This window comes from Candoia aspera, chromosome 1, assembly GCF_035149785.1.
Source record: "Candoia aspera isolate rCanAsp1 chromosome 1, rCanAsp1.hap2, whole genome shotgun sequence".
Lineage (NCBI taxonomy): Eukaryota > Metazoa > Chordata > Lepidosauria > Squamata > Boidae > Candoia > Candoia aspera.
The window spans coordinates 80,937,131-81,081,309 of record NC_086153.1 but is presented as its reverse complement, the minus strand read 5'-3'; the positions used below and the strand labels follow the sequence as shown (position 1 = coordinate 81,081,309).

The 144,179-nt window shown below is 39.9% G+C and overlaps 3 protein-coding genes across 3 annotated transcripts; 1 reads left to right on the top strand and 2 right to left on the bottom strand.

The window, feature by feature from the left end:
* Positions 1–5,186: 5,186 nt before the first annotated feature.
* LOC134488219 (mas-related G-protein coupled receptor member H-like) lies at positions 5,187–6,177 on the bottom strand. The gene has a single exon (XM_063290539.1). It carries the CDS (start codon positions 6,159–6,161, stop codon positions 5,301–5,303), a length of 861 nt encoding a protein of 286 aa, XP_063146609.1. The 5' UTR covers positions 6,162–6,177; the 3' UTR covers positions 5,187–5,300.
* Positions 6,178–28,090: 21,913 nt separating this feature from the next.
* LOC134490179 (proto-oncogene Mas-like) lies at positions 28,091–34,682 on the bottom strand. Its single transcript, XM_063293102.1, has 2 exons — positions 34,518–34,682; positions 28,091–29,063 (listed from the first exon to the last, which is right to left on the bottom strand). Exons 1-2 carry the CDS (start codon positions 34,547–34,549, stop codon positions 28,091–28,093), a joined length of 1,005 nt encoding a protein of 334 aa, XP_063149172.1. The 5' UTR covers positions 34,550–34,682.
* Positions 34,683–44,053: 9,371 nt separating this feature from the next.
* Positions 44,054–141,577, top strand: IGF2R (insulin like growth factor 2 receptor). The gene is made up of 48 exons (XM_063307857.1): positions 44,054–44,288; positions 55,104–55,234; positions 63,429–63,550; positions 64,495–64,593; positions 65,978–66,110; positions 67,312–67,432; positions 68,322–68,439; positions 69,565–69,727; positions 70,829–70,997; positions 72,079–72,182; positions 73,175–73,339; positions 74,857–74,997; positions 77,202–77,348; positions 78,996–79,133; positions 79,365–79,506; positions 82,984–83,161; positions 84,136–84,251; positions 85,101–85,266; positions 85,493–85,669; positions 86,481–86,582; positions 87,303–87,404; positions 87,941–88,106; positions 89,273–89,440; positions 91,374–91,517; positions 94,213–94,391; positions 96,213–96,300; positions 99,398–99,616; positions 100,652–100,785; positions 101,684–101,781; positions 102,442–102,578; positions 103,389–103,579; positions 104,219–104,345; positions 106,570–106,695; positions 108,040–108,311; positions 111,609–111,815; positions 122,324–122,473; positions 124,386–124,547; positions 125,542–125,749; positions 126,463–126,609; positions 128,422–128,656; positions 129,656–129,792; positions 131,326–131,443; positions 133,287–133,433; positions 134,703–134,887; positions 135,989–136,175; positions 137,590–137,742; positions 138,684–138,753; positions 139,793–141,577. Exons 1-48 carry the CDS (start codon positions 44,134–44,136, stop codon positions 140,207–140,209), a joined length of 7,461 nt encoding a protein of 2,486 aa, XP_063163927.1. The 5' UTR covers positions 44,054–44,133; the 3' UTR covers positions 140,210–141,577.
* The last annotated feature ends 2,602 nt before the right edge of the window (positions 141,578–144,179 follow it).

Below are 144,179 nucleotides of genomic sequence, written 5' to 3'. Positions count from 1 at the left end.
CAAAAGGTGATGCCAAGCTTCCAATGCAGCCTTAACTGCAAAAGTCTCCTTTTCCCAAACATGCCAGCACCTCTCCGTTTCAGAAAACTTATGGGAGAGATAAGCACAAGGCTTTAAAAGCCCAGCAGAGTCCTTCTGCAACAAAATAGCTCCAATAGAAAAATCAGAAGCATCAACCTGAACAACGAAAGGCCGCTCAGGGTCAGGGTGGGATAGAATGGGCTCCGCTGTAAAAAGGATTTTTAACTGATCAAAGGCAGCCTGACAGGCAGGAGTCCAATTGAGCATGGCCCCCAGGTTTTTCACTTTGCGTGTCTCCCCGACCCCTTTGGTGTGCAACAAATCAGTCAGGGGCAGAGCAATCTCTGCGAACCCCTGGACAAAGGATCTGTAAAAGTTAGCGAACCCCAAAAAACTTTGAAGTTGGCGACGGGTGCGTGGGCGCTCCCAGTTGAGAACCGCCTGAACCTTCACAGGATCCATTTCAATGCCTTGGTCAGAAACCCTGTAGCCCAAGTAATCCAAGTGAGACTTATGGAATTCACATTTAGAAAGCTTAGCATACAGCTTAGCGTTCTGGAGCTTGGTGAGAACCTGTGTAAGGAGCTTTTCATGCTCTTTCTCAGTTTTGGTATAGATGAGAACATCATCCAAATAAACCAACACCCCCTTAAAAACAATGTCCATGTAACACCTCATTAATGAGTTGCATAAAAACCCCTGGGGCTCCTGCAAGGCCAAAAGGAAGAAGCTTATATTGAAATGAACCCAAGGGGCAATTAAAAGCTGTTTTCCATTCATCCCCCTCCCGAATGCGAATGTGGTAGTATGCCTTGCGAAGGTCAAGCTTGGAAAAAATTCTACCAGTGGACAAATGAGCTAACATGTCTTTTACAAGAGGCAGAGGGTACTTGTTTGAGAGGGAGGCGGAATTTAACCCCCGATAGTCCGTGCACAGTCTCAGGGTGCCATCCTTTTTCTCACGGAATAAAACGGGAGCCCCAACCAGGGAGTTAGCCGGTTCAATGAAACCTCTAGCCAGGTTTTTATCAATGAACTCCCGTAATGCCTCAAGTTCTTTCTTGGTCATAGGATAAATCTTCGGCTTGGGCAAGGGAACGTTGGGAAGAAGTTCAATGGCACAGTCAGTCTTGCGATGGGGGGGCAACTGGTCAGCCTCCTCCTCCCCGAAGACATCAGCAAAGTCTGAGTACCTTGCGGGCAGTCCCTCCAGGGGGGGAGCGGGAGCTTGCGAGTCAACAATTTCAGCCCTCCCCGCAGCCAAAGTGAGGGATCTCCCCACAACGGGAGCTTGGTAGAAACCATCCTCAAACGTTAGAGTACGGCTTTTCCAATTAACGTAAGGGTTGTGCTCGGTTAGCCAGGGGATCCCCAAAACAACCAAAGGATTGCCCACTGGGGTAACTATGAACTGGATCAGTTGGATGTGCGTGCCCATTTGCAGCGTAACCTCCCCAGTAAACTGGGTGGCTGGACCCCCTCCCACCGTGGAACCATTGAGCTGCTGAAAAATCAGCAGTTTAGGGAGAGGGGAGCAGGGCAAGTCCAAAGCAGCGACCAGGTCGGGATGGATTAAACATCTGGAACACCCTGAATCGACGAAAGCCCACACGTTGATGGTCTTGGATTGATAGGCCAACTGGATTTTTACAGCTAGGATGGGGCAATCAGCACTCACCATGTTGGTATCGCGCCCATTCTCCACCACCTGCCCAGCGGCGCTGTTTAAGGCAGGTGGAAGGCGTTTCCCGCTGGCTGCTCCAGGGCGGCCAAAGCGTCTCCTGTAAAGTATAGCTCATCCTCTTCGTCCGTGGTCGCCAGCGCCCCCGCCAGCTGGCGAGGGGGGTTAGGTGCCTTTTGTGGTATCTTTTGGGTTGGTTTAGAGGGGTGATCCGCTGCCTTAGCTTTTTGACATTCCGCTGCGCGGTGACCTGGTTTGCCACACTTGATGCACTGGCCCCGGGCGAAACGGCATTGCCTTTCCTCAGCCCAGCTGGAGTCCGACTGCAACCTCAGCCCCTTAGCACTGGAGGGGGGCTTGTCTCCTTTTGTAGCTTGCATAAAGGTGCACTGGGCACGCTCAGCCTTCCTGGCCAGACAGATCCAATCATGCAGGGAGTCTGGATCGTCTCTGCACAGCACCCATTGCAACACCTCCCGATTGAGGCCATCCTTAAATTTCTCGATTAAGGTAGCCTCCAACCATTCGGGAACTTTCCCTGCCAAAACTTTGAATTCAAGGGCATAATCAGCAACCAATTTTTGTCCCTGAACCAGTTCATTCAGAGCATCCTTAGCCCTTTCCTTAGCCAGGGGATCCTCAAAATACCGTTTCAAAGCGGCTAGAAAGGAATTAAATGCGGTCAGCACTGGGGCTCTTGATTTGCATAACTGGACATACCAGTCAGCAGCTCTGCCCTTCAGTTTTGTGGCAATAGCTGTAATTTTAGCCCCTTATGAGGTAAAACAATGTCCATATTGTTGCATATAATTCATCGCATTGTTAAGGAAGAATGACAAGTTTGTGGGGTCGCCATCAAACTTCACTGAAAAGTCCTTGGCTACCCCGCCACTCGGAGGCGCCCCAACCGGTGGACGAGCCGGGGTAACTACCACTGGAGTGGAACCACAGAGAGCCGGGGAAAAGTCCCTTGGCTGGCCCCTTCCCCTCAGAGCTGGCGATGGAGTTGGTGGGACGCTGGGACCCCCTGCTGCCCCCGGACCACCAACGACCTTTACCAGGTCACTCACTGTGGTTGAAAGTGAGTGTAGCATGTACTCCATGGATTCGATCTTGGACTCAAGGACTCTAATCCTATCCGGCGTGGTAGAGTCCTCCAGCCCCAGCCCTTCAGGTCGCTGACTCCCCAACACTTTTGTGGACTCCCTTTCGGGAGTCTGTGGGCATCGCAGTTTCCATGTGGTGTGAGACGTCCCGGCCGGGGGTCTGCTAGGGCATCCCACAGGAACTGTTGGTGTTTGGCGAGCCCTTCGCCCGTCGGTTTCCTCTCCTCCGGGCTGGAGCTTGGATCTCTGGAATGGGGTGTGGGGTGGGATGGGAGGGGGCTCGAGTCCCTGCTCGGGAACGCCATCTCCAACAGCTGTCTGGTCGCTTCCCCAAATCACGTCGACTCCTTCCCCAATTCTGCCATCGCTAACTTCTTCTTTCTCAAGAAAATTTCTTGGTAGAGACTAGCGAGGTTTGTTCATGGAATGATTCTCAGCTTTATGTAATGATTGCCCTACTCAAATAAAATGCTCAGACTCCAAATCTAAGTTTAAGGTCTGGTTTATTTAGAATAAGGTGCAAACAGAGAGAAAGCTGAGAATGAGAAAAGCGCGCCTAAACTCAAACTAAATAGTTCTGTTTCCAACAATGACCCCCCCCCCTCCGTGCATACAGAACAATCCCACATTCCCAGGTGCTCCTAACGAGCTCTGCTGATCAACGGGCAAAAAGACCTTGACATTTAAGAGATAACCCAAACACATTCCTTCCTGGCACAGCCCTACACATCTCCCCGTACAAGGTTTATCAGCAGCACCCTCCCAGCCAGGAACACACATCAACACTCAGGCATGCGAACCATTACGATGGAGCGAACATCGCAATGGTGATCATGACAATTATCTTGTTTGGGCTAGCTGCTCTTTTGTACCAAGGACTTTTTCTCTGCACTGAATGCTATGCTACCTTGAAGTAGATGTATAAGCAGAGGCTTATGAGTTGTAATTGAATGAATGCACGAGTGTTCCAGTCATCATGGGGGGTGGGATTCCACAAGGTGGGCCCTGTGGCAGAGAAGGCCCGCCTCCTGGTACCTGCCAAATTTAATTTTCTGGCAGACGAGACCCCCAGCATGCCTACTCTGCCAGACCTGATGGGTGGGCAGATGTACAATAATTGGGGAAGGCAGTCCCTCAGATAACCTGGCCCCATGCCACACAGGGTTTTAAAGGTCAAAAACAGCACCTTTAAGAGGACCCGGAAGCAAACCAGCAACCAATGTAGCTTGCGGAACAGAGGTGTAATGTGTACTGCTCTAGGGACATGCATAACTGCCCATGCCACTGCATTTTGCACAAGCTGAAGCTTCTGCAGCCCCATGTAGAGCACATTACAGAAATCCAAATGGGAGGTGACTAGGGCATGAGTGACTGTGAGCAGAGCCCCCCCCCTGCCCCTCCGCAATCTAGGAACAGGCACAACTGGCACACAATGCAAAGCTGTGCAAAGGCCCTCCTAGCCATGACTGCCACCGGCTCTTTGAGCAGGAATCGTGAGTCCAGGATGACCCCCAGATTGCGCACTGGTCTGTCTAGGGCAGTGCCACAGCATCCAGCACCAAAGATGGCATAGTAGTCCTGGAACTGGAGGCCCCCAAACCCAAAGCCACTCAGTCTTTCCAGGGTTCAGCTGAAGCCTGTTGCTCCCCATCCAGACCCTCACAGCCTCCAGGCACCAGGATAAGATGTTCACAGCATTGCTTTATTCACCAGGGGCAGAGATGTATAATTGGGTATCATCAGCATACTGATGATACCTCAACCAGTGATGATGGATGAGCTCACCCAGCAGCCTCAGGTAGATGTTAAAGAAGAGGGGGGAGAGTACTGGACCCTGCAGCACCCTGCATAGCAGGGGCCAAGGGTGGGATTTCTCCTCCCCAACCTGGAGAAAGGAGGCGACCCCAGAGAAAGGAGTCTGTTCTTAGTCCCTTTATCATGCTTTCTACTTTCCTGGTGCTGAATAATTGTTTCACCCCTCCTACTCCTCTTCTCAATGCCAGAGTTAAATTCCTCTACATTATGGAAGCCAGGGGAGCCCACCAATTGCTTTCCTTAACTTGTCCTGCATTAAATCTGTTAGGACAGTACCACTTGCTGGCCTCATTACTGAGGCAGAATAGGAACTGGTAATCAAGGCAGTTCAAAGATCAGTTAATTTTTTTAATGCAGCCATGAGACCCAGCCCTAAGTAATGTATCAAAAAGACAATGTCTTGATTGCAAGTAATGGTTAAAGATTTGAGATGAGTTCTTTGTAGAAGAGACAAGCATGGGTATAGAAACTTGTGGGTACATTAGAAGTAATGAACAATACCAAAGGATCTGCAATCCATTTATTCTGGAACTCAAGGCAATAACCAATACAATGTACATAAGTTTTGATAGTATCCCCCTATGTACAATCTTCTTGATTAAGCTTCTGCCTAGCGTTCTGTTGTTCCATCATCCAACAAAGCTCTTTCAAGTAATGTTTGCAAAGGTTTATTAGAATCAGTCTGCCTTTGAATAGCCAATGATCAGGTAGACATAGGGGTTCCCACTGCTGTCAATGGCATCAAGAAAATGAAAAATGAGAAAGACTATTGGAATATGGATTTCTGGAACCCAGCGTGCTATGATTTCAATAATCCTCACTGAAGCAGCAAAGAGAAGAAACAGAAGAACTGTGGCCACTATAGTGATATCAAGTCTTGCCAGAGGGGCTTCCTGAGATACACGCAGCATTCTCATGAAAAGAAGAAATGTAGAAAAGACCATGATGGGAAGAAAAACCAGGAGGTTGATTATTACTCGGAACATTTTTGCAGGCTCACAGTGCTGGTTAGCTTCCTTGAATGATGGATCAGTCTGTAGATAGCAGGCATAGTATAACACGATGGCTAGCAGGCCAGACAAGCCCCACAAAATGGCACACATGATTTCTGAGAAATGCTTGGGCCGGTGAAGTTTATACCAGGCTGGAAAAAAAACCATGACATATCTTTCAGCAGTGATAGCTGTTAGCACGTAGGTCTTGGCATTGAACCCAAATGCATGTGCCAGCTCCATTATATATAAGTAATATAGACTGATAGGAACTGCTTTCAAAAATAAAATAAAAACAATAACATAGTAGATGAGTACTGTAAAATCAGCCACTACCAAATTTAGGAAATACACAGTAAAGTTAGTTTTCTTGATTGTGCAGCAGAGAAGGCAGAAGACAATTGCATTCCCAAGTAATCCTAAAGCGCAGATTGGAATTGAAACTATTATAATTGTTTTTTGCAAAGAGTATCCAGTCTCCAGTTCTGTCTCAGCATGTTTATCTGTTCCAATAGTATGGAAAGACAGAGAGTATGTCTCTGCCATCTTGAAGCTATCGGTTTGTGATTCTTTTCAATCTGCCAAAACCAAACACAAAATGCATTAGTAAGATGTGGCAAAGTATGTAGGTAGGAAAGCTTAACTAAATCAGCTTTTCAGATAGTAATGCTTGTTTTATCGTATTCTGTTCCTACAAGATTGGGTAGAAAAAACTAACTTGATCATCATCTTGTTTTGGCTGAATGCTTTGTACTGGATCGTATGTCATGTATCTTCATTTAGAAGGCACACAGATGATGGAGCCTACAAAAGGTGCTATGACCTTTACAAAGCAGCAGTAAGCATAGATGATCCATGACTCTGAAGATCATTTTCTCTAGACAGACATACCTGTTGTGAAGTCAATTCTTTCTGAGTACTTATGATTTGCTTAATGGTGCTCAGGGAAGCTAACAAAAATAAAGAATATTGTAGTTAAAACATTATTAAAGCATTTTTATTTTAGTTTATTATTTTATTTTGTGCCTTTGAGTCATAGTTGACTTCTGGCAATTGCCTGGAGTACTCCCTGCAGTTTTCTTGACAAGATTTCCGAAGTGGTTTGCCCTTGCCTCCTTCCTAGGGCTGAAAGGATATGACTGGCCCAAGGTCACCCAGCTGGCTTTGTGCTTAAAGCGGGACTAGAACTCACGGTCTCCAGGTTTTAAGCCTAATGTCTTAACCACTACACCGTACTAGTTCTGTTAAAGCATATCAAAGAAAAAACTATAAAAACATCAAAGCACATCCTAGCACTCTCACAACTTCAACAGTCCAAACCCATTTACGCATCAAGATATGCATAAATAAAAATATCCAAATAAAAAGATTTCTGACTCACTGGGGAGGGAGAATAGAGCGGGAGCTTGCTGCTAAGCCTGAAACAGCTACTATAAAGGTTCCCTGTTGGTAGGACAGCTCCTAAAGGCCTTAATGCCCACTCAGGCATGTACGTGGAAAAGCCATTTTTCAAGTAGCTTAATCTAGGGGTAGGCAACCTTTCTGGAAATTGGGGGGTACGTGATTTGCACAACACAAAATATTTATTGTGGTAGATTTGCCTGTTCACAAAATGGTGGCCATGGTGGGCATGGCCAATCTGAAAATACCTGTTTAACAGAAGGTGAATGAAGGCACCCAGGATGCTTCCCATCATTCCGATGGCCCATATTGGCTCTTCTAATAACTGATGCTAAAGGCTGATACCTTACTTTGCAACATGCCAGCTTTCTACCATTTTTTTCCTATTAAAATAATTGTTTTAAAGTCAAATGGGATAGAGGCTGGTGATACCAGGGTGTATCATTTTGACATCTGTAGCTACAGTATTTGATGATAAATTATAATCTATCTTACTTGGGAACTAAATAGGACACTTTATTAGCAAATGGTGAATTGGGAATTATGACATTTTCACCTTAATAAGAACTTGTGAGGCAAAGAACACATCAATTCAGATATATACAGTAAATCTGATAACAACTTGGATCCTTCACTTCCATGGAAGGCTAATTGTCATTTGTGGAAATATCTCTAATTCAGTGGAGATTCCTACTAATGGATGGGGGCAGGTGATTTTCATGTTTTTCCCCTTGCATTGGCAGCCTCTGCTGTGCCTCCCTCTCAGTCCTAGAGAGATCTCCAACAGAGCTGCAGATTTTAGTGGTCACCAGGGGCAAGTGTGGGAGGGAGAACTGATGTAATGACCAGTTAAGCAGGGACCTAAGAGGCTGTGTGTTCTAACTGTGATGAATACATTTTTGATGTTTGTATTTCAGGATGCTTTTGGATGCTTCCTGGATAATTTGATTCATCCTTTAAAAAAATAATGATAATATTCCAGGGTTTATTCAACTTTGAATTTCCCATGCCATCTTTAAATTGCAATGAAACCTTTTGTTTGTGCAATAGGTTTATTTGGTCACAACTTGACAATAAACAATGCTGTTCTAAGGGCACAATCATTTGGACTCTAGCATTGGATCATTCTCCCCATCATAGATCTTCTAATTAATCCTGTATTAATGCTTAGCTTTCAGAACACCAATATCTAGAACTCTTTTTATTGTCCTTGATGTCAAATAAATAATAAGCAAATGCTCTTTCCTTTCTGAATGACAAATCTGACATGAAATTTTACATGTTCATGCCAGTAAAAAAAGAGTACAGAAACAGATCTAAAGACTACTTTTTTCCTTACTGAAATTACTGGCAGTCCTCACTTAACAATGGTAATTGCGGCTGGCAACTCTGTCACCACTCTGTTGTGGTTGTAAAGCACAATGTCGCATGGCCATGCTAAACTACCATGGCAATTGGAGCAATTCCAGTTGCCATCATTAGATGAATCCTACACAGTCACAGTGTCCTGTGATCACATGATCGCCATTTGTGGCCTCCTGCCGGCTTCCCCATTGACTTTGCTTGTCAGAAGCTGGCAGTGAAGGTCGCAAATGTCAATCATGTGACACTGCGACGTAACTGCTAGCCAGTTGCTGAATGCCTAAATCGCAATCATGTGATTGTGAACACGCTGCAAGGGGCGCAACTCCAAGGACCTGTTATAAGTCCCCCTCATTCAGCACTGTCATAATTTTGAATGGAAACTGAACAAGCTGTTGCTCAGCGAAGACTACCTGTATCTACAGTATCTACAGTTAATATTCTAATGAAAGACCCATTGTCAGATTCCCTGATCAAAGGTTTCACAGAAACCCTTATCAGGACATCTCCCATTGTGTCATTCCCACAAGTTGCTAGATGGGAAGGAGGTGGAAGGGGGTTTGCGAAGTTGGAATGTAAGGGATTGTTTTGGCTATAAGCACATCAAGGACGGGAGATTGAGATACAGTAGAAATGCCATCTGGTTGGGAGGAGGAGTGACACGTTTCATGGGAAAGGGAACTAGCTAAGGGAATGTAGTTTAAAGTAGGTTTTTGGCGGAAAGTCTTTATTCGCAGCTTGCCTTCTGTACTGTTCATTACGCTTCAATAAACCAGTTCAAAGAACTCCAGTTTCTTGACTGTGTGTGAATGCCTGAATGAGCAGGTGCTGACACCCATGCACTGGGGAACCTGTGAGGGTAAAAAAAGTTGAGATGGTGCCTGAGACCATAGAATCAAAACCCCATGTGGCACATTACATTAAAAGGTAGGTGAAGCTTCGATCTCACAATTGTGGCTGCCATCTTAATTTTTCTGACACCCTCTCTTCCCCACAGATGCGCTGTCTCTGCAATAAAAGAACTATAAAAGATCCAATCAATCATGGTCTGCACGCTATTGAAGACAAGTTGGTGTTTTTGTCACGTATCAATCTCTATCCCTAGATATCTAACTTTTTTGACACTATTAAATCCTGATTTAATTTCTAATACATTCTGATTATTTTGTGGCATATTTAATTTTATCATCTTCATTTTTTGATTAAAACCAGCTAATTCTCCATATTCTTGTAGTGTCTTTAATAAGTAATCAATTGATATTAACAGGTTTTGTAAAATAATAACTAAATCATCTGCAAAGGCTCTTAGTTTATATGTTTCTTGTTTAATCTTTATCCCTTCAATTTGATGATCCTTTCTAATAGCTTCTGTTAGAACCTCCAATACCAATATAAATAATAAAGGAGATAGTGGACAGCTTTGCCTTGTTCCTTTTTCTATTTGATATTCTTGTGTTATCTCTTCATTGATCACAGTTCTGGGTTTTTGAAATGTATAAATTGATTTTATTGCTTTTATAAATATATCGCCAAAATCCATCAATTCTAAAGTCTTAAACATGAAGTTCCAATTTAGATTGTCAAAAGCTTTTTCAGCATCTAAAAATAACAACATAATCTGTTTTTCATTATGATATTGAGCATACTCTATTATATTTAAGACCATCTTTATATTGTTTTTTATGTATCCTTGGGGTAAAAAACCATTTTGGTCATAATTAATTATTTCTTGAAGAATTGTTTTTAGTCTTTCAGTTAAAATTAAAGTAAATATTGTATACTCATTGTTTAATAACGAAATAGGTCTATAATTTTTGCATAGTGACGGGTCTTGGTTTTTTGGGGGGATTAGTATGATATTTGCCTCTGATCAAGATTTTGGCATTGGATTTCCTAACAGAATCGCATTCAATAAATCTTTAAGTGGTAACAAAATTTGATCTTGAAAATATTTATAATAACCTGCTGAAAATCCATCTGGACCTGGAACTTTGCCTATTTTCCATTTTCCAATTGCCTCTATAATTTCCTGGGTTGTGATGGGATTATTAATTAATGCTTTTGGGTCTTTAGTTAATTTCTTTAAATTTTGTTTTAATAAATAGTTCTCAATTTTATCAATGGAAATTTCTTGTTTCTTATATAAATTTGTAAAGAAATTATGAAATGCCTTTTTAATTTTTTCATTGTCAACTAATTCTTTCCCATTTTCTCGAATTTTAGTAATAATTTTTTTCCCTTTCCTTTTCTTAATTTATATGCTAGCCATTTTCCAGGTTTATTAGCATATTCAAAGTTTCTTTGCTTAATATATCTCAATTTTCTTTCAATTTCATCTGTTGTAAGTATTTTTAATTGCTGCTGTAAAATTTTTATTTGATGGTTTATACCTTCATCTGATGGTCTTATTTGAAGATTTTTTTCTTTTATCTTAATTTGGTCAAGAACTGTTTGAATTTTTTGTTGTGTTTTCCTCTTTAGGCAACTATTTAAATACATAAAATATCCTCTCATATATGCCTTGCTAGTATCCCATACTGTCCCAATACTCACTTCATTATTTAAATTCCATTCAAAAAATTCTTTCAATTTCTTTTGGCAATCTTCTACAAGTTCTTTATTTCTCAACAAAGTTTCATTTAATCTCCACCTATAACTTTTTGGGTGGAGTTTTATAGCCAGTTAAACTGGATTATGGTCTGAGAAGGATCGGGGAAGAATTGATACATTTAAAATTTTATTTGCCAAATTTTTAGATACCCATATCATATCGATCCTGGAGAATGATTTGAATCTGTCTGAATAAAATGTATAATCTCTGGCTGTACCATTTTTATATCTCCAGGCATCTACAATAGCCAAATTTTCTGACATATCAAAAAAAGATTGAGGCAATTTTCCTTGATTTTTTTTAATTTGTTGTTCAGATTTTCTGTCAATAATTGGTAAGGTAACTCCGTTCCAATCTCCCATCATAATCCAATTATTATAAGATAATTTGGAAAGTTCATTTAATAAATTTTGATAGAATTTATTCTGATTATCATTAGGGGCATATACTCCAACCAGTATTGCTTTGGAGTTTTGTAATTCTAATTCTATTATTAAATATCTCCCATTTTTATCAACACTTATTAATTTAGGATTTAGAAGGGGTTTTACATATATTGCAATTCCATTTTTTTTTTCATTTGCTGCTATAAATTCATTTCCTAATTTGTTATTTACCAGATATTTACTATCTTTTTTTGCAATATGAGTTTCTTGAAGACATATTATATCTTGTTTTAATTTGTATAGATAGTGAAAAACTTTTTTCCTTTTAGTTCCATTTATATTCCAGGAAAGGCATTTTAATTCACTCATTGGAAAGGAGTATTGCAAATTCTTTAGAACTTGAGGCTAGTTCTTCTGCACTTTGTTCCTCTGTATTTAAACGTTTCACTTTACTTTCTTTACTTTTTGGCCTTTCCCTTCTATCTGTTTCTGATTCTAAATCTTCTTTATATTTTCTGAGAAATTCCTGAGCCTTAAAAATAGTATTTAATTTGTATCTTTGTTGTTGGAATGTGACATTCACTCCTTCCAGTGTTTCCCACCTAAAGGGGATTTTATTTCGTTTAAGGACTTCAGTAAGAAAAAGATAATCTCTTCTTTTTTTTTAATATTCTCAGTGGTATGTCTTTCAATATCATAATCTCCTCTCCTTCAATATTAATTTTTTCCCCCAGGAGGCCTGTATTATCAAATCTTTGGTCTTCTTCCTCGCAAATTCAATTATTATATCTCTTGGTTTCCGATTAATTTTTGCATATTTCGAATTAACTCTAAATATTTTTTCTATATCTTCTTCTAGCCTTTCTTCCTCCCATTCAATTAAACTTGCAAGCATTTGAACCACTATTTCTTTTATTTCTGCCTTTTTTTTCAGGTACACCTCTAAGTCTGACACAATGTTCTTTTTCTTTTAACTAACACAGTTAATCAGTCTAATTCTATATCATTTTCTACTTCTAATTTCTCCACTCTTTCTCTTACCTCTTGAATGTCTGCTTTTATTCTTTTGTCCATAGTCTCTAACTTATGATCTAACCTTTTTTCAAAGCCATCTATTTTCTCCTCTAATAGTTGCATTAAATTATGAGTAATATTTTGAATTGTTTTTTTGCGTAAAATCTTCAAACATAGCTTTCAACCATTCTCCTTCCCCGGCTTTTGAGCTTCTCCTGTTCTGTCTCCTTGTGTTCATTTTGTCCTTATGAAAATCTTTATTTACCTATCTTAATCACTACACCTAATGTTATATTTATCTATATAAAGCAGTGTATAATATTTATATCCAAACATACAGAGCATACAATTTAAGATAATCTTATAAACATCTGCAATATAGTCCAATATGGTGTTAGAAATTAATTAATTAATTCAGTTCCTTTTAAGTGAGGACTGGCAGTAAAGGTTTTTTGTCTCCAAAGTATAGAAAAGTTTTTTTTTTCCTCTGCTTAGAAAGTTTCTTCTTTTTCCCTTTGTAGTCAAAAGTTGTTGTTTCTTTTACTAGAGGTGAAGGGGGCTGCAGAATTGCCTAGATGACTAGGCTACTCACGCGGGTTCTACCAATGTACCTCCAGGCTTCCTGGCTGCTTTGTTGTTGCGGCGAAAGTGAAACATTGAAATAGAAAACAAAGCTTTCGCCTGCCACTCCGAAGCCGCTGGAGTCTTTCGTCGGCAGCGCTCCTTTTCTCGCGCTGCCTACGCGGTCTGCCTGTCTCTGTCCGACTCCGCAGAACTCTCAACCTCCACGTGGTAGGTATCAATTTTTCTGAGCTGTTACAAGGCTCAACCAGCCGCCATACTCCTTCACCGGAAACCCCCATAGTCATAAATATTTTGTCTCTCTGAAAGATTGACTCTGGCTTGTTTTTGGCGTGCTCAACCATCTGTGACACAGCCATTAGGAGATGGTCTGTTCACAGTCCTGCAGAACCCCTCAGCTCTAAGAAGCCAACCCCATTCCAGAAGGCATGCTTATTTGATCAGTACCAGTTCTATCTTTTTCTGGATGGGTGACTAAATTGAGGGGCCCATCTACTGCATATCTAACTGGTGGTCTAGGAACTTGTGGCTTAAACTAGGGAAGAGTCTTTAAATTATTTATCACCCAATACATTCAAAACATATCAACTTGTGATTGATGGAAATAAGATGTTCACCCCTTTCATCTGTTATCTCATGACCCTTTCAGCAATTATATGTTCAATCATGATAACTGACAATGCCTTTAGCCATGATAGAAAGTGATTACAATAAATCCATCATGATGTGACCAATGACAGTATCATTTTTAAGAATTTGGTAAGAGCAGCAGCTAGCTAGAATACTAAATACTACCATTACCACACTCCAGTTCCTCTTCCATCTTGTCTGATTATGCTTCTGTCCTTCAAATGGAGCTTTATTGCTGTAAAGTTATGGCCAACTACAGTATGATAATGGGTGTCCTATGTAATAAACAGAAGATGATATTTTCATGACCTCATAGAAACTGTTACCTGCTGTGTTACAAAGTTCACAGAGTCATTATTCTATATCAATTGAAATCTAACTTCATGATTTTGGCTGAAGTCTAATGTGATCAGTCTGATAGATGAACTATTCTTAGAGATAAACAAGGGTGTTATTATTTTGTCGACGGTCCTCATTTTCTCAACAGCTTTAGACGTCATCAGCCGTGATTTTCTGTTGGGACTGCCTGGATGGCATGAAAACAGGGTCATGACATGGCTGTGATTCTGCTCCTTCCAGGTGGGAAGATTTTATAAGATAGAAGTGCTGGAACACTACTGCTCTTCTCTGTGCTCATTATCCAATTCTGCAGAATTATATCTTGTCCTTCACATTCTAAATATTTCTCTGAGACCTTGTGTGGATTTCTTGTCAAATCAGTATTCTGTAACAATCTACTCATTGTCATGCGCTGCCTACCGCTAATTGACACAGACACTGATTCAGGGAAGATCAGGTTAAGGTTTATTTCAGCGTAGTGCTAGACGGGAAAAAAGCTGAGAGTGAAGGGAGCGCGCTGGTGTGGGGTTTAAATATCCCGCGCCGGTCAGCGCCCCCCCCACTTTGGGTTGTGTCATCCCCCCTTAGTCCTGCATGCTTCCGTGCCGGTAGGTGAAGGGTTGCAGGGCCCCTGCTGGTGCCCTGGGCTTCGCCCATAATCGGTTTCTTTCTCCGGCCGGTGATTGCTGTCAGCTGGGCGATCTCCGTTGCGCTTTGCTGACAGCTTCAGGTGTGCCTCGTGATCCGCCCTGTCTTTGTCTTTCCTTCTTCCTCTTTTGTGTCCTGATGGCTGGGTCATCCGGCCGGGGTCATTCCCTTCTCCTCGGGGTCTGTGTCTGTTGTTGTGCGTGCTTAGCTTATCTTAAGTCCCTTCCTCTGCTTCCTAGGTATTGTCATGTGTGCCGTTGTGCTGATGCCTTCAGCTCAACGGCACTCATGACACTCATTGAATTCTTCACTAGAAATGGGTTGCCTCTTTTATGAATTGGAGTTTGATACCAGTAATGAAGTAAGTGGAAGTGAATAATGTGAGACTCAAAGTAGGAAGACATTAGTACTTAATAGGGACCCCACAAACCCAGAGATGGGCAAAATGTCTATTCTGGCTGGGGTCATACTACCTACGGGGGACCAGATTTACCACTGAGAAATATCCAGAATCCAGCATTATTGCCCAGGAGTAAGTCATGGCTAGAAGTGTTACTCTTATCTAATTTCAACCATCCCCATTTTGATACAGAAATCTGGTGAGATTGCCTCTATGGCGGTGGTGGTGGGAGGTCCAAAATAATAAAAGCGACAGCTGTGTCACAATTTCTTTTTAAAAAAACTGTACACAATGAGATTGACCCAGTCAAAAGAGCAACAAAAGCACTGGGCCCTGGGCAGGTGGGTTTTTTTTTATATACCTCCCTGTGAGGGTTGGAGAGAAGTTTTATTTTTAAAAATCCAAGATATAAAAGTGAAATGTGAAACTTACAAAGCTATATATGAGTGCTTTATATTGCCTCTGTCCTATATTCTATTCTATTGCTATTATTTCTCTATTATTTCTATTTCTATATTACTGTGCTAATCACCATTACTATAACAATTACTATACTCTTATCACTATTTACTTACTATTACTATTACAGTATTTCCTCTATTGTATAACCATTCTATTATTATAACATTTCCTCTTTACTACTACTATACTAAACTCTATACAATTTCTATTATATAGCAACGTTTTCTTCTTACAAATCCTGTTCTGCCTTAATTCCTCTCTCTCAAATTTCTTCTGCTTTTTTTCTTCTCTGTTAATGGCCAGCATGTACAGTACTTGCAACTTTCCACACTGTGCTTTCCTTTGTGGTGTCCCTACATTTCTTTTTCCTCTGGACCATCTACTACCTTTGAAGAAAAAACACCTCCTGCTGCTTTACTCTGTTTGCTGGTGGCTGCAGAGCTTCCAAAACACACATCTCCTCCATTCTCTTCCCACACCTATGTCAAGGTTGCAGCTTTACTGGCAACTCTGCCATCCTGACGCTGGGGAAAAGGCTCAGATAGGAGGGGAAGAAGGCAGCAGAGGTGCCTGCAATTCTTCTAAGCAGCCTGCTCTTCCACAAGCTGTGACTACTATCTTGACTTTTTTTTACACCCTCCCCCTTGCAGGCATCCTTATTTTTACCATTGTTTGGAATTCTCATTGGTTCATAACCCAGTAGCCTAATTTTAGTGAAGTATAAACTAAAATTTCAAGTTTATTATGGGCCCAAATTCAGGCTACCCAAATGGTCTCAGTTTAGATAAATAAGAGATTGTCTTTTACTCTTTCATTGATGAAAACTATGCTATTTCAATTGCTAAATCCATTGATTTATATTAACAATCACCAGAAAGCAGGGGCCGCCTATCTGTAGAGTGTATGGAGATTGCCTTGAAGAAGAAATACGAGAACTGTTAAATACAAGTCCATTTAGCCATGGGAAGGAAGAGGGCAGAGAAAGAAACTCAAGATAACTCTGCCTTGATTCTGTATGTAATAAGAGGGGACAGAAGGTGTCCTGTCAAGACTAAGCACCAGACAGGTTCTCAAATAATATTCTTTATTAATAACTATTTACAATAAATAAGTCCTTGATATGCGAAACTGGGTTAAACAAGCCCAACTGGGCCAACTGGAACACAAAGGCTGGAGGCAACAGTTCTCACTGATGCTGTATCTCTAACTCATTGGCCCTGGAACAGGACTACAAACAGCAGACAGGGATGAGCTGGAGGCTTGAAGCAGGACTCAAACTCAGAGCAATGTTAGACTCTGCTGGGGGTTCTGGACTAGGCTGGTTACTCTGAACTGAAGACTTGAAGACAAGGTTGAACCAGAACAGGGAGGGGCTTGGTTGGAAACTCTGGACTGGACTGGAACCTTTGGACTGGAGACTTGGAGCAAGTCTTGGAACTTGGATCTAGGCTGGACTTGGCTGGAAGCCCCAGACTAGGCTGGATTATCTGGACTGGAGATCTGGAGCAAGGCTTAGAACTTGGATCTAGGCTGGACTTGGCTGGAAGCCCCAGAGTAGGCTGGATTATCTGGACTGGAGATCTGGAGCAAGGCTTAGAACTTGGAACTAAGCTGGACTCGGCTGGAAGGACCTCGTGGTCCATGACCCTGGATCCTGAACAGGGTAAGTGTGAAACTTCTGAACACGCTGGAGTCTGCAAAGCACAGTCACCTAGAACTGTGGGCAAGCGGTGGCACTGGGAAGCTGAAGCTGACTCACACTGCTGAGGGTATCATGGAGATTAAGGGCTGAAAACATTAAGGGCTGAAAACATTTGGTACAAATCACAGAAATGTCATGTACATGATGTCATCATGAGTCATATAATGTCACTTGCTCTTCCCCTCCACCCCGACACCTATGGTGCAGTCATACTTTTAGAAATTAGAATGGCCAGCTCAGGTGGTAGATATTGTTGTGGTTGGGGAACAGCATAAATGAACACATAGAGGGCTTAGACCCACAACATATTTAAATCAGTCAGTCACTAACCTAGCTGAATTACCTTACTGGTGATTCTGGTAGCACATGATAACACTAACGACAGCTGTGAGCTTGGTGGCCTGTGTTCTGGACCCATGCCCCTCCTGGCTCCGAGGAAGTGACATGTGGTTGGGTCCATGAGGGGGTTAATATATGAGTGGGGGTGGTTCTGCCCACCTTGAAGGTGGTGGTGGTATGCCCCCTTCTCAAGATGCCATCCTTGGACCCAACTGTGTTGGACAACTTTCGTTTTTGACTCTGGATGGGGTAGCACTTCCCCAGACAGAGCTGGTGCACAATTTGGGGATCCTCCTGGACTCACAACTCCTGCTCAAGGAGCAGGTGGCAGCTGTGGCTAGGGGCCCTTTGCAGAGATACATCTTGTGTGCCAATTGCACTCATTCCTGGACTGGGAGGCCCTGCCCAGGGTCACTCATGCCTTGGCCACTTTCCAGTTGGACTATTGAAATGCATTCGGCATGGGGCTGCCCTTGAAGACAAGCCAGAAATTTCAACTTGTCCAGAATATGGCATCTCATACAGTAATGGACACCTCTCAGTTTGCTGATGTTACACCATTGCTGTGTGAGCTGCACTGGCTTCCAGTTTCCTTCTGGGTGCAATTCAAGGTGCTAGTTATCACCTTTAAAGTCCTACATGGCACAGGGCTGGGTTATTTGAGGGATCTTCTCTCCCTGAGGCTATCTGTCCATCTCACTAGATCGGACAGAATGGGTGTGCTCCAGGTCCCTTCCCTTAAATGTTGCCATCTAGTGGGACTTAGGAAGTGTGCCTTTTCCATAGCAGCCCTTGCTCTATGGAACACCCTTCCCCTTGAGATCCAGCAGGACCCCACCCTCTTAACTTTCTGGAAAGCTGTTAAGAGCTGGCTTTTCCCCCAGGTCTTGGAATAGCAAGGTTAGAGCCTGGGAGACTGTGTGCGTGTGCGTGTGCGTGTGCATGTGTGCATGTGTGTGTGTGTACTATATACTATATACCGTGTGTGTATATAAACTGTACAGTATGTATATCGATGAATGTAGTTGTTGGATTCGGCACCTGGCTTTTCTTGTTTTTTGTCATGTTCACTGTTTCAATGTATTTTAAACATTGTAACATTTCACATGCCATGGCACTGACGTGTGTTTCTGTATGGGAGGGAGCTGCTGTGAAACCTTGTACCAAGCTCTGTATGTGGAATCAAGGGAATAGAATGTGTTTGGGTTATTTTGTCTGTTCAAGGACTTTTCCCACAGACCATCAGGAACCTCTAGGAGCACCTGTGGATATGGACTTGAGAAGATTCTAAGGGGGAGGGATTTCGTTTTCACCGAGGGTTTTTAGTTTGAATTTGCCCGCACTTTTAGCATTCTCAGCTTTCTTTGTGATCCTGCATGCTGTTCTTTAATAAATCAGATATCCTTAAACTTCTACCTGTGAGTCTGATAATGTTTTAGAATAGGCAACCATTACATAGAGCTGAGAATGCCAAATTTGTACTGTTAGCTCCTACCAAGATTAATTTCTTGTGAGGGAATATAGTTAATGATGGCTGAGTCAAAATCCACGGCCGGCAGACTCGAGGAACCAACTAGCTCAATGCCCAAGTCGACGGTCAAGAGCAAAGAACTAGATGTCACTATAGAACCATTGAAATCTCGAGACCCTTTGAAGGAGGAATCTGAATCAGATTCGGGAGAATCCGATAATGGGGGGGAGACAAAGCCGCCACCACCAGCCGAATCGATCACCGAATTAATTACCTTGGATGAGGTAGGGGACCGACAACCAGGGACATCGGGGATGTCCTGGAAGTATCGGATCCCACTGACCTCTGACAAGGAATCCACCATGGTGTTGACCGAAGGAAAATCAGGCACCCGAAGGAGAAGGGACTCTCAGACCCCTGAGAGGCTATGAGTGATGGAGGCAAAGATGGAATCGATAGAGTACTTGTTAAAAAACTTTTCTATGACAATGGAGGGTCAGGGGAGACGAGGAGGAGATCCTAGCCTTCCGCAACCATCCCCCATTTTCCCATCTAGACCGGCAGCGGAGCAGGGCCGGAGACGTTTCTGAGATGAGTCTCCATCCCACAGAGCCAGGCCATCAGTATTCCCACCTCGTAGGACTAAAGCAACAGTAACCTGGGGCCACAGCCCTCAGGCAACTACTGGGTCTACCCCAGTGAGAGGTGGAGTAAGAGACTTTTCTGTTAAATTTGATGGGGATCCGACAAAGTTATCATTCTTCTTGACTAATGCTAAGAGTTATATGCGAGAATTTGGGGCATGCTTTCCTTCAGAAGAGTCCAAAATTATTGCAATTGCCACCAAGTTGAAGGGTCGAGCAGCTGACTAGTATGTTCAGTTACATGACACTGACTCCCCTGCACTAGACCATTATGATGACTTCATCTGGGCGCTAAAAATGCATATCGAAGATCCTCTGGCCAAAGCACAAGCCAAGAAAGCTTTGAAGGATCTTACCCAGGGCCAAATGTCAGTGGCTGATTATGCTTTGGAGTTCAAAGCATTAGCTGATAAAATTACTGACTGGTCTGAGTCGACCTTAATAATGTTTTTTAAAGAGGGACTCAACTGGGATGTCCTGCGCTGGGCATTAGGTCAAGACGATCCTGATTCACTATATGAGTGGATCTGTCTGGCAGGGAAGGCTGAGAATGCCAAGTATACCTTCCTGCAAACCAGAAAGCCCGAGAAAGCACACCCAGCCATGAGAGGCCCCCGAAGTACTACAGCGACTGTCCAGCAAAGCCACAGACCCTGGGATGAAGAGAGGGATTGGCTCTAAGCTTGAGGTCAGTGTCTTTGGTGCAGGAAGGAGGGCCACCGAGCAGCTGACTGCCCGAAAGCCAGAACCAGAGATTGGGTGGGGAAGCCGCCAGGCAAATCGCCCCTTGCTTCATGGAAAATGACAGCCACCAAAGGAGCAGCCGACTCTGAAGAATTGATTTATTTTTTGGGAGAGTCTGAAGACGAAATTAAGGAGCCGGCAGGAAATGCCGGCCACCTGCCATGATGGGCACCAGCTGGCAGGTGGGGGATGATGGGCGCGAAGACTCTATGGTGAGTGATGACTGTCCTACTTTGACAGTAAAAGTGAAGTTAAGTTCCCGCACAAAATCTGCAGAAGTGTGGGCTTTAGTTGACTCTGGGTGTTCCAGGTGTTTAATTCACCCTGACTTGGTTGCCGCTTTGGAACTACTGAGTTTCCCTCTTCAGCACCCTTTGATTTTTACCCAGCTTGATGGTTCAGCGGCGGGGGGGGGGGGGCAGCGGCAACCCATTTCACTGGAACTGTGACAATGCAAATGGGCAGCTGATGTCATGAGTAAGGATGGCGAGCAGAGGGCTCCCATCCAGGCTGTAAAGCGCATGCGTAGTACTGAGGAATTAGGTAGCCATTCAAAGAGACACAGATCGGGCCCGCCTTAGCCTTTGGGGTTTATATGTCTGGGTTTTTCCCACGCTTCTTCAGTTTGTTAGGATTTTCTGTTTATGTAGCAGTAATAAAACACTAGAGACCTATTCCTTGTCTCAGCGTGGTTCCTGGCTGTTAGGACAGCTACCTTGAGACTTTGAAATTTGTTATAGCCCCAGTTGGCAACCCTCTGGTCATCTTGGGGATGCCCCGGCTGACTCATTGCAGTCTGTATATAAGTTGGGAACATAGGACTGTGACGTTTAAAGATGGGTTTTACCACGATCCTGCTGTGATGGTTGCTACCCAGGCTGGGGTTGGCAAGGTGGAGGTTGACACGCCACTCCCTGCCTCACTGCATTTAGACAGCTTACCCATCCAATATCAAGAATTTGTGGATGTCTTTGGGGAGATGGAAGCAGATCAGTTACCCACTCACCGGAAAACTGACTGTGCAATTGAATTGGTCCCCAATGCTCAGTTGCCCAAGCCTAAAATTTATCCTATGACTCAGAAGGAGCTTAAAGTGCTACAGGACTTCATTGATAAAAATCTGGTGTGGGGATTCATTGAGCCTGCCAATTCTCCGGTTGGGGCTCCTGTTTTATTCAGGGAAAAGAAGGATGGCACACTACAACCCTGCACCGATTATCGAGGGTTAAATTCTGTCTCAATAATCAACAAGTACCCTCTTCCCCTCATGAAGGACATGTTAGCCCATTTGTCCAAAGGCAAAATCTTTTCAAAGCTAGATCTTCGCGAAGCCTATTTTCGCATTCGCATCAAAGCTGGGGATGAGTGGAAAACTGCTTTTAACTGCCCATTGGGATCATTCCAATATAAAGTTCTCCCTTTTGGGTTGGCAGGGGCACCAGGAGTGTTTATGCAATTAATCAACGAAGTGTTGCATGATCATTTGTTTCAAGGTGTTTTAGTTTATTTAGATGATGTTTTGATTTATACTGAAACTGAGGAAGAACACGAACGTCTCCTCAGGCAGGTGTTATGCAAGCTTAGGGATGCCAAACTCTATGCTAAACTTTCCAAATGTGAGTTCCACAAAACAGAACTTGACTATTTGGGCTATCAAGTGTCTGACCATGGCATAGAAATGGATCCAGCTAAAACCCAGGCGATTTTGAGTTGGGAACATCCCCATACCCGGAGACAATTACAAAGTTTTCTAGGATTCAGTAATTTTTATATGCAATTCATCCCGGGGTTCGCTGAAATTGCCCCTCACTGATTTGCTCCGTACTAAGGGTTTGGGTGAAACACGCAAAGTTAAGAACCCTGGGGTGGTTTTGAATTGGACAAATGACTGCCAAACTGCATTTGACAAACTCAAACTCCTTTTCACTGCTGAACCCATTCTGCAGCATCCTGACCCTGACCGCCACTTTGTGGTCCAAGTCGATGCCTCTGACTGTTCCATTGGGGCTATTTTATTACAAAGGGATTTGGAAAACTATCTAAAACCTTGTGCCTATTTGTCTAGAAAATTTTCTGAGACAGAACGCCACTGGCATGTTTGGGAAAAGGAGGCGTTCGCAGTTAAGGCAGCTTTAGAAACCTGGTGACATCTCCTCGAAAGCACTAAATGCCCTTTTGAGGTTTTGACTGATCACAGGAATTTGGAAGCTCTATGCACACCATGACATCTCAGCCCTAAGCAGATTTGATGGGCTCAATTTTTTAGTCGCTTTAACTTCCAGTTAAAATATATTTCGGGTCGGAAAGACTTTTTAGCTGATGCACTTTTGTGCTTACCTCAAAATCATGATCATGTAGCTGACATGTTTGATACTGTGCTAATGAAACCACAATTAGGCTTAGCTACAGTCACTTGCAGCCAAACCCGTGCGCAATCCCTCTCACCGCCAGGACACCCTGGGAGGCAGAAAGTGCAAGTTCCTTGTCAATTACAAAAAGACTTTATCCAGGCAGTGAAATCTGATACTTGGTTGCAAACTCATAGAGACAATGTTTCTTTTGCGGACGGTCTGGCTTGGGTGGAACATCACCTTTATGTGCCCAAGACTTTAAAAGCAGAAATTTTGTGGCATTCCCATGATGACAAGCTTGCTGGACACTTTGGTTTTGTTAAAACTTTACACTTGGTTCGCCACCAGTTTTGGTGGCCAACCCTGAGACGTGACGTCAAAGACTATGTTACTTCTTGTCCTGTTTGTGCCATGTCTAAACATAAAGGAGAGAAACCGCAGGGGCTTTTACAGTCAGTGGCCAGCCCATCCCATCCCTGGGACCAGATTTCCATGGATTTCATTGTGGACCTGCCGCCCAGTCAGAAGAAAACTGTCATTTGGGTTGTAAAAGATTTTTTTTCTAAACAAGCCCATTTTATTCCATGTGTATCTGTGCCTTCCACCCTGCAGTTGGCACGTCTTTTCTTCCACCACATCTACTGGCTCCACAGTAGCCCCTCCCACATAATTTCAGACCGCGGCACACAGTTTACTTCCCAATTTTGGAAATCATTTTTGAAATTAATTGGCACTAAACAGGCACTCTCCACATCTTCCCATCCACAAACGGATGGTTCTACTGAGATTCTTAATGCCACACTAGAACAATTCCTTAGACCATACATTAACTACCATCAGGACGACTGGGTCGATTTGTTACCTTTTGCTGAAGTTGCTTACAACAATGCTGTTCACCAGAGTACTGGACAAACTCCTTTTCAGGTCGTTTCACGGCACAAGTTTGTGCCTATTCCTGAACTGCCACAACCCCCCTCCCCGGCATGTTCTGCATCTGATTGGGCTGCTAAGCTGTCCAACTCGTGGCCAATAATCCAACAAGCTTTGGCTGACGCCCAAGCTGTGTACAAGTCTCACGCTGACAAACACCACTCTCTCCAAAATGACTTTAAGGCTGGAGATCAAGTTTATTTGTCCACGAAATTTATTAAATCTCCTCAGCCCTCTAAAAAGCTTGCTCCCAAGTTTATTGGTCCTTTTCCTATCACTGATATTGTTAATCCTGTTACTGTTAAGTTGCAACTGTCAGATAATTTGAAGCGCCTTCACCCTGTTTTCCATTGCAGCTTGTTAAAACCCTTAAATCATCACCCCGTTGGCACCCATTGCCTCCCCCTCTGACTCCTATCATCATTGATGGGCAGCAACACTTTGAGGTGAAGGATATCGTTGACTCCCGAAATCGTTGACTTCGTGGCTCCCTGCAGTATCTTGTTCGCTGGAAGCATTTCCCCCATCCTGAATGGGTGCCCGCTCATCATGTTAATGCTCCTGATTTAACCACTTTCACATTGCTTATCTATTGAAGCCTTCTGCTTGATTTGTTGGGATTTTGTTTTTCAGGGGAGCAGTATGTCATGTTCACTGTTTCAATGTATTTTAAACATCGTAACGTTTCCCATGCCATGGCACTGACGCGTGTTTCTGTATGGGAGGCAGCTGCTGTGAAACCTTGTACCAAGCTCTGTATGTGGAAACAGGGGAATAGAATGTGTTTGGGTTATGTTCTCTGTTCAAGGACTTTTCCCGCAGACTATCAGGAACTGTTAGGAGCACCTGTGGATATGGACTTGAGCAGATTCTAAGGGGGAGGGATTTCGTTTTCACCTAGCATTTTTAGTTTGAATTTGCCTGTGCTTTTAGCATTCTCAGCTTTCTTTGTGATCCTGCATGCTGTTCTTTAATAAATCAGATATCCTTAAACTTCTGCCTGTGAGTCTGATAATGTTTTAGAATAGGCAATCATTACATTTTTGTTGGATTGTTTTTGTTTTGTTTTTATTACTGTTGTTAGACATCCAGAGTTGTGTCACAGGAGATGGGTGGCTGTATAAATCTTTTAAAACAAGCAAACAAACTGGATCACAAATTACAGTTTTGAAAATACAGAAACTCCACCGACTTTCTCCAGGAAGTCCCTAGTCCTTGCACTATAATAGTTGTGACAAATATTCATTTCCTCACTACCTTCTTTTCCCACTGGCCAGGCAACAGCAGGACCAACTTGGCCACTGTTGCCAGTTGGTGTTTTGGAGATGTGCTCTCTGCTGCCAGCCTTAGCAGGGTGTTACAGTGACTTCTTTCTCTTCAGTTCCTTTTCTGGAAGGAAGGGCAGCAATGCAAAATGGATCGATTGACTTGGTTTGGATATTCCTACAATAAATAGCTTAACCCTGTGTATCTATCAGGCCCTGCCCAAGAATGACAAAGAATCAATCCAGCTAAACTTCAGTTCTTTATTTGCTCATGCTGTATAGACAGAATCCTGCCAGACTAAAGCTACTCTGCCTAACCTAAGGGGAAATAACCTGGGAAGGCTCTAGGGCAGGGCTAGCCTGAACCTCTTGGTCTTCCCATGTTCCAGCTCTGGACTGTGTCTTCTCTTATCTTGCTCCCCTCCTTGGATTGTGCTCCCTGCTCCCTGAGAACCAGCAGCATTACTGAAATCCACCACAGTATCACTGGGTCTATTTTGGGTTAAGTTTAACAGCACCTCCAGGAGATAACTGCCTAAGTCACCTTCTGAGTGATGGTGAGGTTCTGGCATGGGATATAAGGCTCTTCCTATCTATACTACTGTATCTAAACCAACCAATTATATGACCGTAAAGAAGGGAAAACAGAAAGAGAAACAATATTATTGGTGGGAGTACTTTATTAAGAACGGATAGAACTATAGTCAGTAATCTACAGCTGATTCTGAATATGTTTACGTGTATGTTATCATTATAAGAAGATTAGTTTCTATTATGTGTATTTAGTTTATATATACAATATGAATCAAAGGTAGTTTCAGTCCCATTGGTCTGGGTGGAGAGTCACAGCCCAAAGGCCAAATGTTTTTCTATTAGGAAGACAAAAATCAAGGGTGACTAATAAGCAATGAAAATCTAGATGAAGAAAAAAATCGAAGGAAAGGCTCAGCACAATTTTTCATGTGTAATTCATCTTCTTCCATCCTTTTTTTTTTTTACTTCCTACAAGAAAACCCATTAGAAAGAGGGGGAAATGGCTGCAGAATATCTTTTAATTGGTAGTTGCCAAAGAACAAAGAATTAAAAAACAAACACAACTTTTTTTTTAAGTCTGCTTTTGCCTCCTATCCCAGAAGTCATGGCAACAGGCTTCAGAGAAGATTGCTATGGCTGAATTCAGATACAACAGTAAACCACAATGCATGGGTGGCATAATGCATCTTTCACACTAAGCCCAGGCTTAGGGCTGAGCTCTGAGCCTCTTTGCACGTGTGCAAATTACATCCATGCTGATTGGTTTCTCCTCTGACTTTTCTGCCACCCTCCTTCAGCCTGTCACCAGCCAGCAGGAAATCATCCCCCAACATAAATAGTGCAGGTCTGACATTACTGTGCAATTCTGCAACTTCAGGATTCTATCTGGACTTCTCTAGGCTAGTTTGTCTGCACATCCTGCCAACACTTCTTCTGGGCATTTCTCGGGTGAAAAATAATGTGAAATGAAGAAACTTATGAGAAGAAGACTCCCATATGCATATATACATACTGCATATCTACCAAAAAGAATTAAATTAACTTAGCAGCACCAAACCTATGATAATTCATATAGTAAAATTCAACATACATAAAAACACCAGGAGAGAAATAATAACAGAATAGAGGAAGATGTCCCCTGCCACAGTTGTGTAGCAAGCAAGATCCTGGAGAGCTGAATAAACAGAAACAAATTGGCTGTTGCACAACCATGTCTCTTACTTCACCAGCAAAACAAAAACAAGAACAAAAACAGACAAAAATAGGTAAACTGGCTAAAAATCAAGATAAGCCCAGGTTGTCTCATTATTTTCAGGACAATGCAAAAGTGGTGTTGCAGCAGATACTTTGCTGTCGTTTCAAAATTGTAGAAAAATGCCCTTTATTTCTTCTCTGAATCAAATAATGCAATTCTAATTTCTTCTTCTGTACCTGGTTGGAAGCCTGGAAGTGATTTTACAAGTATGATCAGCATGGAAGAAACCCAAGAAACAGGGCTAACCGAGAGGGGAAATGCTGAGAAAGAAACGGCGGTGGCAGGGGCTGGGCAGTGACTGGTGGGGACAATGCATGCCTATAGATTGCACTGACCTGGATGACCTGACAGGACAATGTTGGATTAAGGAGGTGTAGTGGCATGGCTGAACCCAGGGGGTGGAAGGGTGGCATTTCATATTTCTGGAGTTCAGGTGTGAAGATCAAAGAAAAAGATGCATTGTCAATGATGAAAAGCTATACCTGTGCTTATATCTACGATTACATAGGGGGAGTTGCAGGGAAGCAAGAGATAAGGAAGTCAGGGTATCATCATTCGATATGAGATTGAAAGCTGTACCACATCACCATCCATTCCATCTGCAATTATTCCCCACACACTTTAAATCCAATCTGCTATTCCCCAACTTTGTCCTCATCTTCTGCAGATGTTCCTAAACATATTCAGGCATTATTTTCTTCTTTCCTGGAAATGAAATCTTGCCATCTTAAGGAAATCAATGCCAACCCACACATCTGATCCACAATGCCACAAATGCCATTACCTTCAGCAATATTGGAAGAGAAGAGTGGGTTGGCTGGCTCCTTTGGACTCTAAAGCAAAAGTAGAAGCAGGTTAGTACTTATTACAAACTGGTCTATTTTGCTGTTTTCAACATGTCAGCTCCATTTGCTTTGCAATAAAACAAAGAATAGGAACAAGTCCTATGAACTGTACATAGTAGTTCTACAAGAGACAAACAAGCCACAACAAATAGCATAATGAAAAGGAAGGTTTGCACATGGACACAACTGGAGCTTTGGCCCATGCCACACTATATATTGAAGAAAACTGCATATCTAAAGGGCAAGAGACTTCTGGGGTTAATTTGCAAAAAAATCAAGGTTACGGAGAGAGGATCTCTATTATCGGTTGTAAACAATAATTGCTTGATTGCCTAAAAAGCCAACCAAAGTAAAATTATATATCCTGGTAAAGGTGAGAAAATTAAAAAATCAGGCCTCAGGTAGAGAGGTGGCATGGCTACAGATAAGGAAGTCTGCTCAGGCAAATCATCTTCCTGGAACATGTTGGAGAACTGACTTTGAAAGCAGCCATTTGAACGAAATCAATCACTTCCCACCAAATGGATCTGTAGAAAGCTTCTTTTAGTGAGAATGAGTGTTCATGCCACTTGTTCACTGCTCAAATGATCCAGGATTTCATCATTGCAGGATCTATAGATCACTGCATGCAAGGAGTCCTTAGATTGCTGCTTTTTCTGTCTTCCAACGAAAAAGTAAACAAAAGGATTGAAGCTGCTGTTGATTAGATTAAGCAAGAAAAAACTATGAATGATGGTCCAGTTTATTTCCATTGCTGGCTGCATGTATTCCATCAGACATATGATCCTGTGTGGCACAGCAAAGATGAGGAACAGAATGACTGTGATAACAACAGTACGGTAAAACTGAGTTGGAGACTTTGACTGGGAGTGTCTTGATAATTTGATAAACAGGCTGAAGCTACAAAAGACCATAGTTGGCAAAAATAGCATGAAAATGATTATAATGAATATATTTGCAGGGTGTGTAGTTCTGGAAGAGGTAAATTCCCTCCAACAAATATAGTCTATTCCCACCATGATACAGGAGAGGACCCACAGGACAGTGCACAGTATGGTGGAAAGATGCTTTGGCCGATTAGAACGATAGCAGAATGGGAAAAAAGTGCCCACATACCTCTCCACACTAATTGCTGTCAAAAGGAAAAAACTGGTGTTGAATCCAAAAAAAGTCAAGCTATCAAATACCCCAAAGAAATATGGGTCCAGAAGAGGGTTTTCCCAGATAACTAGATTGATGAGAAAGTATGTGATGAAACAGAAGATGACAGTGAAATCAGCAATGGCTAAATTCAGCACGTATACAGTGTATTTAGTCTTTTTGATTCTACAGCAGAGAAACCAGAAAATAGCTCCGTTGCTGAAAAGTCCCAAAGCAAGGACAGGGAGGGCAATAGCTGACAAAATTTTCAGAGTCCCATCTTCTCTGGATGAATTGTGAAGCATTTGGGTCTGATTTTGCTTTGCTACATGAGCAATATGAGTGGTCTCTGTGATCAGGGCACGTACGGAGTGACCAGTATTCTTCTCTTCCCTGTAAAAATAGCAAGAGTCCCACAGTTATTAGGATTGTTGAACTTTGTGTTGCAAATACAAGGATTTGGAAAGATTCATTTGACAAGAAAGACTTCTGAGACTTTTCTCTCCTTGTATTATAGCATTCATGTCAAGACTTCACATGAGCAGATGTAGTGAAATATTTACATGCTTTACCAAATAAATTATGAAGTTTTTATTCAAGCAGCCCTTTTTCTAATATTTGCAGCATATGAGTTCAATGTACCTGCTATTTTCTTTTTTGCTTTCCAATGTTAACAAGTTCTGAGAAATGTAAAAGTCTGATCCTGAGCCAACTTAAAGCTCTGCAGTAAGAGAAAACACACTGCCTTATTTGTATCTCCACTGTAGTCACTGCCTCCCTGCCCCCTCCTCTGTCTCTGAAGGCAACCGTTCCAGCAGGCTGCTGAATAAAGAGAAGAAAAGTGGGGTCACTCAGGCAGAATCAGCTACAGTACAATACTTTTGGCTGTCAGATCCCCCGATCAAAGGTTTCACAGAAACCCTTATCAGAGCATCTCCCATCATGTCATTCTCTCATGTTGCCAGATGGGAGGGGTGTGTGAAGTTGGAGTGTAAGGGGGTTATGGAGCATATCAAAGATTTTGGTTATGGAGCACATCAACAGGAATACCATCTGGATGGGAGGGGGAGTGACACGCTTTGTGGGAAAGGGGACTAGCTAAGGGAATGTAGTTTTGAATTAGGTTTTGGAGGGAAATCTTTATTCGCAGCTTGCCTTCTGTACCGTTCATTATGCTTCATTAAAACAGTTCAAAGAAATCCAGTTTCTTGACTGTGTATGTGTGAATGCTCGAATGAGCAGGTGCTGACATTGGCTCTTCCTGGCCCCTAAATGTGCACATTTCTCTTTTCTCCCCATCCAGTTTTCCTTTTCTTTCTTAAGCTGTAAGCCTGAGCAAACGGAGTATCTTGTTCTTTGTTTTCTTAACAGCTCTCAGTTGCACTGAATGCATTTTTTTCTGCTATTCACATGGGACAGAGAAATTCCCATGCATTTTCTTCTCAGTTTTCATTCTGTTTTATGGAACAGCTATTCCTTCAAGAGAGAAGAGTTTCAAACAATTCTCATGAGCAGAGTGAGGTGTTCTTAAACTGATTTCCTGTGTTTGCAAGATACAACTGCTCCAGCTTGTTCTAAGCTGGAGTAAATAGTCACCCTCTCATGATCAGGAAGCAGATGGCCTTGGTTGTGCCACTCAAGCGAAGAGTTCTTTGCAGGAATCCCAGCCAAAAGTGGCTGAGAGACTGGGACTTCCTGCTTTTTCTTAACTCCTTGAAACAAAAATCCAGTAGCCCAGTTGGGTCAGAGCCACCTTGACATTGTTGAGAGTGAACCTTCAGTAAACCCATTCTGTAATGTTTGCAGGACCTGCCTGATCATTGGAGGTTATTTTAGCCTAAGACAAATCCAATGTTGTTTGGCGGTAAAGCTAACCCTCACACTAATCCAACACCTGGTTGGGTTTAGGTGACTGCACTAGACACTTTCCCCACCCGACTGTTATGAAATGCAAATATGGTCACTTCATGGTTGGACGTCCTGTTTTGCACTGTACCTCACCTTTCTAGCAATCTGCTGCCTTCCAGGTTTACTACATTTCAGCTAAATCCCAAAGGAAGGCAACATTAAGGAACACCTCCCATTGATTTTTTTCCAGTAATGGTGCCATTAAGGGTAAGCCTGCTCTTGAGAAATTTCTAGAAAATTTCTCCTCCTCTAGAAATTGCCTACCTAGTCATTTGATGCAGGTTGGCAAGGTCATTTCAGTCCAGCTCTTGCTGAAATATTTGCCTGATCTTCAATGCTCAAATAACAACATCTGTCATAAAGATTCATATACTCTAATGAAATGTATATGTTATGCATACTTATGTTTCCCAACAGGGGCTCCTTAGTTCAATGGCAGGCATATGTGTCTTTGCTGTTCAGCCCAAAAAAGGAAAGAATTTCTTTAGCTTCTATTTTTTTCAAAACTTTAGCTGAGAATTGTCACTGTTTTTAAGATGAGAAATTTGTGACCCAAAATGAAGGGCAACATTCAAAGATTCCACAGGGGTTATGACAACCCTCAGTCTGGGATCTACTTATGGCAGAAGACTAATCTCCAAATTTGGAGTGACACTGGGAATTTAACAGAAGCAGCAAACCCATTGCAGGAGGAAAAAAGAATGAAAACCAAGAAAACCTATTTAGGGAACATAGCTAGTAGTTGGAGTACTACCTACATCTGCAGGGAACATATTTCCCTATATTCCTAACAAGCCTTTTTAATTTCCAAACTCAGATCCATATCCATAATGTTAACGCCATTCTGTTGGTAAAGTAGAAAGACTGTAATATTGCATAGAGTCATACAGGCAGGGCAAATTAAGGTCTCCTTCATGCCAATGGTCATCATTTGATTACTTAACACTGAAGGGTATTATTCAGTGACAGAACGGTCTTGTTCAGTGACAGAACATCCCTAGAATCTCCAAACAGAGCTGAGAAAGACCCCCACCTAAATTCCCCAAGAACTGTTGCCAGGACCTCTGGAATATCAGAGGCACTGAAACCTCCCCTTCTCCCAAAAAAGTATGACTGTAGCTTGGAGCTAACTCCAATCTCTTCCCTGGCTGTTTTCACCTGCCAGGCAGGGCAGGGCTCCAATGCAAAAGTGCAGACTAAGATCACAGAGAACTCTGCCCATACTTCCACAGGCTCAACAATCTCCCAGATAACATCAGAAGGCATCATCTCAATAAATCCAGTGGCTCTTTTTACCAGGTTCAGATAAAGCCCAACCACTGCCAATAGGTCAAAACTCACCAGATTTCTAGTGGCGGAATTGAGGCTGAGTTCCATAAAACCCCTTTGCCAGATGATGGGAAAGGGATAGGCACATATGCAGACACACATATATGCAACTACTTCTGCAAACTAAAATTATGTTTAGAGTCACAGTGCTTTTCAAGTAAACAATTTATGCTTACTCCTACTATACAATGGCCTTAGTTTAACAAACCACCAATATCTATAAAGATACTTTATAAATGGAGGGTTTTTTAAAACAGTCTTTAACCATCTTACTTGTTCCCTTTCTTTTTACAGCTGTTACTTATCATTGCTTTGGCATGCCAGCTCTTTATCTAGTAGTATGATTTGGCACTGGCTTTTGGCTAGAGAAGAGGAGGGAGAGAGAGAAAAGTAACTCCTTCCTGAGCCTCTTGAAATTCCAGCTTCTTGGTTCAAGCTTTTTCTGGCTGACACCTAGTTTGGCCTTTCTAAATTACTTCTTGTAGGACCTCTTATCTTGTGGGACTTCTTGAAAGACCACAGAACAAAGAAGTGGTTGAAGGGCTTGGAAGTCTCAGCTTCAAGTTCCCACTCGGTCTTGGGGCTCATTGGGTACCTGGCGGCTAGTCTGTCCCTTTCTCAGCCCCACCTTATCTCACACAGTTTTTGCTGTGGGAATGCAATGTGGGAGGCCCCCATCTAAGTCAGATTTGATGCTCAGAAAAAAAGGCAGGACAGAGATGCAATACATAACTAATAAATTCATTTGGGATGTGAATGCATGCATATCGATTTCTGAAGTGCAGTTTAAAAAAAGTGAAAGAGATGGAATAACAAAAGAGAAAAGGCTCATGGGTTGAGGGTATACATCCACTGTATTTTTTAGGCAATCCTGAAAAGGGAGGTAAAGACAGTTATAGTTGTCTCCAGAGGACAATCTGAAAAAGCTCATCTTGCATGAAGAAGCACATCACCGGGCAAACACAGCTGCTGCCAGTATGTTAATGGGCATTTCTGGCTTTCTCAAAATATATAACTGAAAGTTGGAGGTGCTAAGGTTCACATTTTAAGGCATGTTTTGTTTTTCAGCCATGGTTTGATAAACATGCCACAATCAGCTGGGTTCACATTACATATATTCACTAAGCCACAAACAATGATTAACAAACTGAACAGCTGGATTCACATTACATGCTAAGCTCAAATAAGCTATATTATAGCTTAGCTCAGTGTGTGAACTGAGCTGCTGGATAGATCAGCATCTCTGGGAGACTGATTATCCTAATTTGGCCAGAAGAAGAGCTGCAGAGATTGTTCCTTTTTGTTTCTCTCTTATATTTCCCACTAGGACTCACTCACACTGGATTTTTGAAGTCAGTGATCTGAGAGATGAAGCAATTGTTTTCTCCAAGGATATTCTCAAATGAATTAATTAGCTCTCTTGTGTTTTAAGAGGTGAGAGAAAGAGAGAGAGAGGAAAAGAGATACCAGAAAAATTCAGAGGAGATGGAGAAATGTTTCTAAACCCAGGAAAAAAGAAACTGCCCAGAACAGCAGATCCTTTCTTTCTTTCAAAAACCCAGCAGATGAAGTAAGATCTGCAGGATTCATGTAATTACTAATGTGTGCATTTGAATAGTGATGGAGTGAAGTGGGAGAATGTTATCCACAGTATGCATACAAAAAATGTACACAAACAAGAATGAGAATATCCATAACTCATGAATGAAGAATAGGTATGGACAAGGTCTGCAAAGAAATATATGCACAGCATAGTTCTATGGGCCATGATAAAACAAAAAAAACCAAAATCCATAAAAGTAATGACTTTATTAGGTCAACCGAAGGGTTGCAAAAAAGTAAAGTTTTAGAGTTTCCAAAAACTTCCTTATCAGTCAAGATGGTTAAAAGCCAGAGGGAAAAAAGAAGGGAGAGAACAAATGTTCCTAATCACAGAGCCATGTCTGCACCAATGTACCTTCTTTGTGGGATGAGACACAGATACTGAATCTGTTGCATAAGGGGCTCTCCTAAAGCTTGCAGATAGGAATAAGCCACAATATTTTTAAGTCATCTATTTTTGGAAATAAACAAAGCATACAAAATTGGAGAATTTCCATCAGTCATTATTACCCTCCAATATAGATAGTTCTCAATCACATCTTGGAACCTTCAGCCAATTTTAGATTTTCTCATATCCCCAAAGTAGCAGAGAGGTGGAACAATGAAACACATGAAAAGGAGCTGAAACAATATATTTCTTATTTTGCAGAATCACTTCCATCCTTATATTTTTCTCCTCTTATAACATGCTTCGAAGAACTCACATTGTCTGATGGTGTGTTGTCAGAAAATAGATCTTCATAAATATCAGTTGTTAGAAGTGTCTGAAATTCTGTACTTACAATTTTGTTAATGCATTCCAGTACATTAAGTAAGAAAAAACATTAAGTAAATATCTGCAACAGCAGAAAAAAGGAACACAGGAAAATTGTGCAAAAATAGAAATGTGCAGGTGCTGGTGCAAGAATAGACCAAAGAAAGCTTTTTCTGGGAGGGATAAGTCAGGCTGTGTTTCAGACCTTAAATCACTAAATCACTTAATCATTAAATGAATATAGTATTACTTACAATTTATTATCCAGTGTAAAGTTTCGAAACATTTCTTTCCCAGAGAGTCAAGCGCAGAGTCAAGTGCAAACTTACGATCTTCCCAAATGGTGACAGCAGGAAATTTTAGCTACCAATAGAATGAAGACATTACTTACGCATGTCTATCTGCTCATAATTTGACAACTGGCCAGTGCTGGTCTTCTATTTGTCAGTGCTCAGCAGAGTGAATTTGGCAATGAAGGAAACCCATGAAATTGTACGGAAAGATAAGGAAACAGAACTCTAGGTCATATCCAGCAGATAATTTTTGCATATCTTATGACGCTTATACCCATGATACATTTTCTGTGAACTCTCTGCAGGGACTAGAAATATTATGCACCTATACTCCACAGGTATGTTTTGCATCGAGAATGATGGGTGAAACCCCAGAGAAAGGATTAAATCTGAATAAGATTCATAGGGTTGAACTATTTTTTCACTATAGAGAATCACTTGAAGAAATGGTACAGTCCTCCCCATATCTTTTAATGATCTCTTGAACTTGCAAATTAGCTCATTGCTACCACATGAGGATCAACCATGGGCATCCACAGGGAGGGAGGGGGTCATAAAAAGTCAAGATGGCAACCTTAACCATGCAATTGCAATTTGACACCTTTTTTACATGCATCATGCATACATTGCTTTGTACGTTGCCTTTTGTTCTATAAATTTCTCACATTTTTCTTTTTGAGGATCTCAACTCCACCCAACTGTGACTTTTTCAGTCTCCCCTTCCTCTCAACCTATTCACTTTTCCTTCTTATAATTGTTTTGCAATTTGACCCTCATTCAATTTATGTATATGACCAAATGACAGTGTACTTTTTTCATACAGTATTGGTTCCTCTAGTTTTAAATATGTTTTGTTCCTGGAAAAACAAGGAATCACAAAACACACTAGGTCTCAAGCTGTAGGAACTACTTGCCATCAAGAAAGCTAGATTCTCACTGAGTTTATTAACCAGACGTACTGAAACGATAAAGGGGAACTTAGATTACAGAAAACTTGGCAACTATATATGTTGTAAGCAGGAAAGTATACACAATTTATTTCCCTCCTCTCAGGATGTTGTGCCCCAGTAGATGCAGGCATTACAGAAAGCAACAGCATATAGTACAAGAATTGCATAGGTTTGATTCAGAGCCTCAACACAGATTTATTTATATATATATAAATTTATTCACCGCCCATCTCCCCCTCATGTCTCTTTAATACATTTCTCAGTTCCACAACACAATCAACACAATCTTTCCAGAGTAAGCAGAGAGGTAATTAATTAGTAATTAAATCATTACCAAATAATTATTTATAAATTAGTAATTAAATCATTACCAAAAGTTGTCTGGTAGTTCCTTGATTCCAAAAATACTTCCTAACACGAAAAAGCTAGTGAGAGAAATAAGTAGCAAAAAGTAGCAAAAAAGATAGCAAGGTATAGAATAGAAAAACTCTCACACACTAAGTGCACCCATGCCCGTGCACACGCACACACCATTAACTCCCAGAGCTGCTTTTTTCCTATTTTATGACAACAACAACAAAATGTTGTTCTAGGTTCTTACAATCCGTCTGGAATTGAAGGGGTGTGATGAACCCTCCAAAAGATGTTTGCAGAGTTGGAAAGCAGCCTGTAAGGGCAATATGACCTTATTAAAAACACCGTACTTCCATTCAGCAGGTAAAAGCAGCTGGAATTAAAAGTGCAAGGCAAAAATAGTAAGGAGAACAACACCCAATACAAAGTCCAAACTGCAAAACAACTATAAGAAGGAAAAGTGAACAGGTTGAGAGGAAGGGAAGACTGAGAAAGTCATGGTTGGGTGGAGTTGATGAGATCCTCAGAAAGAAAGATGTGAGAAATTTATAGAACAAAAGGCAACGTACAAAGCAATATATGGTCATAGAGGAAGCAAGACTGGCTTCCAGAGGCAGAAAGCTATGGAGAGATATAGTGAATGGTGTCAGTATGAACAAGATTTTACTGTTTTACTTATTTCACAAGAACGTTGCTGTCTTTCTATTTATTCTTCCTCTGCTGTACTGTAGCTGCCTATCATGGATAATAGAATGAATAAGCTCTCCGAACAGCAGAGTATCAATAATGGAAGGAGCAAGTCTAATAGACTTTACAGGCATCTATAGGACAAAGAAACAAAAGAAGAGAATAATTTGAAAGGACATAAAATAAGACAAAGCCTGATAAAAATCTGGAATCTCTTAAAAGCCAGAATAAGTCCAGCAATTTCACCATTAGCGTCACCATCAAGTGCTTTTTATTTTAAGGACAATTATATTAAAACATATTCAATTACTTATACCAATATGATTTATCTGGATTCAGAAAACAGATTAAAGACATAACAGGAATTATACAATAAAGGAAAGAATTTACCATGGTTAATGTATTTACGAATAACTGGAAAAATAAAAAGTGACCTTAAAAAAGAATGAGGGATTTTGAGAAGGATGACAGAATTTGAAATATTTATACAAAACCAAAATCATTACTAGGACATATTTATAAATTGTTGCTGAAATATAACACAGAATACAGAGACAGAATTGTGTGATAAATTTGGTGCAAAATCTGAGATAAATAATTATGGTGGCCCAGTGGGAACAGCTATGGAAAAAATAAAACAAAACTACTCTAAGCTATAATTTAAGGGAAAACTGGTATAAAGTGTTCTATAGATGGTATATAACTCTGCCTACAATTGCCAAGATAAAACATATAACAACAAATATTGGAAATGCCATAATAAAGAAGGAACATTTTACTACCTGTGGTGGTCATGCAAAAAACCCTCGAAAGTTATTGGAAATAAATACATTTAAAAAATCTAAAAACAGTTAAAAGTAAAACTTGAGCTGAAACCAGAGATGTTTCTGCTAGGCATAATCCTAGAAAAATAAATGAAAAGTATTACATTTACTAAGATACATGTTGACTGCAGCAAGAATAAGCCTAGCACAATATTGGAATACAGGTATCTTGCCTATGATATCAGACTGGGCGACTAAAATTGAAGAAAATGATGATGGTGATGATGATGATGATGATGATGATGATGATGATTTATTAAATTTATATGTCAGCCAACTTCCAGTGACTCTGGATGGTTATATGCTGCAGTAGCAAAAATGACAGTATATAGTATATCCATAATAGAAGTTTAACTAAGTTGAAGCAAGAATGGCTTCCTTACATACAAAGTATCACAGAGCAAGGCAGATTTATATATTTGGAATACTGTACAGTTTTTAGGACTTAAACAGAAACAACCATTACTAATGTCTGATGTAAAGTTCAAATCTCTAAATGATGGTTCACGGTTAGGGATACAACTGGAAGGAAAGGGGAAGATGTAATCTACTTTTTCTTTTTTCACTATTAATTTTTTAAACATTTAAATGTAATCTTTTTCATTTTTTTTCTTACTTCCTTTGCATTCCTATATTTACTTTTTTCATACTTTGAATTTCAACACTTTAACAATAAATACATTAATAAATAATACACACACACACACGCACCAAATAATTCTCTTCATTGGTACATGATTGATGCTCCGCAATAGGTTTTTACGTTCCATTTCCAATTTCTTTCTAATCAAACAGTATATATTATGGTCATTTATGATCAGAGTAGCCACTATTTTCAAATGTTAGCCTCCCTCTAATTTTAGTCCAGTAAAAGGGGGGGGGGAAGCCCTTGGAAACATTTCCTCTAAAAAGTTAAATGATAATCACTTTGAACTTTCTGCAACTATTTTACAAATTTTGTGTTTTCTATAAATAAAATATTTTAAATGCAATTGGTAAGTATTAATGAGAGCTTCATTTTTACTAGTGTAATCTTGTCAGCAGCCATTGTGATTATGGGTATTGTAGTGCAACCTACCTGAAGAGCAAGAGCATGGATTTAGATGGGACCCCTAAGTGGCTGTTGCAATATTGCTATTTGTGAGTGGCAGTCAAATTCAATAAATGGACAAAGCACAAGAGCTGGATTGGAAAATAAATTAATTCAAGGAAGTTTACAGGAAGAAAGTTTCTAGGCTTTTTCTCTCTTCCACAGCAGTCCTTGAAAAGGATCTCAGAAGAATAGAGAGTAACAGGGGATGGGATGCAGCTAAATGTACAGTAATTGAGCTCACACATCACCCCTGAGCTATATCTTGTTTAATCAAAGCTTATAAATAAATCATAATTGGCTGGCTTTGCCCAACTTGCCATGAAGTGTGGCTTGTATATCACAATACAATACAGTGAGCCACAAACAATCATTGGCTTACTAGTGTGATACACAAATTGGTCCAGCAAAATCAAATTAGGTGCCAGAGTATGGTGTTCATATGTAAGATGGGTGGCTATATAAAAATTCAAATAAATAAGCTTATATACATACCAATTAAAGCTGGAGGCCTTGAGTGTAAGTATTAAACTACAAATGAGACTGCCTCATTTGGAGAAACACCCTCTCCATACGCTATTGATGTTTGCTACTAGTATAATATACCTTTTATTTATTTATTTATTTATTTCAAATTTCCTCACCACCCATCTCACTCAAAGAGCAACTGGGCAGTTTAGAATAAAACTATATACATTGGAAAAAACTGGATGTATACATTGGAATATTCTAATATTATTGGAAGAACATACATGATCTATCTTTATTTCTTGACTGAGCTTTCTTATTCATCAATTCTTGCTACATCAATTCTTATATGTGTGTATTGGGAATTTAGGGGAACAAAACAGCCTCCTGAAAGGACTGCAGTTTGTCACCAACTCTACATGGGATTTTTATGGGAAATGTTATACATCCTTTTACTGGTACATATCTTGATTTTCTGATGCTTTTCTTCTGTAAGCCCTTTTACTTTTGAACAAATTCATGATACTTGTCAGAGCTCAGTGAATGCACTCTGTGAGCATACTTTAGTAATTCCTCCTAATCAAATAGAAATTCTCACAAATGTTGTATAGGATACCTAGCTGGGCATCCTGGAATTTGGGGATATCACATCTCTAATATTGGAAAATTCCCAGCTTGGGAACTCGTAAAACCTGCTGCAAGCATTCTTACCTCTGAAATGTGTATTACCCTACAGTAGTTTAAGTTGGGGAATTTGTATACGTGTTTTCAGTTGACAAATTCCAAAATGTGGAAAAATGCAGGCTGCCTAATTTATGTTTGCAGAAACATCTGACTAAAAGGCCATCACTAAAAGGCATTACAGGGCATCCAAACGATTCTAGAAAAAGAAATATCTTGCTCTTAACCATTTGTCCTCCGCCCTGGTATTCCAAAAACAAGAAAAGTACTCAGCCGATCAACACGTTTATGAAGTTTTCTTTTTAAGAACTTCCAGGCAGTTAGATCTGCTGTTTATATTGACTCCACCTTCTTGGAAGCCTCTGTTGTACCGTATAGGCATGAATGTTTTCCACAATATTTGGACAAAAGGCAAGGAAGGGCACAGATTTGTACAAATGTTACTTGTGCAACTGCTTCCAACAAAGCACAGGATGCTGTTGCAAAAACATGATAAGCGAGAAGCAACACCACATTGCTTGCATCATAATCTACTAAATGGGAGCAAAGAAATGCACTGGCAAAGATCCAAAGATGAGAGAGAAGCAAGTAAACAGGTGTTAATTATAGCTGGACAGATTGTGAGGACACATTCTTAGCATAAACTATATACCTTCATCTATACACCTCAAAGGCCACAAAGCAGCAAATCACATTATGGCTTAGCATGTTGTGTGAACCAATAATAGATTTATACATCATTGATTATAGGCTAGTACGTTATGTAAAGGGAACCAAACCACTGTGTTTTATTCAATAAACCACCATGAAACCAAGACCAATGTTGAATAAAGAATCAAGAAATGACTGTGGCTTATTCAACAATTCAAAGTTAAGCAAGCCTTGGCTTAATGTGGTATATGATCAAGATATATCTATTATAAAAGATATTTACATTTTTGACCCATACGATTGAAAGGTATAGTTCAGAGAATTTACTTATATTTGATTTAGAAGATCTTTGATGAAAAAAATACTTTAAATAAATATATGTTGATGTTTTGGAGAACTAATAGAGAATCACTGCTGTTATTCTGAGACATGATTTTTTAAATATTATTTATATCTATGCCTGATATCTTAGACTTTGAAAATTAAAATAATCACATTGGTAGTTTGTACTTTAGGCTCAGCAACTCAAGGCAACACACATAGCACACTCCAATTAATCTGTATAACAACAACTCTGTAAGGTGGGTTAGGGTCACAAAGTAACGAGTGAAGTTCCATGGCTTAATATGGATTTGATTTTGGGTAACCCTTCTTGTAATCCCACACTCTAACCACTTCATCACTAATTGTATGGATTTTTTTAAAAAGTATGAATCAGGAAGAAATTGTTTCCTTTGCATATGCTGCTACACACAATGCAATTACAACTTAGATTACTTAACCAGTTTATTGAATAAATCTTTGTTGGCTGTGTGCAAATAACACAGACATTATAAACCACAATATCTGGCTTCAAACAACAGGTTAAGACAAAACCAAACAAATCACTTGATGGTTTAATGCACTGCAGGATAGAGTAACTGTGAAGCTGATTTAACAATCACACATACATACCAAGTTAAACTGAATAGTTTAGGATTGCAGATTACTGTGTTAAATAGAACTAAAATGGCCTCCAACTAGGTTTGTCATAGGGTACAAATTTCAGTTTTTTGTCATATGAAATGGCTGTTTTCAGTTTGTATAATCCAGAAAGTTAGTATTTTTGGATAAAGAATCACATATGATAGAGTAGTATGGTTTGTGTTTATTAACAGAGCTGTACAGTTAGTATGTTTAACGGTCTGAAGACATGACCTACTATTGTGTTGTGCAAAGCCAAACTATTTCAAGAACTTATAAGGCTGCCCCATTTCACAATTTGTTACTCCAGGCAGCATTCATCAATTAAATAATAATGTAAGAAAGAAACATAAAATAGACCAATACAGTGATAAAAGATTTTACATATATCGAACTTACATACAAATATATTTTATACTTAGTATATTAGAACATTTGCACTTTTATTATGGCTCTGAAACCGTGTTTTATTTCCTTGAAGAGTTTTGTTGGCCTTCTTACTCTTCCTAACAGGCCTTGATAGATAGCTGTGCCCATAGAAACAAGATAAGGTGTACATTCCAAGGATAGCTTCTTCAGAGGAAAAGGTATCATTTTGTACTGGTCAAAGGGCCCAAGGAAGGAAGTTACTTATATGGAGTGACGTTAAGATAGAGTGAACAAAGGAAGTTCCTAATGGAGAATGATGTTAAGGTAGAGTATGGGTAACTGAGTAAGGGGTGGTATTCTAAAGGAGGAGTTGAATGGAATGTATATACAGTAAATGTGCTGAAAGAAGGGAGTCCTGTGCGATCGCCCACCTAACAGCTTGCTTCATTGCTTTTGATCTTGGGTGAAGAATAAAGAACTTAATTTCATGCAACTGTCTGTTTCTTTGGTCCCAGCTCGGAAACGAACCTGGTAAGGAAATAAAAATTCTAACAACAAATCACAATTAACACATAGCGAAGGCTAGCTATAGCAAACACCTGTTCTCATGACAGAATGGGCTCATTTAACATTTTGATCTAATTACAGAAGACTACCTACCTATGTCACTGGAGACCAGACCATTTGCAGCTTCCAGATGCCTTCAAGGACAGCCCCATGTAGAATGCTTTGTAGAAATCCAACTTGGGAGTAAGGTGTGAGTGACTGGGAGTAGGGCCTCCCAATTCAGGAAGAGGTGCAATTGGTATACAAGATGCTTATGTGAAAGCCTTCCTGGCGAGGCCTGCCGTCTGCTCAAGCAGATACTGTGAGTTCAGTATCTCAAACTGCACACCAGTTTTTATCATGGTAGTTCAAATAAATCAACTGATTTCAATTAAAACAGTAGTCTGTTCACAATATTTTTGGAAACTTGAATAAAAAAAGATTATAAAGTACTTTGTAAAGTAAAACTACTTCTATGCAGAGTACATACACATCAGTAAAGGGACAACGAACTCTGGAGCTCACTTTGGCATAAAGTTAGGTAATATTGGGCCAGGGGTTCAACATAAATAGCAATAACAGATAAAATGTATTTGATTTTAAAAACATGCATTTAAAACATACCTAGCAAGCTATTAGCTCAGAAGAGCTGGAACCAAATATCCTGTTTTATAAAGCTGTGTTAGAAGCACAATCAGCCAAGAAAACAAACAAATCATCAAACAAATCAATCCACAGTGCTCACCCAAGGCACAAATGACCAGGCTCAATTTATCTTACTTTGAAGACATTATGTGAAGACCTAGCTCTCCGGAGAAGGCTCTAATGCTGGGAAAGGTGGAAGGAAAGAGAAAAACAGGACAAGCAGCAAGGTGGATGGACTCAGTTACAGTGGCAATGAGTGCACCATTGGAAGATCTGAAGGACCAAGTTACAGACAGATCATAATGGAAAAAATCTATGTGGTCACTAAGAGTCAATGCTGACTTGATAGCACCTATCAATCAACAAACACAATAAGCATGATATCTGAAGGCAAACCAATTGTGTAACTCCTAGATTCAGTGTAGGAAAAGCCCCTAAACGAATGAGTCCTGTAATATACCCTGCATTACAATATCCATTTGTGATCATGCGGACAAGTCACCACAGGAAGGTGGCTGGCAGGACCTCTTCACACAGTACGTAATTCAGCTGTGTAATTCATAACTAGAATGCATGATGATGGCCACTAACTTGGATGGTGTCAGTTTATGAAGGATAGTTCAAGAGGCATCTAGCTGGGGGCAATATGCCTTCAAATACCAACAGCAGAAAGAGGTTGTGTTTCTACCTTCTTCTGGAACATCCCAATGTAAGAAACAAATGCTGGCCTAAGATGGGGCTAGCAATAATACAGCAACGCTCTTTATTTTCACAGCACGCTCAATCTGCACCATCCTTTTAATCACTCAGTGGAAGTGAGATGCGGCTTCAGTAAGAGGCATCGCTCTCTGAAGCCACAGCTTCTCCGCAGAACTAAATCTCGTGCCTCTCTTTAAACTTGTGGCTCGTTTTCTCGCGCCACCTGGCAAGGGACGGCTGTCTCGCAGGCGCCAACGAGCCCTCCCCATCCGAGGCAAACCGGGAGGAAGCCTCCCTCCCGCACGCCCGCCCGCCCGCCCGCCCGAGCAACGCCGGGACGCGCCCACCCGTGCTGGGGCTGCAACGCCGCGTAGGCGTGCATCAATCAAAGCCGCGCCTTGGCGGGCGGACCCACTCAAGAAGCGCTAGAAATCTCCCCTCCCCCGATTGCACCACCTGCCCCCGAGCTCCGTCATCCTCGCGCCCCCTCACATGACTGTCGGCACGTGACCGTCTCGGGCTCGGTCAGGTGAACGGCGCTGGCGCGGTGGGTGGGAGGGAGTCACATGACTCCTCCGCCAGTGGCTGTCTCGGTTTCTGCTCGATCATGTCAGCTGCGTAACCTTCGCGGGGCTCTCCCTCGGCCTGCCATGGGGCGCATCGCGGTCGCCCCAGCGTTCGGGGCTGCTGTGCTCCAGCTCCGCTGGCTGCCTTTCCTCCTCTTGCTTTTTCTCCCGGGCCAGAAGGGAGACCTCCCCACCGCCGTAGCGGCCCAGGACGCCTTCAATTACCAGGATTTGTGCCGGTAAGCGCCAGCCCTCCCGCAGCTCTGCCTTTCGCTTAGGGGAGTTGCAACTCCGTAGGACCCGGCTTAATGAATTCTCCTGGACCGCGGCCGGGTTCTAGCTCTTTTCTCTATGACTTTGGCGGGCAGTAGGACTGCTGAACCTTAAATAAGTATTTGCGTGACTTTCTTCTCAACTGGCCTTGAAATGCTTTCGCATTTAGATTTCCAAGTGCTTTTCTACCCTTTCTCTGAATTACACCACGGTTAAATTAAGAGGCGCCGCGATTGAAAAAACATGTTCGTTGCAGTTATCAGACAAATGCTGGCGTTTATTTTATCAGGTTATCAGCGTCCTCCTATTTAACTTCGTTTCTCAAAAAACTTGCTGCATGTCATTTGCCAAAATATACTGGTTTGGGAGCAGTAACTTTAATTATCTCCACTTGAGGGGTAACAGCTGCTGCTTATTCAGTCATCTGTTTAAATTGTGCTGGTTCCTAGTCTTTTCCTGCACAAAATTCTAGGTTAAAAAAAAAACATACTGGAGCATGTTTGAATAGTATTTCCCTTATAAGAATGCTAATGGCAAAATGCTGTTAATTGCAGACTTGCTCTGTAAGTGTTCTAACAAGCAGTATGTAAGTGCTGTTTTGTGGGCTAGATCCTATGAGATCAAAAGTGTTGAACATTCTTAAAATAGAGGGATTGTTGTGAACCTAAACAGCAAGAAAAACCTGTTCCTTTCCCATGTTATGCAAAAGAAAAGAAAGGTTGAGATGAAAGAAAGTAGCTTTCACATGAAGGGATGAACTGGGTCTAAATAAGACTTTCTGCTGGGACTTTCTGGGTTGCTGATAATTGACCCAAAAGTTCAGTGTGTTTGATTTTGGCTGAGTTTATGCAATATGCTAAGCCACGGTTGGTTTAACCAATTATTTAATAAATGGGTTGGCTGGGTTTTTATAATGTGATGACCATAAAAAGAAACAATATAATTCAACATATTACATGAACCAGGCCTATCTGTAGGTGGAGGGCTCATACCTTTTCACAAACATGACAGATATCTGAAGCTGCTTTGTACTATATCAGTTTTTGGCTATATAACTCAAATAGTCACTTAAAATGACTAGCAACAATTCTACAGGTGATAGAGAGGAAATTTTCTCGTCTCTACCTGCTGAGGCTAAGAACTTTCTACATACACTCTCCAACCACTAGCTTCAGTTGGTTTTTACATACACTCTCCTGCTAAACTACAGCCTTTTCCTGGAAGACAACATTCCAGACTTAGGCTGGTTTAGGCTGTATAGGTGCTTCACATGTTGCATATTAGTACATTCAGCAAAGCCATAATCTTACTGTTTGTTATCACCTTTGTATGCTATTTTATCTGTATTAGTATGCTATACAAGCTTGAAGAATAAGTTAGTAATTTAAAGAAGTCTCTGCTTCCCCAGTGGTACTGTCTAAGGCAATACCAAAGAAATTATACCCCACTGAATGGGAGAACACTGGAAACTTACGTTGTGTTGGCTTTATTTCATAAATGTGCAAGTCAGATATATAAACAAATGTATATGAAGCACTGGATTAGTCATTGTTAAAAACTTACAAAGACTGCACCACCAGTGAATGCAACCTGGAGTTTTGGTTTTCTTCAGTTTCGCTTTCTCTGAATGCGGCCTTCTTTCCATTATTCGTGAATTCATTCTCCTTTCAGAGCATTTTCTCAAAGCACCAACAGCAGCAGGCAAACTGTTCTTTTGTGAGTGATACAAGACTTTGTATGTGATTCCTTTCATGACTAAAATGAAATAATAAAAGATATTTTTAAATTTTTGGCAACATGTAAAAAAAAATTGAGGCTCGATTATAAGAAGCTTGCATGTATCACCTGAAACCTCCAACCCACACTTTGGAGAACATAACTATTGACTTTCCAGTGAAGGTATTTCAGCTAATCAGTTATGAGCACTAGCAACTAATTCGCTCATTGTTTTATTTATTACTAACATATCACTTTATTCCAATTGGTGCTGAATGACATATAACCTAAGCAGAATTAAAAACAGCAAAAACTCAAGCCACAATTCTCTTCAACAGTTAGCCTATCTGCAGTTATAATTCTTCCTGATGAAAGGATATTTTAACATATTAATGCAAATTAAGCTCATGCAAAATGATATCCTGTTAACTGTATTATTGAGGTATTTTGTCATTATGATTCATAAGTCTGTTGTTTCAGTGGGGAAAAAAAGCCCATGTTCTGTTGGTCATTATTGGACATCGGTAATGCTTATACTGTACGCAGCAGGTGTCCAATGGCTTAATTGGTTCATAAAATGGGGTCCTATTTTCTGACTTGCTCTTCAAGTAATAATTAGAATTTCCTGAACACTTTCCTCATTCTACCACTACTTGTAGCACAGTTGTATTTATTATTTATTAATCATATTAAGATCTATGTAACATAGGATTTTATGGGATTTATACCCCAGATAAGTTATAAGTAATTTATTTTTCTATATAGAGAGATGGAAAGAGAAACAGCTATTTCAAGTTGAGCTCAACTCCTAGTGACTTAATGGAAGTATCCATTAATTTTCTTAGCAGCACTACAGAGGTTGTTTGCTTTTGCCTTCTTCTGAGATATTTTTGTAACTTCTCAGGCTGGCCTAAAATGCTGGTATTACTTGGAGGCTTGGTTAGTTTACAAGTCCAGAAAAGGTGTTTCAGATGTGTAGCTGTTGGAGTGTAGGTATGCATGCATATACATATAGTATAGCTTTATCCTGTTTCCTAAAGTATACAAAATTGCATTAAGATGGGGATAGTAAGAGCTTGGTATCATTACCTCATGCCCCTTTCTGCAGCAGATACTTTGAGCATCTTTGTTAATATTTAGTAACCTAATCCATCTAAAATGGGTTTTCCATTTCTTTTTGGACACACTAAAGATTTGCCTGGTATTTCGTTTTTTACACATCCACCAAACATGATAAAATGTCCCTTCTTCTTGTTCACATTTCCAGCATAAATTTGAAGTGACTATACATTTTAGACAATTTCTCTGGTGACATATACCAATGATATGTCATTTTATAAAAATTCTCTTTAAGATTATAACATAGGGTAAATTTTGGATTCAAGTAAACACACTGATTCAGAGGATTTTAAAGATTAATATACAATTGAGACCAGTCATTTTTGTCCTGTTCAGACTATGCAACCAGGCAGAGTAATATCAAAAATACTCTTTATTAAATAACTATTTAGAATAAATAAGTCCTTGATATACAAAGACTTGAGTTCAATGAGCCCAACTGGGCCACAACAAGGCAGCGGAACAGGACTTCTATCTAGAACTGAGATGCTGCTACAGCTGAAAATGCAGGTCTTGAACTGGGGCTGGTAAGTCTCAAAGCAAGGCTATGAACTGGAAACAAGGCTGGACTTGACTGGAAACTCTGGACTAGGTTGGAGGCTAGGAGCAAGACTGGAACTTGGAACAAGGTTAGGCTGGACTGGATACTTTGAACTAGACTGGACTCTCTGGACTGAAGACTTGGAGCAAGGCTGAAAACTTGGAGCAAGGCTAGACTTGGCTGGAAGCCCTGGACTGGGCTGGAACACAGATCCCAAACTAGGTAGGTGTGAAGTACCTGAACATGGCTGAGCACATGAAGCACGGTTGGACGGAACCGAGGACACATGGCGCTGGAGTTTCAAGGAACGAAAAAGCTGCTTGGAAGATTGCAGAGTTTCAAGGCTGGAAGCAAGACTGAGATTGCTGGGCTCGGCGAGCAATGGATCCTCGATGGCAGCAGAAGCAGGATTCAAGTCCTCTTCAGAGCAGAGCTAAGGTGCTGATTCGTCTTTGGCAACAGAAGCTGTCTCTGATGCAGGTAGGGACTCTTCCGTGGAAGCTGGAGGCTTGGAGGATCGGTTGTCTCCGGCAGCTTGCTCTTTGTACGTCTGCCTCTTATCCCTATCCTTGGCATGCTTGGACCTTCCTGCAGCCAATCAGGCTGCCTTCTCTTTCACGTTCTTTTCTGCTTGTCATTGGTGTGCACTGATTGGCAGATTCGAATCCTCCCCCGAATCCTGGCCAATCTGCGCCTTGGACTCTTCCTGTGCTGCTGACTGATCCTGGAGTTTTGTTTTCCCAGTTTCAGCTCGTTAAGTTTCTGTTGCCTCCTCTGACTCAGAAAGGGTTCCTCTTTGTGAGTCAGAAGCAGGCTTGACTCTGACAATTTTTTCTTTTGGGGATTGATGGACAAACAGTTGGAAAAAAGTCATGGAACTTTATTTTTGTATATGATAACTGCAGTGATATTATTTTAGGCATAAAGATGGAAAGATATCAGCCTTCCCAGGTAGACCAGACAGGAAACATGACCAGATGAGCTATTCTACTTTGTAGTAAGGCTATGTTAACAGAATCTTGCGAGTCTGAAAGTACAAATCTCTTGCTGTTTGTTTTATACCCTGATAAGTTGGGGAGGTTTCTTTCTGAGTTTCTTTCTCTGCCTGTTATGCACCTGCAGGCTATGCCCTCTCTTATCTGATCATTCCATAGGCAGTATCTCTTCCCCCCAACCCTGTCTCCCAAGGTCATTCTCACATACCATTACAAAAGATTTGGCATTACCCACAATGGAGGAATGGTTGGTGAAGATGATGGAACTTGCTGAGATGTCTTTTCTCTGATCAAAGAAATTAATTTAGCCAATATCTCTGTTTATTGCTGACTGGAAACCCCTTATGGACCTTTTGTGGAAAACAAACTTTTTTATATATATATATATATATATATATATATATATATATATATATATATATATAAAATTTTACCTGGTTTGTCCAATTTGGTAAACCATGGTTTGTTGAATAAAGAGCCACAGCTAATAAGTCACCCAAGGCACATAGACAAAATCAGATGAACCTCATTATGGCTTACTATTTTCTATGAGCAAGGCCATACTCTATCCCAGTACAAAATGAAGATTGCCAATGGTGTAATAGTATATCTGAAATGCAGCGAGGGGTGCTGAGACTGAAGGAATAATGCATGGATGAAGGTCACCTTTTGATATGACTTGTTGAGCTCACCGATTGGAGATATAAATCAAGGACTTCATTGATTTTTAAAATATATTTTAATATATTAAAAATTTTTTCTTTAGTGCTTCTGTAATGGTATGCAGGAATGACCTTGGGAGACAGGGAAGAGCCGCAGCCAAGGCAATGGTCAGATAAGAGGCAGATTACCCTGCAGAAAGAATGTGGACATGACAAATGTCTCCCAAAGGACCCTCCCTAGTTTCTTGGGCTGTAAAGGCGATGGGGAGAAATGTACTTTCAGATTTGCAAGATTCTGTTAGTGTAACCTTACAGTAAAATAGAGCTGCTACTTCTGGGTGTGTTTCTTGTCTGGACTACCTCACAAGGCTGACAGCTTCTGGGGCGGAAGCTTTGGAAATATGAATCCCACTTTTGGCATCAAAGGGAAGAAAGTCTCTTAACCAAAACAGCTATGAATTGTAACAAAAAGTATAATCTAAATGTATAATACAATGTGGGAAAAGTGCTGTTGATGTCATGCATTAAATTTCTTTTCAGGTTGAATTAACATTGAGTTTCAACTAATAACTTATTTGTGATTGAAGTTCCTTCTACCTGTAGTCTGTATTGAAAGACTGTGGATGCGTTTTTCTTATGAGTAAAACAATCCTTTGTACTCATGTAGTTGTTAATTAAGCAACATTTTGTATTGTAAATACTGCTTTTAAAAACTCTTTGGCCCTTGTCTTAGCAAAAAGTAATTCAGTTTTTGTCTTCATGTGAATTTGGCAGATGTACAGTATTCAAAGTCTCTGTGTCTTCATTTAAATGCCTGCAAACTTTAAAAATACCACTAATATAAAACATGGATTTATTATCCCTAGTTCAGCCCAGATTATTAGGACCTTAGTGACAACTTCCATGTGCTGTCTTCTTACAGATTTTTTTAAAAAATTGTTTTGTGTGAGATATTGCATGATGCATTTATTCTTCCCGTTAGAAAACAAGGGGCAGGTATAGCATAAGGAACAGTTCTGTGTTTTCCAGATTCTAAAAAGTTGTAATATTTGCAACATTATCATTCCTAATTAATCCCATTGATTATGCCATTGTTTAGAATTACACTTTCTAATCTCATCTGTTTGTTTCAGTTTGCAGGCTCTCTGTCTTGTCAACACTGCTAAATGTGGCACAGTTAATGGCAATAAATGCTTTATTCTTTTAATTGGTGTCTCCTCTGTGATATGTTCTATTTCTTCTTGTTTTATTACCAATATTCTAAATATATTCTCCCTATACTGGAATTTAAAAGAGCATTTAGGCTTCCTCCAATTGCTGTCCTAGACTGTTTCTTCTTTGTAAGGTTTGTACTCTATAAAAATAAACTTAGATGCATTTTATTACATAGTTAATGCTTCTCATAATTTCTGTTCATTGCTAATTCATAAGGATTTATCTTTATACTGTAGCTGTAAGTACTCATTGTTTGACACACAAGCAAGTGGCAGATAAAATTACAAAACAGTTTAAATATGATTTGAAAATAATCCTTAATAAATATATATAGAGCAGTGTAACAAAGAAATATGGTTTCCAACTGCAGGTCCTAAAGCCAAGTCCATTCAATTGAGTGAGGTTCGGATTTAGTTTTCTAAATGTGTTTCTTTAAAACCCAATAGCGTTTTTTAAATGAAAGATAAAATAGCAGATGAATGTCAGAAAATATTTTTTGTGGGTTTACTACATTTTTTTTTATTGTAAAGCCTGCCTAACACACGAACCTCTGATAATATACAAGATTGGTTTCATTATCCAAGGAAAAAAATAATTTTTCTCAGAAGGAGGGCTGTCACAAGTAGCAGCAAATATTATGGATCCTTACCACATAGTCATTTTCATATTCACAAAGGATGATGGATGAGTAGTAAGGAAGGACCTATGTGATTAGACCCATTGCGTAATGGTGAGCCTTTACAATAGTTCTGAATTGGCATAGATGGAAGTTATGGTGGGAGGTGGCATAGATACCATATATGGGGGAGATGGGCGGTGATAAAATTGGATAAATAAAACAAATAAGCTTTTGTGAGCTAAAGCTCGTTACATCAGATGCATGGAGTGGCTAAACTGATACAGGATTTTATGGTTTGTTGTTTCTATATTTTCTGAGCTTGCTGTATTTATTAAGTAGTCCAGTTAAATGTTCCACATCCTGTATGTATGTGTGCAACCTGCCAACATTAATACAACTAATTATTTTTGGTTTGGGCAAAAATAAATATATATACCACTTTTAAAAATTAAGATTTCATCTGTTTAAGTAAAACAGTGATCTAACTTGTGACCCACATTTTGAGACAGACTGCAGTAAACCATGTTTTGACTAAGATATAGTTGTCTGGGTTTTGTGAAAACATGCTATTGAAGCATGATTTGAAAACAACAGATGCTGGTTTCAAGCAGTATGCTAAGCCTGAACCAGACCATCTACGTAATGGCTTAGCACCTTATATGAATTTGGTCATTGTTTCATAATCATCAAGATTCATTTACCAAGAAGAATACTCTGTTTCTCTCACAAACTTGACAAACCTGTCTTCGTTCTGAGCTGGAAGGGAAGTAAAATATCTTTATAGTTTTGAGAAATTTTTAAGGTGCTCTTAATACCTTGTAAATGCTGCATGACAAGCCCAAGGAAGGTCTTCTCCTGAGATTAGAATTACATAGGAGATCAGGGGGTTGTGCATTTACTGAAAAGGCACTTCTCACACCCCATTAATTGCCTAACCTGACTTCAAGCTCGGGAGAGGAGTTACAGACAAGCAATATGAGATCAGGGGTAAAAACCTACCTTTGGAAGATACGAGAGTGTTCCATCATCAGTTCTCATCCAAAGACTGATTGAATTTATAGCAACTTGACAATAATAATTAACTACAGTAATTTGTTTTTGTAAGTAACACAATTATCAGAACTGTTGATAATTAAAGTATCTTTGTTCTAATACAGTTAAATGCGTTTAAATATTCTTTTTTGGTTAGAGTGCTATATAAGCCCTGCAAATAAATAAGCAAATATTAATTTAATTTAAAGCCCATTTGTCTGACCAAGTTCAGAACTTTTATGGATTGGTTGATTTGATCACACCATAAAAGTAGAGCAGTTGAGTTACAGGGTGATCTCAGTGAAGCCAGAAGGACCATATTTTGTGATATTAAAACAATTTCTGCCTGGCTTTGTGTACTTTATCTAAGACATTCTGGTTGACTGACAGTCACATGACTGGGAACAGAAAACTCAGGAAAGCTTTAAGTACAGTATACAGTATTTGGCTCCAATGTTTGAATCATTTTTTGTGGTTGTGATTCATCCAGTTAGCTGTCTAGGTCTATAGCTGAGTCATTTTAAATATTCTTCTGCTTGCAGGGGCTTCTTAATGGAAAAATACCTCCCATATTATTAGGGGACCAAGGGATTCATTTACACATACTGTGGCAAGTTTATGCCTAACAGCAATAATGTGACAGATTAAAACGAATAATATTAGGGAAACATTTTTTTTTGAGAAGAATGCATGCATTTCCAAAAATGTATGTATGAAAAAACATTGTTGAAAATACATGTTTAGATGTACCATATCATAACTAGCATTTTAAAATAAAAGCAGGTAATGCAGTTTTGGTTCTTACTGTAGTTAATGATTACTGCTAAGTTTTGTTGACCCTTTTTTCCAGTTCACTAGCATCTGATATTTCTATATATACTTAGGGGTCAGACATAGTTGTAACTTATGGTAATAAAAGTATGTTTTTAAAAATATAAGAATTAGTGAAAAGTTTATTCAAGTAATCATGGGCAAATGTCTTTAAAAATGGAATTGTAGTGTTTTGTGATGTTCTTTGCATAAGCTTGTTTGTTTAATATCTAGTATCTTCAGATGGAGGGATATTTCTCTAAAATGCTAAGCTAGGATGTTCAACTTTTAGGCCTACAGGATCTGTTTAGCTTTTGTATTAGAATTACTAAGATTCACCAAGGATAAAATTTGTGCTCTGAAAAGAAGACAAAGGATTGAAGAAATTTTAGAGCACGTGGCCAGCTCTAAAATTTGTTTTCACAGATCCTTTCACACAAATAATTTGCTTCTATTTATTTTTCTTGAGTTTAGTACCTGTTTTTATGGAGGTGGTGAGGGGATATCTGTTTTTTGTCATTGTTAAGCACTTGGATGATAAAAATCTTTGTTGATTTACTAGAAATCATTTGGAGATTTATATCTCCTTTCCTGATCCTACCTTTGGGGTAGATGGAGAATGATCTGCTACAGTGGCATGGGGCTAGCACTCAATGCCAAATCAGTACGCACTTTGTGTATGGCTTAGTGCAGTGTGTGAACCCAGTTCTGTAAGCCATTATTAAACAATCATATTAATACATGTGCAAATTTAGCCAGTTAAAATCACTTTACTATGTTCCTTAACTTTAAATTCTAATTTTGACATGTAAAAACAATCATTGTCTGATTTGCACTTCATAATTGTGGTGCATTTTTCAGTAATAGGTAACTAACCAATGATAAGTGAAAATGAATTCTTTCCTTTGTTTCATTGACTCAAACCTGAAATGTGTGTTTTTAAAAAGTGATCACTTTTATCCAGAGTGATACCTACTTTTAGCCGCTTGTCTAAGTCTTTAGTGCCAATAATGCTCTTGAAGGCAGTTAACTGGTACGTTCTTTAAAAATTGTTTACATTTTAAAACTTTGCAGAACTAAAAAGTTTTATTTACCTTGGCAATTTATAAAACTGAAGTATTTGTTATGTAGGTTATCTGGTCCAAATGTTATAACTGCTTCCGATCCTATCATTCACGGTGGTGAGAGACTTGGAGGAATTAACTGTGACTCCTAAGTCATTAACATTTTTTATAAGAAGTGAAGATACAGTACTATTTATGCAGATTCAGGAATAATGAACTTGAATATCTTCTGCTGGTAAAGCAATGGAAAATTGCTGTAAACTATATGAAGTTAGTTTTGTATGATTATAAAATCAAAATAATAAAATATTTTGCTTTGTATATATGAGACACCTCAGAATGTTTAATGGAGTTGGTTATAGTCACCTGCTGTTACAGTTGCTGCTTAGGAGTTGGAATTTGGTTTGGTTTTGTCCTATTAGTGTCACATTTGGGGTTGATATCAAGAGGATTAGTAATATGACTCCTGATCAATTGCTGTGTGAAATGTTTATGTTCTTCTTAACTATCTTCCCAGTATTTGGAATCTTCAAGCTATCAAGTGCAATGGCTTTTCGGACCTGGGTGTTATCTAAAGGAATTATTGTCCAACATACAGTATGAAGGAGAAATCTACTGTTGGTTTGCAGCAGTAAATTACTGATACATTACTGTCAGCATTTTAATTAGTTTTTTTTCCCCAGCAAGAGACAAGAACGAAGATTTTTGAGCAAAACAATCCAAGTTTTTGGAGGAGTTCTGTTCCTAACATAATTTTCCAGGCTCTTCCCTGTTTTTTGTTTTTATTTATTATTAGGATGATTATGAATTTTAAAATATTATTTCATTAATGCTCTTTTATGTACATATACCTTATGTTAATTATATGTGCATAATAAAAGTATTAACAATGAACAAGTCATTGTAGCTGAAAAAACTGCTGGAAGATAAGTTTGAGTAGTTTGGGTTGAAGTAGTTATTTCTGGAGTTTGCTAGCACATAGCAATGATACTTTCCCCTTTTTTTCAGTTATATGTGGGAAGCTGTTGATCCAGACAAAGTGCATTATAAAATAAATCCCTGTGGCGGTGCAGGAGATTGTGGGGGATCCAGTGCCATTTGTGCCCATGACCTAAAAAAAGGATTGTCTTTCTCAGTAGGTAAGTCTAAAGGTTTGTTTGCTACCTGGATTAAAAATGCCAAATGCCATCTGTTCAGTTTCTTTGTTTTTTTATAGATATTAGTGCTGAAGGCTTCTTGTTTTTTAAAAATTAATTATGCCAAAGCACTCTGTTGAAAAATTAATGTTGAGCAATTTGTGTCATATTTGTGTAATATGCAGAGATCATACTACAAAAGGGTATGATGGCTCCAAAGGTGATAAGAATTAAAGAAAGCAGGTTTCCTAACTAAGAAGGTATCCACATCCTTATCCTTCACATTATTTTCTTTTCGGGTAAGTGCAATGACATGAAGTGCCCCGAAGGAGTAAGGAATAGTAAGCAAAGAAATTAAAGGCATGATACAAGGAAAGGAAAGGAAATACCACTACATTTAGTTTATACCAGCATCATTAATGATACTTGTTCCATTTTGTCCTTGCCAGCTGTCCTTGCTTTATTGATAAATGCATTAAACAGCCACAAAGCCATCATACACCTTCGTTTTATTTCCTACCCAGTGCTGAATACTTCATGAAATACTCTTATTTATTCACATACATGCTGTACTTCTGTCATATACTGCTCCTGCTGCATTCAGCAACCTACCACTTCAGACTTCCACAAAATATTCTGTAATTCAAGTCTATTCACTTTATTGTGCACTTTCTCTTTAAATCAACAAACATACAATATACTTGCTTTCTCCCATTCATGCATTTCCCAGTGACCTGATGAAGAGCAAAAGTTTGGTCCTGCTTGTTACACTGTCATACCTGCAGCCTGAACATTTGTCAACATTTTCAAGGCATTTATGACTGCTTTTGCATCTATTTCTTCTTGGATTTGCATTTGTTACAAATGTAATCTTTGACGTATTGCTATTATTTCCATACAAATTTCTAAAATTCTTCTAGGATTCCCTCACTTGAATTTCATCACAATTCATTTCATCACATTTATTTCAGTTAAGTTTCACTCTGCTGGAGACTTCATGTTCTTCACTCGCTTTCAGAATAATGTGTTACTTCAGTCAAAACCATTTTGCATTCTCTCTGCCTCTTTTAATCTTTACAATTCCTTGTTTTGTTTGATTACTTCCTTTGCATCTATTCTTTCTGTCTATACACATCCTCATTTTTTTGCAACAGCAACTCTCATATACATATTATTCCAGCAAGCATCCTTTTCTATTCTACTCATTATTGTTCCACATTTCTAAAGCAGTCAGTAATGTAATTTGTTTCATTCTGTTCTATGCACCTACCATCTTCACTTTCTTTATAATCAATCTTCATATATTCTGTTGGGAGATTAATTTAACTTTCATACTAGACTTGTATTTTCCCTTCCTATAATCTTTTTACTTTCTAGTTTGTTTCATTTCTCTGATATCCATTCTTGCCCAAGATCCACTCTTGATATAGCCAAATAATGGCCTCTTTCACATTCAGAACTATTAGGGTCTTTACTTTTTTTCAGCTTTTCTTATTAGTATGTCTCTAGATTTGAATTCATTCCTTTGTCATGTGTATGTATGAATAGACTGGTGCTTAAATAATGTGTCCCAAACAAAATAACTTTTTCCATCCAAATACTCAACTGTCACCATTTTCATCCATTGAGTCTTCCACCCATTCACTTTTTATGAACTCTCTTGTCTCATTGTCACTCATCCATTCATGTCACCTAATGGAATAATTTTTCCCCCTGGAATCTCATACATTCAGAATTTGCACATTCTTTCTCAGAACTCATATTTGGTCCTTCCATTTTAATTTTATTGCAGATATTAATGTATTCATTAACTCTAATTCACAAGATCGAGCCCTTTTCATTCAAACCTATTATATCCTTTCCCTTTTTCTTAGTTTTATAGACACACAATACAATCCTTTTTGTTTTCTTTCATTTCATGTATGAATTCATGCTCTTTGCCAGTGACTCCTCTTACATTTCAAATTACAATTTTTATGTGTGATGATCATCACCTGATGGACCATAAATAATTGATGGTTGCTGCCCATTATGGCTTAGGTAAATTGAGACTTTCAAATAATATCTTTTTAGTAAGATAGGGAAAGAATAACCTACAGTATGTTACCAGTCTTAGTAGTACTTGTGCCGTATACAGCATTATCTCTGAATGGTAAGAACAGCACTGATTGGTTTGGGCACATTTTGGCCCATTAGATCACAAGTGGAATCAAAGCCCAATTTTATTCTAAGCATGTGTGCTTTGTTCTGTGCAAGCTAGGATCTATAGTTTAGAAACTACCTTGCAAGCTAGCATCCTGTGGCTTGTATCCCATAAACCTGGAAGTACATGTAGTGTACCAACAGATGATCACGATGCAACCTGAGCCATCTTGGTAGTCTCTAAAAATGTTAGGCTACATCTCCATGACTGCCAGTCATGCCAAATGTATCTGTAGAGTTCCAGGATAGGAAAAGCTGCCTTAAAACTAAATGTTTATCTCATTTATACTTGTTTATATGGTTTCCTTGTATACAATGTAATACATCTAAGAGGTCAGTTTCCTTGTTTGCCAGGAGGAAACAATTTCTTTACAGTATATTTAATTGGATTCAAACAAGAGCAGGCCGGGTATGTAAGTACTGTAGTCTGTTCAAGGTTTTGTACAGTAGTGCTGTGCTCTTGGTCACTTATTCTATTAGAGCACATTATCTGAATTAGCAAGATTTTTTGCTAATATCTCAATCCCCATGATCTGGTTTTCCTGGGGATTTGGGTAGGTTATTCCCCATTCCTCCTCAGAATCAGCAGGAGAAAGTGATGTATGACCTAGACAGTTTAATAGCTTAATAAAACCTAATCTCCACCATAATCTCATTAGGTGGATTTATGCCGTCCATTCTTTAAAATGACTATATAAATGCCAAGTAAAGTTATGATTATGATGATTATTTTTGTGCCTTCGAGTCAGTGTTGACTCCTGGCAACTACCTGAACTACCCTGCAGTTTTCTTGGCAAGGTTTTTCTGAAGTGATTTGCCATTGCCTCCTTCCTAGGGCTGAGAGAGTTTTTTTTCCTCTCTTTGTTTTCTATACCTGTTTTAGTTTGTATTAGTTTTTTATCTTTGTATTTTTAAACTCTAATAAAAATTATTATTAAAGAAAACCACTTGAATGAGAGACAAACTCAAAATCACATTTCTCCTTAATTCAGCCAAGTAAAAGTATTGCACAACAGGTGACTTTGCATCTGAATCCCATAGTCTTTTCGGATGAGCTGGATAACTTTCTGAAAAGGGCTTGGAATTTAGAGCTGGATCTCTGTAGGAGAGAATAGGACATTTCCTTACTCAGGTTATGGAGTATAATCCTGCATGAAGATATACCAGGATGAGCCTACTAAATGGAGAAGCTATTCCTAAAAACTAGATTAACAGTATATCAAATGAATTGGGCTTTTAAGAAGAAGCATGGGTAGAGCTTTGATACTCTTGGTTTGCAGGGAATGCTGCTCTAGCTGTGGTAGTCTGAACCTCTCCCTATATTGGTACAATGAGGTGTGACAAACTAATTAAAGACAGATCTGCCCTAACTGCCCACAGTGTTTCCATTCCACGTTACATGATTGGCATTCTGTTTGGGAGTATTTCTCTCGCAGTGAAGGGTTTTGATTGTAAAATGGGTGTGTACCATTATATTGTCTCTTGTGCTTTTCTTAATTGTTCCAACAACTGTTATGGATGTATGTGAAGCTTAACAAAGGAAAAGCTAACAGCTCTCCCTATCTGGTGCTCAGATGTTTGAGGCTTCAACTCTGCTAATTTTACAGATTCTAAAATAAAACTCAATGGGATTTCCAGTAACCAGAGTGAAAAGACTGACTTTTTAATGTTTCCCTTCTTAAACATAAGTCTAATATTCATGAATTTGACAATCTTTCCTCTTGGTGTTTAAATTATTAATTAAGTTATTAACAGGGGTATTGCTATGTACTGAAAAGGCCCAGGCCTATGAGATACACTCTTGCTAAGTTTTACATACGCAAATTGAAATGTTATTTTCAAATGAATTGTATTTATTTTCTTGAGATTAATACCATACCTAGACCACCCTAAATTGTCTCTAGGTGTCCTGTCAGATGTGGCAGGAGTGGCATGCTCTGGGTCCCATTTATATGAGAGATTGCTATCTTATGGGACCCAGGAAGTGTGCCTTTACCTTGCAGCACCTGCCTTCTGGAACACCATACCACCTGAAATTAGATTGGCCCCAACTGTGTTGGCTTTTCAAAAAACTGTTAAGACCTGGCTGTTTTTCCAGGCATGTGGTTGGGAAGTTAGCTGAGCCCAGGTAGGCTGGTTTGCTTGGTTGCTGCAGTATGTTGTTTGTCCTTGTCTTTTGTTTTTATTTTACTAGTGGTATGGTTTTAAATTTTGTTATCTGCCCAGAGTCATGTTTGTGAGATGGGTGGCTGGTCTCCAAAGATTTCAGTTCCTTTATCTGCATTCTGGGAGTGCCAGAGAAGCTGTGCTGCAGCTGCTGAGTGGCGGTTTCTTCTTGTTTGAAACCCTTGTATTTAAGTCCAGAAGAAAAACCCTGATAAGAACCTGGGGCCATGCCACCATCAGCACTGCAGGCACATCCTTGATCCTGAAGTAGCTGCTGAGACTAGCAAGGGGAAAGCCAGCAGTAATTCGTGTGATGATATCTGTGAGTTGCCTGTGGCAAAGGCATAGTGAGCAGCGTCATAAGTATGGAAGCCTGACCTTGCAGGGTTCACCCTTTCAGCCCAGTCTGCATAATTGATAGACGATAGACTTCTAAGCAGAGGAATGAGTTGCCTCACTGCTAAGACTTAGCACAAGCCCCCTGCCCACCCAGCCCCGTCAGTGCTTTAGAAAATGCTGGATGGAATTTATTCCAAAACATTCCAAAAGTGTAACTGGTAACCACAAAGAATTGTCTAGGCTGCAGTTATAGTAATTGTGCACTCTTACTCCATTCTGAGATTTGGCATTCATTCCTAAATTGGCAAAGAGTTCTGTATATACGTCTGGCTTGTTCTCTAAGTATGCCAAAGGGATGTTGTCTCAATGTTGGTGCTTGTCTATCAGAGAGACAGCTGTTGAAACCGTATTATTAGGGAAATTTGTATTTTTGTTAGTTACTGCTCCGGAAAGAGTAATATTGCTTGTCTCTTTCAATGACTTTAAAACCACTGACTTCAGGAAACCATTTCTTCATGATTTTATATTTTGTAAAGCTTTTCAGGATCTTTTCAGGCAAATGATACTGGATGTTGTTATAATCTCACATCAGCTGCAGGTATATGTAGATAAAGATGCAGAACATCTTGAATATTAGAAATCTTGAAGCTGTGGGATAAAAGCCTCTATGCTGAGATATATAAAATACTAGTGTTAGGCTTTTCTCAGCTGAAACTAGAAGTAGAACCCTTATAGACAACTTGTTGATAAGTAAGTTTACTTTAAGAAAAAGAAAGCAACTAAGAATTATTCCAGCAACTGCTAAATATAAAATACCATTCCTATTTATAGTACAGGCAAGATCAGGTTCTTGTGCCTCTTTTTCCCACCTGTGCAGGTGCAATGGGCTGGAGGTCTCATAGTTTTAGACAGGAGGAATGGTTGCCAGATGTCTTTCATTGTAACAGACTAGACTGGTCTAAGGCTGTTTGCTTCTGACCTTGCCAGAACAAGGCCTTACACCAACCCTATTTCTTCCTTTCCTCCCTCATTCAAGGAAGAACTTGATGCTTTTCCTCTCCCTTTTCCTTGGATGTACAACTATAGTATTGAAGGATTTGTGACTCTTCCACTGCTTCTGTCCAGGGGAACTTGAGGAATAATTTCTATCCTTCTATCCTTGTTGAAACAGTAAAGACCTGAACTTCAGTCTTTCAGGTTTTGCTTTTCACTGAGATGATAAAGATGGATGGTTGAAATATAAATATATATGTGTGTGTGTGTTGCATTGAACTATTTACTCTAAGGAGAAGGCAAGCTATAAGAGGTCAAAGTCTATCATTCACATGCAAAGATGCTGCTCAAGGCTAGGAGTGCCCTTAGCCTTGATCAACTTGTACTTACTGTAAGAATTGAGTCCCTAAATGTCTTAATCTAAGGAATTAAATGTAGGTAACTGGGAAATTAAAATAAGTTATGTTCTTTATGCAATCAGTACGTTACTCTTTATGAGTCTAAAAGAATTTGTAATAAATATATTACCCTTGCTTAAAACATAATAACTGCAGTTTGTATCATGGTCTCATTTTATGCCAGAACTAAGAATAGCATATATTTGCATCCATGCACAAATCAGAATTGTTTTGCTTCAGCAGATGTCCCACATTGTAACTTTCTCTGAAAAAATTCTACTTTGAAAATTGGTGGTAAATCATTCTATTGGAAAGTTTGGGTGGAAGGTGGTATTATGACTTTAACCAACTGTTATGTAATGACTGTCAAAGGGATTTTTCCTGACTTCAAATTGAATTTGGTCTTCCCAATTTGCAGCAGGGGAGGTATCTTCAACTTAGGCACATTCTGACAGATCAATATGAGTGAGATGCTTTGGCCACCTCAAAGGCACATGAGTTTCTTGCTTGAAGGAATCCATGACAGAATTAAAACCCATAATGTGTACCTATCAAAAGCTCAACACTTATTTTTAAAGCGGATATTTCTGGGATATTTCAAATATGGACTAAAGAATTGGAATCTCTGATAAAGCCCCATCAGTGGATTCATGTCCTTACAAATATTTAAATGGTATCAGCAGTTCTGAGATTAAAGTTGATTCATCAAAAATCTGTGTTTAGGGAATACTGGACTCCCCAGAGAATGTATTTGAAAGGTTGGATGGTGGATTTTTTATTCTGGAGATGTAAAACATTTGAGGGTTCACTTACTTATATGATATGATCATGTGATCATTTAGTATCCTTTTGGGATAGTGTACATAAGCAGATTTATGGGAAAATCTAACAGGTGGGTGGGATGGGATTTAAAATTTCGGTTCTTGAGTACTCTGATTATTTTCCTAAATAGATTGATTATGTGCCATCTGTGACAATCTGTCCCTAACCTGGTCCTTAGGTCTTCCAACGGTGCACCCATCATAACTGAGTCCATTCACCTTGCTCCTGTTCTCTTCTTCTCTTTCCTTCCACCTTTCCCAGCATTAGAGCCTTTTCCAGAGAACTAGGTCTTTTTATAATGTGTCCAAAGTAGGATAATTTGAGCCTGGCCATTTGTGCCTTGAGTGGGTTGATTTGTTTGATGATTGATTTGTTTGTTTTCTTGGCTACCCATGGTATTCTCAGGAGTCTTTTCCAACACCAGAGTTCAAAAGTATCAATACTTTTTCTATCCTGCTTCTTCAAAGTCCATTTCTAAATAGTTACTTCAATGTTGGTTAGTAATATTACACTTCTTTATTTTTGAATTTGAATGTTGGGGGGGGGGCTGTTCTTAGGTGAATTTAACCTGAGGACACACGGAATTGAAACTCAATCATCGTGACTTAAAGAGGACCTGCATAGGACTGTGCTGTAGTTCTCTGAGGACCACTTTCCTATGTGGCAAGTGTCCTTGTCATGTGTTTATGCATGTTTCACATGTGGCTTTGAGCTGTGATAAAATAGCTGACAATCATGCCTCTTTGTCTAACTGCTTAGAGCACTCTGAGCATCTGTCTGCGTAAGGTTTTGGACACCATGTCATTTGTTTGATTGCTGTGTGACACCTGGAGCTAAAAAAAAATGTCCCCCACCCTGGTCCATGGCAAATGTTGCATCTCTGTTACAATTGTACATCTTCGCTGCAACTATCTGAATTGACAATATCTATTGTGGCTTAATCAAGGCATATGTAAAATTTATAAGGATATGTTATAGGCTCAAGGGACAGTTTCGAAATTCTATTGAGCTTGTTGCTCTGGTTGGTACTTCTCTATTTTGATAACTCTGCACTTATACTGGACAGTTTATCTGGCCTAGTTTTATTGTTGCTTGATATATGGTTAGTTTAACCATAATAGGCTTAGTTTTCCACAGATTTCTCTCCTGTGCTGTCTTTGTGTTAGATTTTTGTGTGTTTTAATCTGCATTTCATATTATATTGTTGGAAATCACCTTTTGAGATCATTATACTGTACTAAAAGACTGATATATATTAAACGTTCTTTCTGTTTTAGGGGACTCCTCACAGATAAGAAGTTCTAAATTACTCTTGGAATTCAACACTACACAAATTTGTTCCGAAGGAGGTCAACACACATGGCAAAGTAACATCAATTTCTATTGTGGGAAGACTCTGGTTAGTATGTTACTGCTGCAAATTTTATTTCTAAATATGCAAGACTTTTTTTAAATTATTAACAGTATTTGTAAGCTGCCTCAGTCCTGACAGAAGAATTGGCATTTGTCCTAGAATGTATCTGTATTTTCCAGCTATTCCTTTACAAATTATTTATCCTGTTTTCCCAAATGGTCCCATTTTAAAAAGGTACTTAATTAAAGTATCTAATCAGTATCAACATGAAAGAGAAATACTAACAGGTTAGATTACAAAAGAGTAGCACTTCTTCAAAATTAATAGAAAATATAGTGAGCCTGAGCCAGTTTGGTCTAGTGGTTAAGGCAGTGGGCTAGAAACCAGGAGACTATGAGTTCTAGTCCCGCCTTGGGCATGAAAACCGGCTGGGTGACCTTGGGCCAGTCACACACACTCAGCCCAACTCACCTCACAGGGTTGTTGTTGTGGGGAAAATAGGAGGAAGGAGTATTAGGTATGTTCACTGCCTCGAGGTATTTATAAAAATAATAAAGGGATAGATAGATGGATGGATGGATAGAGTGCCCCTGAACTTATGTACTTGCATATCAGGTAAAATAATCATACTTTATTTTAGTTATTTCATTATATATCTCTTTTCAGCCAAGTTTCATTACCAGAACAGCTTTAAATCAGTACAGTGCTAATAAAGATAAATTGATGTTAACTCTTGGTATTTAATTTTTGTGGTGTCTAGGTTCTGAAATGTTAATTTTGTTTTATTCTCCCAGTTATTCTAATTCATGCTGTATGAATTTCCACATCCCAGACTTGATATACATCTGGGTAAAAGTAGGTTCTTGCTTGGAAATGTAAACAGTGTACTAACTGGTAGAATTTCCTTTAAACTGTTAGCTATTTTAAGTTTTAATTGCGATTACAAATATAAATTGATCAATGTTGTGCATCACTGTTTTCTTAATCAGGGTTCTCCAGAATTTGTGACTTCATTTGAGTGTGTTCATTACTTTGAATGGAGAACATTCCTTGCATGCAAAAAGGACTTATTTACATCAACTGAAGAGGTAACACATGTTCTATTTGAACATAAACAAAAAGATTATCATATTCATGTTTATTGAGAAGTCTGTCCACTAAGTTCATTGGGCTTAATAGGTTAACTAAGGTTAACTGGGTTAATTAAGGAATGTACCCTCAGTTTGTTATTCTCTTATCTATTCAGGGCTCCAAAAATGATAATCTCATTTATTTATTTACGTATTCACGTATTTATTTATTTATTAAATTTAATCACCGCCCATCTCCCCCAAAAGAGAGACTGTGGGTGGTTTACGATGAATGCTATTAAATGCCATTTATTGTTAGGTTTCTAGTGATGTCATGGGAACTTTTAAACAGTAGTAAAAAAATTACCCGTTTCTAGTTTGAGGAATCTGCCAGGTTATGGATATAATGTTTTTAGCTATAAAGATGCTGTATTCCAACACCAGGCATTAAGCTTAAGGCCTTCCTGCCCATCTGGAATAGAGATTAAATAAATCTTGGAATCTGGCAGCGCTGAGGTGCTGGTTAGTTCCTCTAGGCCCAGTTTTGCTTCTGGAAGCATAATATGATCTTCATTGGTTCTGCGTGTTGAAAAATGGGACCAGAATGATGATTCATACATCAACATCTGTAGAAACATAGGTATGAATAGATATGAATTAGGTGTATGATTGAATGGAGCTAAATTCAAGTAAGCTAATTTAGCCTTCATTTTCACTGAGTCCAAATTAAGACACAAGCGAGGTGAAGGTAATCTATTACTCTCTTTCTCCTTCTCATGTTGCCTATACAACTCCCACTGTACATTAAATATTTTCCAGTATGTGAAAGAATTCTGAAAACCCAGTTTTATATCTTGAATATGGTTTTGTCTCAGCAGATTGTGTATTGTATTGTGTACATTCTTTTTCTCATACAGTGATGTCCCCATTCTGTCCTTGCTGCTGCTTGCTTAGTCTCCTAGAAAGCTGGTGGGCAGGCAGATAATTAAGCAGATGATAGCAGTAAAACTGTAACAACAACAACCCAGATATAAATGTAGCAGCCACTTTTTAACAAATGGCCATGCATGTATCAAGTAGCAGTCACAGGAAGTTCTAGATTCTGATGGCCCTTCCAGAACACTAGAGGTTTGATTGATTTCTGTATACTCTTCCTAAACACTGGTTTTGAACTGCTCAAGCTGTGAATAATAAATAGTAGCTTTGAATGAGTGCACATTCTCATCAGTACCACAAGATGGAAGCATAATATGATCTTCATTAGTTCTGCATGTTGAAAAATAGGACCAGGTTAAAGTGCTTCTATCTGTTTGAAACACAGAATGACAGATGGAATGCTAACAATGACCCTATATTGTATATGATCTTACTTATAAGACACTTCTGTGTTTTAAATTTCTAGGTGCCTTGCTACATATTTGATGAAAACTTGAAGAAACATGATTTAAATCCATTGATTAAGATTTCTGGTGGATACTTGATAGAAGACTCAGATGATGATTCAGAGTTATATATCAACATCTGTAGAAACATAGGTATGAAATCCAACTAAATAATTGGTTATTTTCTCTAATCTCAAGAGGGCAAGACAGTTTCTACATCTAAAATTTTACCATGCTTATTTATTATTTATCAATCATATTTTCATCACCGCCCATCTCTCCCACATGGGACCCATGCTTCCCTTTAGGATGAGACACATAAAATATTAATGCTTTGTGTTCAAACTACATTGCCAGATTCCTCAGTGTTTCCCAGTTCTGCATTTCATTCAACAGCATATATTTATTTACCATTAATATTTATGAGACTTCTCAATTTTTTTTAATATAGTCTAAATTTCCTCTTGCACCTATGTCTTCACAAAATCTGCTGATCAACTATTTCCCACTTTTATAAGTCTGAGTTTTTCCCCATAACAATATGTCTAAATATTAGATAATGGTTATGCCTGTTTATCTTGGATATTTTGATTGTTGATTAATCCATAGTTCCGTATAACTTATTGGTGCTACCTTGATCCATTTTGGTTGCCAATAATAGTCATAAATATATGGAAGAGCTATACCTGAATTCAAGATTTCCTCAAACTGTTATTTAAAGGATTATTAGACTGCCTTATAGAAATCAGTTCTCAGCCAGTAGCTTAATAAAAAATACAAGTTTTGGGAGGAAAAAAAATCAAAATTTCAGTTATATAAAATATTTCAGAACAGACATTAATAGGTATAATATTAGTTTATAGCTTGCTTTGAAAATACCATTTCTGTGACTGTAAGATATGACTTTAGTACATGAAGTTGTTATTCTTAAAGCTGATTCTTTGTGAATACCACTTTGAGGCACTAAAAACAAATGTAATCTTGCATAATACTGCATGTAAATACTTGATAAGTATAATTGCCTTATTTCTGGAACTCCTGATCAAGGTATCCCTGTAAGTCTGATACCCTTCTGTCATATAAACTTCAAAAAGGTTCTTGCCCACTCTTCCATTTTAGTATCTATTACATGTAAAATTAAACCTTGACTGCCATACTTCTGATGTAGTATGGCAATCAAGGTTTATAACTTGGCTAAATAGTCTGTCCTTTCTATTTTTTATTGTTTTGGAAGATCTGGCTAAAAGGCTTTGTTTGACTTGATTTAAGCAAAATTTTGGAAACCTTATCCTAGGAGCATAGTTCTTTTATACGTATGTAATATCTAGGTTGTTACCGGTCATTGCTTCAACAGGAAGGTCATCAGGTGAAACTAGCAGCTGTCCAGAGCACAGTGCAGCTTGTCTGCTGAAGGATGGTCATGCATTCGATCTGGGCCGTACTAAAGAATTACTGAAACAGCTTGATAAAGACAGGTATGGCTGAAGTCTGTGGGTGATCCTTGAAAGTCACCAGCATGTCAGTGCTGTTCATGCTGAATAAGGTTGGAAGAATGTAACTATAAAATACAAATGTTAATGTAAAGTTTCTGCTGCTCCTAGGAATTTTGTACTTGAGGCTTGTATTATATATCCTTTGTTTAATTTACAACAGTTTTAAAATTAATCTAGTCTATTTTTGTATGTTTGGGGAGCACAATAAAAAGAACTTCTTATTAGAGAATGGCCTAGAATCCCAAATACGTTTATTTTCTATCAGAGAACCCTAATGTTGCTTTCATAAGTATTCTTATTTTTGTTCCTAGTTTTATATTTTATTTTATATTATTTTGCTGGAATTCACTGTTCTCCCCACCCCCACCTCTTTAATATAAACTCGTGCTTATGCAACAAATTTCAACCAATAGTATTTCCTTGTATGCCCTCCAAATCTTTTCTGAAGTGCCCACCAGCCCCCTGGAAATACCTTACTCGTTATTTTATTTTTTGTGACTATGTATTGCCCTATGGTGTGCTGAATGATTATCTAGATGTTGTTTCCCAGTTGTTAGAAGAAAAAATATGTGCTGATAGTGATAGAATTAGTGTAATATTAATCTGGGAAAACAATATCAAATGATTTGAGTCACCTCCTAAAGTAACAACAATCTGAAATTATTATGACATTGTTTTAGATTCTATTCGTGCTATCATTCCCTCCCCCAGTTTGGTATCCTGCAGATTAGTTTGGATTCCAGTTCCTTAGAATTCCTAGCTCTCTTGTTTAATTGCTACAATACTTGGCGGGTTTCACATTGGGAATGTTGCTCTGTGTGAATCTCCTAATTGCTACTTTTTCATGCCTATATTGTGTTATTTTTTTCAGGTTTCAGCTGAGATATGAAAAAAAAATTAGCAATGAAAAAGAGAGACCAGACTTTTGTGGTAACCATGATCCAGCAGTTACAATGACTTTTGTGTGTCCAGAGGGAAGGCGAAGAGAGGTAATTACAGTTTCCTATGGTGGATGTTGAGTCCTGTTACTTGACTGGGAAAACCAGTGGATCATAGCATTAACTCTAAATAGACATACCAGTGTATTTCAATTTTACATGGCCAAGTCAAGACATCCTACTGTCTGAGAAGTAAATATCATGGTCATCCTTTCTCACAGTACCTCCTCATTGCCCAATCAGAGTTCATAATATCAAGGCTGCACAAGTTATTTTTGAGGCAGAATATCCCATAAAAGTTTATTTTCCCTTCCTGACAACAAAAATACTATAATAACAAATTAAATTACTACAATTTCTGCACATTCAAAATCAATACTCCCAATAATCTCTTTTTAGGGTATTATTTGTAGGGTGGGAAAAACACCAAATTTTACTGCTGAAAATTGCTTTTTTTGCTGCTAGATTTTGGTAATATGGTCCTATGGGGTATTGGAGACAGCAAAAATGGTCTGTAGGAGGGCTAATGCACAACATGAGCCAGTTTCCTCTTCCACCCCTGCCCCCCAGTTTAGGCTATTGAAAATCCAAAATCTGATAGCTAAAAATACAAAGCAGTATCTGACAAGCAATCATTTGAAACTAAACTATTCTGTAATAAATAGTTCATAAATGCTGTACCTTTTGAGAATTTCAGGATCCAAATTTGATTATGTATCAGAAAGTTGCACCCAAGCCTTGCTGAGGCACATCTTTGTCTTCTCTGCCAGCCATCAGCTATTATTAAATACACATGACCATTTGGATAGGGAAGGGAGAAGCCTGCATGACATCACTGTTTTGCTAATTGGTAAATAGAAAAACCGTATATAGAGCTTGTAGGCTGGAGTGGAGTGAAGAGAATGAAGTGATACAGCCAGTTGTTCTACTTTATGATGCAAGAAAAGACCACCTTGATAGGATCCAATAATGTAATGGCATTTCTTTGACAGAGTTTTGATAAATGTTATCAAATATAGGGTTTTGACAACATTTATGGCACTTCTAAGAGGTATTAAAATGCGAGTGTGTGTTACTTTTTCCTAATTCTGGAGACTCTTATGGACTTGTGAGCCTGTGTCTTGGGGCTACATAAATCAAGGTTCTCTGATCTGACTGGTTACTTTTTTAATATAGGATACAAATCCTACGCTCACTGCTCAAAGCAATTGCCGCTATGAGATTGAATGGGTTACTGAGTCTGCTTGCCCCAGGGACTACCTGGAGAGTCATAATTGTACTCTGAGCAGTGAACAACATGGTATTTATGTGGATCTGACACCTCTTATGCAATCCCCAGGTAAATATCCTCTTTCTCTTAAGAGTGTGTGCAAGAAGGTATTTTATAGAAGTAAAACCAGCTATAGGAGAGAAAGACAAATTTCAAACTCTGATGTAGATGTATGGTAGAGAATGCTAAGTAAGCAATCTTTTGGTCCTGAAAATGAATCAGATGGATAGATACATAAATGAAGTCACCACAGATGGGATTGTACAATTTTGAAATTAGCTGTTTTGAATGTATCTTTATGCATGGGAAAAGTTAACTTGCTTTTTGCCAAACAATACAGTATTTATTAAAGCATTAAAACAAATAAAAGCAGCAAGTAAATCAGCAGATTGAAAGTACAGCGCTTGTTAATTAATCAAGCCTTTACAATAAGAGCTCTAGAGTCTAGTGAGCTAGAAGGTTAGAGATCAGTGTAATGAAGAAGTCTGATCAGACACAGCGGAAGTAGCATTATATAGCTTCTGCTATAGCAATCAGAAGAACAGGGTTTCCTTTCTGGTTGTGTTGGATAAGGATGATGATTGCATAAGCTTAAAAATACTAAAGAATAAAGATACAAAAGGCAAAATGAAAAATAGAACATAAACAAAAACACTATAAAGAGAAAAATTAGTGATACATTCTCTCCTTCTCTTTCCTTTTGTTTTGTTTTGTTTTGTTTTGAAGACAAAGCTAGGTCACACACATTTTCACTGGTTTATCAGCTTTGTATATGCACATCCATAATGCTGGATGCGATGCCTGCATTCAATTTACTCCCTCCAGAACTGGGGGGTGTTAAAAGTGGAGAAAAAACTAGAGAATTTGTTAAGAGACTCTCATTTTAAATCTGAGGATGAAACAGCAGAGAAAATTATAGATATTTGAGGTGCAGTTTTCATGAAATTAAAACATGTGTCTTGCAAAATCCTGCACCTGAATCATTTGGGAAGTTTAGAGAATGGCTAAAAAGAGCATCACTTCTCAGTTCTTTTTGTGACACACAGGCAGATTATAATAGTGCTGCAAAGCAATCATATAAGTCTTTGGTGTTGTAAATGCATATTTCCATTCGATGATCACCTGGATATTTATTTCAGATGTGTATTTCAATCATATTATTTTCTTTAGGTGATGTGCCACCATATCTTGCAAAAGATAAAGAGTATGACTATTATCTGAGTGTATGTGGGAAAGTAACTGGCAGTGCTTGTACGGATAAGGATGCATCTTCATGCCAAGTCAAATCTCAAAAAAATCAGCAGAAAGTGGCAGGAAGGTTTACCAATCAAACTCTCAGGTTAGTAATCAGCCCATAAATGCTCATATGTATCTTTTGGAAACACAATCTGTGTTCTTTGCCCAAAAGTATTTGGTTTGATATCAGAGGAAAATAGTCCTTATTTTTGAAAGAAGTTATTTTCTCACAACGTAAAAAGCTGTAGATAGTCCTTGAGTTACGACTACTCATTCAGCGACTGTTCAAAATTGTGATGGTGCTGAATGAGTGGTACTTATAACCGGTCCTTGAAGTTCTGGCCATCAAAGTACCCCCATGGTCATGTGATCGCAATTGGGCGCTTGGCAACCAGCTCTCACTTACTGACGGTTACAGCATCCCGTGGTCACAAGACTGCCATTTGCAGTCCTCCCTGCTGGCTTCCCACAAGCAGAGTCAGTGGGGAAGCTGGCAGGGAAAGTCATAAGTTGCTCCTGCCACTTTTTCTCCTGAGGAACCCCGCTACAGAGTACGAGATCCAGGGATCTCGTACTCTGTAGCATCCCGCACCAGCCTGCACTCCATAGCGCATGCCTGCAGCACCACCCGCCCATCTGCGCTCTGTAGCACATGCCCGTGGCTCCCACAAGCCCTCCATAGTGCCTGCCTGCAGCACCTCTGTACCCACTATGCTCCATAACACTTGCCTGTGGCACCTGCGCACCCCCGCACTCCTTGCCTGGGACTCCCATCTCTTCCCGCTTAACAATCTGCATGATTCTTGGGTTACGGCGACAACTGGGACTGCTGAGATTGCCGTTGCTAAGCAATGCAGTCACGTGACATTGAGCTTTACAACTGCATTGCTTAGTGATAGAAATTCCAGTCCCAACTGCCATCGTAGCCCCAGGACCACATGGGTCGTTAAGTGGGTCTACCTGTAGTAAGTAAGAAGACTCCATTTGCTTGATTGAAAGCATTCATATATTACCACTGTGACAACTAGTGAAAACATATGCAAAATATTTAGTGACATTCTTAATTTGAGTTAAAATGGATTGTGAATATTTAGCTTCCATTGAGTACAGCCCAACTGAAAATCTTTGCATTACACCTAGCAAAAATAATTAAGTAGAACCTTATCATTGTTTTTTGAAATCAGGTACGCTGATGGAGACCTTATTCTGACATACCCAGGAGGAGATGTTTGTAGCTCAGGTTTCCAGAGAATGACAGTCATAAACTTTGAATGCAATCACACTGCAGGTAATGTACCAATCTGGTTGTCAGTGGATTAATTGGAACAATATGTTTTTGCTGGAAAACCTGCTGCTCCTTTTTTTTTTAAGTTTAAAGTCAGGTTGTTATGTAGAAGACTAGATATTGCTTTCATTTTAAGAGCAGCTTTTTCCTACAGGCTTCACTAGAAAAGACTGAAGCATTATTTTATAGCGTGTGACAGTGCTGATAATGCATATGATGGAATTACTGCAGGTCCTAAAACTGAATGTAGGCTATAGGTATGCACCAAAACTTGTGTTTAGGGATTGAATACCACTGAGTTCAGAGACTGGGGTTACACAAGAATTGACCTTATCTTTGTAACATTTCTAGAGCCCTCAGTTTAACCTTTAATGGCAATTGCCAAAAGTAAAAAACTTTCAGAATTTAAATTGTTCAAGAGTATAGTGACATGCTATATTTGGCTTTTGGCTTAGTACTATAAAGGCACTCTTAGTAGAAAAATAATATTTTTCAGGCTGTTGCTTGTGAAATATTATTTATACTTACGTAAACCTGTGAATCAGTGGTTAGGTTAGCATGTTGTTGCACTAAGCCATAATATAATGTATTTGCTTTTAGATTGTCAGTTGTGGCTTATTCAGTAAACAAATGCTCTAAACAAATTATAGGTAAGTGCAGTGTGTGAGCTCAAATATTTGCAATATTAAAGCCTTTTTACTCCAACATCTGATGATACAGATTGGCTTGTGGCAGTTCTGCCATGGAAGTGGGTGCCTAGTTAAATTATATTTGTCTTCAGGTTTTTAATTGCTGTTAAAAAAAAAATTAGTTCCTCTTGAATTGTTTGTGGCTGTTGAACTGTTATTCTTGTGTTTAATCATCTGACATAAGCCTCATTGTGAATATTTTAATGGACAATATCAGTACTTTAATCTGGTATCTTTTTATGTTTCCTATTATATCTTACCCTTTTTAATCTGCACTCTTCCTGTATTTTTATGAATTTGTTAAAGATGATAATGGCAAAGGACATCCAGAATTTAATGGTGAGACAGACTGTTCATATTTCTTCACCTGGCAAACAAAATACGCTTGTGTTGGAGAAGAAGAAGGTTTGCCTTGCATGGTTGCAGATAAAAAGAAGAATTATGATTTGACACGACTGATTCGTCATTCTGGTATGAATCTTTTAAAAATCTATTATCCCTTTAATTATTTTAAAAGCTCTAGTTGATATTTAACTGGTTGTCTGAAATGCTATGCTAAACATAATATACTGCTGCCAAATATATTGGGTGTATAGTAAAATACTGATGATCTACCAGGACAAAAGGATTTATGGTTGGAGGCACCAGTAGAAAAGCTCTTTGTTTTAGCCTTTTGAACATAATGCACAATGCACATTGTTCAATGTACTCAGTGAATTTTTATGGTTGCGGGGGCGCAATGCAGATGGTGATACTCCATCAAATTTATGTCGCAGTGGTGTAATCTATGGTGGTAGCTTAACATCTAAAGAAAACATTAGTGCATATTTAATCCAGCATCTGTGTCAGGTGATAACCAACCAGATCCATTGGACATGAGACAGTTCTCCTCTTCCATTGTTCCAGTGCATGCTGCCTTGGAATTTTTCTGTAATCCTGCAGATCACAACAAGTACTGGAGAGGAGAAAGTGTTATGCCTAGAAACACTGCAGATTAGGAAGTAGGCTCTTAATTTGACGTTCCTGTGGAAGACCTTCATCCCCTTTATCATAGATTGTATGGTTTTCATTAAATTGTTTATGTTGTTACGATTTTATATTATATGCCAAGTGACACTTTTGTGGTGGCTCTCTAATAGCCCCTAGGCAGTAGTGCTAATTAGCTCTAGGCTGTGGTTCATCATTATCATTTTGACTTGACCACATTTATGCATTAGATAGTCATTCTCTCTCTCTCTCTTTGCATTTTGTTTTGAGCCTTGTTCTTGAGTTTTTAAAAAATCTTGCCACAACTGAGCTTAATTGTGGTAATTTTGGGTGTGGAATTATTTGTGGAATTTTAGATAATATGACATTAGAAAGCAAGAAGGTGATATATAGATATGGTGGAAGCTAGGAGAGAAAAGTATGGAGAGGTATCATGAATTGCATTGTTGTACAGGTAGTCCTTGACTTACGACCATTCATTTAGCGAGCGTTCAAAGTTACGATGGCATTGGAAAAAGTGATTTGCGACAGGTCCTCACACTTACAACCATCGCAGTGTCCCTGCATTCACATGATCAAAATCCAGGCGCTTGGCAACCGGCATGTATGTACTACAGTTACAGCATCCTGGAGTCCCATGATCACCATTTGCAACCTTCCCAGCTGGCTTCCAACAAGCGTAGTCAAAGGGAGAAGCTGGATTCACTTAACGACCATGTGATTCACTTAACTTACCATGGCAAAAAGGTTGTAAAATTGGGTGTGACTCACTTAATGACTGCCTTGCTTAGTGATGCAAGTTCCAGTCCCTATTGTGGTCATAAGTCAAAGACTACCTCTACTATATTTTCTTATCTCTTGCCTTTAATTTCTTTGTTTTACTATTATTTATTCCCTTTCTGCAATATTCATAATCTGCTTACCCCAAAAGGGAATAGCATGATGGATATATATGGCATCTAAATATTCTTTTGGTCTAAAATGTGTTATCTTAATTCCAGAATCAGAGGAGAATTGGGAAGCTGTAGATATCAACCCCGTAGAAGCAAAAAAGAAACGTTTCTTTATAAATGTCTGTCACAAGGTACTTCAGAAAGGAGAAGCGATGTACTGTGCAAAAGATGCATCAGTTTGCTCTGTTGGTGAGTAGGTGTCTGAACCCAGTCTCTCTCTCAGTATAAGCTAAGGTGCTTCTCTTTTCATAGAGCAACAACAGTCATTTATTTTAAGTCTGTGGGACAAAGTATCTGCTCTAGAATTTGCACTCCCAACTCCTGTGTTTTGCATTTTTCTTTTAATGCTCATGTCCAAAATTCTCATGTGGAATTAGTATCTGCATTAAAATTACGATATACCTTGCACTTAGGGAACTCTTGCTTAACATTCTAGAAGATTTGATAAATCCTTAACTTCCAAGGCTGATTAGAAAAATGGTAGCTATTCATGTTCTAACAGTAGACAAGGTAAGAGAGAAAATTTAAAAGTATAGGTCTGTGGATGTGAAGTATAAGACATCTTTCTGTTCCTGCTACTTTTAGTATATCAAGTTCCCTGAAGAGCATTTGGTTGAGGAGGTTATATCATGAATCTTAATCTTTATCATCTTCCTTCTCCCTTTGTTGTTGTTTTGGAGCACTTGCATTTTCACTTATTACACTTATTTTACATTATTTCTATGCTGCCCCAATCACATGGCTCTGGGAAGCATACAGTTACATAAATGAAATTGTCAAATACATAATTGCAATAGAAGAATAAATAAACCCAGTAAGAGCAGCTGCTAATAGGATAAAATCCAAAAGCCAGGCAGAAGAGAATAGTTTTAATTTCCTTTCTAAATGTCAATAGAGACAGGTAATTCATAGAGGGCAGACCATTCCCTAGGATTGGGGCAGCAACAGAAGAGGCATATTTCCTGGTTTCACTCTTGAGTTTCATGAGTGGTGGGAGCATGCAGCTTATCTTGCCAACTGAGACACATAGAACGGGTAGACTCTACCTGGAGCAAGCACTCTTTGGTAATTGGTGACTAAGCCATGGAGAACTTTATAGGGGATAACTAGCATTTTGCAATGAATGGAGAAATGTTGTCCTGCTATTTAATCACTTAGTACTTAGGTTTTAAATACAGGTAGTCCTCTTTTAGAAACTGCAATTGGGATCAGCAATTTGGTCATTAAGTGAAATGGTCACTAAGTGAAAAATCACTTGACTGCAACTGTGCTTATGATTTTGCTTCAGTTTTCCTTTGCTTTACAGCATCAGAAGGATACAACCCAAACAGCTGGGTGAGCCCAAATGGTGGGGCAGGTTTCCAGAACTCAACTTACAAGGAACCCAGGTAGAAGGGCAAATCTTACAGCTCTTTGCCCCCACCCACCTGCCCTTTGGAATGCTCACCCCGGTGCTTGGATAATTAGCAAGAAGATAATTGATGTTTGTATTTACATTCATTGGAGAGGAAGGGATTACAAGAGAGTAAGCAGGCACACAATGGTGTCAGATGCTTGCCTTGGGTGGTTGTGGCTCCAAGCCCTTAGTCATTTATGAGGCAAAAAAAAGTCAAAGGCATGAAACTGATTAAAGTCTTGTCAGTTAGAGGCAGCAGTTGCAGCTGACTAGTTAAGATCACAGAGTTGAGCTTGTTAACTTGTGGTTAGCACTTTTTAGGAACACACTGGGGAGAAAAGCAGCTCAGGAAGAGATTCCTTATTCTCCCCCTGCTCTGCGAGGGGGGGAAAAGAAAAAAAAAAACAGGTCAGGCACAGGACAATGCGTAGTTACTGACTGTAATGGCAAACGTGACTGAGAGAGCAATGCTGCAAAGGTCATAAATGCGGGCGTTAGTTGTAAAATTACTTTTTCGTCACTGTCATAAATGCAAACAGTTGCTGTCCGAGGCAGTTGCTAAATGAGGACTATCTGAAGTCTTAAAAGACAAACTCAAGGAGAACATATTGCAGGTATTCAGAGATGAGGTGAAGAGAACATGATTGACTGCATCCAGTTCCAGTTATGATTGGCACTTCAACTAGTATGCCAGATGCAATCTAAAAATGTGGTACATTTTTGGTTATCATATAGCTCTTGATTTACAGGGGTATGTGTGCCTTAGAATGCCTTTTGTCTTTTGGTGAATCCACAGCATAAGTAGAACAATCTTCAGTGGTTTAATATAACAGATTTTTAAAAATTATTCTTTCAATATAAAATCATCTCTCCCATCTGACACCTGTATTGAAGATTTTATTTTGTATACAATCCTGCATTCAACTTGCACTAACTCTCCAGTTTGAGAGTTATGAAAACAAGCATTCATAGTTTTTATATTTTACTGCTTTTTTAGATAAAAACAATAGTACAAAAAATCTTGGGACTTTCATGTCTCCTCCCAAAAAGGTTGGAGAGAATATCGAGCTTCACTATTCAGATGGAGATGAATGTGCACCCAATAAAAAAATTGAAACAAATATAATCCTTATATGTAAGCCAGGTGAGTGATGTGATTTTATTATTAAACCTCAAATAGCTGACCTTTATATAGAATAGTAAACTTTTGAAAGCAATGGCAGTGAGTCAATGAAATCTGCCAGAACTTCTTCCTTTTTTCTTTCTTTCTTTCTTTCATTTATAATAATAATTAAACCATTTTCAAACTGCATTTGCTGCCATAGAGTAGCTTCTTTTATTTTTGCACGTGCAAAGAAATTCGATACTGTCTTGGAAAGACTTGTTTACCTCTAATGGAAGTGGCATGGTAGTTCCTAACGGGACCTCAAACCTTGAACTGATCTATTGGAGACTTTTAGTCTTGCTTCACAGAATTACTAATAATTATTTTTATTTTTATTTTATTTATCAAATTTTTATCACCGCCCATCTCCCCCCACAATATGTTATATTTCAGCTGCTAAGTCAATTCACAGCAATAAAATAAAGTACAACCAGGAAATTTAATTTATATTTAAAACCTAGTAAATGTTCTGTAGAATAGAAAATTACTGACTGTCCAATTAAAAATTGAAGGCTCATGTGAACCTGTCTTGAATGTGATTCTCACAGCTGAGTGTTCCGAAAAAGAAATAGTACATTATTCTTATTGTTATTGTTATCCCAATTTTCCTTGGTAATGAACACAAAACAGGACTTCTACCCATAGTGGCCAAATAGGTTGCTTTGTGGGAAGATCATCCTGCAGATAACTTGGTCCTAACCCATTGAGTTAAGATTTCATAGACAATTACCAGTGCCTTGACAATTAAATCTGATAATGAATTAAAAACTAGTGTCAATTGCTTGATTTACTATATCCCAACACAATCCATTTGACTCTTGATGATTGATGCAGCAGATTTGATATAAAATTAAGCAAAAAGCAATCCTTGGAGTCATTCTGATTGTATTTTCTATCAAAATACCCTGCAGTAATTGTGTTCTTCTTTACTAGCTTTGACTTTTTAATGTCTTTAATGTGCCTCTACAAAGTGAAGTATATTTTTAATGACGTTTGTGTACAGAATAGCGAGGATTCATTATTACAGCATTCAACTCTTCATCTACAGAGCTTGGGCACAGCATATATAGTGGTGCTTAAGAGTTTGTGAACCCTTTTGAATGTTCAATATTTCAGCCTAAATATGACCTAAAATATGATCTGTTCTGCACACAAGTCCCAAAACTAGATATAGAGAACCCAATTAACAAATGAGTCAAAAACATTATACTTGTTTATTTATTTATTGAGGAAAATGATCCCAAGCTACATATGTGAAGAGGTCAAAAGTAGATTTGTGCACAGTGTTTTGATCTGAACCATTTTGAGCTAAAACCACCCTGGTTTGAGTGTGAAACAGCTGTTTTGACTGTGGAACAAAGATTTTCAATTATTCCAAAAGTGATCTGAGCTCAAAGTGACCCCCAAATGCTTGAAATAACCCATTTTGTGCTTGAGAATGGTTTGAATAAATATTTGCTTCTGTTTATCTTTTATTGGTGTGGGAAAATATTCTCAGATTGAAGAAAATAGAAACTGTTGAAATAACTGATCCGCATACCTGATCAGATAATCTGGGAAGTTCTATTACCAGGTTCTTCAAGATGAGTGACCGTTCAGTTCAATATTTTTTTGTTTTGCTGATAGGTGATCTGGAAAGTGCTCCTGTTCTGATTAACTATGGATACAGTGGGTGCTTGTTTGAGTTTGAATGGCACACTGCTGCTGCCTGTGTCCTGTCTAAAACAAAAGGAGACAACTGCAGAGTTTCAGATCTTCAAGCTGGTATGTAGCTAAACAGAATCTGTGATGGGGAATTCGGATTTCCTGTCTGCGTTTAACGTTTTGTGTCAGTAGCACTGTTTTTATGTTCTTTTGAAGGCAGAAGCGTAGGATGTATGCATATTGGAATACTTAGAAATGGTTATTACATAAGGCACATCTTTCCTCTTCTAAAAGCTGTCTCAAGCACATTCAAACATTTCTACTAAAGAAGATTTTTTTATTTCTACTTAGGAGTTTCCTTCGACTTATCTCCGCTAATGAATGAGTCTTTCACAATAATCACAAGTGACTATACCTTCTACATTAGTATTTGTGGCTCTTTGTCAAATAAGTATTGTGGATCAGAGTCTGCAGCATGTCAAGTAAAGAAAAAGTAAGTATTGTGCTTATGCCTTATTCCTGTAACAGAACCAGGGCATTCTGAAATTGGTATCTTCCTCCCACTTGATCCAGAGGCAGAGGTTGAAAGGATTTGGACATTGGTTCCTATGGGAAAAGATCTCTCTTTCTCAGCTCCACTCACACTCATGCCTGCAAGTTCTGCCTACTGCCCTTTTTTCAGGGCCTCTTCAACCAAAGATTCCCTGGCCTTGCTGGACTTAAAGGAGGTTTCAATCTACCTTTTCCACAGGAAATTCATCAGGTTCAATTACCAGGGTGCCCACTACTAATTCAAAGCCCTCCTATTTGTCCTATTGTCAGGTCCCAGAGTATTCATAAAAGTGATGGTGACAGTCATTGCCCCCCTCAGATCCTGGGGAATACACCTGGGGAATAATACCCCATCAGTCAAACAGAGAAGGCTGTCTGGGTCATGCTGCAGAACTTTGATGACTTAGGGTTTCTAATAAACAGAGACAAGAGTGTTCTTCAGCCAGCATGTACCCTGAAGCACTTGGGGTGCTGCCCTGGAAAGTGAAAGAGGCCTAATTTCCTTGCCAAAGGAGATCATTTAGCAGCTAGTCATTATTTTTTAATTTTTATTTATCAAATTTTATCACCACCCATCTCCCTCCCAAGGAGGGACTCTGGGCGGTTTACAATAAAATAAGTCATGTTAGTCCTTCAGATAGTCATCCTTATGACTTTCACTGATCTCAAGGCTGAATAAATGCTTGCATAGATTCAGTACTGTGGGCACGATCCCATTAAGATAACTCCACTCCTTCCAATATCTAATAGCCTAGTAATCCAAATAACCTGAACAGTGCTGAGGATTTATCTTAACTTTTAGTTCTCAGAAGCCCTTACCAAAGGTAGGGATGTGGCCCTTGCACAGGATCCAGCTCACCATAGACAAGGACTTTAGATGATGAAAAGCAGTTGGCTGAGGAACTCAGGGAATCTGGATGAAGGAGGAACCCAAGGCAGCATAAAATGTCTGGAACTACATGCAGCATATCTAGCTCTGATCAAGTTCTAGGTTCCCCTAAGAGGTTAATATGTCTTCCAATAGACACTGTGATGGCCAAAGTCTACATCATGAGAAAGAGAGGCAGCAGAAGGCTCCTATGTGGGATCAAGGAAAATGTACCTTCTTTCATGGCAGAAGGTGGTGGACTGGCTCAGCCATAAAGACCTAGAGTTGTGAATAGTCCCAGCCCCAGTGAATTAGACCAAATGGTGTTGATTTAGGTGAGCCTTAGGCAGATGAGCCAAAAGGAAGGGAACCTCTTCAGCACTGGCTTCCACTCCCAAAGTCTTGACCTGTCTACAGATGGGCCTAAAGAAGGGACTGCAACCTCCATGGACAGATGTTGGCACTTTCTTCAGTTCTAGTACTGGGGGGCTTAAGCCTCTTTCAGTCCATCTTCATATCATAAAATTTATAATGTGGGTATCTATCATGGGACATTCCCTAATTCCGGCCCTCATTCTAATCATATTCAAAGCTTTGTACAAATCTTCCCTAGAGTGCCACTCCTTATAGCCATAACATCTTCAGGCATGTTTGAAAAATAAGTGTGCTCTCTGCCATAAAGGAATTTGGTGTGGTCCAACCAGATACCTGTTACTCTACACCTAGACTTGGCCTTCATGACTAAAGCGAAGTCAGTCTTTCATCAGGGCCAGGAAGTGATCCTCCCTTTTACCCCAACCCCACGACCAACCTAGGGAAGGTTTGGCCCAGACAGGAAGTCAGATGAGCCATTAAGATCTGCCTGACCAAACCAGAGGAATTCGGAGTCGAGCAGTTTTCTAGTTTCCTTTTGACAACCCCAAAGCTTCCATAACAATGATCTGCCAGTGAATCACGGTCTGTATTAAACTAGCCTGTGGGACTCAAAGTAAGCCTGCCTCATTGGGGATTGTGGCTGACTACCCTAGAAGTGCAACCACTTTGGCTGGTCTTGAGGCTAATGCTCCCCTGGGATCATCTCTAAGGCTGCCTTATAGTTCTTTATGTCACTATAGCACTATAAATTAACTTTTGTGCCTTGGCTGAAGCATGCTTAGCCAAGACTACAACATAAAGGGGCAGAATTCAGTAAGGATTAGGCTCCTCTTGAAATTAGGATTTCACCTCCAGGGAGAACTCTGGTATGTTCAATTAAGAGCACTCTGGCTCTGCTGTGGGAAAGCTGTACTGGAACTCCTAACCACTACACTCCAACGTACATATGCGTTATGCCAGAAAATGGTTCACTGGACTTACCTTGAAGATACTTTTTCTGCAGCAGAGGGAGAGCATCCATCCCATCACTGGGGGATATACTGGGGCGGGGGGGAAGACATACTTTTCTCTGCAGTGCAGCCCATCCCTTCCCTAACAATGGCTAACCGAAAGTTAATAAGCTCAGCTCTGTGACCTTAGTTGAGTAGAACCTTCTGGCTGGCTCTGCTGCTGCCTGAGAATGACCAGACCTTTCTGGTGGTAAGAGATACCCCCTCCCCATACACATGTAAGCTGCATCCACTACCAAACCTGTGAAGTGTCTCCCGTACATAAGAACTTCTTGAAGTGTCCTTGTAAGAAAACATTCACAGTATGAATTGACCCTGAGTGGCAACAGGGAGAAGCCTTTGTCGGGAACCCGCAGCCCAGTAAACCAAATTGCTTCTATTCACTGACCATATCCCAGAGTATGGCTAGCATGATGACCTAGTAGGAAGGGATAAATAATAAGGTGTTGGCCATAACACCTTACTGGCTTTTGTTGTCAGGTGCATGAAATTTTGTCATAAATGCACACATTGGTCAGAAAATGATTTTTTTTTATTACCATCATATTTGTGAATGGTTGCTAAAAGGGGTAGCTGCTAAATGAGGAGTGGCTATAGTAAAAATCTCATGTAATGTTGTCTAGAACTGCAAATCTCTTGCATTTACTTTTTCGCATGAGTATGTCTTCATTGAACAAAGTGGAGTAATGCACAAAGAATACATTGTATGGTTGCAGGCCATAACAGCTGTTAGCAAATTGATCCCATTGAATTCGGTTAGTTATTCTGAATAGGTACTGTTCAGGTATTCAGTAGGTACCAGTAGGTACTCCAGGTACTAAAATTGTGCTAGTACTTGTGACCTTAAAATATGTCCCTTAAATTACATAATAAATGGAGCTCCACAGTAATGAGTAGTAATGAGAGAAGGCAGTGTGAATAGGTCACCAGATTCATGGCCTCCGAAATGGAGAGTGAACATGGAGAGTGATTGTGAAGTGGTGAAAAAGGTTTAGTAAAGTGGCACAGTTGGATTAACCACACTAGAGAAAGTTGATTAATAAGACTGAACTTATTAGTCAAGAAACATGTGCTTTTGTAATGCAGCTTAATTTTTGTGAATGTGACATTATTCTGGAACATTTAAAGCAAACTTACATGAAATTGCATTAATGTGTAATTCTAGTGGCCAAGATTCTTGGAATCTTGGGATGCCCAGTTCACAGCTCTCCTATTACAATGGAATTATTCAGCTAAACTATCAGAATGGTACACCCTACAACAATGCACAGCATACAGAGCGGTCTACCCATATAACGTTCCTGTGTGATCGTGATGCAAACAAGAGTGTACCTGAATATCAGGTAGGAACTGTATAAGAGCAATTTCCTTTAATTCTGTTCTTTGCACTACATCCTTAACCCAGCTTTTGAAGGGTTAACATAATGGGCAATTAACTCACCAATTTTTTTTTTGGAGTGGTACAGAGAGGGGATGCTAATTCCATCAGCCTTATATGCTTTGGAGATCTACTTTTATAGGTTGCCTAGAAGGTATCAAGAGATTGGCTCTGATATTAAGTAATTCTTGGATATTTTCATATAATTCTTACCCTTTGGGATGAAGTACACATACATTTCTGCTTTAAAGTAGCCTGCTCAGGAGTCCCCGTGCCAGCCCATTCATAAAATTGGCATACGGAACATATGAGAATGCTATCTGCCAACCCCTGTAACCGCTCCTGATCCAGGATGTTTCTTCCTATCCCAACTTAACTTTGTTCTTTTTCTGGGCAGGTGATTACATTTCTGAGCAAAGTACTGTCTTACCTATTTGATTTTCCAAAGGAGTCTATATGGCTCATTTGGGCTCTGAGAAACTTTTGGAAGTGGTGATAATGCTAGAATCTGGCACTTTACTGTGCAGCATGAAATCAATTTCCTTTCCTTTCCTTTCCTTTCCAACGTTACAGTTACAAAACTTTAGCAGAATTTTTAAACTTTAACTTTTTAAACTTTAATAGTTACAGTTGTGTGAGAGGAGGAGCTTAGTGGACATTAAAAAACGGTGTGTTCATAATTGTCATGAGCCCTGTGTTGAGGAATCTATAGTTAAGCATATACATATTGAAAGTTCTTATTTGGGGACTGCTGCTTATAACTGCAGGTATCAATATAGATTCTACTGAACATTCTGATGGAAATCATGAATCTATAAAAGCAAAATCAGTGTCTGTAAGCTGAAACTTGTCTTCTAATTTTGAACTGTCAAAATATTGATGGTTTCTCTTTGCAATCTTGATTTTTTGCTTTCTGTATTTTTGATCATGATAACTTAGGAGGAAGACAATTTCACATACAACTTCAAGGTGTATACTCAGTATGCTTGTCCAGAAATACCCACAGAATGTGTTGTAACGGATCCTCAAACCATGGAGCAATATGATCTGTCAAGGTAAACAAGAAAATAACACTTCTGAATGTAAATTCTAAATATGTGGAAGAATGCTCAGCTAGCAATGTTTCCAAGCCAAATAACAACTTTATACAGGTAGTCTTCGACTTATGACCAAAATTGGGACTGGAACTTCAGTCGCTAAGCTATGCGGTTGGTAAGTGAGGCATCATGTGACCGCACCCAATTTTTATGAACTTTTTTGCCGTGGTTGTTAAGTGAATCCGGCTTCCCCCATTGATTTTGCTTGTTGGAAGCTGGCTGGGAAGGTCGTAAATGGCAATCACATGACCCCAGGATGATGCGACCATTGTAAATACATGCCAGTTACAAAGCGTCTGAATTTTGATCATGTGACTATGGGGATGTGGCGATGGTTATAAATGCTAGGACCAGTCACAAGTCACCTTTTCCAGTGCCATCATAACTTTGAGCAGTTGCGAAACAAATGGTCATAAGTTGAGGACTAACTGTATTTCATCCTTAATGCTACCTTGCATAGATCAGCAGTGCTGTCATTATGCTTAACAATCATAGAATTAGTGTGTTGTTATGGAAAAGTTGCTTATTACCCTATAACTCCTAAAGACTGTCCATTTATAGTTTTAATTGTTCAACCATCACTACTGCTACTGTTTCTGATGTGGATAAGTTGTATTAAACTTTATTTTCTCAATAGTGTGATTTAAATTAACAACATATAATTTTTAGGGTATTTCTGTGCTTATCTTAGTAGGGAAATGTATGAATGCAATTACTCCTGCCTTATTTCTGAATATATTATAGCTAACTGTATTTTTTTTAATGGACATATATTTGGAGGCTTAATAATTTTTGGTCCATTTTTAGTTTAACGTTACTTGGTATTGTAAAAGAAAATTGGTTTGCAATGGACAGCGCTGGAGAGAAAGTTCACAAAAAATACTACATAAATGTCTGCCGACCTTTGAACCCCATCTCAGGCTGTGACAGGAGAGCATCCGTCTGTGAAATGACATTCAAGAGGGGCGAGAGTGTGAGTATATCCATGCTATAGAGAGACAGAAATCAAAACTGACTTTGGAGTTCTCCTCCCTTTCTTTGTACTCCTGGGTATTTATATAATCTATGGGTAAGACCTGGGTTTTTTTTTTATAGTCTTCACAGAAAGAATGTGTGCATTTCTTATTGTTTTGTTTTAAAATATTTTTTCTTATTATAAATGCCTTTGCTTTAGAATGATTTGATTTCTCTCATTTCAGGCTGGCTCTTCTAAAATTTCCAATAGTAACCTTGGGGTTGCTCGGCAAAGTCCCATTTTTGAAGGACATGGTAGAATCCTTCTAAATTATACTGGTGGCTCTCTGTGCATAAGGGCAGATAACAAGTCGGAGCCTTTCTCAAGCCTCATCCATCTTATTTGTGCCAAGGGCCTTCTTGTAAGTTTCTAATGGGCGTCATTCTTGCACTGTAATTTCATAGTGTAAGGAATTTGACCACCACTATATAAGAGTAGAAAACACCTTATAGATTAATAACTGGATGAATTCTTTGATTCTTCTTGTCGTATGAAATGTAAATGGATCTTATACCTATTCAGTTGGAATAGAATGTATAATCTGTATATCATAATAGTCCAAGTATGCTTTGAAAGTTGTGTGGCTCATTTCGTCTTCCTCTAGCTGAAGTATCATTCAAGAGTGGAAGTAAAGCAAAGTTGAAGAAGCCCTAGAATTTACAGAAATACAGAAAACTGGGAAACTTTCAAAGAAGCTTAACATGGACCAAATATACTTAGTTAATAGAGAATGCTAAATGACAATAATGGGGGGAAATAGGATAGAGCATCCAGTTAATTAACTAGGACTTATTTAGCTTTACTATCACAAATAAAAATGATATAACTACAGGATGGACTATTCTAGATGTTCAGTAGAAGGTCCTTTGGACTCTTTCCTTCCTAAATAGAAGTGATGGTGGTTGAACAAGTTACCTGTTTTAGACGACAGTTGAGTGCATTCTCCTTCAGTCTATAGCCATGCTATTTTCTAGTGGTCCAAGAACTAACCATGACTTACTCTGCCCAGACTGGAACAACAACCCATTTCAGATTTACTTACCTCTTTTTGAAAGCATTTTCAAACTTGAAGTTACTGTCCCGAAGTATTGTTCCAAAATTAGGACAAAATATATAATGTGTTTCTTTTAATATATTCCTTATCTTAACTTTGTGACCTCTTATATTTCCAGAACAGCAGCCCAAGATTTATAAAGATAGAAGACTGTATTGCGACTTTTCTGTGGGAAACTGAAGCTGCCTGTCCAGTCACCACAACACAAGGCGAGGCTCAGGTAAGGGGCAGAAAAGGTTTATACCATCTGCAATTTATATCTGCATGCTATGTGTATATATAAATGTGAATCTTTATATCCCATCTTTTGCTTGTGGACTTGAAATTCAGTCTGAGCAAGTTTGCATGCCTGCTATAGATGACATCCCCATTTCTGCTGCTTCTCCCTTCTTCTCTCCAAAGACTCATTAATTCTAGATTTGCATTCTTACCCAGAAACTCATTATTAATTAATTTTAAGGCCTGTGGGAGGTGACTGGGATAGTAGAGTTGAAGCAAGCAAACTTACAAAGGGCTCTAAGTAGGATACCGATGTTTGTATTCATTTTTTTTCAACTTCTTACAACGTCCTTTATTTTGAAGTCAGGTTCTGCTTACATCATTCTCTTGAATATCTAATTGGGGGCAAACTTGAAATTCTGATTTTTTAAAAATTTCCATGGAAGATGTGAGACATAAATGGCATAGCCCTAAAACTTTGCATGTAATTTGCAAAACATGATTTGGGACTAACACTACTGTAGATAGAGGACAATTTTGTAAACATCGGTAACCTTGCTTTGTTTGATATCCACTGACTTTAAACATGATAAAAGTTCTTCATATAAATACAGTAGTTTAGAACTTACCTCTAGATAACCATAACCTATATGGAAGATATTATTTCCTTGACTTTTTATTTCTAAGATTGCAAATGTTTTAAGTGTGTCTTTTCCTGTAGAGCTGCTCTGTAAAAGACCCAAACACTGGATTTCTATATAACCTGGAACCATTAGCTTCAGAAGAAGCATACCTAGTTGGAGGAATTAAAAAGAGCTACATGGTAATAATTTTTTTTTCAAGTTCATATCTTGTGGTTTTTCTGCAGTGAGTTAATAAATCAGTGTGCTTCCTTGAGGGAAGTGTAGAAAGCACTCAGAACCATCTCTTGTGTATTGATAAAAAGAATTCCTGATAATAGTAATGCTAATAAACAGCAAATAAATATATTGTGAGCTATGTATCTTGGGAAAAGCTCTAGCCCAGGAACTGAGCAAATGATTTATATACAGGATTTAGTAGTTAAAGGTCAAAGACACCTGATTTAAATCCTCAAAATCTGCTACTGAACGGAACAGAAGATACTGAGTTAGATGGGCTAATGTAAAAGGCAACTTCCAAAACTGTTGTTGTGGAATCAGAATTTTTCAGGCCAAACTCAAAGCTCACATTTATATTCTGTATCACTTTGGCTGAGCTAAAAAACTTGTAAAGATGCATGAGTAAAAAAGAAGGCTGTAATTGAGGAGTTTGGTCTTGATATCATGTTGATCAAATAGCAGAAAATCTAACATATATTGATTGTGTTCAACCTCTTAGGTAAGTATCTGTAGACCAGCCAAGGAATGTGGGCCTATTCCTGGTACTCAAGTTGATGATTCAGTTGGTGGATGTGAAACAGAAGACCTGAAACACATTCGCTTGGTGAAACTGAACAAAACTCTTCAGTTGTCTACAGAAGGATATCTGTCACTTACTTATACAGGTACAGTGACTGTGGCTTATTTTGTAAATGTTTGCCTTCTGATTTAGTTACTACCACAGTTTTTCAAGAGAGAATATTTAGTCATTACACAGCATTCATTCCATCAGGCTTGCTTCTGCAGTCTCTGGCTACTAGAGGTCATATCTAGAGAAACAACTATTCTTTTTAATCCAAAGGAAAATAAAGGGTTAATGTACAGTGTACAGCTTGTTGGCCATTGCCTTAGAATTTTTTTAATGCTTGCCCTCCTCCTGAATCCGCAGACAAAAAGGTTTATGCTTCTCCACACCCCTGTAAAAAAATAAGAGATTGGAGCTTAAAGATTTGGAGATGTGGAATTCAAGTTATAAGAAGGCCCAGTGAGTGAGATTGTAGAAAGTGTTCATTGCTTACAGGGTATAATTTACCACCATAATGTTTTAATGCTTGCCCTTTTTTTAAACCTGTAATAGTTAGGTATGTCAGTGAACTTATCCTGATCCAGTCATGGAAATAAATGTTTTATTTTTTAACATTTAACATATATATTGGCTTGAATCATAATCTGAACTTGAATGAAAGTCCTTCTCTTGCCACCCCTGAAAACTACCATATTTCCCCCTTCATTTAACTGTACTGTTCTTGTGTTTTTTGCCCTTCTTTCTGTCTGATGTTCCAGTGTGTGCAGATTTAAAGGAACAACAGATATAGGTAGTCCTCGTTCAGTGACCACCTATTCAGCAACCATTTGAAGTTATAATGGTGCTGAACAAGAGACTTACGGCCGGTCCTTGTAGTTGCAGCTGTTGCGGTGCCCCTGTGGTCATGTGATCGTGATTCGGGTGCTTGGCAACTGGTTTGTAATTACAGTGTTGCAGCATCTCTCACATGATCACCATTTGCAATCTTCACTGATGGCTTCTGACGAGCAAAGTCAATGGGGAAGCTAGCAGGAGGTCACAAACAGTGATCATGTGTTGTGCCTAACAACCGTGCAGGGTTTGCCTAACGATGGCAACTGGGACTGCTGGAACTGCCGTCGTAAGTTGGCACGGTCATGTGATGTCATGCTTTATGACCACGTCGCTTAGTGACAGAATTCCCAGGCCCATTTACTGGAGTTAACAAAAACTACCTGTAAAGAGTTGGAGAATACTTTGTCCTGAAGTTTTATTTTCATTCTTCAGGGCCCAGTGACAATTTCATCATCACTTTTACTTGTAATCAGTCCTATCCTGGAAAACTCGAATTTGTACATGAAGAAATGAATTCTGCACGAAATATTCATAATACTTACTTTAAGTTCCACACAGCCTTAGCCTGCCCACCTGCTCCAGTTGATTGCCAAGTCACTGGTAAGTAAACTAGGGTAGGCCAATTTTCCATCTTGGGGACTAAGTGTTTCTATATATGGGTTTTTTTCCTACATTCAAATAGGAATTGTTTCTACAACAGTTAAGGCTTCTTCCCTCTTTGAAGAGAGCATTTGAAAATATTGGACTAGAAGAACTCCAAGGTCCCTTCCAACCTCTGATTTTAATTCCACAAGAATGGGATTGGACGGCAAGGAGAGAGAAATTAAAAATGCGTACACAAAGTTTATATCCATTCCTCTGCCTTGCAAGCTCTATATGTTTTTGAAACCAACATTTGTGTTTTTCTTAGAAAGTTTGGCTGAAAAGCATGTTAAGAGTGCTTTAAGTAAACTTAAATTTGACCTCTCTCTATTGAAATCCTGGTGTTTTATAAGGATGTACAAAATGTTACATGCACAGACTGTTCCATGCATGGCTCCGATCATATCTGCATGGCCAGGAACAGGTATTCTAGGGTAGGAGATAGCAGGGTGAAAGGAAAGTTAGTGATGGTGCAGGGCAGATACGGCAGAAGGGCAAGAAGACCGAATAAGTTAAACTCTGCTTAAATTCAAGTGCAGGACTGAATTGCTTAGGTTGTCAGGAAGAGGAAAGTTGGCTTGGACCAGTTCGTTCATGTGCTTGAATTCTAGCACAGCAGGGGCTGCAAAAAGAAAAGGAAGGAAGTGCTTGGACGATTGGTGGATGGGCTGGTACACAGGCCAGGCGGAGGAGGAAAGAATAGGAGGAGGTACACTGGCCTTATCCTGCCTGTCCTGCAAGAACCTTCTGGAATTTGTCTCCATTGAAACCCAGAAAAAACAAAAAGTTCCAGGTTTCAGTTCAGCTGTGACCTGCTCGGAACTAATCTGACCAAACCTCTGACCCACAATAAGTTTGTCCTGTGCAAGAAACAAAACATATTATCTTTTTCATGCACATCTCTAAAGGTTGAGACTGTACTTAATAATAATAAACACTAATATTTTCATAAATAAGAGGTTGGTTCTCATTGACTGAATGAAGGCAAGGCTGAGCAAATTTCAGAGTTATGGGGACCTGCTTTGTTATTTTCTAGAATCCCAAGATCCTCCAAGTGGAACCTGGTTTTAAATATACAGAATTTAAACAGTTCTGAGCCCAGATGTTTGTTTTCTGTACCAAAACTAAACTGACTTCATTACCATTTCACACAAAGCATTAACTACTTTTTAAACCCAAGTTTCTTTCATATTAGCAGTATAATTTTTGATTTTTGGGGTGCTAGTCATTTTGTTGTCCCGTTTAGTAATCCTTTTTAATTATATTACAAATCATCCAGACGTCTGTCTTCTGCCCATCCCTTTGTTTAAGGTACTGTTGTGGTTTTTCTTTTTCTTTTCCTTATAAATTATAATGTTAAAAGGGAAAGAAAAAACATTTAAGTGATTTTTGTTACTGCAAAATTATTTTTAAATGAAAGTATAAAATACTGACTCTCTTTAAAAAGATGTTTTAAAATGTAGGAGGTCCAAAATTATATGTTCCTTTATTTTTACCAGTGTGGGGGCTGATTTAAAACAACTGATTACCCAGAGCTTTAGATAAAGAGAATTTAAAGCATTATTGTTGTCATATAGCTCTATAAATTTCTTGGCTAAAATAATTTTTCTTTATATTTTGATATGTGCTTGAATATTGTGATATAAAGATACTGGGATGTATATTATGGGAGTTTTGAGCTAGTAAGCAGCTGCAACTATGTATGGTGAAGCACCCAATATTTATCTGTAGAATCTTCTGACTTCATAATGCATGTTGTGTTTTAATATTATTTTATTACTTTGCCCTTCAAATGTCAGGCTCGGATGACTAACCTTGGAAATGGGGGTCTGACTTGGATAAGGAGGATTTGATTTAATCAAGCATTTCCAGTTCCTGCTTGTGTTTTCAGATTCTGATGGCAATGAATATGATCTGAGTGACTTGAGCAGAGATCATGAGCCTTGGATTGCCCTGGATACAACAACAGATGCAAAAAAGAGAACTTTCTATCTCAATGTTTGCAGGCCACTTCCGTATATACCGGGATGTCCAGGTAAGTATCTTAGATTAACTAACGATGTACAGAACTGGAACTGAAGAACTGTCAGTGCCACAGGCTTAAACACACATCCTTCTGAAAAATCATCTTTGTGTCCTCCTCCAAATTCTTTTTTTTTGGGGGGGGGGAATACTCTGCTTGCTTCTTCCCCTCCCTTGATGAATTTTGATAGCTAGCATAGCAGAGAAGCTATAACTTTCTTGATACTTCTTAGCACAAGATTCTCTGATGTACATGTGCAGTTTTGGTCTACCAGTGCTTAGGTAGACATAGTTGAACAGACTACAGTGATAAGGTTCATGCAGTAGACTGAGCCAGGAATCTGCATCATGTTACTCATGGGCTGCAAGCTTCTCCACAATTGTTACTTTGTGGCTCTTGTTTGTTTTGATTGATTGATTGATTACGTGCTATCAGGTCATTGTCAATTCTTAGCGAGCAAAAGGATACATTTTCTCTATGATCTGTCTTTGGTCTTCCAATGGTTCACTCATCACCACTTTAACTGAATCCATCCACCTTGCCGTTGGCCATCCTCTTCTCTTTTCTTTCGCCTTTCCCACATTCTCCAGAGAGCTAGGATTTAACATAATGTGTCCAAAGTAGGATAATTTGAGCCTGGTCATTTGTGCCTTGAGTGAGAACTCTGGGTTGATCCATTACTTTATTTTCTTGGCTGTTCACGGTATTCTCAGGAGTGTTCAACACCATGTTCAAATGCAAAAATACTCTTCCTATCCTGCTTCTTCAGAGTCCAACTTTTGTTTTCATAGAGTGTCACAGGGAATACCATGGCTTGTATGATTCTGATCTTTGTAGGGGTAGACGCATCACAGCATTTGAATACCTTTTCCAAGACCTTCATGGCTGCTTTGCTGAGTGCTAGTTTGTGGTATATTTCTTGACTGCTTGTCCTTTGCTGTTGATGATTGATCCTAAAAGGCAGAAGCTGTCCACCACTTCAGTATCTTCATTGTCAATTCTAAGGCTGGTTGTAATGACAGGTATGTTCAGGCTTTTTTGCACTCCTTTGCCAACCTGGAGCCAGTCTGTTTCACCATGTTCTGTTCATACTGTGGCTTCCTGATCTGTATATAAGTTTCTCATGAGGACAATGAAATGTTCTGGGATTCTCATTTTTCTGAGCACATTCCATAGCCTGACATGACTGACACAATCAAAGGCATTTCTATAATCAATGAAGCACATAGTGACCTCTTTCTGGTATTCTTTGGCTTTCTTAATTATCTAGTGTGCATCAGCAATAATTTCTCGTGCTCCTTGGCTTTCTGTAAAGCCAGCTTGAACATCTGGCATCTCCTTTTCCATGTAGGGTTCTAATCTGCATTGGATGTCCTAAGCATTATTTTGCTAGCATGTGAAATTAAGGGTATTGTATGATAGTTTGCATGCTTTGTTAGGTTTCTCTCGCTCTCTCTTTTTTTGGTATTGCAATGTAGATTGACTTCTTTCAGTCTGCTGGCCTCTGTGTTGTTCTACAGATTTGCTGGCATAGCTTGGTTAGAAACTTTACTGATTCTTGTTTTGTTGCTTGCCATATTTCTGTGGGTATTCCATCAATTCCTGTAGTTTTCTGACTTGGTAATGACTGGAGTGCTGATCTAACTTCATTTTCTAGTACTAGAGGTTCTTGTAAGTAGGGAATACATTCTAAGGTATCTTGGATGTTTGCACATCTACTGTACAGTACTTCAGTATACCCCTTCCATCTTTGAATAAGTTACTATCTATCCATTGATGTCCTTTGACATACCAATTCAAGGTTGGAACCTCCTTAGCACCTGAAAAATTATGCTACTGAAATATAGTGGCAAAATAACTAATGATCAATGTCTGATTGTTAACATAAAAATGCAAAAATAGGTAGAGAAATGGATGAATGAACCTCTGCAAGTCAAAAGCCACCACCTATTCTCAATCTGAACTGTATACTTCAACCCCCACCCCCCAAAAAAGTGCTGAACCAAAGGTCAGAGAATTTGGCCTCATGGCAATCTTGTCTTTTCTCTGGAGTGCTTCTTGCTGCTAACCAGCTAGACAGGAAAATGAAGTGTGGCCCCTAAACCAAAGAGAGTTGCAATAAGCCATAAATCATAATTCATGTACTGCAGTGACTTGATTTACTTACCATGTTAAATCAAGGTTAGACAAACCAGTCTGACATACAGTACCTCTGTGTGTAAACTTGTCTGTAGTTTAATTTGTTGAAGGACCTTCAAATGATTTATAAAATTAACTGAACATTTTCTAAACCTTTTTCAGGTGGTTTTTATTTTTCTGTCCTTGTCAGGTTGAATTTTAATGTGTATATATAATTTAATGTATATTTTCTATCCTTGTCAGGTTGAATTGGAATGTATGTTATAATAGGGGTAAATAGCAATTATCAGTTTGATGCTTGGATAATGTAAAGATAGAAATAAACTGATTTTAATTTTTTACAGAAAGACAACTGTAAAAATAAGTGGAGTAAAGAAAAATCCTTGTGTCAGTCAGCAATGTCAAACTGAGTTTTTATTTAGCTAGCAAATTATCAGTCCAGATATGATTAACTTAAGAAAAGGAGGAAAGAATGTTAAATTACTTCTGAGCCCCTTTTAAAAAGGATTAATACAACCTTTTTGTAAAACATAAATATCTGTTTTTGAAATGTTTCTTTTGGCTGCAGCTGGTGTAGTGGGAGCTTGTGTGAAATATGCTGATAAAAGCCAGAATCTTGGTGTAATTCAGATAAGTCCTCAGGCTGCCACCGATGGATCCCTTACTATTATGTATTTGAGTGGAGACAAATGCAAAGATAAGCAACAGTACTCAACGCGGATAATTTTCCAGTGTGATCAAGCTATGGTAAGTTCATATATAGAAGTGTTTTTCAAACTTGGCAAATTTGAGATGTGTGGAATCCGAGAATTCCCCAGCCAGCATACATCTTAAAGTTGCCAAATTTGAAAAACACTATGTATAATGAAGTCTAATATTGAAATATCTGGATGCCATAACGTGACTGCTTTTTGCAACCTTGCAGGCTGGTGTTGCATTTGTCATCCATGCCGTTCTCAAACTAGTCTGCATTGTTGCAGCTCCCTTTATCCCAGTGTGTTTCATGAAGCTCAGGATTTCTGTTCCTTTAAAAAATACATCAAATAATTGTACGTAGGTGCATTGTTCAAGCCTTTTTTTGACTTCTAGCCTCAAAGGCTTTGGCTAGAAGAAACTGAGTGTACGGCTGTACATTGTCTCTTTCCCTGATGGTTCCTTGGGATAATTTCAGAGCTGCCTTAGTGCAGTCTTTAACACACTTCCCACACACTACCTACACCTGAAGAGAATCAGAGTCTCCAGAAGTAATGACAGTACTGTACCTGTGTCACATGATTGTAAGTAGTTGACTTGGATGGAATAGTTTCAAGATCTTTCTTCTGTTTCAGAAGGTGCAGAAATACATTTAGAGAAAACATTCAAAGGACGCTTCCTATTTGAAATCACAGTGGCTAAGAGATTTAAAAATAAATAAAGTAAAATGCTCTGTTTTTCTCAACATTTAAAAATGGCTATTTCATATTTGTACATACCATTCAACTTGAGCATTCATTTCCATTTCTCATTCCACCCAGATATCTCTCCCACATGTCCTCCTTGACAAGTTTCAGATTTTTCATTTTTTTTGCTAGGTCCGCAGCAGGCAATCTTTTTGTGCCTAGGGATGCAGTTAAATCAACAACCTCTCCCTTTTTTCCCCACTTCAGAGAGCTGCAGGAGATGTGGCAATATGGTTTGATGGAAGATTTCTTTATTTAGGCCTAGAAGGCTTTAAATTAAGTTTAATGCAGTTGCCTGAAAGCTTTCAGACTCTTACTTTGTATCTTCCTTTTTTAAAAAAATAAAGATTAACAGACAATGGTACCAAATTTGATAGTGTGATCTGCAAAGGCAGTATGAGCTTTGAGTTGTAACTCAAATCACTTCCTCAAGTGATTGGATTATTCTGCATTTGAATGAAGTTGGAGCTAAGCTAACTGAGGCAGAGGGAAGAATGAAGTAAAACAGCATAAGAAAGATGGCCAGAGGCAATATAGAAAGGAACAGCCTTTCCTAATGCACTTCTGCAATAGCTTTAGCTTGCCTCACTAAGGACTGTGGCATACTTGTTAGTAATTAATCTTAAATTAACGTGTATCAAATTATCTAAGCAATTGGAAAAGCTTGACTATCAGATTTGTACCATTGTATAAGGTATAGATATGTGCACATACTCTAACACTTCAAACTTTGTCTCTAAACATGTGAGGTTATCATGGGAACAAGACTGCTTCCATAGGTTACAGCTTGATTAATAAAAAACAGCAAATGTGTGATGAAATGTCTGCAAGTTGAGAATCCTTGCTGTGATTCTACTAAAAAACACCTTTAAAACAGAAATGCAGCTCAACATGTTGTCCCACAATATTGATTAGGTTTGTTGTGTAGCAATACTGATTAGTTCTGTTGAGTTATAAAAGGATAGGTCAAAAACGAATTTCTCAAGTTTCCAGATTTTTGTTTTTAACAAATGGAATTTGAATGGAATAGTTGCCCGGGGAATCGAAGGATGGTGATTCAGTAGCTTATTAGGGGATCAGAAGTTCATGCGTGCGTAAAACCTGTTAAACTTTTCATCTTTATGTTCAGGGATCACCAGTGTTTCAATATGAAGAAGACTGTGAGTTTGTGTTTCTCTGGAGAACATTAGCAGCTTGCCCCGTGCACAAAGCAGAAGGCAAGTATGAACACTTAAGCGTTTTGTTCTTCAGCCTGTATATCTAAAGCGCATGCATAAGTTTAGCATGCAAGAAGAAAGGCAGGTCTTACCTTTTTTTTAAATAGAACTTTATTTTAAAAAATTCAAAAATATGCATAAAAACTAAAAAGATTGAAACAAAGAAGCCTACAAAGAAAAAGAAACAGAACTAAAAAGGTGTGAAAAAACACAAAACAAACTACTACAAAGTGACTTCCAACTTTCTACCACAAAGATATACATAAGTCAATATCAATCTTTCACTCCATTTATTTATTTATTTATTTATTTATTTATTTACTTACTTACTTACTATCCTGCCTTTATTATTTTTATAAATAACTCAAGGCGATGAACATACTCCTTCCTCCTCCTCTTTCCCCCACAACAGCAACCCTGTGAGGTGAGTTGGGCTGAGAGAGAGGGACTGGCCCAAGGTCACCCAGCCGGCTCTCAGGCCTCAGGTGGGACTAGAACTCTCGGTTTCTAGCCCGGCGCCTTAACCCCTAGACCAGACTGGCTCTCAATTCATATTATAGTAAACATTATTTCTATAAAGCGTATAGATTCTCATTATTACATTCCCTTCTAAAACAAAATTACCCTCCCAATTAAAGAAAAGTATGCTGTATAAAACCCCTTCAAACATAATCTGGAACCTAATATAGTAACAAACACTATCCTTCACTATAATTTGCTCCTATCTGCCAACTAAACTAACATTAACCAAAAATATAAAAATTATCCAAACAGCATAAAAATTTATCTAAACCCTTAAAAAACCAGCCTGATAACCACCTTTAAACAATAACCTAGGCATTTACCAAAAATGTAAGAATTTTCAAAACAGCATAACTGTTTATCCAAACCTTTAAGAAACTGTCCTGATAAATACATTTAGACAATTATCCCCCTTCACAGTAAACCAAGGCATTTACATATCTCAGTATTGTATATAGAGCTTCCTTCTTATCAATTTCAAATTCTACAACCTGCTGTAAAAAGCCCAAATATTTGTCCAAAATCTTCCAGCCTCTAGAGTTTCATCCTCTTTCTTGGTCATGGTGTGGTGGCAACACTGTCTTCTTACCAACTTTTGACAACTTTGACCATTTAAACTTAAGTCACCAATTCTCATCATTTTCTTTGGAGAAACTACTTTACTCTTAAGATAGTTTTCAGCCTTATCAGTTTCTCTTGATTCTTGTGACAATTTGGTCTCCACAAATTCTGAGAAATGCTCCAAGACTTGAATAACAGGATTGTAGAGACCTTTAAATATCAAATTAATTTACTCCATATTTCTTAACAGTAAGATGGATTATGGTACCCTCTAGTGCCTCATTAATGCTGTAACTGAACACTCTCTCCAGCCTTTTTGTCTCCAATGTGGCCATTGAGGAACATGAAAAATAATAACAAACAGCATTCCCATGGGAAAGTGAAAGCAAATAGATCAGAATTCCAATCTGCAGATTTAACGAAGAGGAGAAAGTTTTATATTCCTCAAAAATAACTTTAATAAAAAAGCAATAAAAAAACCAAAATTCTTTAAATCTCAATTGAACAAATTATGTATAAAAAGCCATATTACCAAGTTAATAATTTCCAAAAATAATGAGTCACCAAGAGATTCTGCATTTCTTTGTTGTAGAAAGCCTCTCTTTGGGAAAATCCAAACAAAAAAACCTTAGTGCTGTAGAAATGGGGTGGGCAGCTTTAAGGTCCGTTTTGGCTTCAGAGTGGCTTGGGAAGAAGATGATGGCCTCACCTCCTAGCTGATTGCTTACTAGTCAATCACGAAATGCCATTTTGGGATTTTCTGGCTGTGACCAGCCATCCGGAGAACACACAGGGTGATTCCTGGGGTTCTCCTTAATCTGGAGAACGCTTCTGGGCTCCAAGGAAGCCTGCCTGAGCCCAAGAAAAAAAGCCACTGTGACAGGTCAGTCCGCAGACAGCCGAAAAAGCCAGCTTAAGCCCCCATTGTTCCCACCGGAACTCGAAAGGCAGGTCTTACCTTGAGCTTAAATGCCACATCTGTATCCAGTTTGTCTCCAATGTGTGTACATGGCAGAAGTCTTAACTCCCAAAATACTTCATATGGGGAGGAATATGATTATAAATATCCCCATCTACAAAAATTGTTATCAAGTTACAGCTGATAATATTAACTATTTTTAATTTAATGTAAATGTAAATTAAATAGAAAGTTGAACAGAAGCCTTGTGTAACCAAGCAATGTCTGTATTTGTAGAGATGTAACATTTCCATAAAATTTTAATTATATAAAATATATAGGGAAAAGGGGGAATTTGTGAAATACATACAATATTTAATTTTTAATTCTCTTTAGAAATGTGAAGTCATTTGTTATGTGTTATATATACTTTAGTTTGCTTTTTAGTGATATGCTTTGGCCATACAGTTTCAGAATGAGAAGATAAAAAAAAAAGGATGGTCATTAAGGGGAGGTAATGGAAAGGAAGTTGTTGGAAAGATTGGTGGATGGGCTGGTTTACAGGCATGCAAATGTGAAGTGGAGGTTGTGTGGTGGCCCACAAGACCTGCCCAATAAGATCTGTTCATAAGACCTGTTCAGTTTTGTCATGGTCAAAACCTGGAACAATCAAGCTGCTCCAAATTTCAGTTCAGCCAAACTGCAACACACCCAGAATGGTTCAGCTGAACTGCCTGCCCAGAGTTGCTGGGATTCAGGTGGCATATAAATGTAAATAATAATAATAATAATAATAATAATAATAATAATAATAATAATAATATCATCATCCAAGGCACAGTATGTTTCTTTGGGGCTTGAAACAAAACAGATTTTGGTTTTGAGCATACTTGTGTTTGATAATCTATTACTGTGAAAGTAGTTTTCTTGATAGCCAATTTGCTTTGCAAATTGTACAAATTTGTACGTTGAAATTATTGTTGAAATTATTGTTTAAAGAAATAACTTGCTGAATGACTGTTAACTCAAGCGATAGTCTGAAATGAATAACTATATGTCATTTTATAGCATTAGATCATAATTTTTTTTCCCCTTCTGGCTTTGGGTTTCTTTAAGGTGAGAACTGTCAGGTGAAAGATCCAAGGTATAGTTATGTATATAACTTGTCATCACTCCGTGGGAAGGATATTAAAGTAAGCACTGAAGAATACGACTATTATTTTAGAATCTGTGATGGATTAACAGCAGGGGTATGCAAACAATCAAGCAACAGTGAAGACGTTGTGTCGTCATGTCAAGTTAAAAAACAAGAGCCGAATGCTAAAAAAATAGCAGGTAAGGTCATTCTGAGATTTGTTGCCTTGATTTGCTTTCCAAGCAAATGCCTTCATGGACCTTTTCTTGAATCCCTACATTTGATACTACTCTAGCTAACTTGAGATTTAGTTGTAGTGCCATGTAGATCTGTTTCCACGGCCAGCGGTCATCTGGCTGTACTAATGTTTGCATGTGATTCCAATTGGAGGTCAACTAAGGTGAAGCTCTTTAGCACTGATTGTTAATGTCCTCTCCCTCCCCTATACCTTCATCAGAATTTTAAGCTCATCTGAAGCACTGTGGAATTCTTGGTTTCTGTACACTTCTATAAACATGCAGGTCTGTACATATACAAATGCATATACATGTAAGTTTATGTATCTTTTGCATATGCTTTTATTTACTGATTTTTATCTTTACATCTTACGCCACTAAGAGGTGTCCATTCTCTTTTTGTGTGGCAAAGTAAAGATAATGAGAACACGTGCAGGATACCTGGGCAGTCTTCCTGCAGCAGAACAGGCAATGTGAGGTCCTTCAACTATACTGTAATTCCCAAAAGCCACAGTGATAATGCCCAGTCATCATGGATTGTGGGAGTTGTGGTCCAAGAGCAAAGGCTGTCTACCTGCAGGCTGCAGAGTAGCGGGAAACTGATAAAGGGAGCTTTGGGAAAAGGTGAAAGGCGGGGCTAGTGTGCTTTATGTTTGAGTATCCTCTATGTATGTAGTGTATGGGTGTGTTTTGGGCTCATTATGAATGAATAATATGCAGGCGGTAGTTCATGCAACTATTCAGCTTAACAAAAAGACTAGCATTGGAAGTTTTTGTAGGGCATTGTATGCTGATGATTAAAACTGGAATATTAAACTTCCATTCTCTTCTACCAGAAACATAGCTATGTTCGTCTGTTGGTACAAACTCTAAGAATCTTATTCTGGCAAAGGATAGCTCATCCTCTCTCTACACACACTTAGTCGCACTTAGAAAGCGACTTTTAAATCTTCAGTATGTTTCTTTGTAATATTTTATAATACACATTTTTGTTACTAGGTTTGCACACTGCAGAACTGACCTATGAAAATGGATTACTTAAGATAAATTACACTGGTGGAGACATATGTCACACGATATATAGGCGATCAACAGCCATATTTTTCTACTGTGATCCTAATCCAAATTTGCAGGTAAGGAAACCTGGGGATTTTAGTCTGTTCTGAAATAATTAAATATGGGTTTTGACAATTGTCTAGCTTAGAGAGAGAGAGAGAGAAGCTCTATATAGACCAACCACACAAAAATTAAATACAGTGAGAGAGTAGAATTGCATAATCCTGATAGTGGCCTGTTAGATAATTTGTTTATTAAGGACAAAGGTGTATACTTGAGTCCTCAAATGCATATGAAACTGCTAAAGCTTAAGGGCAATCCCTTTTATTTTTATTTTATTTTATTTTATTTTTTGCATTGTGTCAGAAGGGAAAAATATTACACATATGTAGTTATACTATTTAATTCCATTTTAATTAAATTTAAATTAGAAGAAAATCATGCAGCTTTTGTCCAGGCCCCATCTATTGCTTTGTCCTGTGCAGTGCTTGTTTTTTTAAAAAAATTACCCTGATTTAAGGGCATAAGATGCATAAATTTCTGCCATGTCACTATCATTTCTTTTTCACTAATTTTGTGCTGCAGTGGCTGTCTCTTATTTATACGTATTCCGATCCTTTTATTGAAGCAAGCCTAATATGTGGCATCAAAACATGGGGAAAGATGAAAAAATGTAGAAACCTGCAATAGTTTAAAGGAAGGGCTCTGTCAAAGGTTTGGTCCCTTTGATGATAGTTTGCTAGGACTTTCTATGCCTGCAGTGGGAAGAGTCCAGCCCATATTTCTGGCCCTGCCTCCTTTCTTCCTACCCAAAGGACTTCAGTCTTGGGCTTAATCCCTTGTGCAAAAGAGCTTGAGGATGGATTTCCAGATATCCATTCCTGGTTTAAGATTGCTCTATTACATACTTTCAGTTCTGCTGTTGATATAGTCTAGTATATGCAACAGGTTTTTTTTTTGTCTCTGTTCCCATAGCCAGTATTTCTGAAGGAAACTGAGGATTGCACCTATATGTTTGAATGGCACACTACTTTTGCCTGCCCACCTTCTAAATCTGTTGAATGCTCCTATAAGTAAGTTGCCTTTCCCCAGAGTGTTTTTAGGGCTTCCTATTTTATTGGTCCACTGCTGCTTAATCCCTACTAAGTATGATTTGTTATGACTTTCTGAGAACACAAGTTTTCCTTTTCATCCCCAATAACAGGAACCTTATACAAGTGTTCCCTTTTAGCCTTACTTGTATATGAGCAGCATTTGAGTGCTGTCTAGAAACGTGTGGTCTAAATCAAACAAAAGAGGAATTAAGCAGTAATATTGAAAAATGGAGATAAACACTGGCATGCATGTAAGCCTTTTCTTGCAATGTTCCCATGCGCTTGTCAGGGTTGCAGACTAAGATTATAAGCTTTCAAATTTTCCTCTACAGGCAACCGTGTTTGCAGAGAAACTGGGGATAAAACTTGTGCTTGTGGTCATAGCCTATTTTAGCCTTAGTGTGCCAGTGTGTAGTTTGGATGGTGGAGAACCATGGATGTCAGCAGTCACACTAGAATTGCTTTGTGCAGTAGGAGAGCCCTTATCAAAAGAATTGTGGCAGTTTACTACTAGACAAAATTTATGCATTTAAATATGATTGGTTTTGAACATTTGACTTGGATTTTTGTAATAGCTGTCTGCATCTTGCATGTATTTACTGTCTTCAGTTACTATTAAATGCTCTTTTTCTGTTGTAGAGATAGTGCTGGCAACTCCTATGATCTCTCTTCTCTGATCCGACCAAAGAAAAACTGGGAGGCCATTTCAAAGACTAGCTCTTCACAGAAATACTACATCAATGTCTGTAGATCATTAGTACCCCATCAGGGAGCTGGTAAGAATTGGGGGAAGTGTGTGCTGTTACTCAGAAGCTTTGTGGGAAGGATTGGAAGAAATTTGAATGTGTCACCAGATGCTGAACAAAAGAAACCAATTTCTGTGTGACAGTCATTTTGCTCAGGTTAAAATTACCTTTTATGCCTAATTTGCCATCTATCTGTTGGCAATCAGGAAATGTTTCTATCTGTTTAAATGAGTAAAATTTCATGATCAGTTAAACAAATCTGGAAAATGATACAATAGCCAACAGATTGGAAGCGGTCAATCTACATTCCAATACCCGAAAAAGGAGACTTAGGAAAGTGTGCAAACTATTGTGCAATATCCTTAATTTCACATGCTAGCAAAATAATGCTTAGGAGCATCCAATGCAGATTAGAACCCTACACGGAAAAAGAAAAAGATATGCCAGATGTTCAAGATGGCTTTAGAAAAGGCTGAGAAACATGAGATATTGCTGATGCACTGAGTATTTAAGTCATAATAAATGTGTTAGAACAATTTTGTGTAGGAGAGTATTTGTTCAAAACTTCCCTTTTGTGTAAATCTCTGACCAGTGAAAGGAATTAAAATCTACTATATTAATATGCAAGAATAAATGATTATATAAAATCATCTATAAAAGGATTGTCTGATCCTGAATTAACCTTGATTGATTGATTGATTGGCAGATCTGGAATTTTTTAAAAAATGTTATTTCTTTAAAGTAATGCGCACACTCTCTCTCTCTCTCTCTCTGTGTCAATACTAAATTATTTTTCTTTCCTCGCTGTTTTTTTGTTTGTTTGTTTTGTTCCACATTTAGATTTTTGTCCACCAGATGCTGCAGCCTGCCTAATGAATGGCTCTAATTATATAAGCTTAGGTGAAGTGGCTGAAGGGCTCAGATGGGAAAATGGTATTTTTGTTCTTAAATATATCAATGGTGAGAAGTGTGAAGACCAGATCCGGAAGAAGTCTACAATCATCCATTTCAAATGTGATGAGAAGAAAGATGTATGTATGTTTCATTAACTAAGAGCTTATAGGCCACAGCTTCATAGGCTTCTAGGAAAATAATAGACATAGAATTTGAACCCTAATTCCTATTTAGATCTCATTTTCATAAATCTGCTCTGTACATGGAATAAAATCCATCTTTCTACTTTGCAGGATGAAGCAGTTATTCAGCTATAGATATTTGGGTGTGATAGCAAGATAGCAGATAACCACTATAGTCTCACTATGTAGAAAACAAAGAAACAAACAAAAAGTGGTGTTTTCTGCTCAATAAAAACCTTAAAATAATGATAAGCGAAGTGGTATCTTCCCAATGTTTAGACCAAGGTTTCCAAAATTCCTGACTCTGGGTTATGCTGTCTGGGTTATGCTGATGGGAATAACAGTTCAAAGCATCTGGATATTGTGCCCATACCTGTCTTAAAATGTAAATTCATTAACATCATGCAGTTAATTAGTCACAATTTTTATGTGACCTCTGAAAAAAGATGAACTGACCCCCTGAAAAAAGATGAACTGACCCCCAGCTTGCCATGTTTCATTATTTTTCTAAGTGGAAAAGCTGTTTCTTGAAATACCAAGAGAACCATTGTGTATTAGTTTTCAAAATACTCATATTCTCCTTTTTCCCCAAAGGATTCCAAGCCAGAACTGGTAACAGTACATATGGATTGTGAATATAATTTTATGTGGTATACAGCTGCTGCATGTCCTCTGAAAAGCAGTATGCACAATAATTGCACCGTGTCCAACCCTCATACTGGTAATTTTTTTTTTATTTAATGTGGTTTAACAGATGTAACAAGTAAGTAGAAGAGAGGGCTCAAAGTCCAGATCTAAACTCCAGTTCATGCTAGATAATCCTCAATGTTTTTTTTCAAATGTCACTGAACTGAAGCAGTTTGCCCTGAAGGAATGGGCCACAATTCCCATATAGCAACACGAGACCCTGATCATTAAGTACCGAAAATATTTGGTTGCAGGTATTACAGCTAAAGGTTATTGAATCTAAGGGAGTGATTTGTTTTCTCACTGGCATATTGCATGTTGGTTTATTTTGTTAATAAACTTGGGTGAGAATCAACGAGACCCACATGAAGCTCTGATAACATTTCTTGACAAAAGGTCGAGAAATCCAGAAGGGAGCAAGTGCTTTTTCCCAGGGCTGGACTCAGTTGCCTTCCTATCTAGAGAAATTTTGCTTTTTCCTGTCCTGTAAATCTGTCGGCATAATCCCCACGTTCCTCATTTTTGCCAGCAAGGAAGTTGCCCTCTGGTCTGCATACCCAGCCTCCCCTTGATATTTCTTAGCACCACTTTCCCTCCATATTTGGTAAATGCTGTTTTCCTTTCCCTATATATTTTGTTCTTTAGTCTTTAGTTGAGAATATTTAGAACTAGTGTATGACTGATCTATGAGAACAATAAACACACTAATCAATATTTTCTTGTGATGAAATGAATTACTGATTCGTTATGATTTCTTTTTTATGTATTAAAAACATTTTCCTTTTCCTTTTAACTTGACTGAGATGAGTGTTCCCAATTTCTCATGAATAAGAATGCTTTTTAAGGTAATGGTATTCATTTTTTTGTTCAAGTAATGAATTGGTTAGGGCTGTGCAAAATCTTCAAATGTGTGCTTTATAGATTAAAGTACTTCCTTGAAGCTACTTGCGCAGCAGTACAGCTACTGCTGTCTAAGAGCAAAGCAAAGGGACCAGAGTTCAAGCAGTTACACATCTTAATATCTGTTGATACCGCTCTCTCTTTTTTTTTAATCTTGGAAGTATTCGCTATTTTGTCAGATTGCAGGTGAATACACACATCCATATAATTTCAGGGGGGAGCTTGCATTAGAAGAAGAGGGCGATATATCTTTCGGATTTGGGAACTTGTCAGACTGTGCAGGTTTAAGCGATTATGCTGAAATCATAAGGATGTGTGCTGCTTTGGATTCAGTTAGAAGAAATGCTGCGGAACTTATGGAAGTATTAAAGTAGTGTGTCTGTTTCCAGGTTCACAGCTAAGTGGAAGCTGTGCAAACAGGATACTTTAATGTGTATACTATAGGCTTTGCCTGCCTTTCTTGTAAAAAGAACTGCACAGGTAGTCCTTGGGTTATGACCACTCATTCAGTGACTATTCAAAGCTAGGACAGTGCTGAACATGGGGGACTTACGACTGATCCTCAAAATTGCAGCTGTTGTGGCATCCCCGTAGTCACATGATTGTGATTTGGGCACTTGGCAAGCCACTTGCAATTACAATGGTTGCTGCATCCTGCTGTCACGTGATCACCATTTGCAACCTTCCCTGCTGGCTTCCCAGAAGCATAGTCAATGGGGAAGCGGGCAGGAGGTTGCAAATTGCTCCCACTCCCACTCCCACTGTTTTTTCAGCCACCCTACCTGTACTCCATAGCGCCTGCCCGCCCGCACTCTGCACTCCGTAGCACCTGCCCTGCACTCTGTAACTCTTGCCCATCAGCCTGCTTGCCTGGATTCCCTCCTCTTCCCACTGGGGAAGACAGCAATGGGGACGCTGGGGTTGCTGTTGCTAAGTGATGCAGTCACATGATGTCATGCTTTATGACCTCATTGCTTCGCGATGGAAATTCCAGTCCTAATTGCCATCGTAACTTGAAGACTACCTGTACCCACTGGTAAAGAGTAAACATAATCATTCGATGTATGTTTTTATCTCTTGCTTGACTACAGTAACAGGAAAGTTTTGGGTCTCATTCTATGGACCTTCCTATGTTGCAGTGAGCTGCAAACCATTACACCTTATACACTTATGCTTATGGTTCATGCTTAAAATTCTGTGCTATGTATGTCAGAAGTCCTGAGTGAATGGCTTTTGTACTGGTTTTAGTTGATGTCCTTCTATTGGAGACAACTTGTTGGGCATCTTGGTTGTTTTAACAAACAAGTGTTTTCCACAGTAAATCTAGTTCTTCCTTTTTTCCACCTGTTTTCTTTCAGGTCATCTCTTTGACCTTAATCCTTTAAAGAGACGGGATGGCTACACTCTCTTTGATTTTGTCAACCAGAGAACGCTCCAGTTGAGTGTGTGTGATGAACCTAGAAGTTCATGTGGTGGAGACATTGGTAAGTTTTGACTTGCTGAGATGCTGATATTGAACTCACCTTCATAGGATGGAAAGAGATCATTATGATACTTTCTTTTCTTAAACCTATGTTATTGCTACCTGATGAAGCAATAGTAACGTAGTAATGTACATTTCAATAAAAATGTAGGTCAGTATCTGGCTAAAAAGGTGTGCTCTTCTCCCTGTGGTAAAAAGCTTTTCCTTCCTTCCCAGTACATTTGTCTAACCTTTGCAGTTATTAGCCATCTATATATGCTGTACCTCGATTAGCATGGTTAATCAATCCCACGAAATGGTCTTGATTAGTGCAGTTAATGAATCCCACGAAATGGTCACATTATTCAAATTTCACTATGTAAAGTGATATTTCTACAGGAAATAGGGTAATTGATTCCAGCTCGATGGAAATAGGCAATTTTAAAATTTAACATAATTTTTATATGTTTATTAAAGAAATACTGTATAATAGTAAAAGAGGATAAACTCATATCCAAAGCATACCTGCTGTCTCTTATATTCTGCTGTAGTTTTTCAAAATGAACCTTCCTTTTCTCCGTTTTGCACAAAAGACAGTTAGCATCTAAAACCTCAAAGGCAGCTGCTCATGCACTAGCCTTAACTACACCCGCGCTAGCCTCACACTAATTGAATTTTGGCTTGTATTAAACATGACCTGGTATCAATCTATAAATCACACTAAATCAGATTTCGCACTGTTCGAAGTCACACTAATTGTGAGCTACCTGTAACTTTTTTAAAAAAATGGGTACCTGTAAAACCTGTTACATTGGCTCAGATTACTCAGTTTCCAAAATTTATCTGGGATAGCCATAAAATGATTATCAGATCATATGCATGCTATATTTTACAAGCATACACTGAAGACCATTATGCCATACTTGAACAGCCATTATTATTGTTAACAGGATGGGATACCAGACAGGTGGAGGAAAAGGTGCATGTTCATTACCTACATGCTGTAGGGTGGATCTGGTGAAGACAGTGTCCCATCTATATGATATTAAGAGACCATGTAGCCTCTTGTTAGCTGTTGTCAGCCTTAATAAGAGGCCTAGTATTCTGCCCATTGTATAACTGAGGAAATTAGTCTGAAAGGACAAAACTATAGGTCTACTCAGTGAATCACTGAGAAACTTAAACCCAGCACTAAAGAATAGATAATACTCCTTTTAACCAAAATCCTAAAAGCATATCTTGTTCTGGACTTACTGATAAAAGTAGCATATTCCATACTAATTGTGTTGAACTTGAGTTTTCTTCTGTCGAAAAACAAGGAAAAAGAAAGAACACACTAGCATTGCTCTATTAAATCTGTTAATAGGAGTTTGTGTCACTGGTGGCCATCAGCCATCAATTAATGCTGGACAACTAAGCAAAGCATTAACCTATGAAGATGGAGTTTTGAAACTTGTCTACAAAGAAGGCGAGTCCTGTCCTGCGGATCCTGATTTGAAGTACATAAGTTATTTCAGCTTTGTGTGCAGGTTGGATGCTGGGCCTGGCAGCCAGCCAGTCCTCCTCTCCTTTGATAAGAGAACATGCACTTATTTTTTCTCTTGGCATACTGTTTTAGCCTGTGAAGAAGAAAGAATGGTAAGCAAATTGGCTGTTTTACCAACCTAACAATATCTAAAATGGCATGGTAATAATTAAGATACAAAAAAGTGTTTAAAACCTCTAGTTTTGGAAAAAGTTACAACATAAGTTATTGTGAACATAATTTACAGATTTACAGTATAACACTCATTTGCACTATTTTGCAGGGCAGTTGAAGCAGAATAAGCTATTCTTATTAAGCATAATATAAGCAGTATAGTATTTATTGTCAGATCACTTGAAATTTCTGTCAAAAAAGCATTCAACTCATTCAACTCAGATATAACAAAGCTAGTGATTAAGAAAACAGAATCTAGCCGTTATGATAAAGCTAGTGATTAAGAAAACAGAATCTAGCCATTATGGTTTTGAAGGACAGTTTAATTTTGGAAGAGGAGGAGAAGGAGAAGGGTCATATATGAGATGGCAGGTTGATGAAGGGAGCGCAGAATCCCACAACTAAGTCCCTAAATAGCATCATGTCTGCATTTGGTCTCTGTGTTATAATTAGTATGTGCAGAACATTCCATGCATAGAACAGCTGGTTTGGTGTGGTCCATGTCCAAACCAAAATATGCACATTTGGGGATTGTTTGGTTCCATGTTCAGGCTATTTTGTCCTGGGAAAGTAGAAGTAAGGGGGAAAAAAAATCAAGGACAATGATGGCTGGAGGGAGGGAGGGAAGGTGTTGGGAAGATTGGGGAGGGTGGAGGGATGAGACATGCTGGGATAGCAGCAGCAGCTGAAGGGAGGGGAGGAAGGAGATGGAGGGCAGGTAAGCTGGTTTTATATGCCACACTGGAACATAAATGGCTGAAATAAGGGAATGGCAGAAAATGAGGGGAATATTGGGTTATGCCATGCTGAAAGCTGATGAGGGTAGAGAGGTGATGACATACTGTACATCTGTTTTTCCCCTACAAACCCAACCCTGATTTTGTTTAATTTATAACCCATAACAATCAAAACATTCTGGATTTTTATTTGTATGTATGTATGTATGTATGTATATAATTTTATTAGAAGTTTTTAAAAAGAGGATAAAAACTAATACAAACTAAGAGAAAGAAAGAAAAAGAAAGATGATTTCTTTTTCTTTTTTTTATTAATAAGATTTATTTAGAGAAAGCTAAAAGTGCAAGAAAGGAAAAAAGTTAAAAGAAAAAAGACACAAAGAAGTGGCTTCCGATCTTCTTTACAGCAGTTATAAGTACAATTATAAATTTACCTCTTTCTCTAAAGTTACAACATGTCTCTCTTCTTTCTATAATGTATCCTGTATTATCATCAAAACCATAAATCATAAGTTCATCTTTTTGTTTTCTGCAAAAAGTCTGTAAGTCCATGATTTCCAGTCAGCAATAAATGTAGATACTGTCTTTTCTCTAATCAAAGAAGTCAATTTGGCCAACTCAGCAAGTTCCATCATCTTCACCAACCATTCCTCCATTGTAGATATTGCCGAGTCTTTCCATCTTTGTGCATACAATAATCTTGCTGCAGTTATCATGTACAAAAACGAAGTTCCATGACTTTTTTCCAGCTCTTTGTCCATCAGTTCCAAAAGAAAGACTTCTGGTCTCAACTGTATATTAATCTTTAAAATTCCCTGGATCAGTGTATGTAGATGAATCCAAAATTTTCTAGCTTTTTTACACATCTGCCAAGCATGATAAAATGTCCCTTCTTGTTGTTCACATTTCCAACATGCATATGAAGTGCCTTTATACATTCTAGACAATTTCTCTGGTGACATATACCAATGATACATCATTTTGTAAAAATTCTCTTTAAGATTATAACATAGTGTAAATTTCAGTTCTCTCAATCACATATTTTCCCATTGCTCCATCTGTATATTATAACCAACAGTTTTAGCCCACTTTATCATACATTCTTTCACTTCTGTTTCAAATTTCAATAGAAGTTTATACATTTTAGCAATTTGTTCATGTTCATGTTCATCATTTGTACATAATTCCATTTCAAACTCGATCTTAAAATGTTCAAAACCAAAACTCTTTTGTCTACTTTAAATCTTTCTGAAAAGTTGAAAGGCCCCCTGTGCAAGCACCGAGTCACGACTGACCCTTTTGGGGGACGCCGCTTTCGTGATGTTTTCTTGGCAGACTACAGAGCGGGGTGGTTTGCCATTACCTTCCCCAGTCATCTTCCCCAGCAAGCTGGGTACTCATTTTACCATCCTCAGAAGGATGGAAGGCTGAGCTGACCTGAGCTGGCTTCCTGAGAATCCAGCTTCTGCTGGGATCGAACTCAGGTTATGGGGAGAGTTTTTGGTGGCAGTACTGTCACCTACCACTCTGTGCCACACGAGGCTCATTAAATCATTCTAATAACTATAAGTAAGAAAAACCATTGGCAGCTATGTCCGTCTGCCATCAGTTCTTCTCTTGATTTTGTTTTGTATTCCCCTTGACAAATTCTAGTATCTCATGATAAGTTAGACATTTGTATTTGCCTATTATTTCTCGGCTATAAAGTGCTTCTTGTGCTGAGAGCCACAAAGGTGTTTGCCTAATTCTTCAGTCATTTTCTGAAATAAATCCGGTGTAATTCCTCTCTCTGCAGGTTGCTCTAGCAATCCTCTGCTCCGCTCTGCTCTGCTCCGCTCTGCTGTTTTTGTTACTTTTCTGGTGGTTGCTATTATAATGTTGTAATCCAAAAGTGAAAGTGTCTCAATTGCAAGGGAAAGAGTAAAAGGCAAGCCCCCCCCTTTTTTTTTCTGCTTTATCATCCTGTGCCCTAAATACTTTTGTCTCAAATGGCACTCCATAGTTACAGTCAACATCACAGTCTGGCTCATATGACCTTTATCTTTTGTTTTGTAAAATCCATCAATTATCTGCACTCTTTAATAGTAAACAAAAAACATTCCCATGAAAGTCCAGAATGTCTATTTTAATTCAAATTTATTCAAAAGCACTTTCACCCAAAAATAATCTTTCAAAAACACCCTACCCCTTTATGCATTTTAAACTTTCTTACATCCTCTCCTTGTTAAGATTTTTGCCAAAAGTTTAAAATCTTTAAATTTAGATATAAAGTAGGTACATTATTGCATACGAAGATACAAACAGTTGGGAACAGACTGAGGGAGGGTTGTGAGGGAGGGTGGAGGAGGAGGCAAAATGAATGATGCATTGATAATGTAGCACAATAAAAGAGAAAACTTCTTACAATCAGAATAACATTTGGGGTTTTGTTTGGTTATTGCATAGCTCATAATGGTTGTATCTGCTGATATGTGAATCTTCTTCTCCCCCACTCCCCAGGTAGAATGCTCAGTTACCAATGGCAGCAGAATAATTGACCTTTCCCCTTTAATCCATTGGACAAGTGCTTATGAGATATTTGATGACTTTTCTGACCAGAATCCAGATTTCTATATAAATATTTGCCAACCATTAAATTCCATCAAGGATGTCGAGTGTCCACCTGGAGTAGCTGTCTGCATGGTCCCACTTAATGGCTCTCCTGTAGTAAGTACTGCTATCAGCATGTATTGTCCTTTTTCTCACAATAGGATGTTAGGAATGTATACCAAATAGGCTGGTTTGGTTGAGTAATTTATTACTTAAGAGCCCTGTTCTTTGGAGACCTCACATTCTCCAAGCAATTGCTTGGATGAGCAATTTCAGCATTGGATATGGACTAAAATATAGAAAGGAGGGAAGGAGGTTGTCTGTTATTGCTTCACTTCCTCAGTCCCGATGTGGGACACATCTGCTGCCATAAAGTCATGGTCCAGGTTTCAGGAAATAATCTCAATTGTTTTCAAGAGATTTTTGAATCTTGAACATTAGGGTATGCACATATCACGGCAAATCTCTTTCAAAATTGAGGGGAAGATCTGCACTATGGCCTTGGGACAAGTGAAAATTGTGCTACTAGAGAGTAGGACGGTCCAGTAGATCTGTGCAAGCTTCAAAAGTGATTCCAAAGAACTGCCTTGAACTTAGTGCAACACCTCCCTATTATTCATTAACCCAGTCCAACCTCTTTCAGTCTTCTATTTCGTTGTTTATTCGTTTAGTCGCTTACGACTCTTCGTGACTTCATGGACCAGCCCACGCCAGAGCTTCCTGTCGGTTGTCAACACCCCCAGCTCCCCCAAGGACAGGTCTGTCACCTCTAGAATATCATCCATCCACCTTGCCCTTGGTCGGCCCCTCTTCCTTTTGCCCTCCACTCTCCCTAGCATCAGCATCTTCTCCAGGGTGTCCTGTCTTCTCATTATGTGGCCAAAGTATTTCAGTTTTGCCTTGAATATCATTCCCTCAAGTGAGCAGTCTGGCTTAATTTCCTGGAGGATGGACTGGTTTGATCTTCTTGCAGTCCAAGGCACTCTCAGAATTTTCCTCCAACACCACAGTTCAACAGCATCGATCTTCCTTCTCTCAGCCTTCCTTATGGTCCAGCTCTCGCAGCCATATGTTACCACAGGGAATACCATTGCTTTAACTATGCGGACCTTTGTTGTCAGTGTGATGTCTCTGCTCTTAACTATTTTATCGAGATTTGTCATTGCTCTTCTCCCAAGGATTAAGCGTCTTCTGATTTCCTGACTGCAGTCAGCATCTGCAGTAATCTTTGCACCTAGGAATACAAAGTCTTTCACTGCTTCTACATTTTCTCCCTCTATTTCCCAGTTATCAATCAAGCTGGTTGCCATAATCTTGGTTTTTTTCAGGTTTAGCTGCAAGCCAGCTTTTGCACTTTCTTCTTTCACCTTCATCATAAGGCTCCTCAGTTCCTCTTCACTTTCAGCCATCAAAGTGGTATCATCTGCATATCTGAGATTGTTAATGTTTCTTCCAGCGATTTTAACTCCAGCCTTGGATTCCTCAAGCCCAGCATGTTGCATGGTGTGTTCTGCATACAAGTTGAATAGGTAGGGTGAGAATATACAGCCCTGCCGTACTCCTTTCCCAATCTTAAACCAGTCCGTTGTTCCGTGGTCTGTTCTTACTGTTGCTACTTGGTTGTTATACAGATTCTTCAGGAGGCATACAAGATGACTTGGTATCCCCATACCACTAAGAACTTGCCACAATTTGTTATGGTCCACAGAGTCAAAGGCTTTAGAATAGTCAATAAAACAGAAATAGATCTTTTTCTGAAACTCCCTGGCTTTTTCCATTATCCAGCGGATATTGGCAATTTGGTCCCTAGTTCCTCTGCCTTTTCTAAAGCCAGCTTGTACATCTGGCAATTCTCGCTCCATGAATTGCTGAAGTCTACCTTGCAGGATCTTGAGCATTACCTTACTGGCATGTGAAATGAGTGCCACTGTTCGATAGTTTGAACATTCTTTAGTGTTCCCCTTTTTTGGTATGGGGATATAAGTTGATGTTTTCCAGTCTGATGGCCATTCTTGTGTTTTCCAAATTTGCTGGCATATAGCATGCATTACCTTGACAGCATCATCTTGCAAGATTTTGAACAGTTCAGCTGGGATGCCATCGTCTCCTGCTGCCTTGTTATTAGCAATGCTTCTCAAGGCCCATTCAACCTCACTCTTCAGGATGTCTGGCTCTAGCTCACTGACCACACCGTCAAAGCTATCCTGTCATGAGTGCCGTTGAGCTAAAGTCATCAGCGCAATGGCACACATGACAATGACAAGGAAATAGGTGAAGGGGTACAAGATAAGTAGCCATCAACCCACAACGACTAACGGCTAACAAACAATAGCTAAACGGATCACGGAGCCACCCAAGCCATCAGCGGCAATACAACGGGGATCGCCCAGCTGAAAGCAATCAGCAGAGGAATGGGAAACCTGATGATGGGCGATCCCGGAAACCCTCACCCACCGGCAGGGCAACGTATTGGACAAAGGGGGGTGACGTGACCGTGAGCGAGGGGGCGCTGACCGGCGCGGGGTATTTAAACCCCGCACCGGCGCGCTCCTGTCACTCTCAGCTTTTTTCTACCAACGCTGTACCTGCCCTGCAAATAAACCAGAGCCTGATCCGCGAACCAGTGTCTGAGTATTATTCAGAGGTAGGCAGCGCATGACATAAAGCTGAGAGTCATAAACTCAGCCTCGCCGAGCCCCACCGGACGACAACGAGCCGCGGGAGGAGTAGACGGCGAGAAGACCAGCAAGATGAGGCCGGAGCGGCGCGGGCAAGGAGGGCGAGCCGCGCGGCAAGAGACAGAGGAGGACCGACCAAGGCCAGAGGCACCGCGGACTCCCGGAGCCATGGACGCCCACCCCACCCGACCTGAGCCTCAGCTCCAACCCCAAGGGGAGATGGCGACGGAGGCAACCCGACCGCGGGAGGGAGCAGCACGACTTCCGAAACCAGCGGAGGACCCCGCGCCCCACATCGCACCCCAGCAACGGGCGTGGAGCGACAGCCCCACGGCGGTCAACACGGAGGAGGACGACGGAGACACCCATCAGATGGCGGAGGAAGCGGACCCGCGGCAGAGGGACGATGAACCCCGCCGGCAACCCACCCCCGAGGACGCGCCAACGGAACCGGCCCCAGCGGCGGCGCGGGCTGTGGACGAGGAGGCACGAGCTGAACTCGCGGCCATGCGGGCTCAACTGACGGAACTCCGGACCATGCTCCAGGCGCTTATGCCCCCCGCGCCACCCAACGACGTCCCCGCACAAGCCCACACCCCGAGCGAAGCACCGAACCCACACGGGCCAGCGGAGGGTCAGCAGACGGCACAGGCGGCCGACACCACACCCCGGGAAGCGAGAGGCGGGGCCGCACAAAACGCCCGGGCCCCAAAGGACTTCCCCATCTTCTTCGATGGGACCCCCACAAAACTCTCGTTTTTCGTGACCAACGCTAGGGAGTTCATGGGGAGGCACGGACACTCTTATGACTCCGAGGCCGACAAGATCGCCGCCGTGGCGATCAAACTCCAAGACAGGGCGGCGGACTGGTACGTCCAACTGTACGAGTCCAGCTCCCCCGCCCTCGCCACCTTCCCTGCTTTCATCAATGAGATGAAAAACTACTTCGAAGACCCCCTAGCCAAAGTAAGGGCGAAAAGCGCACTCCAAAGACTTAAACAGGGCACACGGACGGTCCCTGACTACGCCCTGGAGTTCAAAGCCCTCGCGGGGAAGGTCAGCGACTGGTCCGAGACCACCCTGCTGGAAATGTTCAAAAGGGGGCTCAACCACGACGTCCTCCAATGGGCCCTCTACCGCGACGACCCAGAAACGTTACACGGGTGGATCCACCTCGCGGGGAAAGCCGAACATGCGCACCGCACCTTCCTCATGACAACCACGGAAGACACAAACTATGCCGGGAAAAAGGTACCCGCACCACACGGGGGGATGGCCGGCCCCATATACCCAAAAAAGAAGTTCAACCGGGAGCCCTGCGGGAGGTGTGGCAAATTAGGGCACAAGACGGCGGATTGCTTCGCCAACCGACCGCCGACCAGCGCGCCCAAACCCACTCCGAAAATTAGCCCCAAACCACCCAACCCGGGGCCGCCCCCTCACCGCCGAATGACCGTGGCCACAGCGACACCAGAAGAGGGCTGGGACGCTTACTGGGGGGAAGAGGACAATACAGACCCCGACCAGCCGGCGGGAAATGCTCCCCGCTTGCCCTGAGACGCGTGGCGAGGCAGGCGGTGGGACAGCAACGCGGACCACCTCAACGAAACGACGAAAGCCCCGTAATATTGGCAGCAATTCAACTCTCTGCCGGCAACGGAGCCACCACGGCCGCGGCACTAGTGGACTCGGGGTGCTCAAAAAACCTCATCCACCCCGACCTAGTCGCCAAACTCGACCTCTGCTGCTTCCCCCTCCCCACGCCGCTGGCATTCCACCAGCTGGACGGCTCTACAGCGGGAGGGAAACCAGCCACGCTACAAACCGAGCCGGTCACCCTGCAAATGGGCACTCACACCGAGCGCACATCGTTCGTAGTCACGCACATCGGACGGCCCATTGCAGTCCTGGGGATGCCATGGCTCGCGACAAACAACCCGCGGATCAACTGGGAGACCCGCACCTTCACATTCGGCGACGGCGAGTATCGAGCACCAGTTCCAGCGGGCAGAAGCAACCCCACGGTAGGACGAGCGGAGGCGACCACACAAGACAACGCCGCTACCACAGCAGACCTACCAGAACAATACGCCGACTTCTCCGAGGTCTTCGGAGAGGCAGAAGCTGACCAACTACCCCCCCACCGCAAGACGGATTGCCGGATCGACCTACTGCCCGACGTCCCCTTACCTAGACCAAAGATCTATTCGATGACCCCGAAGGAGATGGCAACCCTCCGGGAGTTCATCGATAAAAACCTAGACAGGGGATTCATAGAGCCAGCATGCTCACCGGTCGGAGCCCCCGTCTTATTCCGGGAGAAGAAAGACGGGACCCTACGGCTCTGCACCGACTACCGGGGCCTAAACGCGGCTTCCCTGTCCAACAAATACCCCTTACCCCTGGTGAAGGACATGCTCGCCCACCTGTCCACGGGCAAAGTCTTTTCCAAATTGGACCTTCGCGAGGCGTACTATCGCATCCGAATCAGGGAGGGGGACGAATGGAAGACGGCGTTTAACTGCCCCCTAGGCGCTTTCCAGTACAAGGTACTGCCCTTCGGACTCGCGGGGGCCCCTGGGGTGTTCATGCAGCTCATCAATGAGGTACTGCATGAACATCTGTTCAAAGGGGTCCTGGTCTACATCGACGACGTCCTTATTTACACAAAAACGCACGAGGAACATGTAACCCTAGTCAGGCAAGTCCTCGACAAGCTCAGAAGGGCGCAGCTCTATGCAAAGCCTACAAAGTGCGAGTTTCACAAAGAGCGCCTAGACTATCTGGGGTACCGAATCTCCGGGGACGGCATCGAAATGGACCCCGCAAAAGTCGAAGCGGTGCTAAACTGGGAGCGGCCCCGCAACAGACGGCAACTACAGAGCTTCCTCGGATTCGTGAATTTCTACAGGTCATTCGCCCGGGGGTTCGCTGAGATAGCCCTCCCCTTAACGGACCTCCTCAAAACCAAAGGGGTGGGGGACACCCGACGCGCCAAGAACCCAGGCACAGTGCTGAATTGGACTCCCACGTGCCAGACCGCATTCGACAAGCTGAAAGCGCTGTTCACTACGGAGCCAATCCTCGCGCACCCGGACCCAGAACGGCCGTTCGTGGTCCAAGCCGACGCCTCAGATTTCTCCCTGGGAGCCATCCTGCTACAGAAAGACCCCACGGGACTCCTGAAACCATGCGCCTACCTGTCAAGGAAGTTCTCCGAGACAGAGAGGCGATGGCACGTCTGGGAGAAAGAAGCCTTCGCGGTGAAATCGGCACTAGAGACATGGCGACACCTACTCGAGGGAGCCACCCAACCATTCGAGGTCTGGACTGACCACCGGAACCTCGAGGCCCTACGAACGCCTAGACGCCTTAGCCCAAAACAGGTCCGATGGGCCCAATTCTTCAGCCGCTTTGATTTCCAGCTGAAGTTCATGCCGGGCAAGAAGAACTTCCTGGCCGACGCCCTCTCCCGGCTGCCCCAAGACGAAGAGCCCGCCCCAGACACCATTGGGACGGTCCTATCCGCCTCGCAACTGGGGATGGCCGTGACCACCCGAAGCGGCGCACGGAGGCAGCTCGACTCTACGGCGCAGCCGACGGCGGGACAACCGGCGACGGAAAGAAGCCAACCGCAACTACCAGGGGGAATGCGCACGGACCTCGCCGCCGCCCTCAAAACCGACCCCTGGTTCCTGGCAAACCCCGACAAGGTAACGATGGCACAAGACCTGGCATGGGGGGAAGGCAGAATCTACGTCCCGGACTCGCAACGCCAGGCGATCTTGCATAGGTCACACGACGCCAAGCAAGCGGGACACTTTGGGTTCCTCAAGACCCTACACCTAACACGGCGTCAATTCTGGTGGCCCGCGCTCAGGCGAGACGTAAAAACCTACGTGGCGTCCTGCCCAACGTGCGCTAGGGCCAAACGGGCACCAGGCAAACCCGCGGGGCTATTGCAACGGGTGGCAGAACCCTCCCGCCCATGGGAGGAAATCTCTATGGATTTTATAGTGGACCTCCCACCCAGCCAGAAGAAAACGGCCATTTGGGTGATGAAGGACTACTTCTCAAAGCAGGCCCACTTCATCCCCTGCACGTCGGTCCCATCCTCACAACAGCTAGCCAAACTCTTCCTCATCCACGTGTACAGGCTACACGGATGTCCCGCACGTGTGGTGACCGACAGGGGCACACAGTTCACCTCCAAATTCTGGCGGGCCTTCCTGAAGCTGACGGGGACCCAACAGGCCCTATCTACGGCTTGGCACCCTCAGACGGACGGAGCCACTGAGGTTCTTAATGCCACCTTAGAGCAATTTATACGATCATATACTAACTACCACCAAGACGACTGGGCTGAACTGCTCCCGTTCGCCGAAGTCGCATACAACAACGCCGTCCACACGAGCACGGGGAAAACTCCGTTCGAAGTAGTCTCGGGGCGCGACTTCGTCCCCATACCGGAGCTACCTCAACCCCCGGAACCCCAGGTGGACGCTAGCGACTGGGGACGGAAGATCGCGGAAGCATGGCCAGTAATCACGGCGGCGCTGAAGGATGCACAGGCTGCCTACAAAGAGCAGGCCGACAAGCACCGGCGCCAACAACCGACGTTCCAGGCGGGGGATATGGCCTATCTATCCACCAAGTTCCTAAAGTCAACCCAACCCTCGAAAAAACTGGGGCCTAAGTACATCGGGCCGTTCCGAGTCACGCAAATAGTGAACCCGGTAGCAATACGCTTGGACCTGCCACACAACCTCCGGAGACTCCACCCGGTGTTCCACACCAGCCTCCTGAAACCGGCAACCACCTCCCGATGGCACCCAAGCACGCCACAGCCCGCACCGGTGATGATCGACGGGCAACACCACTTCGAGATAAGGGACATTCTCGACTCCCGCAAGCAACGAGGAACTCTACACTATCTGGTCAGGTGGAAACACTTCCCCCACCCGGAATGGGTGGCGGCGCACAACGTTAACGCGCCTGACCTGACCAGAGCATTTCACCGGGCATACCCTGACAAACCGCAACCAAGGTCAGCAAAACCAACCCCCCCCCCGCAGGCCCCCCCCCCGCCTCCCGTGCCCCAAGGGAAAGGGCCCCCCCAAGCCCGCGACTTGGGTGGACCTTCCCCCCCCCGGGACTCACTCCCCCCGCCCCGGGCCCACGGGGTGGTGACAAACGTTCGCCAGCACCCTCCCCCCGCCCCCCGGCCGCGGGGGAGTGGCAAGCAAGTCAACAGGGCAACCTGGGGGCAACGCCCAGGAGACACAACAAAGGCGACGCACTTTAAATAAGAAAAAGAAGGGCCCTACCTGGAGCTGAGAAGCACCCGACCAGCCACGCCTCTCTCCTCGCCGAACTGAGCCAAACAAACAGGGTGTGGCTGGAGCATGCGCACGCCAGGTCAGGACCCGAGCATGCGTACCATGGACACACCCTGGGAAGGCACGTGGTAGAGGGAGGAGCAAAGGGAGGGGCGACAACTACTCCGGCGGGAACTTTGAAAAAAAAAAAAAAAAATGTGGCGTTTTGACAGCTCCACGGGGAAAGCCCAGAAAACCGGGGGAGAACACTATTCGAAAAGGGGGCAGTATGTCATGAGTGCCGTTGAGCTAAAGTCATCAGCGCAATGGCACACATGACAATGACAAGGAAATAGGTGAAGGGGTACAAGATAAGTAGCCATCAACCCACAACGACTAACGGCTAACAAACAATAGCTAAACGGATCACGGAGCCACCCAAGCCATCAGCGGCAATACAACGGGGATCGCCCAGCTGAAAGCAATCAGCAGAGGAATGGGAAACCTGATGATGGGCGATCCCGGAAACCCTCACCCACCGGCAGGGCAACGTATTGGACAAAGGGGGGTGACGTGACCGTGAGCGAGGGGGCGCTGACCGGCGCGGGGTATTTAAACCCCGCACCGGCGCGCTCCTGTCACTCTCAGCTTTTTTCTACCAACGCTGTACCTGCCCTGCAAATAAACCAGAGCCTGATCCGCGAACCAGTGTCTGAGTATTATTCAGAGGTAGGCAGCGCATGACATATCCCTGATATTGTTATCCTTCCTATACAGGTCTTCTGTATATTCTTGCCACCTTTTCTTGATCTCTTCTTCTTCTGTTAGGTCCTTGCCATCTTTGTTTTTGATCATACCCATTTTGGCCTGGAATTTACCTCCGATGTTTCTAATTTTCTGGAAGAGGCCTCTTGTCCTTCCTATTCTATTGTCTTCTTCCACTTCCACGCATTGCTTGTTTAAAAATAATTCCTTATCTCTTCTGGCTAACCTCTGGAATTTTGCATTTAATTGGGCACATCTCCCCCTATCGCTGTTGCCTTTTGCTTTCCTTCTTTCTTGGGCTACTTCTAGTGTCTCAGCAGACAGCCATTTTGCCTTCTTGGTTTTCTCTTTCTTTGGGATGTATTTTGTTGCCGCCCCCTGAACAATGTTGCGAACTTCTGTCCATAGTTCTTCCGGAACCCTGTCTACTAAGTCCAGTCCCTTAAATCTATTCTTCACCTCCACTGCATATTCCTTAGGAATATTAGTGAGCTCATATCTAGCTGATCTGTGGGTCTTCCCTAATCTCTTTAGTCTGATCCTAAATTGTGCAAGAAAAAGTTCGTGATCTGAACTACAGTCAGCTCCAGGTCTTTTTTTTACCGACTGTATAGATGTCCACCACCTTTGGCTACAAATGATGTAGTCAATCTGATTTCGGTGTTGTCCATCTGGTGAAGTCTTCTTCAGCATCTGTGGTTGGGGCGTATATTTGGATCACTGTGATGTTAGATGGCTTGCCCTGAATTCGAATTCAGATCATTCTATCGTTTTTTGGATTGTATCCGAGCACTGCTTTAGCCACTTTACTATTAATTAGGAAGGCTACTCCATTTCACCTGTGGTCCTCTTGTCCACAGTAGTAGATCTGGTGGTCATTTGATGTGAGGTGGCCCATTCCAATCCATTTCAGTTCACTGACACCCAAAATGTCTATCTTTAATCTTGACATCTCACCAATAACGACATCCAATTTGCCCTGGTTCATAGATCTTACATTCCAGGTTGCAATGGTGTGTTGATCCTTAGAACATCGGATTCGCCGTTCACCACCAGCACCGTCGGCCGCTAGGCATCCTTTTGGCTTTGAGCTAGCTGCGTCATCACATCTGGGGCTAGTTGAACTCATCCTCTGTTCCTCCCCAGTAGCATTTTGACCATCTTCCGACCTGGGGGTCTCATCTTCTGATGGTATAGCGACATATCTCTGGTTGTACTGATCCATTTAGTTTTCCTGGCAAGAATACTGGGGTGGGTTGCCATTACCTTCCCCAGGGATCGCATTTAGTCTGACCTCTCTGTCATAACCTTCCCGTCTTGGGTGGTCCTGCACGGTTTAGCTCATGGCATCATTGAGGTGCTCAAGCTCCAGCACCACAACAAGGTAACGATCCTTTGCTGAAGCAGTCTTCTATATAGACATGAAAAAACATTTTGATGGCTTTAACAAGCTGACTTATTTAAAACTAGTATGATCTTTAAAGCAGAACCATTCAGACCAGATCAGACTGCTTTAAATATATAGCCTCTGATTTTTTGGGGGCATGTTGTGCTAAATGGATAGCAGTTTCAGATAGTGGAGCATACTGATTTTGCTTGTCGTCTTAGCAGTATTAATATAAAGATTTTGAGTACATCCCAACAAAATGTAATTGAAACCATATATGAGAGATGTCTTTACAATAAAAATGGGTGGGCGGCGGGCCCTCCTGCCTCATCTATTTATTCTGTCCTCCGCCGCAACACACATTATAACTTGTATGTAGATTGAAGTAATTTGTTTCCCAGTTAATGCTAAAGCTTCAGTTTCACTTTGTGGTCAATTACACTGTATAATCAAGTTAATTATATTATATTTACTTAGGATATTGGTCGAATCACAGCACCTCCTAAGCTCAACAGTGCTACAAATGAAGTTAATATTGCCTTCAACAGTACCACTCCTTGTCCAGAAGATAAAAATCTCAACTATTCTTCACTTATTGTGTTTCACTGCAGCAGAGGAACAAATCTGGTAATCATAGTTTTATTTTGCTTGTTGACAAAAGCTTAGAAAAAGGTTTTTGTAAAAGCAGGTTGAGAAAAGGATGAAGAAATCCCTTCCAGACATGGGGCACATCCAAACAGCTGGTTTAACTTGCCTTCCTCCAGTCTGGGAGTTGGCAGAAAGCTTGAGACATAAATGTGCTCTGTTTGCATAGCCAATCTCTACTGTGCTTCATTAATGAGACTGGTGAATGAAGCTGTTTTTAACAGTCTGCTGCCAGGGAAGATAATGTGCAGCAGTTGGTGGTTATCCTGGTGGCAGAGAAGACATCCTTCCATTGCTTTTCTGGTGGAATGAGATTGGGAGTATGGAAGGAGGTGAGTTTTGACAGATGGCTATAGAGTAGTGGGTTTACAGAGTAAGTGGAGGCTTTCTGCTCCTGCTTTACCAGGAAGCCCATACCTATCCTGGGCATCACCTGCACTGCCGGATCCTTGGGGTTTGGGGTAAATCAGACACACAGATCAAGCATAAGGGAGGGTTCTGGTAAAGATGGAGGGGAGAGTCTCTCTTGCTTCATTGGGAAGCCCCTTGTAAGGGTTGCCCACCCCAAGTACTCAGACTCACAAGAAGTTGCTTAAATGAAATCTGATTTATTGAGGGAATTGTGGCAAATACAGAGAAAGCTAAGAATGAGCAAAAGCGTGCGAAATTACAAACTAAATCCCTTCGCTTGAGGAGCGACCCCTCCCTCGCCCGGCCATAGCAGCCGCCCCCTCCCAGGTGCTAGAAACCATTAGCCTCCGCCTGGGAAAGCAACCTTGAATCCATGACCTAACCCAAACACATTCCAATGCAGCAGCCAAGAGATAACACCTCAGTAGAGTGGAATCAGCCACTCGCTCCTGAGAGTAACCCCCTCCAGGGAAATGGCATGCGAGGCGTTACGATGTACCAGGCACATTGAAACGGTGAACATGACACCCCTATCCAATCCATGAATCATTTGTAACATCTTGGAAAGGTGAGCACATATTCTTCCCTCCCAGATCCCTCATTGCCACAAAAAGAATCTGGGAGCACATCAGCCAAAACCAGACAGTAGGAGCTGAACAGATCCCTCCCCTCCTGCATCATTATCAGCCACTAAAGGACCCACATTGCATGGATAGCATGGCTTGTGTTGGGAGAAGATTGAAAACACTATTTCCACATTGGATCATTAAATTCCAAAGTTAGCTGGCCTCAGCTTTGGTGTAGAGATGCATTATGCAGATGCGTCCTTGTAGAACAGTTAGTGAGGCTTGACTTTAGAGGGACATTAAATGTGCTCATAGATATGCAAGGTTCCTTAAATATAAATTAAATTATTCACCCAATACAAAAGTTAATTTTTCTGGTTAGTAGAGTAGAGATAATGTTGCCAACAGAATCCATTATGAGAAGGAAATGTATTTAATTTGCTGCTTTTGCAAGTTATCAAAGCACTTGCTTATTCCACTTTTTAACAGAATGAGAAGTGGGGGTAGAATGAGTTTTGAAGGTTGAGATGGAGTATACAAGTTGTGTACATAACCTGATATCAAATCTCCAAATATCAAATTCTCCAGTACAGGCAAATTAATCTCTTTAATGGTATCTTAGGTTTGTGTATAAGCATGTGATTTGCAAACATACACCTCAGTTCTCTCCAAAAAGTCAGCATGAAGCAACAGAAGTTGGGGCCTGTACTTATTCTTTGCTGTTGTAGAAAGTTTTGAAGCTTGATTACTTCCAGTGTCATCAACCTCAGTCACAGCAGGCAAAGCCAAAGGAATATAAGTAAAAACAGATGGTATTACTTAACTTCAGTGTGTGTTTAACTTTCAGGCATTTAGCTTTCTTATTGAGACATTCTCAAGCTTAACCTTTTATTCCCTTGTTTGTGTGTTGATAACAGGGGAAGCCCAAAATGATAGACAAGTCCGCCTGTGAATATATATTTGAATGGAGCACCCCAGTGGTATGCCCTGATGAAGAGAATGTTTTGGGCTGCTCTGTAATTGATGAACAGTTACGCTATGCTTTCAACCTATCCAGCCTTTCGGGGAAGCCTTATAAGGTGATGGTATTGCTGTGGCTAATAAGGGGAACTGTGTGCTTAGAACAGATACTGTTCTGACATGAAAAAGATGGAGTTGGTCTGTTGCTGAGCCACATGACCACAACTCAGCCATAAAGTATATGCTTTTAGTACCACAATTCAGACTAGTCTGAGAGAAATCAGTAAAAGGGTGGTAGGTTTGCAGCACAGTGGTGAATTTTATATGTGTTAAATTGTATTGTCAATTAAAATGTCTCTCAAGGGATTGAGCTGCATTTCGCATACTTCCTCTTCAAAATATGAGCCATTGAGAATAGTGGTTAAGGTGTTGGACTGGAATCCAGCTGCAGCGTGGAGCTCATTTTGGTCCATGCCGTTATTGTTCAGGCCATCCTACAAAAAAGTTACTTACACAAACAGAAAATGTGAAGGGAGTTCCCCCGTGGGCACCAGTTTGAGTTTCCCTAGGAAAATAGGATATACAGGTAATGTTACCATAATAAAATGTGCTAATAATATAAAGATTTTTTTTTCCTATTAGACATGGGCCTAAAAAATCATGCAAGCATTAGTATACTGCAGTAAAGACGCATTGCCCATTAGTAGATGAATAAATATCACCAAAGGCATTCCTAAAACTGCTTCCACCTATGGAGATGACATTCTGGAACATTGAATTAGTACATAAACGTTTGCCACTTACTTATGATTTATGAATATTCTGGAATGTGCCCCCCCCCCATTGTTCAAAGTAATATTGAGTAACAGCTGTTGTAAATTCTATGTGCACCGTATTCACATGGGTGTTTTGGAAAGTGAGCAGAGCACCCCTCTGAACCTGCTGTTTAAGGCGAACGTCTTCCGGAAGGCCCATCCTGAGACCCTTTCCACATTGTCTTGCATAGTCTGGGGAGGCCCTTGGCATGGCCATATTGAGCCTTTAAGAATATTTAGCATTTTCTCTGATTCCATTTGCAGTTCTTTAATGGTGTACTTTTGGCTGTCAATGCAGGTTTCTTCTGGACACAGGAACTACCATCTTGGGGTGTGTTCAGAAGCAGCAGATGTGCCTCAAGGAAAATGCAAAGATGCTGCAGTATGTCTTATCTCTGGCAATAGTGCTGTCTCATTTGGGAACAAAAAGGAAATAAAATTGGACTACAGACATCAAGATGAAGCTGTTTTCTTGCAGTATAAGGGTGGTGATAAATGTCCTCCAGGTACGGGATTCTAAGAATTGCAGGGGATTTGCCCATTATTTTGAAAGCTACACCACTGCTTGCTTAGACTTTGAGCTCATTAGCTTCTAAGGTTTAAGATAAAGTAACCTTTTTTCCTTAACTTACTCATCCTAAGAATAGTTCCACTGAAAAAATTTAAGGGAGGTGACATCCAAGGCTATCCAGGCTGAATTCGCCCTGAGTGATTTTGAGGTTGAACTTCCTCCAGTGACAGTATACATTAACTTGCATACCATGCCTCTGTTTTAATTTTAACAGGCGAAAAGAAGGAAGGAGGAAGAGATTCATAATACAGGGTGTCTTCATGCATGCATAAATACATGCAGCTTGAAGATTTATCCCGTAACAGTTGTAAGATGCTGTTTTTAGGCTTGCAACTTGTTCCTGTTCGTATGATGTCTTTTTGAGAGAGAGCTGACATGCAGAAGCATTCCAGGTGAAAGTGGCAGAGAGTGATGATCCTTGGGAGCATCTCAGTTCATTGTAAAATAAGCCTTTTACAGAAACATTATGGCTGGTAACAGCAATTACATAAATTATTATTTGGAACTTGGCCTTTCTTAATTCTGGGTGCCACTGACAATCCACCTCTGTACTAAGCTTTTGCTCATGAAATATTTATATATTTCACTATTTATATTTCATAGGTATTGCCCATTAAATATTTTACCGTGCTCTTCTTTTACTTACAGTGACTGAAATGGGCGAGCTTTGTGTCTTCCCTTTCCAGTACAATGGTAAAAGTTATGACAAGTGCGTTACGGAGGGACATGAGCGTCCATGGTGTGCCACAACTGATAACTTTGGGAGAGACAAAAAGTGGGGATTCTGTGTAAATGGTTAGTAAGGGGATCAAACTCTGCTGCACTAGGTGATGCGTTAAGTTGCACAGCTGTACTGTATAGTGATGGAACATATGGTTACTTGAGATAAAACAACAGCTGCTAAAAAGAAAACCCAATCAGGATAATTTGTATTGTAGCACTTAATGTGCTATTACATAGAAACACTAAAAACAGTCACGTGCTCTAAATTAGAGTGAATACAGATGATAACTATAACAGTGTTTGCATTTGGATAGCATGTCTTTATCAATAGTTGGGAGTCATTCACATAGAACTGCCCATTAACTCAGCCTGCTGGTGAATAACCATGACTGGCCTTACTGGCCTGGGCCAGGCAAAATATAAACCACATGCAGGTTAAACTAAATGGTGTTCTTTATAGTGTAGCTTGTCTTTCAGAAAGGCATTGTCAAAGTTTGACAGCAAATGCCCTTCTTACAGTAACTAACCACCTACCACTAGTCCTTTGTGTTTTCTTGAAGAAGAAGAAGAAAATGTGACTGAATTTTAAGGTTGGGAATTCTAAATGCACTTGAATATTGATGCCCTCCAAATCAACAAGGCTTAGTTTATTTTAAATAGATTTTAAGATGGGGATTTTATAGGAAATATATACTGTTACTTTGCATTCTGAAACCTCCCTCCTCCTCTTTCCCAAATTCCGTCTGTCCCTTTGGGCCTCCTACAGTAATTTTCCCCCTGCCCCTCTGGTGCTGCCACTGGTCTTCATAAACTCTGCTGTATTTACTGTAAATTTCAAATTCCCTTTTATATTTTCATTTGTTTATGTTGTTCACCCTCTCTTAATTTAAGAGACTTCACAAGGTGGTTGTTGTTTTTGGGGTAGAATAAGGGAAATAACATCCCATTTACATTACCTTGTTTCTAAATGAAAAGCAAGATATAAATGTATAAATAAAATTTGGCTTTCTCAATCATTACTAATTTAGACTCCCTTCTTAAACAGATTTATGAGAGAGTTAGAATAACTTCCTTGTAACTAGGTAATAAAGCACTAGTGGTGAGAAAATTTTGATCCTCCCTCTTCCCTGGCCAGCCACCAAAGTGCTAAAATGCATCTTGTGAATTATATGAGCAAGCAGACCAGTTCTGCTTTGTGTGTGAGTGATATTTTTGTAGGCTCGCTTGTGAGACTGATGAGCAGTTTCCTTTCCCCTTTTTCATGCTTCTGAAAAGGGTTCTACTGAGCTCAAAAGAAGCTTGCTTATTTTGTCCAATGTGGAAAAGTCCAATTCAGATATCACCGGAGCAGCTTTTTAGTTGTACGTATGTGCACTTCAAGATTGACATGGATATTGTGATAGCTGGGCCCTACTCCTTTTGAACTGGAGTATTCCAGCTCTGATCACTAACTGGGGATAGCTGATATGCCTAGACTTACACAGTTTTCCCCACATATAACATTGCTGAATCATTGTACCCAGCCTGGACCATATGACCTTTAGGAAATAGGAAATAGAATGCTTTATTGGCCAAGTATGATTAGACATACAAGGAATTTGACTTTGGTGCAAGAACTCTCAATATATTTACATAACATCAGAAAATAAACAATAATAAAGTAGTAATGTTATTTACTAAAACTACAATAAAAAAAAGAATTAAAGGAAAGAAATACTATGACTATTAACTAACACACACTTATATTTAAAGGGAGAATTAAGGAGCAATATACTTTAGAAGGCAAAGATAGACACAGCTAACTTTATTTATTGTTACAACTTTGCTACAGAAGTTAATCTGTGGATTTACAGTTGCTTATAAACTTTTGTTCATACTTTGCAGCAGCTGGACAACGTGAATCTACTATTATTTTCAAGTGTGATGAAAATGCTAATAATGGAAGTCCTCAGCTCTTGAGCGAGACCCTTGGCTGTGCTGTCACATTTGAATGGAAGACACAACTTCTGTGTCCTCCAAGGAAAATGGAATGCAAGTTTATTCAGAAGCACAAGACCTATGATTTGAGAATACTTTCCTCGCTCACAGGCTCATGGGTCTTTGAAGACAAGGACAGCTTGTGAGTATGCTTTGGAATTCTAATGGAAATCATCTTACCAGTTTGTTATTCATTGCTAGTGTAGCTAAAAATTCTTCCAAGGGTGTATCTTGCAATTCAGGCAAGGTTGCCTATGTCTCAGGGAAGTGGCTAAGACTAGACAATGCTTAAGTCAAGTTTTGTAGTCCTGTGTTTTCAGTCAAGGAACTGACTGAAGGAAGATGTACTTCAGGGGAAATGAAGGAAGCTTACCAATTAAAACAGGGTACACATTTGCTAGAAATACTTTATCACTCAGCTCGCTCTGTTGAATAACCTAGGATCATTGGAAAACTGTGTTTATATTGAATATCACTCAAGAAATTGCCGGGTGGGGAAAAATTCTGAAAAATATCTTTGAAGATTACAGAAGGATTTTGGGGAAAGTCTTTCAGTCAAGCTACCTTACATAAATTGGTTGTCATAGTTAGACAACATACCACAATTATTGTTCTATAGAGCATTTCATGTTCTTGGAAATTAAAAGAATGTAAGATGGTTCTTCGTATTGAGGTCCTGTATTGTGTGTATATGTATTCACAGTAGTCTGTGGGAGCAAAATTCAAATTTCTGAGCACCTTTGTTTTTATCTCAAAGAAAAATAGCCTTCAAAATGTATGACTTATGCCTGCTGAAATCTCAAAGCCAGAGAAGCTGACAGATCAATTTTCTAGAACCAAGGATACCAGATAAACCTAGTATAAATTATGCAAAATATATAAATTATGCAAAATGAAAACATTTGTGCAAGTTTCTTTGAGTTACATAGTTGACACAGATTCAGATTTTCTTGCAGTGGGATCTAAACTTCAGCGTCCAAGAGTATACATGCCCCAGGAACCTTTTTGTTTTCCTGTTTCCTTTTTCAAAAAAAAACGTTTGGCTGAAAGATAGAGTATTGATGCTTCAAGTAATTATTAAACTGACATGACGTCTGCTGAAATTACCCTATTGAATGCCTCTTTTCCCTCTTGGATTTAGTTACTACATGAACCTTTGTCAGAGAGTCCATGAAGGTCCCACAGGCTGTCCTGACAGGGCAAGTGTTTGCCGAAAAAATCAGAACGGTGCTGTCCAGGTTCTGGGATTAGTTCATACGCAGAAACTTAATGTTACAGGTGTGTCTGTCTGTCTGTCTAGTGTCCCTTCTATTTTGTGTGGGAGGAGGTGAGGATTGCAGTGAAATAATTTAAGTGGTTTTAGTAACTATTTCATTAAAAGAGGAGAGTGCATTTGCCGAACTTGCATATTAGCCTTGTTTTTGTTAACATACTATGTTTATTTATTATTTATCTTGCACCATTTTGTACTGCCTCTTCAAACAGATATGGGTGGTGTACAGTAAAATTGTGATAAAACACAACATCTACTAAGTTGATCGTTACCACATAACCCTCATTAAAATATGACTAAAGCTTAATTAAAAACATAATTGTCAGCCTTGTGAGGTAGATCAGACAGGAAAGACAGACAGATGAGCGAATTCTACTTTACTGTAAGGTTATATTAACAGAATCTTGCAAGTCTGAAAGTTCGTTTCTCCCCCCTTTGCCTTTACAGCCCAAGAAACTAGGGAGGGTCCCTTCTGAGCCTCTCGCCCCACCCATATTCCTGCTGCAGGCTCAAGACCATTGCCTTGGCTGTGTCTTTCCTCCCTGTCTCCCAAGGTCGTTCCTACATACCATTACATAATTGGACAAACCTCCCAGTGTTCATTTGCTAGGAGCCAAATGCTCATTGAAAATATAAGTTTTTCAGTGTCATCCAGGATGCCAGAAATGAAGGCACTGAGTGTACCTTTGGGGACAGAATGTTTCACCAAGTGGAAGGAACCGTAGAGAAGGTCTGCTTTCTAGTCTGTGTCCGTGTCCTTTGCAGGGAAGGGAGCTTAAGGAGATACTCCGTAGATGTCTGTAGAGGATGAGCAATATTAGGTAAGGGGGTCCCTTATGTAACCTGGTGCCACTCCTTAAATAGTTTTATGGTGATAACCATCATTTAGCATTAGGCCTGGAAGCAACTGCAAACTATGTGCTGATCTGCAACAGTAGGTTCCGCCCTGAGTTACGCTTAGTTTTAGTTTTGTTTTCTAATTTCATTAGGGTCACATAAGCTACGGATGCATCGAAAAAAATCCTAATGCTAATCCTTAATATCCATTAGTTCAATGCAATTCCACTTGAATAAAGTGGTGTTCTACTAGAAAGAGCTCTGTAGATGGATTTTGCTCCCTTCCCAATATAAAGGACCCTCCTGGTGCTCAGCACTTGTGTGGCTCAGCTGTTCATCAAAATTCAAACAGTTGCTGGAACAAAATATTTTTACTTTTGTGGAAGTATTAATATCAATCTATGACATCTAAATATGGAGGTATACTAAATATATCCATTTTGTTTGTTGTTTATTCGTTCAGTCGCTTCCGACTTTTTGTGACTTCATATGTCCCCGCTAAAATATTGGCCTTTGAAGATATAACCAGTCGTTTTTAATGGAGGAAATGTTACTATTGTAATGCCAAGTCATAAAGAATTTTAATGGAAAAACTCACAAATAGTGGCTAGTTAAATTCATTTGGTGGGCTTCACAGCATTGCTTTGGATTCAAAAGTCTCATTTTGCTATTAATTTACAAGACCTGGTGCTTTATTTCAGGCGACAAAGTTCTTGTCAGCTACTCCAATGGTCATGAATGTCCACAGAAGAACAAAAAGGCAACAACAGTCATAGAGCTGAAATGTGGAAAAACTGTTGGGTTGCCAAGATTCAATAGGTAAGTATGTAGATTATTTGGTCTTTATGGCATAACAAAGGTCACCTCAACTATTACGTTGAGGTATGTATTATGTATATGGCATCATTCATGCCTTAGGGAAACTTTCTCCAATCTAGGGCGTTCTGTATATTTCCATAATTCCTAACCGACCACAATATGGGCATGCAAATAAAGTCAATAAAATGAATAAATGAGTGAGTGAGTGAATGTTGAGAAAGAGTATCATGTGGGGTGGAGGAGTGAGCTACACTAAAAATTACTTTGTGGCTATGAAACTTTGTGGTGTAGGCTTCTGCAGCACTCACAAAATTAGACAGTAGAAATAAAATAATTTTTATGCTAACAGTACTAATAAAAATGGAATCTATTTTGATTATAAAGGATTTAGGAGGAGATGTATAAAGTGTTTCATTTTTCTGTTTGATTATTAGTTTATTTTTTGTTTATAGCCCACTTTTATATGAATCAAAGCAAAATTTAATAAAGTCACTCAGTATTGAGGCATAGGAAATTGACCAGTTACATTACATCTGACTTCCACTTTTGTAGCCTCTCAGTCTCCCAGGATTGTTCTACCAAAAATCGGAGTTCCAGTGCCCCATCTGTTTGGGGGGTGGAAAGGAAAAGAAGTAAGATTTATTAAGTTTTCTAATAGGCTACACATACCAGAGATTGCAAAAACCACAAAACCAGAAATACCAAGGAACATCAAGTGGAGTGGGTGACAGAAAGACTTGCCTACTTGCCACAAATAATATATATAAAAAAATCTCCTTTAGTTACCAAGATGTTTCCCATCTCTATACTTACAGATCAGTAATAAATACTAATTTTATATTGATAGTTCTTGAAACCTTTATACATACATATATGTTCCTTACTTGATACAGATTTCTCTCTTGAAAGCATGTCATTTATGTGTCAGAGTTGCTTTGTTGAATAGAGGCATCTGTGTTACTTCTTCCATGTTAAATAAAAGCCACCACAGACTTTTTGTTTTTTAATCAATAGAGGAAGCTACAATATTGAAAAGAACCTTGGAATCCTAGTGCCTTCCACTGATGCAAAAAGGTTTTTTTAAATACTCTTACTAAAAAACAACAATAATAAAATTCTGTTTGTTTTTTTTCAAAAGTAACCATTTACAAAATGTTCCAGCCTACTTTTGGTCCTAATTCTTCCATTTTTAGAGTGTGAATCTTGGCATCTGCTGAAAGCTAGCTGCAGACCTTGAGCTGATTGATATATGTACACATGCACAACCACACATATACATCTTCCTCATACAATAATTCTGTGTTCTCACACTAAACTATTCTGCTTAGATGGTTATGAGGCACTGCAGAAGAAATGAGAGAGAAGGTGTGTTGGGTTTTTCTCCCCTTTTTGTTGACAGCATGCCTATTTTAAGGTCAAATTCTCTAAAGGTTTACATTGGATTACTAAATAAAACCATCTCTTCTAAATGGGTGATTTATAAACCTTTGCCTCTTAGAGAAGTTTTAAAGTAATTCTTTAAAAACTGAAACTCACTACATAATTGCAGTCTGATTTACACAGCAGAATTTTTTTTGGGGTTTAAACTTTTTATTGAATAAGCACAATTGGCTAGGTTCACAGAGCACATCAAGTTATGAACTTGAATGACCAGAATGGGATCACAGAATACAGGTCATAATGCGTGTTTGATTTGAGCTTAGTGAAATGTGTACATCTAACCATCGCATCCATACAGTAGTAAAGTAAAAGGTAACTTTCATTTCTCTGTCATTTAGTCTTTATTGTCATACCATGTCTGCTTCTGCTGGTCAGTGTTAACTTCCCAAATGCTTCCTCTTAGGACTGATGAAGAGAATTGCGCCTATTATATTACCTGGGAAACTCGGGCTGCTTGTGCTGTGAAACCTCAAGAGGTAAAGATCGAGAATGGCACAGTTACAAATCCAGAAACAGGGAAGAATTTCAGTTTGGGTAATATTTATTACAAGTAAGTAATTTTTTTCATACTTTTAAGAATGTGGTAGATTTTAAAAGACCAGGAGAAGACTCCTAATAAGCAGCCTTCTAGTTGCCACTTGATAAACTGTTAGATGATCTGAAACTGAGCAAAATGTCTATCTACCACTTCCAGCAATGTGAAATTTCAGGTGACAACCATCAATCTGGATTGATTTTTGTTTTTTTAAGTGATGCAGTAACTTTTAACACTGGGTGGAGGTGCTGACGTCTTTCTAAGAAGGGTCATTTAAGAATTAAAGATTGGTAGATGGTGTGTTTTCTTAAGGAATTAACTAATTTTGCATGCGTATGTTGGCTTGTCCATGTGAGTTAAATAGATGATTCTACTCTTACATAGTTAAGCTCTGATTTGTGTGTATGTATTGAAAAGAAACTCCATTTTTTTTTGCAGAGACATACATCTTAATTTGTTGGATTTTTTTAAAAAGGCTATCTTAGTGCCATATAAATCCATAGAACAACTTCTGGAATAAATTCTGCTCCAGCAGACATAGTAGCAAAGTGCATATATGTGGTGGATTCTTTGATCTTTAGGAAAGTATTTGCTGTAGATATATTATAAAGATATGATAGATACATCATTTTTAAACAATTTATCCCCATCATTAAAAGTAAAAAATAATTCTAGAATGAAGGCTATTTAGGCAAGATACGATTCCTTCAAACCTACCGTATATTCTTGTGCATTGTACCTTGTATGTAAATGGTTTTCATAAATCATAGTGAAGATGAGTATAGCATTAAGCAGTGAAAATATGACCAACTTTCCAGTATGCCTCTTTGAGGAATTGTAGATTAGTTGGAAACAGGTGAGGATTATCTATCTATCTATCTATCTGTCTGTCTGTCTGTCTGTCTGTCTGTCTATCTATCTATCTATCTATCTATCTATCTATCTATCTATCTATCTATCTATCTATCTATCTATCTCTCTATCTCTCTCTCTATCTCTCTCTCTATCTCTCTCTCTATCTCTCTATCTCTCTATCTATCAAATTTGTCACCTGCCATCTCCTCTGACCGGAGGGACTCTATAGAATCCCTTGCTAGATGGAACTAGAGTTGTAATTTTAGGTGGATTAAAGCAGACTCTCTTGAAAAGAGAATTCTAATAATTAGCTAAGTGAGAAGAGGTGCTTCCAAAGTTTTTCATCTTACTCTGGTTATATCTGTATCATTACTTTGTATATCTGTTGTATTATGTATGTTTATGTTTATTTTAAATACTTGGTTTCAGGTTATACAGTGCCTCGGGAGATATCAGAACAAATGGTGACAGGTACATTTATGAGATTCAGCTTTCTGCTATCACCGATTCACAGCATACAGAATGTATGGGAGCTAACATATGTCAAGTTAAAATATCAGATACACGTTTTCGTAGAATTGGATCATCAAAAAATGCTCACTATTACATTCAAGGTAAGTATTGACTTGCTTGTAATGATAACAACCTGGGTTATGTGCAGAACAGAAATCCAAAACAAACAGACTGCATTGGCAGTTCTGCTGAACTATTCCAGATGGGCCAGAGTTCACTAAAAATAAAACCTAGAATGTTTCGCTTGTTCCTGGTTTCTACTGAAGCAAAATCCAGAGTGATTCAGAGTAATTTTTATTTCATTATTTATTTATTAAACAAGTTTATAAGGCCGCCCAACTCTCAAATGGTGACTGATTTTACTGGATGAGTAGGGCAAGTCTGTGCTGTGTCTCTCCACCACCACCACCCTGCCCCTCTTCTGCTAATATACCAGCACAGTTGGTACTGCTGGAGACATTGGAGAGAGGTCTGTTCTTTAGAAAGGCTGAAATACAACTACTTTGACTGAGCAAGGTTTTCCTGTACCATGCTGAGAATTTTGCTATTTTTTCCAGTTTCACAAGGTTTTGGGGGGGGAGGGGTGCCTTTGAGTCAGTCTTCTAGTGACTGCCTGGACAAGTCCCTGCAGTTTTCTTGGCAAGGTTTTTTGGAAGTGGTTTGCCCTTGTCTTCTTCCTAGGGCTGAGAGAGGAGGACTGGCCCAGGGTCACCCAGCTGGCTTTATGCCTAAGGCAGGACTAGAATTCACGGTCTCCTGGTTTCTAGCCTGGTGTCTTAACCACTATACCTAACTGGCTCTCTCAAGTGTATGCATGAATTTTTAGAAGTGTATACTGTCAATTAAGCTGTCTACAAGTGATCTGATCTTTTTTTTTTTCTTTAAAATTGGGAGATCATTCTAAGCCTTTACTCTCTCTTCAAATAGTTTGTCTTATCATTGCAGTTGATGTGGTCATTTTCAAGCAGAGAAGTAAAATAATTGATAGTAAGTTGGGCCTGCAACTTTCAAACTGCCCATCCAACATAGCCTTTGGGAGTTGTAGTTCTAATGCATTTGAAGAACCTCATATTCTGAAAGGCCAGCTTCGGTAATATTGATTAGATTAGTTGTCTTGATCCAAACAGCTGCAGTAACTTAACAGTGAATATAATTAACAATCAACAATTGGTTGTGAAAACATTTCTTTTCTTCCTTTGCAGATGATGTTTTGGATCTTGTGTTCTTCTCTGACTCCAGATGTGGCAGAGATCTCAAAAAGTCTGTCTCCTCAACTATTTTCTTCCACTGTGATAAGGATGCCGAAGAAGGCCTCCCAGAATTTCTTCATGAGTCAATGGACTGCCAGTACTTATTCACCTGGTACACCTCAGCAGTCTGCCAGTTGATGTAAGTAAATCTCACGAGAATAATTCTTGTTAATTCTTACCCCACAGAATAGCAGAAGGCTTGCTAATCAGTAGAGGCTATATATACTATATTTACCCAAAATGAAGATGATCCTGAATTTAAGATGCCACCTTCCAAAGTAGAGTAGACTTTCCTGTATTTTCTACTTGTGATTCTTACAGCATGTCTTGTTTTTCTGTTTTTTAATTGTAAGCTGCCCAGAGTCATTCTGGAGTCTGGCAGTCTCTAAGTCTGAATAAATAAATAGATGACAAAAGTTCTATGTGGCGCATGCTGTCTCAACCATGGATTGTCAGTGCTAACTGGAACTAATCCTGGAAATTCCTTTCCTCCCCCCAAATTTTTTGTGTGTGGATGTGTATGATATATAGATATAGATATATGTAGGTTTAAAGTGATAAAAAAAGACAAAAATATTAGTGGGTTTTGAGCAGAACATAATAATCTTTGCTGACTAAACTTGTCTAGAAGTTTACTTCAGACTACAGCTTCTTCTGGACAAGTTTAGTCTAGATCAGGGATTATATTCAGCTACAAATCTAATGAGAGAAATTCAACCCTATGAAAACAGGTTGAATCTCCTTCCCCAAACCACAATATTATCTGAACGGAATTTCAATTTCAATTCAATATTCATCCATACCCAATCCATTGCCGAGTTCAGCAATTCAAATGTTCTGTTATTTAACTTGAAGGATTGATGTAATGGATGTTGCATTTTCCGGTGGTTTGACCGGAATGTGAAGATTATGAAGAATAAAGTGGAATATAACATACATAACATGAATTCAAAGTTACCACTCAAAGTTGTGTCTATAGCACAACCATAGCATCCTCTTGGACCTAGAACATTGAATAGATAGCTGACTGTAGCTCTGCTGAAGAGCTATCTATCTACTTTGGAAGGTGGAAAATTAGCTTGTCTGGTTGGAAGTTGGTTCATCTGCTCTGAAATGGGAGGATTTAAATAATTATTTTTTTGAAAAGTACTTATTTATAATTATAGCTCATCCCATTTCCAGGAATGTATTTGAACATGGTTGTTAATCATTTCCAAATACAGCCTTCATCACATGTTTCAAAACAGGGTAATTTGGCAAAGTTTATTGGACATCATTGAATCAAATTAGTTAAAGGTTGGCAAGTACCATTTATGAACCGAGTCCAGAGAAATACAATAGAAATATGTACTCAAAGTGGGGCTGACTTGTCTCTTTCTCACTGTTGTCTCCTCTTCTCTACACTAAATCTTTCAAAAGGTCAAGGAGACCCATTCTAGTGGGCAGGAAGGGCTCCAACAGAATAGACGGCATTAGCAATATTTGGAGGGATGCTTTTGCAGAGCAGATGGTACCTTTTGGATCCAAACTCCTGTTTCTTTAATCATTTGCAGAAGCTCTGAAACAACAAATGATAGAACATATGTGCAAGATTTTCCTAAAGGCCTTTCAGGAAGAAGCCAAGCAGTTGGTGCACTACTGAGTTTACTCCTTGTGATTCTTACAGCGTGTCTTGTGATCCTGTTACTTTACAAAAAAGAAAGAAGGTAGGACAGAAGAGTATGTGCAGGTTTTTTGGTTTTGTCATGTTTTCCCAAAATGTTGTTTTGGAAACCTTTTAAAGTCAGAAGGCTTGGAGTATCATGCATTGAGAACAGCATGGCCAACACCCATAAAACTGCTAGAACTGTTTCTTCTTTAAACAGATTGGCATTCTTATAGGATAGTAGCAGCACACGACAAACAGTAGTGTCCCAATATTCTGATATTAGAGCGCACCTGTTCCTGGAGGTACTTTCTTATCAAGCACGAATGTTTTTGAGGGAGGTAATGTCTAGAGCAGGGTTTCTTAACCAGGGTTCCATGGAACTCTAGGGTTCCACGAGAGGTCACCAGGTGTTCCCTGGGAGATCACGATTTATTTTAAAAAATATTTCAAATTTGGGCAACTTCACATTCAAGAGGTAAGTTTCATTCTTTATTTTCTGTTTAAGAACACTGATAATGCATAGATACAGGCCTACCCATGAAACGAATATAATAATTTTGTAACTTGTGACCTGTATTTGAGCCTGAATGTGCAGGGGTTCCTTGAGGCCTGGAAAATATTTCAAGGTTTCCTCCAGGGTCAAAAGGTTGAGAAAGGCTAGTCTAGAGGCATCTTTATATAGAGAAAGACTGGTCTAGAGGCATCTGGAAATTGCTATTGATGTCAAAGCTTTGCTACTACTATCACCCTGTTCCCACTTTTGTTCTCCACTGTGACCAAACTGCCTCCTGCCTCTAGTCTGCTATCAGAGCCCTCTTCAAAACCAGCAGTGTTGTTCCTTGACCTGTGTGCTTGCTTCCTTTCTTTTCCAGTGTGCTACCCCACCTTCCAAGTTTCATTTACAACCTGATACGGCTTGTTGCATTGCAAAGATACCCAAACTTATAGATAAGTCATCTCAGAATATAAAGTGTGTAACATTAACTTTTTATTTTGTAGAGAAACTGTGAAGCAGAAGATAGTCAACTGCTGTCGGAGATCATCAAATGTTTCTTATAAGTATACTAAGGTATTTCATATTCTGTATATAAGTGCATCAAATAATTTTCTGCTTATAGCTCTGTATTTTAGTCATATGTCTGTACTGTGTGCAGGGCTACATGCTGTTTAAAATCAATGCTGCTTAATTACACATAAGCATGAAGTATAAATAACTGGATGAACTTTACCAAATTAAAAAAAGACCACTATACATTCACTAAATGTTATTTCTTGTAGCTTTCAGTTGAGATTCTCTGCTGCGGGCCAGTATTTGGAAAGATTATATGAAAATATTTCCATATGTCTGAAGCTTCATGTTTGAACAGTCTGGGGAAAATACTGAAAGCATGGCTGTGTGTCATGTAAAGGAAGCATTTTTTTTTCAAAGGAGTAAGTGCTAAATGGAGAAGCAGGCAGACTTTGTCAAGAAGAAGCATAGAAGCTTATAGTATATGTCTCTAGAACACATTTTTGGAACTGGTGGCCCTCAGGATATTGCTGAACTACAAATATGAGCCCTCATATCAGTGTCCATGCTGGGTTCTTAGAAGGTATAGTTAGCAATACCCGGAAGGCCACAGCTTTCCAATCCTGCCTGTAGAAAAGAAACTTCTTTCTGTAGGAAAAGAAGCTGCCTTGTATTTAATTAAACACAGTGGTGCCTAAAAGTTTGTGAACCCTTTTGAATTTTCAATATTTCTGCAGAACAGATCATGTTTTAGATTATATTTATGCAAAAATATTGAAAATTGAAAAGGGTTCACAGACTTTTAAGCACCACTGAAGTGGTCCATATAGCTCTGTGTTCTTTGCTCAGTGGTCCATATAACCCCAGTGGACACTTTCCAAGGCTTCAGCAAAGGTTTTCCCATTGTTTGTCCCTGATTCTATCTCTTGTAAAAGAATTGAACCTGCTACTTTTTGCGTACAAAACATGTATTCTCCTGCTGAGCTATAGTTCTCCTCCAAAATCAGATGTATCTTGGTTTTCAGTAAACTAAATGGTTATGGGAAAGTTTTGTTTTTTTAAATACCAATCACTACTTGTGTGTCCTTGGACTTCACAGATAAATACTGAAGAAGTAACAGAGAATGAAACAGAATGGCTCATGGAAGAAGTAGCTGCACCAAATCACAGTTCAGGAAATGAAGCACACATAAATGGCCACATAACACGAAAAGCGGTCATGTCAGATACCCTTATGTCCCTTCGGGTGGATGACATGGACAGTGAGGATGAAGTTCTGACAATACCAGAGGTGAAGATTCATTCAGCAAGAGATGTTGATTCAAGAGGCTTGAGAAGCACTAGTAGGCCTTATCATAACAAAGCTCATAGCCTTTCAAGCAGTGGTAAAACTGGTCTGCCTAATGGAAGGAAGAATAGCAAAACCAGCCCTGCTTTTGGTCAAGAAGATCTACAGAACTCCATGAACACTGCATCATTCCATGATGATAGTGATGAGGACTTGTTGAACGTTTAACCTGCAATTGTGCCTAATCAAAATTCCATGTGTGTATATATATATATTAAATATATTAAGGTGGGACAGCAAAACACTTCCAACCAAAAATGAAGACTTTAGCTGCAGATGCCTTTTGCAAGGGATTGTTTCAAGGGGAAGGGAGGAAGGTCAGTCTTAGCGGTTTAAAGTGATCAGTGATGGCTGGGTTTCTAGCATTCAGTGAATGAAGTAAAAGTAATTCTCTTCCTTAGCCAGAACTCTCACACGTACCCCTTGGGAAGGTTTTAGAGACTGTATAATATTTTACAATGATGGGCTCAAATCTAAATGAACTCTCTTCCGCTTCATTGTGAGACTTGCATTTTAACACTCTTTATATTTATTGCTCTCACTACTCAGGTTCACCCAAAAAATAACTATAGGCAAAGTGTTCTTCCTGCAGGCAGGGTATTTTCTTCTATAGATTCACCCATCTCATGCTAGCTGGGTTGCTTTGGTGTTCATCTTGGAGCTGGTCTGTATCTTGAATTTGCCTGTATATTTGATTTCTGTAATCTTATTCTGTTAAAATAATTTGTTTTGATTTGAAGGATGTTTTAGCTGGGAGGTATAAAATCTTATAGCTTTAGTCTTGAGCAGTGGCTGTCCTTTGCATGATACATCTGTTTTTGGTACCAATCATATAATGTCTTTAATCAGTGTTTACAAAACTGTTGGTATAGCAACCCAGTGCTATCCTTCAACATTAGCTGGGCAAAAAAAAAAGAAAAGAAATAGAGTATGCCCTTTCCCAAAGACCTTTTCAGGTTAGATACTAATGCTTGTAGCTTTTTCTGTCCAATTGTTGTTGTGATGAGAAAAACATACCTTTCTGAAATGCTATCCCTCATCAGAAGCTTAAAGAATTTTTTTCCTTGGGAAATTACCAACTAATTCCAGGCCAAACTAGAGTATCAGCTTTATTGCCCTGCAAAATTTTAAAGCTGCTTTAAAGCCACAGGCCTGCAAAACTTTGATTTCACAGGGGCACATTAATGTTTTGGTACTAGGTACATATCCTATGAAAGGTAAAACCCCTTGGATATCATCACTAAACTCCTTGATCATTGTTACATGCTGCAACAATTAACAAGGGGAAGATGGAACAAGTTCTCCTTGCAGCATTCAGCATCTTAGTACTTTTAAGAGGCTCATGGGCAACAATGAGTTTCTAGAGACAGTGTACCAGTATTTAGGCTGGCCAGAGGTTCTTCCTTCATTCCTTCTTTCTAACTTGTCCTATTCACTCTGGAGTTCCTTAAGGTTGGCTTCTACTTGGGACCTGGATTTGATGTAACAAAGCGTTTAAAGAATTTCAATAAATAAAAGCTAAATTATGTTTCTGTAGGAATCTGTGTAGTACATTTTTTTTCATAAATTTGCATGCCTGTATATTGGGTTTCCGAGCAAGCAAGGGCCAAATCTTTACAAAGTCATTATAATTCAGAATTTAAATAACTTACAAAATGCTGATGATGAACCATGATGTTAAAATGAGTGATAGATATTATGAAAAGGTTAATTTCAAATACTGATCTGGCAGAGTCGTTGGGAGGCGGGCAGCATACAAGTTTAATAAGTAAATGAAATGCTGACATACTCAGAAGTTATACGAAGGGTGCTGAGGTAGATCTTAAAGATAGTTTTGCAAAAATAGTTTTGCAAGGGCAGAACTACAACTGTAAGGGGCTGCTGAAGCTATTACAGAAATGGAAATTTGCAGGTCAGTCATGCAATACTCATTACAGTTTTAGCTTTTAAAACTGCAAAGCTGCCTTCTAAATCTAAGTATAGTTTAGGGTTACCATAGGTCTAATGCAGAGATGGATTTTTAAAAACAGCATGCTTCCGGCATGCATTATGGTAAGCTTTTTTTATTGAGCAGTGCTCAATTAGCTGGAAGCCTCAGGAAAGAGGAATTGACCACCATTGTAATTTGTATCCTACCTATCTTTCTAGAGTACGTGGTAATTGCACCACGTTACCTATGGTTTACTCAACCTAATTGCTGGTGTTCATGCAACCCACTGAACTGTAAACTAACCATAATGGCCTGGTTTGCGCAGTGCACTGAACCACAGATTGAGCAATTGGACCATGTAGTACTAGATACGGAATTCCAGAAAGTCTTTGGGAGGGCTTGGGTGTGCATATAGCACAAATCTTTCAACGAAATGTATCTTTCTGTGATTGTTCTGCAGCCATGGACAGAGAAAAATCAGTTGCTTTTTAAGGAATTGCAAACTGGTGCTATGTTTGTTCCCCTGCATGTTCCAAGTCATCTTTTTGGGAAGTGAATCCACAGTTGTTGTTTATTCATTTAGTTGCTTCTGACTCTTCGTGACTTCATGGACCAGCCCACGCCAGAGCTTCCTGTCGGTCGTCAACACCCCCAGGGACAAATCCATCACCTCTAGAATACCATCCATCCATCTTGCCCTTGGTCGGCCCCTCTTCCTTTTGCCCTCCACTCTCCCTAGCATCAGCATCTTTGCCAGGGTGTCCTGTCTTCTCATTATGTGGCCAAAGTATTTCAGTTTTGCCTTTAATATCGTTCCCTCAACTGAGCAGTCTGGCTTTATTTCCTGGAGGATGGACTGGTTTGATCTTCTGGCAGTCCAAGGCACTCGCAGAATTTTCCTCCAACACCACAGTTCAAAAGCATCTATCTTCCTTCTCTCAGCCTTCCTTATGGTCCAGCTCTCACAGACATATGTTACTACGGGGAACACCATTGCTTTAACTATGCGGACCTTTGTTGTCAGTGTGATGTCTCTGCTCTTAACTATTTTATCGAGATTTGTCATTGCTCTTCTCCCAAGGATTAAGCGTCTTCTGATTTCCTGACTGCAGTCAGCATCTGCAGTAATCTTCGCACCTAGAAATACAAAGTCTTTCACTGCTTCTACATTTTCTCCCTCTATTTGCCAGTTATCAATCAAGCTGGTTGCCATAATCTTGGTTTTTCTGAGGTTTAGCTGCAAGCCAGCTTTGCACTTTCTTCTTTCACCTTCATCATAAGGCTCCTCGGTTCCTCTTCGCTTTCAGCCATCAAAGTGGTATCATCTGCGTATCTGAGATTGTTAATGTTTCCTCCAGCGATTTTAACTCCAGCCTTGGATTCCTCAAGCCCAGCATGTCGCATGATGTGTTCTGCATACAAGTTGAATAGGTAGGGTGAGAGTATACAGCCCTGCCATACTCCTTTCCCAATCTTAAACCAGTCCGTTGTTCCGTGGTCTGTTCTTACTGTTGCTACTTGGTTGTTATACAGATTCTTCAGGAGGCATACAAGATGACTTGGTATCCCCATACCACTAAGAACTTGCCACAATTTGTTATGGTCCACAGAGTCAAAGGCTTTAGAATAGTCAATAAAACAGAAATAGATCTTTTTCTGAAACTCCCTGGCTTTTTCCATTATCCAGCGGATATTGGCAATTTGGTCCCTAGTTCCTCTGCCTTTTCTAAAGCCAGCTTGTACATCTGGCAATTCTCGCTCCATGAATTGCTGAAGTCTACCTTGCAGGACCTTGAGCATTACCTTACTGGCATGTGAAATGAGTGCCACTGTTCGATAGTTTGAACATTCTTTAGTGTTCCCCTTTTTTGGTATGGGGATATAAGTTGATTTTTTCCAATCTGATGGCTATTCTTGTGTTTTCCAAATTTGCTGGCATATAGCATGCATTACCTTGACAGCATCATCTTGCAAGATTTTGAACAGTTCAGCTGGGATGCCATCGTCTCCTGCTGCCTTGTTATTAGCAATGCTTCTCAAGGCCCATTCAACCTCACTCTTCAGGATGTCTGGCTCTAGCTCACTGACCACACCGTCAAAGCTATCCCCGATATTGTTATCCTTCCTATACAGGTCTTCTGTATATTCTTGCCACCTTTTCTTGATCTCTTCTTCTTCTGTTAGGTCCTTGCCATCTTTGTTTTTGAT

Excerpts from the sequence above, each read along its gene's own strand:
- LOC134490179 (XM_063293102.1), bottom strand. The coding sequence starts at position 34,549 with ATGTTTCGAAACTTTACACTGGATAATAAATT. Across the intron at positions 29,064-34,517 it reads TTTACACTGGATAATAAATT|GGAAGAGAAGAATACTGGTC; the intron begins GTAAGTAATACT and ends CTATTTTTACAG.
- LOC134488219 (XM_063290539.1), bottom strand. The coding sequence starts at position 6,161 with ATGGCAGAGACATACTCTCTGTCTTTCCATACTATTGGAACAGATAAA.
- IGF2R (XM_063307857.1), top strand. The coding sequence starts at position 44,134 with ATGGGGCGCATCGCGGTCGCCCCAGCGTTCGGGGCTGCTGTGCTCCAG. Across the intron at positions 72,183-73,174 it reads TGAATGCAATCACACTGCAG|ATGATAATGGCAAAGGACAT; the intron begins GTAATGTACCAA and ends AATTTGTTAAAG. Across the intron at positions 108,312-111,608 it reads CCTGTGAAGAAGAAAGAATG|GTAGAATGCTCAGTTACCAA; the intron begins GTAAGCAAATTG and ends CCCACTCCCCAG.